The sequence below is a fragment of the Phalacrocorax carbo genome, chromosome 2 (genome assembly GCF_963921805.1).
Source record: "Phalacrocorax carbo chromosome 2, bPhaCar2.1, whole genome shotgun sequence".
NCBI lineage: Eukaryota > Metazoa > Chordata > Aves > Suliformes > Phalacrocoracidae > Phalacrocorax > Phalacrocorax carbo.
The window spans coordinates 135,780,872-135,885,294 of NC_087514.1; the positions used below are offsets into that span (position 1 = coordinate 135,780,872).

Genomic DNA, 104,423 nt, shown 5'->3' on the forward strand with positions numbered 1-104,423 from the left:
GATATTTCTAAATTTTGTTTCATTCATGCAAAACTAAATTTAGACATTCTCTTTGAAATAGTGCACTAGCCTTCATACATCTTTACTTGAAGTCCATTCTCAGAGGGAGCCCTTTGGAAAATGGCATTGGCCTCATGGTGTTCTTCAAACACTCCAAAGAGCTTTGAGCAGAGCAGTCAAAAAAGCTCCACTGCATTGGAGTTTCCAAATAATATAGTGCTTTGTCAAAATGGAAGCTTTTAGAAATCTGTCAGGTTTGTTTGGTTGCTTTTGTGGAGCAACAGAGAAGAGAAAAACAGTTTGTGGTCCAGGGTGGAAAAAAGAGGACACACTCATCTTTTTTGTTGTTGTGGTATGGATGAAGAACTATTCTTTATATCAGGGCAAGAATTTGAACCTCTGATGTCCCAGGCTTTTGTAACAACCACCATGTGAGAGAGTTGAATTCCTCCAGCATGAATCTGCCACACACATACAAATTTGAGAAGCTTTGTTTTCATTCCAGTATGGAAAAGACTTTCATGTTTGGTTAACAAAAAAAAAAAAAAAAAAAAAAAAGTTGTTCTGGAGTCAGTAGTAGTCTGTAAGCCTTAGGAAACTCCATCTCCTAGGGAAGTCTACCTGTCTTGGACCCTATGGGACAGGGAACATGAGAGTGAGGATCCTTCATCTACTCCTTCAGGTTCCTGATTCACCTGGGGGTCCTTCTGCTGGGCTGAATGCAACACAGTTGAACAGGAGACCAGGGCCTGTTCCAGAATCTAGCTGGTATCTGGCACAATATTGATGGATGGGAATTACATCTCTATAACTATACCAATATAGATGTATGTCTTTCTCTCCCCGCCCCATATATACTTAAATGTATTTATGCATTTAAACTTTAACAATTTAAATCTCACAAATCCCAGGTGAAGAAAAACATTGCTTCTGAATTTTTGTAACTTACTGTCTTGCTGACCAGTCTCCTGCCTAACTTAGCTCTGAGCCTTTGAGAGCCTGCAGTGGTGAATTATTGTGGGAACACCACAAAATGTGTGTGTCTAATCACCCTACCCTCTTCTAGCTGAAGCCTTCACTTCTGCCATCTGCATGTAGGCAGTCACATAGTTCAAACAAAACCTGTTTCTTCCCTCCTTTTTTAGAAATAACAAAATGTTGACATTTGACACATAAGTTATACAAATAACAAGGAAGCTGGATGTCTGTGTTTTTGAAAAGCACCAGTTTTGCTTTTCCCTCTCTTTGGGAACCTCCCTGAAAATTTGACTTAGTTCCAACTTCTTCAACAATTGGACAAGACATAATTCCCAAATTTCCCTTTCCAACTCTCCCCACTGAACAATATCCTACTTCCCCTGACATGTCTGCTAACTTTTCTGGGAATCCTTTTACAGACCACAATAAGCTCAATATTTTCAAGATGAAAATCCACAGCAGCTTGTCTTCTGCCAGCCTCTGACCATCAGCTCTTTTCTTTTTTCTGAGATTAACGCCGATGTTAATGTCAACCTTTCTCTTCCTCTGTCTGCAGCTGAGTTGTTATTTACATGCATCCCACACATCCAGGCCCTTGAGTATTGTTTCCCTCTGCTCCGTCTTCAGTCTGCATCCCTTTCCCTTTGTCCTCCATTGCCAAGATTCTGGTTTGTACTGTGCTTATCTCATGTCCTAACTGCATTTCTTTTCCAGTTTACCCCTCCTCAGTATGCCATGAAATCATTACACATAGGTCCGGAGAAATTCTTCCTGTACTGTTTCCTGACCACTCAGGAGGAGTAGAAATCAGATGAAGATGAGAAATGCAAGCTCTTCTTTTCCATAGTCCACATTTCTCTCACTCATGTGTCTTCTTTGCCATATCCCAAAGCCCCTTCTGAGCAATTTTACAGAGGTTACCCTTTTAGTTATTTCATTCAAATTTTAAAGTATTATACTTCACAAAACCCCCAATTATACTGCTGTAAAGTATTAGTGAATTTTCTGCTTATCTTATAGACTTTGCCCTATTTAAATACTGCTGCTAACTTCTTACAGAGATAAGATTTTTTATTATATTTTGGCATAGTCCATGATGTGCATAGAGAGGTCTATTTATATAGAAGTCAAGTGTTCAGCTCTTAATTACCAGACTGCATCCAGAGACTCTCTGTAGCAAAGTCTTTTACCAATAGGAAACAGTCATTCTCCCTTCTTTATGAATGCTCCAAAAGGAATAAGTGAATTAGCTATACCAAATACACTTTTTAAAACTGGAATTACATTGTTCTTTAGCTATTACACCATCCGGTGAAATGACATATGAGGCTATGTCATTTCATGTCCCCAAAGCAATAATGGTTTATGCCTGCTCCACTGTTATGCTTCATGGCCTTAATTCCTAGGCAGAACTTCTGGAATCTGCTTGCTGAGATTAGCAGTGCCCTCTTGCCTGATTTTAAACAAAAATAATTGGAAAGGCACATGTACCAGCTTCCAGTTTATGAGAGTTCATTATTTGAAATCCCCTGAGCTCCTCCAATTAGAAAACAACTTTTTGACTTAATATCCTTCAATTGTTAAAAACTTGCGTCACTGAGAGATCACAGTGAAACGTAAAGGTCCCAGCACATTGGCACTTGATTGTGAGGGGATGTGATTGTTCCACATTTAGACTGGAAAGGGTTAGGAACTCCGCTTCCCAATGTGCTTAATGAATGAAAGGAAAATTGGACCCTTGAGCCAGAGGCAATGACCTAACTGAGTGAAAAATGTTTGCAGGTTAACAAGGGCAACTGTTCCTTGCTATAATTCCCACTGGAGGTGAATGACAAAAAAGGCCAATAAACCTCAGACTTTGGATTATTTATTAACCTGTTTTCTTCCTAGAAGAAAAGTCCTTACTGTAGATCTTGGAAGACAGAACTGAAAAAAAAGGTGTCCTTTTAAAATGGGCAAATTAATGACCAATGTGCACTGCTTAAAAAGACTAAGGTGTAATATTTAGTACCATTGTACTCTCTGTGATCAGTCAGATTTTCAGAAAGGCAACTTCACTGGGACTGAAACACAAATATAGTGGAAATAAAATTGTAATTAAATCACACTAAGCCATATTAGAACAGAATGTAACTGGAAATGGAATATAAGATTGTTGACAGTGAATCAGAGAAACATTTTATGTCTTGTCTTTACAAGCATTGATGCCTAACGTGCTGACACAGCAAATCTGTAGCTTTCCTACAAGTACTCAGAAACTAGGGTGTGGTGGGACAGCCAAGTGTCCTGATGCAAATTGGAGCCTCTCTAGCTGGAAGTCATGCAAAACACTTCTCACCCTGGAGGGCAGACTTCATTTCCAGTCTAAATCATTTGTCATGAAGTAATGGAAAGATTCCTGTTGTCTTCACTGAGATCAGGTCTGGAGCCTAACAGAGAGGCGATGGAAAAAATTGCAGGGTAAATGCAGAACAATACAGGAAAAGCCTTAAGACTAGTAACAACCAGTAGAGCAGCTGTCAAACTACCTTTACAAAAAAATCCAAATGATGCCTTTTCAGGAAACAATGTAGACTAGTCAGGAGAGAATTGAAGGGTATGATCCAAAGTTGAGCTGTTTCAGTGGGCTTTGTATTGTATTAGTCCCTAACAGAATATACAAATAATGTATTGCTTCCTGTATTTGAAGTGCCAAAAATGAGACAGTTGCAAGCATTCTGCAAACCATATGTCTGAATCAGTCTGGGACTGAAGCAAAAGGAAGGAATGTGCATTTGCATAATGCAACTCTCTCTGCAACATAGATATGATACCCATAATGCATAGATGTATTTTCAGTGATGTGAGCTGCATTTGACTTTCATGTTAAAACAACCCTGTGTTTTTCAAAATGCTCTTTCCTTACCCTGTTTTGTACCTGCAAATGAAAAAGTAAGTACTGTATTTATCTATTGCTTACCTTTCTGAATGACAGAACAGCCTTTGTGCTCAGACCTGTTCCTGAAAATATATGATTACATTTGTATGGTCTTTAGCCGTGTGTTTGCAAATCTCATTGACTTCAAAATTGCTAGATATTTTACATTTGATTATTATTTCTTAGCTAAATAAAATATCTGAGAGAAGCAGAGGTTTGTTTTCTATCCCAATGACTTAAACAATGCAGGTCACAGTACCTTGTAGGAAGACATAACTTGAATTCTTACCTGCTTTCTTGTATGAATACAGAGAGAAATCATATTTTAAAGATTAATTTTTTTCTGTAAATTAAAATCAGTTTAAAATACAGTGTGTTCTAGCACTAACTGTGCTTTGTTTATTCCTTTTACATATTATTTAGCCTATACTATTATCCTTAACTTGATTCTTAAGTTGAACTTGCACTTTGTGCAGCACCTGTCAGCCAGAAACAAAATGTCCAGTGATATCTGCTAGCACTGAGCACATTGACTTTTGCTTGTTTGGAACTCTGTACATACTTTTCTGCCCCCTTACCTAAAACAGTAAGTACCTGAATTCTTAATATTCTTTTAGGAATTAAAAAAGGCTGCTCAGTATTTGTGAGAGATTCCAAGATTTGAAACAAGACAACCCAAATAATTGAAAACAGTTTTGTAAGTAACTGAGCATGTCATAAAAGAGGCAAATATCTGTCATAGTAACAGGAAAAAATGGATGAGTTAGAACTAGACAAAAATTTGTGTGAGAGAGCTCAAATTTAAATGTGTCTGTAAGGCTAAGATTCAGACACACAAAGCAGACCTTGCAAAATGTCAGATATGTTGAGTGGGTATGTGTGACTGAGCTGGGCCCAGAATATCCAATGAGTCCATGACTCATGTTGTCATCTTATAGAATCTTGTCCTGTACTGCAGGGTCTCACCTATAGGAAATTAGTTGCTTGCAGGAAGGCGTCATCTGTTTTGCTGTGTTTTTCTTGCCTTGGAGAATGGAAGGCAATAGTCATCAACAGTCTTGGAAGGCTATTGTAGGTCCCAAGTACTGTACAGCTGTAGTATAAAAATCATTGTTGTTTCTATTGCAGTCAGTAGAACTGTCCCTGTATACTGCAACTGGGTAAGAATTGTGCTTTCACAACTGAGTGCAATACCTGAGCTAAACTAAGAGCCTTCAATAATGTATTAAGAACTGCTGACTTCAGGATGCAGGGGCCATCTTGAGATAAAACAAATCATAGCATCATAGAATAATATAGGTTGGAAAAGACCCTTAAGATCATCAAGTCCAACCATAAACCTAACACTGCCCAGTATACCACTAAACCATGTCCCTAAGCACCACATCTACATGTCTTTTAAATACTGCCGGGGATGCTGACTCCACCACCTCTCTGGGAAACCTGTTCCAACTCTTGACAAACCTTTCTGTGAATAATTTTTTCCTAATATCCAATCCAAACCTGGTGCAACTTGAGGCCATTTCCTCTCATCCTATCACTGGTAACTTGGGAACTCCTTTCAGGTAGTTGTAGAGAGCGATAAAGTCTCCCCTCAGCCTCATCTTCTCCAGACTAAACAACCCCAGTTCCATCAGCCGCTCCTCATAAGGCGTGTTTTCCAGACCCTTCACTAGCTTTGTTGCCCTTCTCTGGACACGCTCCAGCACCTCAATGTTGTTCTTGTAGTGAGGGGCCCAAAACTGAACACAGTATTCAAGGAGAGGCCTCACCAGTGCTGAGCACAGGGGCATGATCACTTCCCTACTCCTGTTGGCCACACTATTGCTGCTGATACAAGCCAGGATGCTATTGGCTGTCTTGGCCACCTGGGCACACTGCTGGCTCATACTGAGCTGGCTGTCGACCAGTACCCCCAGGTGCTTCTCTGCCGGGCAGATCTCCAGCCACTCCTCCCCAAGCCTGTAGTGTTGCATGGGGTTATTGTGACCCAAGTGCAGGACCCAACACTTAGCCTTGTTGAACCTCATACAATTGGCCTTGGCCCATCAATCCAGCCTGTCCAGATCCCTCTCTAGAGCCTTCCTACCCCCAAGCAGATCAACACTTCTGCCCAACTTGGTGTCATCTGTAAATGTACTGAGGGTGCACTCAATCCCCTCATCCACATCATTGATAAAGATATTAAACAGAACTGGGCCCAGTACTGAGCCCTGGGTCGTGACTGGCTGCCAACTGGATTTAGCTCTCTGTTCACCACAACTCTTTGGGCTCAGCCATCTAGGTAGTTTTTTACCCAGTGAAATTTATGCCTGTCTAAGCCATGAGCAGCCAGTTTCTCCAGGAGAATGCTGTGGGAAAAGGTGTCAAAGACTTTACTAAAGTCTAGGTAGACGACATCCACAGCCTTTCCCTCATCCACTAAGTGGGTCACCTTGTCATAGAAGGAGATCAGGTTGGTCAAGAAGGACCTGCCTTTTATAAACCCATGCTGACTGGGCAGCTGGTCTCAAGAGGACATGCTTGAGAGTAGCTGCCCAGGAGCAGCTGGCAGTGCTGCTTATAGAGATTCCCAGTTCTTAGGTCCAGCCTTCAACATCACCCCTGAATTAGTAGGTGTCACAGCTGTTTCTTACAGCCTGAGGCCTGGTTCAACTCTCGGGAAGTTTTACCGTCAAGCTGTAGACAATACAGAACCTTTCTCCTATCCTCTCTTTATGCAGAGCTAGTGCTTCTAAGTTGGGTGCCTAAATCTTTATCCTGACTTTGTCTACACAAGACAGATGTATTTCTGATTTTATGAGGAAATTAAGTGAAAACTTGCCCATTGTTGCTGGACATTGGCTGCAAATTTTCATCTCTTGTCTCTTTATTGTATTTCTTTTATATTCTAGGGAACTGTGAATGTCTGTATAGTGGATTTAAAAAAAAAAAAAAGAGGGAAAAAGAAACCAAATAATTAAAATGAGAAAATAACAAAGAAGAAAAAAAATAGAAACTGGTGGGTAATATTTAGATTAGTAGAAAAATGCTTCTTTGGGGAAGTAGCCAAATTGCTAACTATAAAAGTGTAGGAAGAAAAACTTTTTGTACCATGAAAAATTCATGAGTGAGTAGGAGGTCAGAACTACAGTGACTTGTAACTCAGCTCAATTTGTATTAAACCTGGATATGAACTTCTGAACTTGATTTTCCACTACCTTCCTAGTTTGGGATATTGGTAAGAAATTATTAATCATTAAATATATCAGTTTCCTTCTGAGTTGAATGGGATACTGGTGACTCAGCTGTACTGTTCAGAGATCTGAAAAGCTTGCTGCTCTCAGTTATTATTTATAGTTCTTTATACTCGTATACTTCTGTTTGTAATTTAGGTTCTTCTGTATGTATTGTTTCAGGGTTTAAAAAATAAAATTTTCTTCTTTAGAGTCTTTTAAACATGGGCAGACAATCTTCTCTGTTAAATTCTAAACAGGATGAAATTACATTGCAGTGAAAAGTTAAAATTACTTAATAAAATAAAGATTTTGGACACAAAAAATTTCTTTAATTTCTGCATAAACTCTGTTTTATTCTTTAACTCAATTTTTGTAGGCAACTATGCTACCACTTGACTACCACTTTTGGATGTTCTGCAGGACAAAAAAATTGAGCACATAGTGGAGTTTCAAAGCATAATGCATGTACAGTAAATATTTTTTTTAATTATTTTTTCCAACACAGATTAAATCTTATTTTCTTTATTGGGTACTTTTCCCAGGCAAATAGGGTGTAAACTGAATAGGCCATGAAAGTTCACTGACAGAATTCCATAAAGGTGTTATAATGACCCCAAAAGCCTACTTATACACCAGTTGTTTCATGCAATATTTGTAAAGCTCAGAAATGTTACTATACACACTTGTATTCATATCATCATTGGCTATGATCTTGTCTTATAAATTAAGAAAGGTTGGGTCTTGTCAGTTTTTGGATAGGAGACCTCCAAGGAAAACCCAGATGGTGCAGGCATTGATAGTGATTCAGTGGGAAGACCACCTACTGTGTTAGTACTCATTTTTCTTCTGGATTGAGAGCATTGTGTTTGGCAGGGTGTTGCTGTTTTTTTCAGAGGTTAAAAATTAAGGACCTGACCAAAAATAAGTATTTCAAAGCATCATCATCATCATCATAATAATCCTATCACACCTTGCATAAAAGTACAGAAGTAGTTCAAATATTGCCAGCTGAAATCAGAAAACTATTAGAGTTAATTGAAAATGTTTTTCCCATTTTTTAATTCACTTTTCATTCTATGTCTACCCACACCCTCTGTGAAATATTCACTGATAACTAACAACTAAAAGCAATTTTTATCTTCATCACCATTTCCTGTAAGCTTTTGTCAAACACTCAAAACTCAAAAAGTATGACTGCAACAGACACTGGGAAGTCCCTCAGCTGCAAATTTGTAATTTGGTCTTTATATTATTTCCTTTGGTAGAATAGAACAGATAAAATGTTAGAATATAATCTGTTTTGCATTATTTCATTGACAGATGTTGTCTTGTGTCTCCATTCCCCTCTATGGGCTAGAATACCTGGTTACACCTTACTTTAGTGGAGCTGGGCAGGGTGCAGGCATTAAATGGTGCTGCATGAAAACCTTGGGCTAGGTGCTCTGCGGCAAGTGAAGCACTATTTACTGTGCGTTGCCTCAGTAGCCTGTATATTCTCCTTATATCCCCCCAAGTGTTAAATTACTATCACAATGCATCATGGCAAGTCTTGGTTTGGTTTTTTTTCCTCCCGTTTCCTCTAAAGTTCCATGTAAAAAATGAAATTATTCACTGAACGCAGACGTTTGTAATGAAGAAGAGTTTTAAACCAAAAAATGGATGGAAAGCAGTTAAAGTAGAAATGAAGTGTAATCAGTCCTGATACTATTCTGCCCACATGAAACTCCTCCTTAGACAAGTTCAGGGAAGAAAATGAAGATAATTTTGCACAGTGTGTTTGTTGACTATTGTCTTTCACCCTAGAGAAGGCTGTGGTTTAAGGAACAGCAGATATCCTTGTGGGCAAATATAGGCTTCCTCACAGCTAAAATCTGAATGGTATAATTGTGAATTTTGTATGCAGATTGACAATATTATAACTGTTTTCTAATGCTTAGCACTTAGAATTTTAGCATGGAAAAAGATTTTCAAAACCTAGAAGCTTTCACAGCTTTAGAAAATATGGCTTTAATGTTGCCAACTGGCCAATATATTCATATCTATAAATAATGGATTTTCTTCACAGGGGATGTGAAGGACAGAGTTTGCCTTTTACTCTTGGAGCCCAGTTGCTGTCAGCATGATGTGTCAGAGTGTACAGTGGAGTAAAAATTCACATATAGTTGCAAATATTCAGCCTATACTGCGTTCACTGAACTTGATCTTAATTCTTCATAAACACAAAATAATTCTCAAGTCAAATAGTATTTTAAGGGGAAGTCACAAGGAAATTACATGTTCTGAAGCCACCAGCAAGAAATCACAACCAAGTATGGAATAACTGTAGACTTGTAATGTGAAAGCCTTTACTCATCCTAAGATATCTCACTGAGTAGGGGAGATGAAAGAGGAGTAAAAGGAGAATAATTAATGAATTGTTCTCATAGTTTCTAAAAGTTAGAGATAAAGGAAAATATATTTTGATCTTTATGCAGGTGGTATGAAAACTTTGCTGTTTGGAATTAACCTGTAGGATGGTACCATCTTTTGGTTCCAAGAATTCATGTTGTTCAAAAGTATCCTGGGTTCCTGGAAAGTAAAACAGGAGATCTCATTTATTTTGCTATGAAATGTTTCAGTTTTAGTAAGTATCATGACAGGGATGTTAAGAATATTCTTAGTGTAAACATTATTAACAACTCTAAACCTGAATAAATTAAACTTTGTATTTTCATTATGTGCCCTCTGAAAATGTATCGGTGTAAATACTGAGCTAGACTTGCCATAAGGTCTGGTTTTGGTGGAGACAACAGAGTAGGGTGTGTCTAGGAATAATACTGGATTTCTGCTCCCATCAAGAAGAGTGGTCACAGCCATTCTGCTCAGACATGACTACTGTCTGTCTTCCACTACAACTTTGTAGGATGCCAGAGGTACCTCAGAGCCAGGGAGAGGGCTCAGATGAAGGAGCAGAGCAGCATGACAAAGGAGCAAGATGAAGGAATTAAGTCTTAAAGGAAAGGAAGTTTATTTTTTTTGTGAGAGAACGCTTTCTTCCAGGGTCTTGAATGAGTTTTGAGTTCCTGGGTATCACCATTACTTCTCTGACAGCAAACAAAACCCTAACACAAATCCTCCTGTGGCTGTTAGCTCCTCCATTACCTCCCAGTGGCTGAAGTCTGCAAAGGATCTCAGTGTTCCAACCCTGTTGTTAATCACAAGGTTGATAATATCATACCAACAGATTTTTTCCCATTTTTTCTGGTTTGCATTTTTAAGATAAAATTACATATACACAAACAACATAAAATAATATTTTTGTGGTTCTTAACTTTTCAAAATTTTGGTTTTACCACAACTGAGGCTGCAGATATTTTATAGTAATATCTGCTGATTTCAAAGATTTCCTTTTGTGGCAGGGAAGGAAAAGGTGCTTTGATGCTGCTGCATGGTTTTGCTTCCCCATTTTCAGAATGAAATGCTTTGATATTTCTTGTTATCTCATTTCTTATTTTGAATTAAATACAATATTAAAAACTACAAACAGTTTTAAAAGTTGAAATCAAAACAAACAGATGAGCTTCAGAGAGCTTTCTTTTTTATAAATTTGTGGGGGATGTTCAGCATTTCTTAACCACAGAATTTCCTAGGGAACACAAAGAGATAACCTGAATTCTTTTGGCATCTTTACTTATAAAAGGCTTTGCTTACACATTTATCTACTATTTTAGCAGGAGAAAATTTTAATGTAGAGGGTGAACTCGTTAAGGGTTGAATCTGGATTTTGTAGCAACGGGAGTCATTCTTGCTTGTTGCAGATCCTGGGTGATGTGCTGAATGAGTCAGGAGCTGCAGAAGGTAGAAAGACCATCTTGCATGTACAGCAGCATAATGGTGCCCTGATGATCTGGGTTCTCTTCCTACCTCTGCTTCCTGGGTGATGGTGCAAAGTGACTCTTTGGCTTCTCAAAGGCAGTCAGAAACTGTGTGCTATTTGCATTCTGGGTGTCCGATGGCAGAGGTTATGGAGGACCAGGCTGCAGAACTACTCAACACTCAACAGTTGTAGCTAAACTCAATGGGGAACCATGATTTTAAAAGATATAGAATACTTAGTGTGACAGACTTTTTTAAAAAATCATTCCTACATGTGTGAAATTGGTCTGCCAGCTCTAGCTATGTCTGTATCTCTGTTACTTCTGAATACGAATGTGGATGGTGATTTCACCTGAACTTACAAGGCTATTATCATAATTTGTAGCTATATAAACAAACACTATACAGATTGTAATTGTGAAATCTGACAGAATCAACACAGATTCTTTTTTCAGAGTAATACTGAGTTGTGTACCAAAATGTGACATGAAGAGACACCTTGAATTACATAGATAAAATGGAATAGTCACTAGATGTTTACTAAGAATATCCCAACAAAACAAAGACTCTAAGAAAATACACTATGGGATCACCTAATGCAAGACAGTAATTGTCAAGTGTATATTTAAGGGGACTGAATTAACATTGCTCAGGCACCAATATTAGAAATTTTGTATTTTGACTGCTTTGCTATGAACCTTCAGTGTGCTTTCACTGTAAAGATGTATTTAAGTGTGTGTATGTAACATGTTGAATAAGGTATTTCAGTAAAAAAAAATATTGTGGTTGGTATAAAGTTGTATTTATATTTCTTAGAAGTTGGATCTAACTGGAGTAAACATTTTTTCTTCAATGTTGCATGTTTTCTCTTTTTCACTGCTAGTAAGTTTCCTTTTATACTTCAGCCTTATCATTAAACTATGAGGGCATTTAAGGACTGTTGAAGACAGTGTCCAAATGAACAGTTTTTATTCCACAATCCTAGTAAATTGTGAGTAATCCTTTTATAATTATCTTGCAGTCTGCTAAAATGGAATATACAGCTCAAATCCAAGCTCTTCTAGAACTTTGGAGTTTGATTCCAGATTTATTAAGGTTTACTACCTCTGGGAGATTTTAAAAAATGAGACTGTCATTGCAGAGTCAGCAGAGGGGCTGGCTTATTCAAAAAACACATTGATGTAATAGGAATTACCTTTGATTAAAAGCTTTGATGGGAGGGTATAAGTAGACATGCTGTATACAGTGCTTCCCAGATTACCTCTCCTCTGTTTGGGTTTCTTGGTCAGATGCCTTCTCTACTTTTACCAGAAACAGGTCCATATTATGGCCAGAATTTTCAAAATTTATTAAAGACTCTGAGTATTGTCAGGTTCTGAGTGTTCAACAAGAATGTTGTTAATGTTGCCTAATATTCAGAAATTGCTCAACACCTCTTTTGTGAAAATGTGTTTCCTTTGAGCCAGGCCCATAAAATTATTGGTCACCTCAGGACATATAGATCACTTTCCTTCCTCACTAGCAAAAAAACCCCAGCTGGACAAAACTACTATTACTTCTATAGCTTACCACGAACATCAGAGCTTGGCAGGATTTCACTATCTTCAGTTTCTTCTACCAGTAATGCATAAGAGTGATTAAATAAGTTCTGTTCTCCTTTGGACTATGGCCACAGTTTAAACTGCTGAGAGGTGACTGAGTCAGATGAGGCTGCGTGCTACCTCCAAGCTCAGCCCCTTTTCTCAACCCAGTGTTCCCTCCTGGCTTCTGTGGTTTCCTCTTTGCAAAAAGCAGCTCTCCATATTGCATTGGGTAGCTGCTTCTGAATTTGTGTGCAGTATGATGTGAGGTAGCAGATTCCCCAGCCCACAGGCTATGTAATTTTACAACCTTAAAAGGTAAATTATTGATAGATTTCTGGTTCTCCAAAAATAAGTAAGTGGAATATTTACAGAGTAAGATCTGGACATGATCTTTGCTTGAGTTTATTCTGCCTATTGCTCCGCCATGATTCCCATGCCTGTAGACAGACTCAGTTTAATATTCATCCCAGATATACTGCCATCTCCAAGCTTCTGGCAACCACTGTTGTCTGTCACACCAATAGCACACACAGGAAAATTGTTTTGCATTTTCTGGTGGAGATATAAAAAGTTATTGGCATAGGTAATTTGGAAGACAGAACAGCTTTCTTACCCAGTGAGATATTGTGTTCCAGAAGCATCTGAAGGGAGTCAAATGTAGTCCACACATATGTTCTATTTCACATGGTGTGTTGAGTCCAAAATTCAGGGCCAGCTGCTCCTAAGTCTTTGGCGTGTGCTTTTCTTTAACCACATTGAGCATTGCCTGTGTGTATGTGCTTGCATGGTTGTGGCCTCAGCTTCAGAGCCATATATATGTTTCTTAGCCTCTCAGTGTCTTTCAGGAAAAAAAAAAGAAAATACGTCATTTGGAGTTAAGTCTAGAAAAGCAGTTTGCAGTCTTTTGGCTTATTAAAATGCAGTAGTACCAGAAAATATAATGTGACAACAACCGCCTGACTTTTGCATCTATATGGGATAGAATTTAATATTGTTTTAAAACTTAGACGATATAGGAAATGAAGCCTCAAAACTCATGTATTCTCGTTGCATGTAAACTGGTACTTTTTTGTCACACATGAGGACAGACATTAAAAACAACTTTATAAAGTATTTATGAGGTTTTGATTTACCACAATTATTTTCTCTGGCTTTTAGAGTCTCTGAATAGTATCTTAATGCTAGATCATATTTTCTGACAACAGAACACCAGATACACTGTAATGATTTGGCATTCAGCCTTTTGGAATGAAGGCCAAAAGGGCTAAATAAATCTTTTCCAATAGCAAGGAGCAATGATTGCATTGTAAACTCTGGATAAATCTGTGATATTACAGAAAGCAACTGTTTTGCAATAAATTGAATTGAAAAAAAATGTATGGAAAAAATTTCCCGTACTGGAAAGATGCCAACATGGCATTGTGCTACCAGAGTCTTCTATATTGTTGCAACTGAACATTTAATAATGTGACAGAGAGGGTTTTTTTTCTTTATTATCAAGGTTGGGTGAGAGTCCCAGAGTGAGTAGTATTTAATAGAAATGTTAACTTTATTAATAACATGTAACACACATTGGGATTCCTAGTAGTCAATTCTACACGTGGTTAAGAAAAGGCAGGTGATCAGTGAAATAGCTTGGGCTCATGCTATTCAAGACTTCTATCATGAGAGGCAAAGCTCTGAGTTGCTTTGCATTCAACTGGAGACAGTGGAGTAAATATTCGCCCGTGTGCATTTATAGCTACTGGTGTATGACTGAAAATGCAGATGCCTCAGACCAGGTGGAAAGGGAAGCAGACGTTTAAGAGAAGCAACCTATGGCAGCCACAAAACTGCCTGTGGCAGCAGTGGAAGGAGTAGTACTGGAGGCTGAGCCTCGTGGTGTGAGCTGTGACTTTCAGTCCACAGGAGGGTGGGTTTGTTCATTTTCCCTTTGGGTTTTTACGCGTGGAAAGACTGTATGGAAATGCACAGCCGCACATCAACACAACTGTGCAGATGTACAGGTCCCTCCAGCAGTTTTGTGCGTGTTGGACAGGAGAAACAAGAGGGCCCCGTGGTGCTCCTCAGGTCAGGGCCTGGGAGCGGAGGGGCAGGTGCCCTCTGTGACCCCCTGCTGTATCTCTTCTTAAGAAACTTCCCTGGTTTTTCTTTAAAAAGGGCCAGAACCAGCTGAACAAATGTATGGCTAGTTGGTGTAGCATTTCCACGTAGTTCAGGTTAATAGTTCAGTTACGGTGCAAAGACTAAATCCATGTTCTCCAGATAGTATAGCCTCTACCTTAAGAGAAATAATAATAATGATAATGATAATAATTATAATTATAATTATAATAACAATAATAATACAATAACAATACAATAATACTTCAATAATGATTCAATAATAATAAATCTATATTAATGAATCTATATTAATAAACCAGTAACAACACATTAATAATCATAATCATAATAATATCACATTATCATTAAAAAAACATCCAGGGAAAGATTGGCGGGCAAAATGGGGAGAGAAGGACAAACCAGGATGCAGAAGGCCATACTGAAGTGCAATGAAAGCTTTCAATGGCTCATAAAGCCCTGTGAGGGCAGATTTTAACTCCTCAGGCAGGCTTTATTCTGACCCTCTGTGTTACCATTTGGAGCTATTGCAGCAGCTACTATTAAAATCAGAATGAAGTGACACCTTGCCTGGCTCCCAGCGCCCCTCCACTACCACTGCCCTGGGGCTGTGTCTGGCCCCCAGTCGGAGGAGGTGGCGGCAGGGGGATATTGCAGATGGTGGCTAGGGAGGGCTGCAGTCTGCACGGGCATGCAGGGAGAGGAGCCTTGGAGTATATCCAGAGCGAAAATCTTAGAGTCTCAGCAGCTGAAAGACATCAAACGCTCACCTTAGGCTGCAAAGTGTCTGGCATGCTACCAGGGAGTGTGTCAGGACAAGGCTGGCACCGTGGCACTGCAGGGACCATGCAGAAAACCTTACAATTGCAGCTGTAACTTGGCCACTTCCTGAGTTATTGCCTTCGGTTTCAAACCTCACAACCCATCTGAAATGTAGCGATGTCCCAGCATGATGTACTTAGCGCATCTGATTGTTTAATTATTATCCTCCCTTCCACACATGTAGAATCACAGTTTCACCTGCTCATGTGGCACCCACATGTGCTGTCCTGAACATCAGCGTGTGAGCGGCTTTGGATCGCTGCCAGTCTGGTATCTTCTTCTCCTGCCTTCATTCATGCTCTTCGTTAAAACTGCAGCTTCTGCGTGCTCCTCTAGATACCTAAATATAAATGCATTAAGAAAATAATTGTGCAACTCATGTAATAGTGGAATTTTGCTAACTGCTTGGAAAGTGTAAATTGCCTTCTAAATAAAAAGAGTTAGAAAGAATCCTTGTGCAATTGCTAAACACTTGCCATGGAAAGTAAATGCAGTTTTTGAATTTTATTTTTTTAAAGGCTTCCCATCATTTAAAGCCATATGGCTTTTAATTAAGTGCTACCAAGATGGCTGTTCAATGAATGTATGTCAAGTATTGCTCAATAAACACAACAGCATGGGTGTTCTTTCAGAACTATGTCAGAAAAGAAAATACATTTTTATTCTAAAAAAATACCCACTCCACGTGTTTTCACGGTCATTATGTAAATACATCCCACTCCCTCATACTATAGCATTTTTTAAAGTTAGTAGGTGTTTAACTGCATTTCCAGTGTAAAAAAGTTGATCTAAAAGAGGCTTCAAGAAAGAGGTGGAGGCAGGAAGATGTAGGCAGAAAAAAGGTTTGAGAAAAGCTGCCAATAAATGTATGTCCAGCAAATGAATGCAGGGAAGAAGAAAAGGAAAATCCCTAGTGGGAAACGTAGACAGACTTCCAGGAATTAGGTACCTGCTGTGTGTATTAATGAGATTAATTTGCTCCTGGCAAACGTACCGAAGTACGAAAGTACACTGAACAATACAGAGAGAGGAATCAGTGATATGGTTTTGGTTACTGTTAGGGTCCATTTGCATGGTTTGGGAACTTTATGAAGTGTTTTTGTCACAGAGGCTGGTTTTCTCCACCAGTTTTGTCCTCTGGCAGGCTGGCAGCATGGTGAAGCATGGATAACATTATTACTTATGTTGTAGCAAAGGTAGGATTCAGCCTCTGTGTTTGATGCTGTGGCTCCGGGTTCATGTTATAATTCAGACATTCAAGGTAAGGGGGCCAGAGGGCAGATAAACTTTTTTTCCCAGCAGCTGCTAACAGAGTTTGCAATGTGTGCTAAAGATGCCACCTGACCAGAGGCAGAGTGATTTAATAAACTGAGAGCTGTCTTGGGACTTTGCATCCTTTCCTGTCTCTGCCTTTGCTCTCCTGCTGAATGACCTTTTCAGCCTAGTGCATCAGTTTCTTCAGCTGTAAAATAGATGCAGTAAGCATTGCAGATCAATCAGTGAAGTGTTTTTCTTTCTAGAGAGAAAATGTGATGTATAAAAACCTGTTTATTTTTATCTGGGATGTTTCAGAAGTGAGGGCAGGTTTCGTGTGGTCCCATTGTCTCCTCCCTCATCCTTGCAATACTGTAAAGATGGTGTTAGTGTGTTTTTTATATTTGCTGCTTGGTTGTTTCGGTCAGTTCAGAATAAATGAGTATCCAAGTGCTTTGGGGCCAATTTTGAATGCTTCTTCCTTAACATCCTCTCAAAGAAGTTGAACGTATATATGAAGTGAAGTCCCTGTCAAGGCAGAGGACTGCAATTGGTCATAGAGCACCAAAATTAGAGGTAGGCAGTAGGTGAGAAATCTTAAGAGTCACTGTTTGGGAGATTTTTAGATATGAATAAGAATGAGGTGTTTAAAAAGCATTCCAAAATTGGTGTGTGCAACATTACACAGATACTTATTTTAGAAGAATAGATCTTATACTTAGCAGATTGTTCTCTATTTTCATATCAATAGCGTGTTCAACATTTTCAAGGGATAGCATGTCAAGAACATCACAAGCATCCAGTCACTGCCTACTAGTTATTTCTGCACTGATAATAAGCAGTGAATTGGTTAACAGTGTTGGTACTTAAGTGCGCATGTTTATGCTTCAAGGCTGACACTCCAGTAAGATGAATGGGGGAAGTTAACTTTGCTTGATGCTATTGTTTTAGCTGGTAAGGATGAGGACTCAACAAGATGAAAGTATGTTGGTTTACATTGTCAAGGCTATCTTCACAACCAGAAGCTAGAAACTTCCTTTATTATGAGAAAACAAACACATAAATTCTGGGAAATAGTATAAACCCCTCCATTAATCTGCATGAAAGCCTTAAATCATTCAGATTCATAGATCTGGTACTTATGGTAATTTTTTCTCTTCTGCATTTGGAATAAGGGTTTGTCGTGATCAGATAGCGTCATTGCTTGCATCCATTGATGAGCTAAGAAATAACCGTAATAAAACCAGATACAGCAGGCCTCTGTATTCTTCAAAATGTAGCTTTTTGGAAATGGTGAAGAAGCAGAAAGAAATGCTAATAGAATGCTACCCTGTTCTACTGAAATTTCTTCAGACAAATGAATGGAGTTCTGTTCTTGGCCTCCTTTGTCTGGTTGAACAATATAGGATAACTTATTTGATCTAACTTTACACTGGCTTCCCAACCGCAAAACAAGAATGAATGAGTTATGCATGCTTTCTAAAAATGTTGAGAAATGCAGATGAAAAATTATCATGTAATCCCTAAGCACCAAATTGGGTGACCTTTATTCATGTTGAAATAATGAGGACTATTTACAGAGTAACCTACCGTTCACCATGAGTAAGGATGACAGAATCCAGGCTGGTTTTGTCTTGGCCCAAAGAATATTTCTGAACTGCTGTTTTCTTTAGGTTTTACAGTTCCATTTTCATAAGATTAAAGGGGCCTGAAAATGAATAAAATTGCAGGTTAGTGAATGATTCTGTATGTTTGAAGATATCCACGCTCCAACTTAATCATTGAATATTTCTCTGAATACCAGTATCTCAACTGTAATATTACTGCTGGGATTTTCAGAAAAATAGCATGCAATGTCAACTCTGTACTTAAACTGTAACCATAAAACCCTGGGGAGCTATCAAGTTATCAGTCTTTAGTACTGAAAACATAACACTGGTTTAAGTATAGCTACTCAAAATGGGTCAAATTACAGCTGGGTTATGTTTTAGTGAGCTAAAATTAATAAGGTATTTTCAGCCAAACAGGCAAATTCATAAATGTAGATATTTGTAACCACGTTACTGATTATATAAGCTCATTTTTATTTAACCCTGTGAAAATTGGTTAAGTGTACACACACACGCATGCACGCAAAACCACCTGTGAGCACTGAAGGTCTCAGTTCTGTGTGGCACAGGACCTCAAGATGGAACAGAAATGCCAGCACATCAGCATTCCAAATCTGGATTGGATGCTAAGGTTTAAGATGTTTGGGTTTGGAGTTTGAACTTTGTGTACTTTGAGGTAGTTGTTACATACTCTGAGTTGAGATCTGTAGTAATTGGCAGTAAATAAGAAAAAAATCTTTCCTTTCAAAACTGAAATGCTTGTGTGTCAGATATCTCCATAAATGTTCTGTCTTTCTAAAGGCCAACAAAAACCCAAACCCAACTAGAGATCATGATGTAAGAGCTAATCTGAGCAAGTCACTTCTGAAGCAGCAGTAGAGGAAGCATCTTTGGTGGCCTGGGTGAAACGGTTAATGCTTGTCCTATGTGCATTTTAATTAAACATGTGAAGGCAGAATTGGTTGTCAAATTGGCCACTAGAATTTGAGTATTTGAAAATTCATGGCAGTCAGCATTTTACATTTGCATTCACCATTTTTCTGTGATTCTGTAGAGGTTAAATCCCTCTATTTTTTCTCCAATTCCACTGATGAATCTCCAAGAGACAGTATGGGTTTGGCCCCAAGTTATTAAGTCTTTTTCTTTCAAAGCACATAGATTATTTCTGGGCTATTAATTTTGGAAGAATCTAATCCCAGTTCCCTGTTGATTTTGGAAGGAATAAATTATGCCCTTCAGCCTATTTAGCAAGTTTGTCACATGTCTAGCTATATGGACTCTTTAACACATGCTTCAGTTAAATTACAGATCCAGATAACAAACTCTAAGCTTGCCTTTTGTGACACTCACTGAAAAGTCGAAGACTCCACAGATGCCTAAATGAATTACAGTGCTACTAATACAACCTTTAAAAAGCCTGTAGAAAATATTAATCGAGTTTTTCATAATGTTTTAAGTTCTTCATATGTAAGGAAATGAAATTTAAAAAATCCTTGATACTATTGGCTTTACGCATGTGTGTGCAATATTTAATTCTGAAATTAAGAAGTTCAGAACTTCTGAAGTGGAACAGAAACACCTGTCCTTTCCAAACTGTACTTTCCAGAATGCAAAAAACAGAAGAACACTAGAGCCAGTTTTATGATTTTTCTGCATTTAATCTTGTGATGGATACAGATCCATTTGGTGGTTTTGTTTTTTAATCAGAGATAGTTATATACTTTTTGCAGCATACTTTTCTGGTCATTGCATAATTTTGTGCATAGGTGCATACCATCTATCTATATTAGAAAACTATTATTTCAATTTTCCTGATGGGAAATTGAGGAAAAGAGAGACTAAGGAACCTTTTCCAGATCACAGAGGACATGAGTCATAGCAGGTTAACTTTTAAATTACTATATATCTTTCCTTGGGACAAATCTGTGCAAGCAATGAATTATCTGCTAAATGTTTGTTTGAAAATCAAACAAAGCATTATTAATTTAATTTGGTGAGTAAAAAACCCCAACAACTTGGAATAATTCTACAGTTAGCCTTATTTTGATGTGTATTTTTGAGAAGGGAAGAGTGAGATTGTTATTTTTTAACCATCAGAAATATTTATGTAGTTTGCCAACATCTGCCTTGGCAATACTTTACTAGTAATGTATATAGTTTGCCTTTTAGAAAACTAGTTTCCTAAGGTTGAGAAAAACTGTGAGCAAAATTATGTGGCAGGAAGCATTTAAACATGAAAATATGAAATACAACTCAGATTTGATAAATTCAGTGTCAAAAGACACACTACTTCACCATACTTAAAAGACATCTTCAGCCTAAAAATGTACTAATGATTGAAAAGACAATGAAGGCAGCAATAAAAATTCACAAAACTAAAAACAGGAGTAATAGCAGTGAGTTTAAATCAGACTCCAGGGAAATATGGACAATTGATACAGGAAGCAGAAAGTATCTTCGAAAAACTCTGTAGAGGACAGAGGAAAATAAGAAACAATACTTTAAGTATATAAAGAAAAAGTGAGATCTTAGTAATGGTTTAAATTCAGTATTCAACAAGGATAGTAAAAACATGGATCATGATGTGCAAAAGACAGATGTGCTTGTGCACATCTGTTTTTCTAGAAAGACAGAAAGATCTATATCTACCTTGAAGCTAATGAAAAGTATTTTGTGTCCCATTAATAGCTAGAAACAATGCTGAGCAAATATTATTGCTTTTTGTTTTTCCAAATTGGCAGGATCAGATAATAGCCTAAGGTGGTTTAATTCAGTGTACTATTTTTTTACAATTACAGAATGCTGGGGAAATTTCAGAAGACTTAATGCTGAGATTTTAAGTTAAAAATATGTTTAAAATCTTACAAAAGACTGACTAAAATGGAGCTAGTAAAGAAATAAGTATAGATGTAGAATAGTCACACATAGAAAAATATTTCTAGTGTGGTCCTGTAAGGATCTGTTCTTTCTCCAGTGCCATTCAATATCTTTAGCAAAGTCTGGAAAATATGAAATTATCAATAGCAAAACTTACAGGTAGGAAAATATTTTGATAATTAATGATGATGAAAGCAAAGGAGCTAATCTGTAGTGTTTATTAAGATAGATTTCATTAAAACAAGGTATTTTTGCATAGCCAAACCTAAGGACAAAGGACAAAGAATTTACATAAACATAGAATGTCCTGAGTTGGAAGGGACCCGCAAGGATCACTGAGTCCCACTCCTGTCCCTGCATAGGACAGCCCCAAAATTCACACCATGTGTCTGAGGATGTTGTCCAAATGCTTCTTGAATATTGCCAGGCTTGGTGCTGTGGCTGCCTCCCTGGGGAGCCTGTTCCAGTGCTGCACCACCCTCTGGGTGAAGAACCTTTTCCTAATACTCAACCTAAACCTCCCCTGGCACATCTTCCTGCCATTCCCTCAGGTCCTGTCATTGGTCACCAGAGAGAAGAGATCAGCGCCTGCCCCTCCTCCTCCCCTTGTGAGGAAGCTGTAGACTGTGATGAGGTCTCCCCTCAGTATCCTCTTCTCCAGGCTGAATAAACCAAGTGACTCCTTGTACGGTTTCCCCTCTAAACCCTTCACCAACTTCGTGGCCCTCCTCTGACACTCTCTAGTCACTTTGTATCCATAATATACTGTGGCACCCAAAACTGTGCACAGTACTGGAGGTGAGGCTGCACCAACGCAGAGCAGAGTGGGACAATTGCCTCCCTCGACTGGCTGCAATACAGTGCTTGATGCGCCCCAGGACACAGCTGGCCTTCTCGGCTGCCAGGGCGTACTGTTGGCTCATGTTCAACTCACTGTCAACCAGAACTCCCAGATCCCTCTCCATGGAGTGGCTCTTCAGCCTCTCATTCACCAGTCTGTACATACATCCAGGGTTGCTGTGTCCCAGGTGCAAAATCCAGCACTTTCCCTTGTTAAACTTCATACGGTTGGTGATTGCTCAGCTTTTCTAGACTCTCAACTTTTCTAGAGCTCTCTGCAGGGCCTCTCTGCCCCTGAGAGTGTCAACAGCTCCTCCCAGTTTTGTGTCATCAGCAAACTCAATTAGTATTCCTTCAAGGCCTGCATCCAAGTCATTTATGAAGCCATTAAAGAGTACTGGCCCTAAGACGGATCCTTGCGGAACCCCGCTAGTGACTGGCCACCTGCCTGATGTAGCCCCTCTTACTATAATCCTTTAAGCCCAACCTCTCAGCCAATTGCTCGCCCACTGCATTACATTTTTATTCAGCTGTACGCTGGACGTTTTGTCCAGGAGGATACTGTGAGAGAGAGTATCGAAAGCTTTACTGAAATCCAAAATGATTACATCGACTGGCTTCCCTTGGTCAGCTAGGACCATAGAAAGAAATTAAGTTTGTTAAGCAGGACTTTCCCCTCATGAACCCATGCTGGCTGGGACCAATGACTGCATTGTCTTTCAGGTGTTTTTCAATAACTCCCAGAATAATCTTCTCCATAATTTTGTCAGGCACAGAAGTGAGACTGACAGGCCTGTAGTTACTGGGGTCATCCCTGTTGCCCTTCTTGAAGACTGGGGCAATGTTTGCCATCTTCCAGTCAACTGGGACCTTTCCAGATTCCCAAGAGCATTGAAAATTCATGGAGACAGGTCTTGCTATGACATCAGCCAGCTCTTTAAGTACCCTTAGATTAATCTCATTAGGGATCCAGCTAGAGCAGCAAGTCCTGCACAAATTCGGGTCTTATAATACTTATTATACACATAACACTTATTAGGGGGGAACTGAATCTTCCAGAGCGGGTACTCTAGAAAAGGCTTATATAATAATTTGAAAGTAAGCTACCAGAATGATGCTATGATTAAAATGTCAGATGCAATCCTTTCATGTCTAAGCAAGGGAATATGGACGGAGAGCATGATACTCCCTCTGTGTATGTCATTAGTGACAGCATTCCTGGAATACTCTGCCCGGTTGTAATATTTACACTTTGAGAAGGATATTGACAAACTGGAATGGGCTCAGAAGAAAACTGCAAGAAAGGTATGAGGTGTGGGAAATGTGCCTTATACTGAGATACTAAAAGAGCTTGATTCAGTCAAGGTTAGAAGGAGACTTTGTCACAGTCTGTAAGCCCTTTCATGGAAAGATGGTCTTGACTAGTTCTGTTTAGTTAACTAATAAAGTCTTCAAAATTGTTAATTTTTAATTATTGTTGTCACTGGATCATTATCCAATTAATAATAAAGATGGAAATACTGGAAATTTAATTTTGACAATTCTGAGCTGGAAACAGCACAAATATCAAGTGAGAGTAATTAATGTTTGGAACAAATTCCAACATAGCAATGTGCTGGATTTTCCATCTGTTGTAGTTCTTAAACTGAGCTGTAACATATCTCTCAGAAAGACACCCAGTCTAGAACAGATATTACAGCTGATGCAGAAATTGCTGGGTCTTGTTCTCTAATTTATATAGCAGGTCAAGTTAGAAGACCAAAAGGTATCTCCTGGCTATAAAAACAGTCAGGAAAAAGTAACTAAGGTACACTGTGATAAAAAAGACAGCATATATGTACTCCAAATACCACTATCACAATAAAAAGTACTGTGGAAAGGGAAAATTATGTTAAAAAAGAGAAGAAAAGATGACTGGTTTTAATGCATAGCTGACAATTAAAAGACCATATTTCTGGTACTGAGCCTGCCTCTAACTTCCTTGCTTTGTCCAATTCCAGTAATTTTTGCTAGGTACAGTTTTGTCTAGTTTGCTTTGTAGTTTCTACTGATGAGTCTGAATTAAGTTTAGAGCATGCAAATCAAACACAGTGACCACCGCAAAACATACTGGATTTGATACACAGTTGTATTTTCCAACGAGGCACAGAGAGTTTTTCTTTAGCTCTTCTAAAAAGAGCTGGAGTGCAGATGGGTCTGACTGAAAAAAGTATACAAATATATCACATGTGTGTTTATGGTCTGTCTTTCTTAAATCAGGTTCTCCACTGGCACTTCATTCTACTCCATTGTTAAATGGGTGTATTAATGGGTAAAATATTTTGCGAGCAAAGACTAAACACGTTAAGACTTTGGGGTTCTTTTATTTGTTTATTTCCCTTTGAGAAAGCCTTATGGTCTGTGATGAGAAAGTGCTTTATAGTGGCAATGGCACATGTATTCGTTTAAGAAACATAAGTCCTTTAGTGTCATCAAGTAATCTTTAGGAAGGCCCATAGATTCAACTGTCCATTATATTTTGTGTTCTATACATATGGGCCAAAATGCAACTCTGTTGGCTCAACTCCATATATAATGTTATCTAATGTGCTGTTCTTTCATTTCTACTCTAACAGGTGGACTTCTATTTAGTGACAAAAAACATATATGTTTTTATGCTCTGCTTAATTTTGAGAATATGTCCCTGTTTATATTCCAAGCTCTTTTATTAAAACACATATGTCCTTCTTGGGCTGGTTACTAAAATGACTTTGTAACAGTCTTAGTTACAGGCACTTTATGACTTCAACAAAAAGATAATGTTAAAATTGAAAGCTTCTTCAAATATCAACAACTTCACAATTCTTTACCTGAGAGCTTTTGTCATTTACATCACTTGGTCTTTTCTCTGCTTCCTCTTATACTTCTTCTGTCAGTGTTTGGCATTTGTTAAACTTTCTCCTCTATTTAGAATATTTCTTGAGCTTGGAAACTTTCCAGGGGGAAAAAAAACAGAGGCTTTCTGTGAACTTTGATAAATTATTTTATTAACAGTGAAAATTTAGTAATTTCAGTTCTAAATGCAGGGACTATATGTTTTTGTTTGTTTGTTTGTTTTCTTGTTCTCTTTTTTTTACATCCCAGTAAATTATTCTGCACAAGTTTTGGTCATTTCTGAACCGATTTGTTTCATACAGAAAGTCTTTAAGGATTTCATCTGTACCATTAGAAAATACTCTGAGGGTGGGAACATCTGGAAATAAACTGTACGACCCACTTTAGCATACTTTGCACCGTGAAAGCTTGTATATTATTTCAGTGGCCCCTGGAGCTGCTGTTCTGGAGAGTTTTGCTCCGCCTAGACCTCAAAATGACTCATGTCTTCTATTCCTTTCTCCCCCAAAATAAGTTTATAATATTCAAGATGTAAGGGAGGATTGTGAGCATGTTAATGTATCGATCACTTCTGGTTAAAGAATACTTTGCCCAGTATAGTGTGTGTTCTTCCACTTCAAGGATTCTGCCTCCCAGCACAGCCATGAAGAAATTGCTTCCTTGTCTCACCAGGAGAGTCATGATGGCAAGTACCTTGCTTGTTACTTATTGCTACATGGTGTATTAAAGGCATCTGTATTGAATCATTCATTTGTGCAGCAGTTTGTGCACGGCTTAGTGAATGAAACAGTGAGCTAATGAATGAACATTCCTACTTAAAACAGACATATATATCTTTCAAGTTGTATTCCTTCATCTTGATGGCATACCTCAGCCCATTGGCTCAGTCCAAAGTAAATCCATAACATGTCATAGCTGGACAGACCTCTGATGAGATTCTTTTCAACAAGTTAGCATACTGTTAAGTCATTATTTTTAAGGTCTCTAACACAGAAGTCCCTTGTTGAACAACTTTGCTTTATTTGGCCCACTATGTGAAGGCACGTTTGAGTGAGATTTTTAATTCCCAATTCATGAATATTATTCCAACACATATGTAAATCTTTGTAAGCATTGGACTACTACTGTGCATTCTAATAACATGGAAGATAATACTGTGCCCATTCTCAATCACTTAATTAAAATAATTGCTGGAGCAATTTTTATAGCAATATATAGGCATTTTTTCTGATAAATTTGTGTGGTTAGAATAAGTCATAAGGAGGGATTTTTACTGTCTTGTCAATGGTGGTGTGTCTTAAAGCAATAACTTTAGGAACAAGACGCTATATTCATTCCCAGTTGGACAGTCTTGAAGACGACAGAGTGGAGTAGTGGTACAAGCCACTGGCAGGGCTTGTCTAGGGATCTCCTGGCTCTACGCTGGAGAGGAAACCAAGGAAAGAGTGTTGGTTGGCTCCCTGAGCCTCCTGGTTGAATCTAACCTGTCATATTTTTTAAACACCCAAGCGACTGCGGGTCTTTTGGAGGAAGCAATTGCTTTTAGCATTCTTTTCCTATTGCTTTCTGACCATCTCAGTACTTTCTTAAGGTGTTGCCCTTGTAACGGGAATGTGAACTGTACATAGACCTAAAGAAAATTAACGGTGACTCAGAAAATGAAAATTATCTGGAAAAACTACATTCCTCAGGAATACAGTATCATAGACACTTGATTATTTCTTCTTGTGGAAGGGGCCAAGGTGTTTTATGATACCATACAGTTGTAGCTGAGATTGGCCTGTAGCCCAATCAACTAGTCATTCCTTTCTGGTGTATTTCTGTGTTGGACTTATGCTGAAATGCCCACAGGAGATTTGGGTAACTCTCTACAAATGCTTTTGCAGGTAGTGAGTGTTAATATAATTTAAAATATCTGTTGTTTTCCCACCCCTTTCCTACTCTTCACCTCCCTTTGTTAAAAAGGTAAATCATTCAGAGGTTGCTTTCAGCAAATACCAGTTTGCTGAATTTACAGGAAGGGCTGCAGTTCCTTTATACACATGATGCTTTCTAACACATCACAGGAATCTTAAATAAAAAGTAAAAACACACACATGAAAACAAACAAATTCATTTCCTTCCAAAATATCCACACAGGAAAACGCTATGTAGCTAAATATGCTAAATACAACTCTACCAGTAGCTTGTGTACCAAATTATGCTCACTGAATTGTGGCTATCCTTTCTGAAAATGATGGCATAAGACTCCTCCTTCCTTCTACCCACAAAAGTTGAAAAAACCAGACATATTTAGCCCTCAGCTGCCTAAGGAAATGTCACTTACCAATGTTTAGGATGATAGATTGCGTCCTTTAGATGTACCATTCTCTCTCCTTCCTCTCCAAGGAGATCCATTCTCAATTTTTTTACCCTTAAAACCTAAAAGAATCATAACAAAGGCTTCTCACTTAATTCATCACTTCCACTTCCTCCATTTTGTGAGCATTTACATAGCATAAAAAGTGGTGCTTGTGGCACTCTGCTCTTTGCCCACATGTGAGCTTAGGAGCAGCTATGCTGGTCAACCAAGTGGAACAGCTTTTTTAAAAACTTTAAAAAATAAAACCCTGTCTCAACTGATCTTAGAAATACCTATATGAAAAGGAGTTTGTCCTTCTCTCCCACATATAAAATTACTTCTGAAGTGTTGTAACAAGTTTTGGATTATCGACATTCAAAGACAAATGAGACCAGGAAAAATGAGAAGTCTAAATCAACAACTTCCGATAATCTGTGATTAAAAGGGCAGGAAGAATCAAAATTATTCACAAACCTACATAAATGGGTATTGGGAATCATATTATGGACAAGATCAAGTGGATAGCTGTGAAGACAGCCCAAGCCCAGCTTGACCAGCTCCGAGACATGGTAATAAGATCAGTGACTGAGGTGCCTCCTGCAGAGCTGGTGCCCTCCAGTGCGCTGCACCACTGCAGGGCTCATTATGCTGGGGTGCAGCACCAGCACCGGGGTATTATTTTCTGTGTGCAGTGGCAGAGTATTTGGAAGGTGAGCTTTTCGAGACTTTCAGTCTTACAGCACTGTTATCTCTGCTTCAGCCTCTGCTATACTCAGTGCGGACTATACTCAGTGCATATACACTTTTTTTGCTGCAGTATGAGTGCTCTCCATAACAGGAATATGTCTCTGAGATATCCGAGTTGGGTCCGAGTAGTCCTGGGGGTGCATCATTATGGAAATGAGCTAACACTTCTGGATTTGAAGTGGCCGTACAAATAATATATCAGTGTTTGCCTGCAATATGCCTGAGCTAATTACTCTTCTGGATCCAAACATACCAGCTCCGATCTTTCTGTGTCTATACAGCCAAAAATTGCCTGCAGATAGTGGTGTATTGTTACGGATGCTTCGGGCATGTATAAAGTCAGGAAACTTCCACTCATCATCTTGTACAGAGAAGAAGAAGAAAAAAAACAAAACCCACCTTAACACTTTATTTATTTATTTTCTTTTATAACCTTGGCACTACATTGTCAGTGAAGGTTCCTGCACATTCTGTGTTCTGTACTGAGTGCAGCAGTGTCAGCCAGAAAGAGTAGGAAAGCTCCTGAGATTAGCCCTGAGAGAAACAGTACTGGATCCTACCAGAGATTCTGCAGGTCAGTAACACACAACTGAAAATGGACAACGACAGATTAAAGGAAAAGTGAATGAAAAAAACCAAACCAGCAAGCAAATATTTGATATTTCCCCAAACTACTCCATCTCCAAGAGTTTGTAGCTCAGGAACTTTTTCATCCAAAGTGTTGTCTCATGCTTAATAGTCACTGGTTATTGCCATGAGTTTAGCTGGTGACCTTGGCAAACTTATAGCTCCACAACTTCTGTTGTTCCATTTATATGAAGAACTACCTCTCTCTGACCATTTTGGAGATGGTACCTGCTACCTTCATTTGTTTCTGACTAGTTCCTCAACTGGAGGAGAAGAAGTAATTACTTATTTACCCTTTCACACCACTCGTGATTCCATAGGCATCTGTTCTACTGCATCCTTGCAGTAGGATCCTTGCAGGACCTCCTTCTAACTTGAAAATTAACCATTTAATTCTGTCTTGTCCCTTTAACCAATTAAGATACGAAGATGTCTCTTATCACAAGGCTGTTTAGGTTTTTTTAAGAGGTTTTAGTGAATGATCTTGTAAAGAACCAAGTAAGCTTTATCTTTTTCCTTATAATTGTTTAAGGAATTCCCTGTGATGTTTGAGTTTAGTTTACTAATAGCTTTAACTCATTTTCCTGCTACAAAATCAGTTTATTGACCTGCTTTTCCACAGATCTGTTATTTCCAGGTATTTGGTATCACATTAGCTGCCTTCTTGTCTGCCAGTACAAAGGCATTTTTAAGAGGAGGCACTGAAGAGGGCTAATACAGGTTTAACTCCTGTTAACATGATGAAAAGGGAATCGAACATGCTTCTCACCTGGCATGAATGGAAGCCCTGATTCTGTGTAAAAGTAAGAATGTGGGTCCTCCTTTTGTAAATCATAACCTGTGTTTCTGCAGCACTTCTTTTTAACATATCCATGAAAATAAATTATTTTCACCAATGGAATGCTGTTTCAAATTGGGCAAGAGAAAACAAAAAAAATGTATTTTGGTTTGATCAGAATCAATTGCATTTTTCAGGGTTTTTTTCTGGTTTGTCCAGAAAAAATAAAATCTCTATTCGCATAGCATAACTACTTTCCAGGAAACAGATTATAACATTCGATTCGGCTCTGAATACATACTAAGTTTTGACGTTTTTTCTTTAAACTAAATATGATGTTTTGGTTCATACATCTGTGAGATCAAAAATGCATAGTTCCAAAGCACTGGTTAGGAAATCTATCAAAAAAGCCCAGGTGTCTGAGGAACAGTTTGACAAGCAGAGAGACAAAAGGAACACAGGGAAAGGAACAATGTCAGAGAAGTGTGAAGACAAAGGGTCTGGAGGCAAGGTTCGTGCTCAGGGTCATAGGGGGAATAGAAACTCCACCGGTGTCAGCTTTCTCTCTGTAATGCATCTCTGTCTCAATTCATGCTAAATAGATTGGCACGTACTGCTGACAACCTATTATTTTACAACCCATGTGCTTTTTAATATATTTAGATAACAGTACAGTTCAATCCTTTAGCTAGATTATCAATAGGATGTAATGACAATCCACATATCTATGGATTTGTTTCATAGTAGTTTAACAGTGAGAGAAGTGTCTTTTCTGGGGACTCTGGTGGCAGCAGTACTCCTTGAACGGAGTGGAGAGAACTGGCCTCTTCACTGGCCTTTCCTTCTGCTACCAAGAGCTGTTTGGAGATTGAGTCAGCAGAGCCTAGGGAGTGGCTTGATCTTATATAAAGTAGATATCTGCAATAAGTCAGATGAGCTGTGCTTGAAAGTACCTGCTTCTTCCAACTGTAAGTTTGTGTATTGTCAGTTAGGCTACAAATGGCTTAAGTTACGTGAGGTGAATCTCAGTTCAGGATGCCTAATCTTTTCACCACTAATGCTGCTCTATTATTTAGCCAGCACAACAATATCTAGTTCTACTTCTGAGAACAGAAATATCTCAGGAAAAATGTAGTGAATTCCCAAATGAGCTTTATTAACAGTTTTTCCACCTTCTGTAATATTGCTTTGACTAGTTTTAAGACAGAAGAAGTTGGCAAGCTTTGTATCTATCCCTCATAAGAGCAGTTATCACGAGAGGGCAGCAGCAAATGCCAGTCCATCCAAGTCGACAGTTGCAATGTCTCACTTTCAAACACCTCTTCACATCACACCCTCAACATATCGAGAACAGCACATCAGGAATATCCGTATATGAGGGCATGTGTAGATGGCAGGTATCATCTGAGGCTTGTTTGAGCTGGGGGTCGTATATTTTGTTGTATGAAGGTGATAGTAATAGTGTAAATTTTCCAACAAAAAGAGTGGTTTGCGGTCTCTAGGCCTTGCTTAATACAATATCCTTGTGTCCTACACCACTTTTTCTTCAATGCAAATTCCTTGTACTTCTCCAGAACTACCTGCCAATCTTCAACAAGTCAAGTGGGCAGTAACACAGGTGGCAGCTGCAGACTTTGCCTGTTGAACTCACAAGTTTCCACCCTTTCCACAAGAGCGGTGCAAGACCAGAGTCCCCACAGGACCGAGCATTGGGATAACCAGGGTGATAGGACTTAGCTATACCAGTATAACTTTCCTTGATTTTTGAACAGATTTTTTTCAAAAAAATAAAAATCCTGGTATATGAGGCCTGTCTACAGCTTCAGTGGCTTCTTTTGCTTTAGCTAATCAATGAGGGGTGTACTAAAATAAATTTGGTTTTAGCAAAACTCAAAGTCTATCCAAGAAACTGTTTTCTGTTTGTTTTTAAATGAGCTTAATTAAGTAAATTGACATTTAAACCTGGTACAGACAAGCTATACCTTCCACATTTTATGAAAAGATAGTAAGTTTTAGTTCTTAAGATTATGACAATAATATTAAAAATATGATTTATGATCAAAGTTTTACTAATGCATCTATATCCAGCTGTTGAAGAATGCTGAAAAGTTTTCCAGCCAAGGCCTTATGGATACCTTCATTCCATGGCTGCTTTTTTTGTTCATACTTTTTTCCAAGATGCAGTATAATTCCACATTTTAGCCAAAGACTCTGGTCTCATGCTATATAGACTGTCAGTTGATTCTTTGTCTTCCTGCTTTTCTGCAGCATGCCAACACTACTTATTGCGCTCCAGCTTTCTTTTGGAGAGCAATTTAATTGCATTTGAATGCCTGGTCCCTGGACTGTTCTGTGGAGCCAGGTAGCTGATGATCAGGAAGCCAGTCTTTGGAGTCCAAGATTGCAGCTGGAAGCTGCTGGAACAGGCTAACCAAATAGGAGCTGTTGAAAAATAGAGCAGCAGCAGAGGCTGATAAAGATGAGCTGTAAAAGTCTGTCTTCAAATTCTCCCTCCTGTGGAGGGAGGGAAGGGCCAACTCTGGCTATCTGGAATATCTCATGAGACCCCAGATCTACAGGGATTATTTAATTTTTTTTAAATTAAAAATAAAATGTAGTTGCTTGTGGGGTTCTGAGTGTTCCCCATACAAGAGAGTACGTGGGGCTTCTTTGCAGTTTTCCTTCTGCTCCCACTGAAATCCGCGGGAAATCACAGTTGATATGGGTGGAAACAGAATCTACACAAAGTTCAACTGGCTTTTCAGCTGAAAGCTCACAAGCATTTTATCACTGATCAAAGATTCCTTCCTGTCTTATGCAGAACGTTCTATTAACCATATAAGCTGTATTTTTCCACACTAGCATATGTTCAGGGAAATATTAGAACTGCCATACCTAATCAGACCAGTGGTCCATCTAGGCTAGTATCCTTGGCTCCAGATGCCTCAGAGGAAGGTGCAAGAGAATTAATAATATCGTATCCCAGGGGAAGCAGCTTCCTAATATTTGGCAGTTTTTGGCTAGCTATTCCCTGAGCATGAGTGTTTATATTCCTTACACAGTTCTATCCTATCCAAGTGCCATCTTTTGTGTATGTTCTATTGTTTGAACTATTCTCCATAGGTTTAGGGACAAAGGTCACAATAGGACAGAGGTCATAAGTCACAGTAGATCAAAAGCCATAGCGTGTCAAATGTTGTAATATAATTCATGCTCATGTATACAGCACATATATAAAGTGATAGCTCACGCTAAGGCATTGCCTTGCATTGCTCTTACAGCTACAGCTCCCCTAAGAGCGTTATAATATCCTATTGACTTTCTTGTGGATTCATCGTGCTGTGAATTATTTCTGGCCAGTGGAATGCATGGAGTTACCTTTTGGGTATTACTTAAGCAGGCGTCTTGTGATTTTGCCAGAGATCTTTTTTGCAGGAGTCAAGGTGTGTATTGTTTCCCTAGATTTTTTTTTCTTAAGAAAAAAAAGAAAGGGAAAGAAACTGAAGATTTACACTTTGGCTTAAAGATATATTGGGTATATGAAAACAGCTCTTTTTTTTCCTCTCCCATAAAAGAACTGATCCCATGTTCTCAACAGGGATATGTACGTGAAGCCATATTCAATAAACCTTAGGTGCCACAATTTTTCTGTTTCCTCTTAAACCAAAGAATAGACAACTGCCACATATCCTTTTGTCCCCAGCATTCAGTCTTTTTAATTTCCTACATGCCGTTACTCACTTTTTTTCCCCTTCCCTCATTGTTCTGTTCGTCTTGGAACAGAAAGGAGATAAGGAATAAAACAAAAAACTCTGTAAATGATCCTTTTCCTAAGGACCCTTTACTCCTCCTAACTATTTGACTTTTCACCCTTTGGGTGCTTAGTGGAAAAGCCATTACTTGCTTGGTGAGGAAAAAGCATTTAATGAATCACAAAATCATTCAATTATTCTTAAAAACACTTCACATCACACATCTTTTTCCAAGTAAAGTGTGCATTTTTCACATTTAAATGGTGCATAACTGCCTCATGCAATGTGTCCCCAGAGTTAGAGACATTTTAACAGAAGGGTTCCAGGACTATACAGAGCTTTTTGATATATATTAGCATTAAAGACCTTGCATTAAAGATGCAGAATTTCCTCTTCTCTCTTCACTGTCTTTCAACAATATTTACGTAAAGTTGCCTTTCTGCTGTTGTGAAACGTTTAGCTTTGTACTGAGCTGAGATCTGCACGCTTAGCTTACTTCAGTGTGCTGCAGTACCGCACAGTGAAAATGAAGTATGTAGTAAAGCTATTAGTTAATATGAGGCAGCAAAGTGTTTAGAATGTTTTTTAAATAAAATGACAATTTATTTGGGAAGGGAAGTAAGGGACTTCCTCAGAAAAAGACATTGTTTTCAATCGTTATTGAGCCTGATGCTGATCTCTCACCACTTTTTCTCTGCGTTTATAAGTGCTTTCTGCAGACTGCAGTAGCTGCCATTTCCTACACAACTTTTTCTTTTTAGCATTTTTTCCCCCCTCTGAGGTTTTTTCTTAATGGACTTACATTGTAAAATGTTCTTTTCTGTATTTTATGAAAACGTATGTGCTTTACCCAGCAGAATCAGGTGGCCGGCTCCGTTTGTAAAACCAACTTGAAGGTTGCACTTTTGCCAGGGCAAATGGGAATAAGTCTGTTTATTTGAATGCCAGTATATGAACTGTACCAGCTAAAGATCTGGCCTTGAATTTGTAAACTTTTCTGCACTTTTATATCCCTGTAATTTAAACAACTAATTTTTTCCATAGCAATATTTCTTTTAAAAAAATTTAATAAGAAAGAGTGGTATTTATACAACAGCTTTAGGCTAACTTAGATATCTAACTTAGGCACAGTTTTAAGAACTAAACCTAGGTGTTTGTACTTCCCTGCATAGCTGGCAGAGAGACAGAGGTGCCGGGGGGCTGTAGGAGGCGGGGGCAGCTGCAATTCAAAGCACCTAAATCAGATGCCTGAAGTAGACAGTGTGAATAACCCTCTAGATGACTGGAATTATTGGACCACATTAGAGAGAGGGAGAAAAAAAGTGAGGCTGGCATATGGTGAGTGTCCTACATATGGTATGTTGTTTATATGTGTTTTTTCCGTTAGCATTTCTCTTTCCTTTGTTGCTCCACCTCCTCCTGCAGTCTTTCCTAACAAGAATGTTAATTCAGAAACTTCTGTGGTTGAAGGAAAGTTTTTGGACTGACCTACGCTATTCTCAAGAGCACAAAAATCAGGAGAAATGAGTTAGCTCTCTCTCCTGTACTCTGGCTCACTTACACAGTGCTCTGTGTGTTTGTGTGTAATTTTCTATTTCCTTTTATTTCTCTGGAGCCGATAAGGTGTGGGGGGGGTTAAAACCACTTTGCCATAAAATTTACCATATTTCACCCCTCAAGACAGTGTTTTGTACAGACTCAAATATCAGTACATTTTTCAATAATTAGAAATGATAGGCGTCAATGTGATAGACACGCGCTCTTCGTACTGTATTAATTCCTTTGGTCCAGTCAAATCCTGGTCTTATCCAATGTAGCTTCAGGGGGAAGCTCCCTTGTGCTGCAAAAAACAGGCTCCACCTGGTTCTGATTAACTTCTCACTGGTTGGATCTGCCCAGTGATGGCGTAAGAAAATACGGAGCAGAGAAGCCTGCAATTGAAGCCGTAGATTCATGGCCTATAAAACTAAAAGGCTATTATGGTCATCTATTCAGTCTTCCCTCCTGTGTAAGGGGCACCAGAACTTTTCTGAATTACTCTTTTTTTTTTTTTTTTTTTTTTTTTGGTGAACTGTAGCATAGATTTTAATGGAGGAAAGCATTTGATCTTGATTTAAACCTTCCAGTGTGTTTCTCCAACTATATCTTCTAACCACTGGCTTCTGTTATACCTTTGTCACCAGACTGAAAACTCTAGAGTTATCAAATTTCTGTTTCTCACATAGTTATTTATAAGCTGTGATCAAGTAACCTTTTAAACGCCTCTCTGATAACCTAAATAGATTGAGCTCCTTGAGTCTTTCATTACAAGGAATGTTTTCTAATCCTTTCATCATTCTCATTGTTTTCCTCTGAACCTTTTCCAATTTTTCAACAATCTCTCTTGAATTGCGGACACAGTATTTCCAGAACTGGTTGCATCCGTGCCAAGGACAGAGGTAACACCACCATATTGTATATTTCTCTGGTGATGTGTCCATGGGTTGTATCAGATCCATGTCTACCCTCTTGTACTCACAGCTTTTCCCAGCTGATTATGTGCTCTACTGGCTTTTTCAGACCGACTTCAGTCTGTGGGCAGAGTCCCTACCTTGTAACAGTGACATACAATCTTTGTTATTAGAGCAGTGTCTTATGCTTGGACCAAAATTTACAGTTTGTTTAACCATGGCCAGTTTCCTGAGCAATCTGGGTTCCACAGTGACTTGGCCTGCTCTTTATTTACTAATCTTCCAATCATTTAAAATGCAAACTTTCAAAATATGTTTTCTTATCGTTGATAAAAGAGCCACAGGTAGAAAAAAACACCACAGGGCCATGCATTTGTGGGTCACCATTAAAATAAACACCACTGATTATTTTTTCCCACTTACTACATGCTTGAGACTGAGATTTGACTCTATTTAATAGGTAAAATATTGATTTTAATAAATTTTTTCTTCATCAAAATATTATGATTAACAACTAAAAGACTTTCCAATATTCCTCTGCATATTTAATACTACTAAAATTACCTTTATTCTACCAAATACATACTCTTATTAAATGATATCTAGTTAGCTTTGGCAAGATAATTTTCCATAAACTTCTGTTCTCACTGCTTTGATTAAAATGAACTAATATTCCTAGAAGCTGTTCCTTATTTTGCTTGAGATCAATGTGAGGTTGAAATGCCTATAGACATTTAGGTTGTCACATTTATTCTTTTTAACTATTGACAAAAATTTTTGTGTAGTTCTTTTGAACCTCCCTCGTTCTCCAAGACCTACTAAAAATCCTCACTAACCATGCAGACAGGTTCTCTGCCAAATGTATTAAAATACCTCCATGCAAATTATTCAGGTCTACTGATTTTAAAAATGTCTAGTTTTATTAGCTGCTATTTAACGTTCTCCTGCACTACTACTGAAATAGAGCTTCATCATAATCATCTGACACGAATGCATCACTTGACTTTTCCCCAAAATATGGAAGAAAAGTATTTGAGAATGCCTTTTTTAAAAAAAAATATTATTACAAAAAATCCTAGTAATTTCCATTTAATAATGGAGCAAGGCAATTGTTAGGATTTTTTGGTCATAATATAATTTCAAAATGTCTTCATGTTGTCCTTATCTCTGTTTTCTCTTTGTGACCTTTGGCTTTCTTTATCAATGTTCTGTAATTGCTAGCTTCTAATTTACATTAATTGCTACATTTCCCCCTGCTCCTCCCTTTTGTTTTGTTTTTTAGTAGCTGCGTTCACAAATGAAGTAATTTTATTATTTTCAACAGAAGTATAGGAGGTGCTTCCTTGATTGTGAATTTTTTGAGGTGTCCTTTATAGTGCATTTAGCAGATTAAAGTTGTAAATTTTTTCCTTTAATACTTTTTCCAAATAACTGGTTCACGCTTACTGTCAACTTTGTAAAAGTGGTCTTATAGCACCAAATATAAATATTGGATTTTAATTCATTTGTTCTAACAAATATAATCAAGTTGTAGCTATGTGCACATAAGCAATTAATTTTTAATTCTCTGATTCCTCTGTCACACCGACATCTAGTAGAGAATTCCTCCGTGTTGGATGCAATTAGGGAAGTTGTCATTTTTGATCTGTTTAATGTAGCTGATGTTTTATTATGGACACTCTGAGATTTCCAGCTCATGTTAATATTATTCCATACCCTGTAACCATTTTTTCCATGTTAAGATATTTCATGACCTGTATGGAAGAAATGCAGACTTTTAAAATTATTATTTAAATGTGACAGCAATCAGAATCTTTCAAACGAGGCATAAAAAGTGAGATATAAAATGTCAGTCTGATACAACTACAATTTGTATTAGTGCTTTATAATAGAGTGTGCTTTTAAAAATATTGACACTGTTACTGGGAGGTGTGAAAGATTTAAAGTACAGAAGCCATTTGGGGTTTTTTGGTAGGAGAAAAGTGTGAACCTGGATTCACAGTGTTCTCTTGTAGCTTCTGTTTATTTACAGTATCATATGCAGATTGCTCAATTAAATGCTTTAAGCAGAAATACATAACAGACCAAAAATGCAGCTACAATTATAACAAATTATAAAATTCTGGAAATCGGGTCTGAAATTGCAGCCCCTTTGAAGTCAGTAGCACTCAAACTGTTAGACTTCCAGCAATTTTCTTCACAAAACACAGTTCCATATTATAATGATTTAACTTGCCACTAGCTTCATGGCAAAGTTCACTAAGTGGACCAGAACTCCCAATTACCTCACCCTGATTTAATCTTATTCTTTAAGAGGGTGAAACATATTAAAATATGGTATTAAATAGGAGTGTTTTCAGGGAATATATCTCCTAATTCTTGCTGAATGATACCCTGGAAACATTTTTTAAAAAGAATACTGCATTTCTATTTGTGTCGCAAGAAAACTACTCTTAACGACAGACCTGAACTGAATATCTGCGGTGTACGTTTCTAATTTTAGGTACAGTTGCCTTATAATGATCAGGTTTAATTTCTTTTACCCTTTATCTTTCCTATTTAGATGAAAAGCCCTCCTGTTCAGTCCACAGCACCTGATGCAAAGATCTCCACAGAGATCCTATTAAAATATTAGTGACTATTCAACTGGTCACCATCTAAAATTAATTACTGAGGTTGTAAGTATTTTATCAGCAAGAACACAATGTGTGACCTGGTTTTAGCGATTTTATGCCAGTACATTATGGATGTATAATACTGTCTTACATATATGACGGTTCAGAAAGGAAGCACCAAACATATTTGGAGAATACAATCAGTATTAAATGGATTAACAATAGATTTGGCTTCAATACAATAAATCCAGAGAGACACTGCAAGCACAGGAACTAGCTACATTTTCTACCAGATGTATTTCCTACTATTTAATGTACATAAAACACATGAATTGAATTTGTTATTGGTATTCTGTACCATGAGGAGAGTCAGGAAAAAAATCCATATAACCATGCGTGAGCGTAATGCTAAATATGAGAAAATAGCATATTGTGCCAGTCAGAGAAGTATTCACGGCAAAATAGTTATTAGGGGACGTTCACACATGCAGGAGCACTTGTCTGATTTGGGAGAGGCCAAGGTTGACAGGGCCACTGACTAATACACCCTATCACCAGTACAAAATAGTCCTCGAGGCTATATACCAGGGAAACTGGACTTTCTCTGCTCATGCTCTTTCTGATCAGACTTGTCTTTTTCTGGCAGCTTTTGCCAGCAATCAGATTCACTGGAAACATAAAAGAGAAAATGATTGCTGGAGTTGTGCTGAACAAGCGGACCGTTATCTTTCTTCTTGCTCTGTTTGCCCATGTGCACAATGAAAGGAAGCTGGCAGAGGTCCTGGTCCAGGAAAGGAATTAGGGGCTTTATCATCAGACAATAAGTTGAGCAAATCGCAGACCACAAAGTACTTCTCTTCAGAGTACTGCTGAAGGACTCGTGGCTGATCTCGGTGCCTTAGAGGTACTAGGAGGAAGTACAGGGAGGTTGTAAAGATGAGTAGCCAGAAAATGAGGGATGCTTGTGCAAGGTCTGGTGACGCTCAGTGGGCAAAGGAGAACACAGAAAAAAAAATATAAAATTCTAAAGCCCTGATTTCCTGGTCATTTTTGTTTGTTTCAAAAGGTGCAATAACCCATCATACTTACTACTCCAAAGCCTTTGTTGTTCACATAATAAACTTCCACAGGAGAACACATTTGATGAAAGATTATGGTAAAATACATGGATTATCAAATATATATAATGAAACCAGTAACCCAGAAGAGGACTATTTGTTTAACATATACCCCTTTGAGATAAATATATCCAGTAGGTATAAATAAATGAAAGAAGATTTTAAAAGCAAGGAATTAAAAACCAAAAAGTCTTCCACAACCAGTGAAATAAGATCTTTCTGCCCTTAGTCATCTTTGTGATCACACAACTCTTCCTCAAATTCTGATTCAAGGGGCACAGGGGAGAGTTTTTAATATTATATCCTGTAAAATTAAAGATCATAAAGCAGAACATTGACATGGTGACCGAACCCCTTTGAGCTTTTGAGCTGGTCTCTCGAACCTTGGAAGGAGTCTAGATTTTTGCTAACTCTTTGTTTTCAATCCAAAATAATCTGGAAATAATAGCTGTAACAGGAATTATATTAATGTATACCTGTAATAAGGACAGAAATCGGTGGAAATGTCAGCTTAGTCTCTTCTACTAGCAATATGAACTTTAGTTTAACATGATCATCTCAGACAAATTCTTTCAAATGCCAAATGGTTTGAGGGTCATTTATAGGATTTATGTTTTTTCCATTATAAATTGACACACACAAAAAGAGAATTGAAAAAGATTGAGCAAAGATCTAATCCACCTAAAACATTTACGGGTAAATTGTTTCCCTAATAATCGCTCAATCTATAAATAGCTAAATAAGATAGCTAGAGAAAATTGTTTGAAATTCTTATAGACTCGTACCTCTGAAGATGCTGCAAAGCTGGTCTACTAGCACTGGTTAACTGGTTACATAAGGAAACGGGGACTCATAAGCACTGCTTCATTTTCTGGAGTGAGAGGTTTGCGTCTATTCCCTACCCCTAGCTTGAGGATCAAATTTTCCATACAAATTGGCACGGTGTGGTAGATTTTCCCTCTGCTATTCCATATCCCTGATATTCTCTGTGTGGGGAACTGCCACTAACGCCAAAGGGATGCTTGGCTCGTTGTGCTCTCCTGATAGCTACTTCAGAAATGTTGTTAGATTAAATAGCGAGGGACAGCAGCGTTTTAGTCGTGATCCATCAGGCGGATCTGAGAGGAGCCGTTTGCCCTGAGAGAGGATAGACTTTCGAGACATATGGTGCTATAATGGGGGGGTGGGGATTTTTCAATTCCAATCCACCCATTCCGGATGAGAGAGACTGAGCTAATACCCTCGTGTATGGTACATTGCATCTAGCTACGGAAGTAGCGTTAGGATGGAATTTATGGACTCTCTAAATTGTTTGCCAGGAAATGTTTACTAGCTATGCACAATAAACGACTGTGAAAGCGTATTCCTGTGTTTAATATGATACGGTTATTTCCTTATATTTGGGTCATACTATTAAGATACCAATAAAGGAAACAAAAAAAAAAAAAAAAAAAGAAGAAAACAAACAAGCAACGTATGTTCATATTTATGGGACTTCATTTGGGAAAGCCTGATTGACTACAAATTGTACAGGGTAAACTTACTGCATGCACCCCTGGATATGCGCCATGCCTGCCGTATTAGAAATTAAATATATGACTTATTTTTAGAGCAAAATATTCTCATCATCAAGTCAAGGTATGTTTTAAAAAAAGACTCATTACCACAGCTGCAGGGGATCATACGTAATGAAATTACTGTGCGTGCATAAGGGAAGACTACCTACCTACTTTCCCAAATGGGTACACAGCTTCACAATTTAGAAATTAAACTGGCAGCTTTGGATCACAGGCTAAAATCTTGGAGTTTTGCTCTGGGATGTGACCTTTTCTTCTGTACAGCTCACTGTTGAACCAGGGACTACTGTACAGTTTTATAGGGTGTGTTAGATTAGATACATTCCCAAACATTTTCCTCAGCTAGGAAGCAAAGTCAGAACTTTGTTTGGTAATCTGTGCAAAGAGCTTTTTCTGCTCCTTCATTTGCTTTAATGTGAGACTTTCTATTTTTCTATGATGTATCTAAGAACTCTCCCTATTATTAAAGCAGTCACTAACCTAATTTGTTTTAATCGTACATTAAGGGTTTGAGCCTGGAGGTATGCTCGTATTTTTTGCATGGTTGAACACCCTCTTTTAGTGTATGCATGTGTGCATTCATACATCCCGAATGCTGTTCACGGTAGGTTTTTCGAAGTTTAGTAAATAAAGCTTTGTAACAATGCAGTTTCTCAGTTTCTACTTGCATTTTCTGCAAATAACTACAATAGACAGACATACTTTCTCCCTTGCTTACTATGAATATAACAGAAGATATTAATTGATAAAAATGAAAGAAAATTTAAAATTAGACATTTCAACTTCTACAGCAGATCATTTAACAATTTTAGTGCAATAGAAATTTGAAAATGCATTAGTAAAATATTTTATCTGCCAGGTCTCTTGCATACACGTTTGTTTCAAAATGCAATTTTCAGTGGTGTTTTTTCTTTTTATTTTAACCACAAGGATCAGTATTTAGGTTTAGCTGCTCTTCTTTCTAATTGTTATTACAGTCTAACAATGAAGATGATCCTGCGAGGTCAATGGGGAAAAGAAAAGACTCAGCTCTTCTCAAGGTCAGGTCTGAAGACAGTTTATGTTGTAAAACATTTAAAGGATGAATTGTTTCTCTAAAATGTTTTCAGGGTCTCTACAGTAGTAAAAGTATATGAAGAATACATTATGCCATAATACTGCTAGAAGTAAAAAATTGTAAGAAAGAAACACTACCTTGGTGACAGCGAAACTTGTTTCTACAAATGGGATTTTGTATGTTTGGATGCACTATGAATGCATGATTCATACCCATAGGATATTAGCTTTCATTAAAACCTGATCGTTTCAAATGAAAGAGCTTTAGATAAGATTTTTCTTTTTAATATTGTAAATATCAAGCTCAGTTTAATCCTACTGCCTACAGCTAATGAGATGAAAAATACAAAATGCTTCCAAGGCAGTTTACCTGGAGAGTGTCTGCTTTATTTGTTTTAATCAATCAGAGTTACATTGGGTGTCACAAAGGAAAAGGCACACTTTCAGTGTAACATAGCCAAGAAGCTGACATGTCTCGTGCCTTTCTCTTCCATTAGAGACATGCTATGCCTCCAGATGCTGTAGTCTGGATTTAGGGGCATACACTGCTCTTGCACAAATAAGAGTTGCATATGTTATGAGTTAATTCCATTTTGTTGTGTTCTCTTGCACATGGCGTTTTGAAAGTTAAATGGAAAATATTTTTAGTTTACCATCTTGTATTGAAATATACTTGGATTATTAAACACAATCTAAATCCCTAAGTGATATGTTCTACAGCTCAAATGCACAAATGTGTGAAGTTCATGGACAAAATGCCTATGAGGGAATTGTACAAATCCAGACAGTGTCCCCACATGCTGTATTTTGCATTTGTGTTTCGGTCAGCTGAAGGGTATGCCAAATAACATACCTCTTCTTTGCTGTACAGCTGAGCTTACCGAGCCCATGGTGCTAGGCACTTTCCGTTTGGAAAAGAAGGGGTAGCAATAAATGGGCTTCACACTTTTATTGTGGGCATCTAATTTAAATGAAATGTATGAGATAGGCATTGATGAAGAGAGGAAGGTGGCTCCTGAGTGTGATTCAGCGCACCAAATGCTGATATGTGTACTTAGATGATGTGAAAACCCACCCTGAGACCTGTCTGCATTGTATCAAAGGACATGCAAGTGTGATGCCTAATAAAGCATAACAAATACAGATATCTTGCGAAGACACATTTCAAGAAGTGGTATAATGTATTCACAGCTCATCAATAAAGCCACATTCTGTTTTGGGGAAATAAAACAAACAAAAAGGAGTTTATGCAAATGGTTTTTTGGAAGGTGTCAGTCTCCTTAAGGCATGCCACTGGGACTGTTCTTCAAGATAGGTAAGAACTTGCCTATCTTTTCTTTTAACGTCAGTAGTGTCATTGATGCCAGCAAACTTCAAATAGTTTCCTAAGTCAAAATTTTTGAGGCAAATACGATTTTGTCTTTTGGTGATGTCTCTGCAAATTAAGCTCTTCTTGACATACATTTTTTGGGGAAATCTAGCTTGTTTTTTTCTTTTTTCCCTTTTCTCATTCATTCACAAGCCATAATATCTGCATCTAAAAAAAACGAGTTTAATCTAAAATTATCATTTCAAACAACTGTTACTTTGTATTTAATTTCTCCTATCCAGTATCTGTTGTTAGCATTATCTGATATTAGGCTTTGAAGAGCATGATGCAGCTACGCATAAAAAAAGTACATGCAATTTTTAGCTCTTTGTTTCCTACAGCTATTATTAATTAAGGTTCCGGTCCTGCAAATGCTTCTAGTCATGCAAATCACCATGAACACAAACAGGACTCTGTAAAAAGACAGGAGTACTCCCACGTGAAACTGGTGAAATGAACAGAGCCTGAGCTCTTCAGGGCAGTGAATATCTTTCTGTTCCAAATACTAGCTAGTTAGGAGTTTCTGCTCCAAGTCTAGAGCTCATCACACTATAAATCATAAGCAAACACACCTGCAAAGTAAGTGACATAATCCCAGCAGCTATTAAAACCTGGATATTTTGTAGTTATTTATTCTTGGTGCATAGAAATACACATATGTGTCTTTCTCTCACTGCAGAGCAGAGAAAATTAGAAGTGACTAAGAATACACACTGTAAGTAGTATTTTGCTCATTCATGTGTAAAAGAGGTGCTGAAGATTAGTGACTTATCACTCTCCTAACATCCCCTGATGGCGGCAGAATTATGAAATATGCCCCCTGCTGCTGATCCTGAAAGGGCCTGGAAATGTCAGCCAGGGGACAATAAATATTTCAGGTAATGGTGGGGTTTTTTTTCTAGTTCAGTCGTTGTAACGTAAGCATACTGCAGATTTACCCAGTAAACGGGTGCAAGTCATAGCGTAAAACATTTGATGCACAAAGATTTGAATCACCTGTATTTTTTATTCTGGGTGATTAAAACTTGAAGTATAATCAGCAAAATATTGGCTCTGCAGCACAGGAAGAAATAAGCATTGATAAAAACACAGAGTGCTGAAAATACACTTTGCCTTTCTTCCGTGCACAACTGTCTCTGTATTTTCAATGGGGCCTCTGGTAAAATGCCTTTCGAATACGTATACAGATCAAAATCCACAACACAAATTGCATCAAGTAATGAAATGAATAGAATGTAAATACATAAGCTTTTTCTGCCTCTGTGATTAGTAATTATAACAGGAGAATGGACAGAGTGTGGTGTGTAACTGTCAAGATCTGGAGAAAACAAAATGGAAAACATATTTTTCAGGCATCGTTGACTTGCCTGCACATGCATTTTGAATATACTTCTAAATCCAAATGAAAGGTACGTATTATTAAAGCACCCTACAAGGCTTGTCATAACTGTTTTTTAGTTCAGCGTTCTTAAGTGGAGATAATACTAGAAAAAAAGAGAAACAATTGTTAAATTGCAATATAACATGCAGATTGGGAAACAAATAGTATTGTGCAAGATGGTTCAGTTTGGAAGTAAATTATCTCTTTAAAACAAACACACACCAAAGTTTTGGAGAGAACTTTTTCTGGGGCTTTTGAGTATCTCGTGTGGAATGCAATTTTCCCGTAGCTGAAGCTCTAAAAGCATTCCTGAAACATCATAGTTCAGGTGTGAAGCCTCAAGTACATTAACCATTTTAATATTTCATCGGTTTCTTTAAATTGAATAGGAAGCATAAGATATTTTACTGGTTAGAGTGGCAAGTCAAATAACTTTTAATGATGTAATGCAAACTTGTAAATCATTTTCAGTGAGGGCCTCATAGTTCAGCACAACTTTTATGTAATATACTAAATTGCTGGCATAGCTTTAAAATTTGTAATACTTGGAGATCATGAAAATTAGAACAGAATCCATATGTATATGGGAGAAGTAGCTGAAAATATGGATTCGGGCTTAGCGTTTTTATAGATATGTTGTAGTCTTTAAAGCAAAAATTGTGTCTGATATGTGTTAAACCATGGCACATGTAAACGTTAAAAAGAGTGAAATGGAAGTACACCACAGATATGCAATGCTAAAGTTATGTGGTATGCATTGCGGTAGTGTAATTTCTCACAAAAAATGTTTTTATGGGAAGTATACTGAAGATACTGGTATGCCGTAGGTTTATGAATGGTGAATGTGATTATCGTCATTCTTAACTAGGCAGGGATTTCGTATTTTTGACAAGACAGTCAACGAATTATTCATTTTCTGTGCAAGGATTTTCAGTTAAGGCAGTCAAGCATCTCTGAAATGATGCATAATCCCCGGGCTTTATTATTGCTTATATCTGTAGGTTTCCATTGCAGCACAGGTATCAAGAGAAACGAATTATATTGCTTCTATGGGAGTTAAACAGGCAAAATGTAGGGAAAAAAGAAAAGACTGAAAATAAACATACATCTGTTGTGAATCTGGAATGACTCTAAGGTTAAATAATGATGCCTGCCTTCACCAAATTGCCATGGAAAAATACGAACTGATCATAATTACAGTACAATAAAACCTCGTCCTTTTGCTTTGGTAGGCTCTTGAGTACAATAAAATCTTTGGCTAAAATAAACTGAATTCATATTTGTAAGCTTTCTCTTTGACAGTAAGGAGAATATTCTTAAATGGCATAAATTGCCATCTTTTTGCTGACTTCAACGAAGTTATGACAGCTTATACCACTCAAACGGTGGTCCCCAAGTATGACTATCCGTCTGATTCTCCCTCAACATGCACGTTGCGAATATGCAAACCGCACACTAGAAAGAACTGCTCAAGAATCCTACTTACATTCTGATAAATATTCAGGAAGATGATGCCTCAGCCTCCAACGTAAAAAACTGAGCAAGACTACAAAAGCCCTGAAGAGGAGGAATTGTACACTGGTGTATTCAGGTCAATTTTATGTGATCTCTTTCCCCATAAATCGCAAGCTTAAAAAAAAAAAAAACAAAAAACCACCACCAAAAGCAAAAAAACACAAAGCGAATGCAAATATTAGCTCATACATGAAAATATAAATGATGTTCCAAACTGTGTTGGCTCCAGATGTTTTTATGAGTTAAACGGTTTACTGTTTTCATATATTTAAAACATTCTATTTTTTCACTTGATGTTATAAGCTTTGGGCAAACTTGCTGGCATTGATTTAAGTTACGCTTTTGTACCACATGTAGGTCAAACGCACATTCTGAAAAGATACAACGCGAACAAGAATTCTGTCATTACTATTGAGAGGTAATAACTGCTCGCACTTTGTCCAGCAATTATTTTTGCTGAGAAGCTTTGCACTGAAGCCTTCTTTGCCTGAAAAGTCATGATTTTTTACAAAGAATGGTACCACATAGCCATAGTTATTTGATAACGCCACACAGACACTTTTTGTATCATCTCAGCAAGCATTTAAAGTTGCTTATTTGTCTCCACATTAGTTGCCTGTGTTTGCATTCTTATTACATAGTTTAAAATGAAAGCATAAAGCTCTATAGAGATTCGTATTTCCAGTTCTTGCGGGCTCAAAACCTCTCAGTCAAGAGGTAGTAAGACCACTTGATGTAGGACTTGCGCACTTATTAGGGGACTCAAGAGCCCAAGGAAGCGCCCTCCCGAATATTCAGATTTGATTACGGAGCTAATGGCGAACACCTCGCCGTGCCACTATAACTTGGCTGTTGCGTTCCTCTTTTGTTTCTTCTTCACCTTTTGGAGCCTCTCCTACCTCTCCCTAAAAAGTGCTATTTGGCTCCGTCTCTTATTTCTCTTGGAAACCTAATCTTTCTCCCTCCCCCTCGCACCCTCTCACTTTCTTCATTGTGCTTCACTTATTTCACTTTTTTTTTTTTTTTTAATCCTGTGCGAGAAATCCTGTGCGGCCATCCCCTAGAATTAAAAAAAGTCATTTTTACACCGGTTTGGGTTCGGGACTTCCCCGGCCCCTTCGCAGCTGTGGCCGTGTCAGGGCTTCAGCGGCGGCGGCGGCGGCCCTTGCAAGAGGGGTCCTGGTCATTCCAGCCCCCCCCACCCCGGGGTGGCCGGGGTCCCGGCCGCCCACCCCCCACCCTCCCCCGCACCCCGCGGCGGCGTCTCGCCCCCGTGGCCGGGGCGGGCGGACTGACAGCGGCAGGTTGGAGAGCCGCGGCGGGGAGCGGCGCGGTGCGGTGAGGTGCGGAGCAAGGGGCCGCCCCGCCGCTCCCCGCGCTCCCACCTGGGGCCGCCCCGCCGCCCGCCCCCGCAAGCCCCGGGCCGCCGCGGCGGGGAGCCGGGCCCGGGCCGGCGGGGCCGCTGCGGGCGCGACGCACCGCGCCGGTAACTGCCTCGCAGCTCTGGCTTCGTGACACCGGCTGTCCCGGGTTGGGGGGGGACACACACCCCGCCACCCCTGCGCTCGCAGCCCGGCGAGTCTGCAAACCCAAGGGGGGGGTTCGGCCATTGAGTTTTCTTTGTACTCCTCTCTTTTAATATTAGAGCACATATTGAAACGATAAACGCAATGAAAAGCACAAAATATTTCATCAGTGTTGTAACTGTATATTTCCTTTATTCTGAAGAAATATCAAGTTTTGAAGAGTGCACGGAGGCAGCGACTTCTGCTTTGGACGCCGCTCGCTTTTTAAAGACCGCATTGTTACAGTTAAATCTAAAGACAATTTTAAAAAGCATTAGATGTCAGAAAAGGGGGGAAAATCTTACCGTCGAAAGACTGCTGCAGGTTCCAGCTCAGTCTGAAACTGCAGGGAAAAGTGGAGCAGCTGCTGAACAAAAGTTTTAGATTTTTTTTTTTTTAGAAAGTCTGCAAAACTAATTTCCCACAAAATAGGACTCAATTTCCGTTTAAGAAAGCAGCTCTTGCAAATCTCATACAATTCCTGATTTTTTCCAACAGCAATTGCAATTCATTTTATCTTTCGCACATGGACCCAAGAATTTAGACTTAAACTGCAGGAGCGCAAGGGGTTTCCTTTTTTTTTTTTTTTTTTTTTTTTTTTTAAACTAATTTTGATTTGGGGGAGGAGGAGGAAGGTAGAGCGAAGAGGAAGGGCTAAGAAGCAAACCGTTTCCGCAATGGGCACCTCTTTGGTCAGTGATCAATAAATGCGTTATCCTAATTTAAACCAGTTAACAGCCGCCTGCGTGGCTACTGTTAATTCCACTACACGCATGTTAAAAAAAAAACAACAACAAACCCAGAACAACAGAAAGCCAAGCCCAGGCTCTCCAGGTTGCCCCTCCTGAGCCACTGAAGACCGCAACGAAGGACGTGAAGATACGGGGAATAGAACTGATGCGCGTTCTCGTTTTGAAGGGGCAGGGGGCAAGGAGGGAAACCGGCGGGAAGACCCTTCTCCCACCAGCCCTGGCCGCCCGGGGCTCCGCCGCACGACCGGGGGCAGCGCGAGGTGCGTGCGGGGCGCGTGGCGGCGGCGGGGCTCCTCCCGGGCCGCGGGTGCGGGGAGCGGCTCGGCGCCCCGCGCCCGCCACGCGCCCCGCCGCGCCCGCCCACCTGGAGCGCCCAGGTGAGGCGCTGCGAGCGCCCTCCGGCCCCCGGGAGAAGGGGGCGGCCGCGACCCCCGCCCGCCACCCCCGGCGGGGTACACCCCGCGGACTTCGCCTCACGTCTTTATTGCGCTCTCCTGCCCGCTCCCTGGCGGGGGGGCGGGGGGGCGCCCCGGGGTGCCCCGACGGGGCGGTGATGGCCCTGCGGGCCCATCCGCTCGCGGCGGGGGGGTGTGGGGGGGGACTGTGTGTGTGTGGGGAGGGGGGGGTGCGGGCGGCCTCGCCGGCCCCGGGGCAGCCCCGCCGGGCGGCGCGGCGGGGAGGCGTGCTCCCCGCAGCCCTCCCGGGGGCAGGGGGAGGCGGGCTGCGCCCCCGCGGAGCCGGCCCGGCCCCCCCATGCCACCCCCCTACCCCCCCCCCCCCCCCGCCGGTGCGGCGGCGCCCGGGGCGCGCGGCGCTGCCGCCCGCTGACGGAGCCGCTCGGCGCGGGGACGGCGCTGGCGTTTTGGAGGGAGTTTGCATGTGGTCAGTGCTGTGTTGCTAAGCCAGCCCCCAGCTCACATTACACACTACTGTATTTATAACCTCTCGGAGCTGTTTCCCCCTTCAAGCAGTTCTCTGGGACCACCTTCTATTGGCTTCAACCTCTCCCACTTCTTGACATCTGAGCAGCTCTGAGAAAGGCTCATCTAGGTCCGAGTGTTTATGCAGCGGAGACTGGCCACTAGGGCTAAAGACCTGGATTATCTGAGCTCAGCTGCCTGCTGCAAAGTCTGTCGTTGCCGTTTTGGAAAAAAAAAAAAAACCAACCCCGATCTGTTTACAGTGAAAGTTGACAAAGGGTGGTGAAGTTGGATCTTTCCTAAACTCTCCGGCCTGGAACCTGAGACTTGCATGCCATGGATCACACACTCTTTGGCTGCCTGCGCAGCCCCCATGCCACTGCGCAGAGCTTGCACCCTTTCTCCCAGTCTTCTCTTGCCCTGCATGGAAGATCTGACCACATGTCCTACCCTGATCTGTCTTCTTCTTCTTCCTCTTGCATAATAGCGGGATACCCCAATGAGGAGGGCATGTTTGCCAGCCAGCATCATAGGGGGCACCACCACCATCACCATCATCACCACCACCACCACCAGCAACAGCAGCACCAGGCTTTGCAGACGAACTGGCACATTCCTCAGATGTCGTCTCCTCCCGCCGCGGCCAGGCACAGCCTCTGCCTTCAGCCCGACTCAGGAGGACCCCCGGAGCTGGGCAGCAGCCCCCCCGTCCTGTGTTCAAACTCTTCCAGCCTGGGCACTAACACCCCCACGGGGGCAGCGTGTGCGCCAGGGGACTATGGCAGGCAGGCTCTGTCCCCGGTGGAAACAGAGAAGAGGTCCGGCAAAAGGAAAAGCGACAGCTCAGGTAACGGCTCACGCTTTCCCCTGCGGGGCGGGACGCCCGGGCGGAGGGTGCCGGGGGGAGCTGCGCTGCCGGGCCCCGGGTCCCCCGCCGCGGCGCGGCTCGGCTCGGCCCGGCCCCGGCCGCCGAGGTCCTCTCGCCGCCCGCCGACGCCGGGCTGCCGGGTCGCTCCTTCCCTCGAGCGCGCTCTCGGGATCTCCATCACTAAAACAAGCTTTATCAGGGCTGCGGGGGGAGGACAGAAAAAGGAAAAATCCAGCACGTGATAGAGCATGAAATCAAGGTGGTGGTGGGGGGTGGGGGGGAGAGCGTCCTACGGTCAAGGAGGGAGTCGTTTGTAGTTTTGGTGAGGATTTTAGCATCTGGTCCCGCGCCCCCCTCCCCCGCGCCCGATACGCCACCTCTGCTTCAAAATTCGGAATATAGCGCGCTCCTTCCCCTCCGCCCCTTCGCCGCGGAGCTGACTGCGGTTCCGAGGCGATTGCACAACGCTTGGAAACTCTGCCCTGGAAGCGGGGATTCGGGAGAGGAGCTGATGCCTTGCTGCCCCGCAGGATCTGGGTGCGCCTGCATCAAATCCTCGGCGCGGAAGGGGCAAAATTTGGAGTCTGTACAGCAAACGGGTGACTGGCAGTTTTAGAAAGCTGCTTCACTTCAGTTTGCTGGTGGCGGGGGCGGAGGGAAGGAAGGAGCTGTCTGACTTTTAAAATCACTGCAATTCTTACTTAAAGACGAGCATAAAAGCATGTAGACCGGCAGTCATTCCAGAGCGATGATTTGGCATTGCTGAGCGTGCAAAAAACCTGACATAATCTCCGCTTTTTAAAACGGCAAAGCCTGTCAAGGTCCCGCTCTGACAAAAGCCACTCGACGAAGGCAACGCGACTGATGGCACTTCCGTTAGGGCGCATATAAAACGGGGGGTCATCGAAAATATACCGAGACAGGCAGGAGGCACTTGAAAAAGAGAGGGCTCAACAGTTCGAAAACTCAAGAGCAGGCGTAGCGAATTGTTTGTTATCGAGGAAGAGAAAGTGAAAGGCTTTTCCAGATATTTATGAAGTTCACAACTGAAACTGTGACCTCCTTCACTCGAAATGTTGTGAGCTTGGTAAAGTGGTAAGCAATGGAAACTACTTGAAAAAATAACCCTCAAGGATACCATCGTTTTCTTCATTGTCCGTTACATTAAGAAATGTTTAGAGTAATTCAGAATGGGTTTAACTGAATTTCATCTTACGTAGCTGGTATACAGGCTGAAACCTCTTCCAAGATTAAAAGCCATATTTAGTTAAAACACTGGTGGCAAAATCTATTGTTGCATCTTCATTACATTTTATGAGATAAAAGGAATTCTCTGATTTCGTGAGGTGTATGAGAAATACTAAAATTTGAGTCTCCATTGCTACTGGGAAAATAACTGGATGTCTGTCGGTGTAAGGATTTATTGTATTTGTCAGTCTATTTAAAGCTGAAGGAAAAAAGGAAACGGGTCCCTTTCGCTCTCAGGGAAGTATCTGTATCGCTTTCTGTTTATTTCATTTTGCGATGCAAACCAAAAAACACCAGTGGGGATGTCTTACCCTGAAGTGACCAGAGTCTTCCACTGGATTTAGTGGACAAGGGTTCGAGCCTTCAGCCACGGTTACGCTTATCTTGCGCTGTACTCCGAACCTCACTTTCTAAGACTGTCTGAAGATCAAGGCAGGTAACCATTTCCTCCTCCGTTCCCCTAAGAAAAAAAATATTATGGCCGTTCACACAGTTCTGCATCTCTCAAATTGAAAATAGGCATCTTTTGACAACAACTGGGTAGCTGCTGTATCTTTGGTTTTTCTTCAGGAAAAGCCTGAGTTTTGGACTGAATGTTTAACCCCACCCCTTTATTAATCCTGAACTCTGGTGCTAGATATTTAATGCCCTTCTAACGTATGGCAGCAAGAACTATTTTCAAGTCCTTGCATTTCTATATTTGTCATCCATAATTGCCCCTCATTTGATTTAAAATCATCCCCTTTATTTTTCATTGATCTGTTGTTTTTTTTTTTAAAACAAATTACCGTACTTGAAAGAATTTCATCCACGCCTTCCCCGCTTTTTGGAGACGTATTCATCACACTTGGAACTACTTCAATAGGCACTTGTATAAAATCCTAATAGTAAATAACTAAGAAGTGAAGAGAGACTGTTTAAGTTTCAGGGCCAGCATTCTGAGACAATTATTAATGCTCTTGCTTATTTACAGATATATTTCCTCTTCTTAAGCATATTACTTAAAGCCACAGAGTGTTCAGTGTTTTCTGAATCTGTTCCACATTTCAGAGCTGAATTAACCTTAGGCTACCCTTTTCTTGCACTACTTTGCTTTTATTTCCGAATGTTCAAGATCAGGAACGTTGATTCACAAAGCTGAGTTTATAGATAGTTTAAAGAAAGTAAAACACGAACATTCCTTGTATGATTTATCTCCCAAACTAGTAATATTTGCTCAGCCATATGGATACTCTGAAAATTTACCAGCAGAGATACCCCATTTTACTTATTTGTTATGATGGCGGGAGCGTAATTTTTTTAGAATTACAAACAAAAATCCAGAGGGCAAACAGAATTGTGGATGATGGACTCTGTGTTTGTCCCTGCTCTTTTCCCCTGGAATTCGGATATTGCAGGGGAATGGGAGGATAGCAATATTTTGCGCTATGCTCTGTTATACTTTTGTTTGGGATTGAGAAAGCAAGGTGAAATGTGCGTTCGTCGTAGTTTTATAAACTGTCTGACTTACAGTTTTCTTTTGCCCTAACCCAGGTTTTAAGCAGTTTGGGAGCTTCCCTTTGAAGATATTGGATAGGCTGCTACAGAACAGGGTGAAATTGTCAACTGTTCTTGTTGTAAAGGACTGGGAAATACTGCTTGCTTAGTCATTGACCCCTGCATGCTGCAGCTGTCAGTGACTCCAGGTTTTGTAGTCTCTCCCTCATTATCTTCAGAACATTCCTCTCAACCTGCGTAGGCCCAGAAGTGGGTCAGTAAACTAGCCTGCGAGTTAAGGAGTGATGCACTCAAATCTTTAGATGTTAACGTTTTGCAGTGAGTAATGGCATCTGCATCCTTGCCTTTGTAACTCGGCTCTGCGTATGTCAAGGATGTAGGAGTAAAAAGACGATACTAAATTTGAGCAGAGGTTGCAAATAAATTCGCTTATTTTAAAGTGCACTAATGGTCAGAATTATCTGTGTGCTAATGAGGTGCGGATGAAAACCATGCTGAGTGTATCAAAAACATATTCTTGGAGTGCTTTGTTGCTTTGTGGTATGAGTTGTTCTATATGAAATATTTTGGATTTTTCTAATGCCTCCCCTTCTCATGACTTGCCTGTGACTTTTGAGGCCATTTTACTTCTGGTTTTTATAGAGTAGGTTTTGATTCTCAGACGATGCAGAACACATCAAATGCAAAATTACTGCTGTGATTGTCTAAGTTGGCTTACTAAGGTCCAAGGTTTCTTAAAACTTCAGTCAGGAGAAAAGCATAATAGCGCCTATATGGAAAGGGTAATCTAGGCTTACTGAGAAATACAAAAAGAAAGCGAATCTGCTAGCCATAAGGAAGCCGAAAATGCTATGGCAAAAAAATATCTGTACTATTGTGAGAAGATCAGGGGGAGGCTGAGTGCTGTTGAAGGAGCTCTTCTGAGCACTACAACTCTTCAAATGTTTAATTGTGTTAGATAAATATATATTACAAGTAAATTTTATTCCAGTTAAAGTCTAATATAATTAAACACATGCTCACAGGCATGAGAAGATTTTTGGGTTTTTTTTTTGTTTTGTTTTTTTTTTTTAAAGTTTGACAAGGGAAAGTGTTTTTATATGGTGCAGATTTCCAAGGAAAGGCTAGCAGGTAATAGCATCTATTCATATTTTGACTGTATTTACAATAATACGTAGAAACACTGCTGTTAAACCTACGAAAACATTTCAGGAATCCAATGTTTCAATAGCTGTTCTGCTGCTTTTTGTTCATTGACAAATCCCATGAAAAGAAAACAATACTTTTTTTTCCCAGTGTTTTAACATCTTTTATAACCTACCTATTCTCGACGTGCAAGCAGGAAAAAGTTACATCTCCAGGGAATTTTTTTTATTTTAAATACATCTAAATATCATAAATCATATGTGCTTGTTTGAAAAGGTCTCTGAAAAGCAGGTCATTTTGATAAATGATTATAAATACTGTGAAATCATGGGTTTTGAGGACTTCTGATTGGTTTCTGAAACACATCAGTAAGAAAAACGAGCTGCACACTTGTAGTCAAAAAGAACTGTGTAACTGATTCATCAATATGTCTGTGCTTTTCAGCATGGCTGTAAACAGAAGCAAGAAAAAATACATAATAAAGCATATTTTTTCTGGAAAGAGTTAATTTATTTGATATCTGGTATCAAAGCATCACTTGCCATTAAAAAAAAAAAACAAAACAAAACCCAAGAACAAAAAAACACCTCTGTAGATTTCATAAAAGAGACCTGTTCAAAATCCGATGAATAATAATCATAGTTGTAGGAGAAATCTTTTAAGGCTGATTGCTTCACAAATATTGGGCTACCTAGTGGGCTACTTGCTGGATTGTTTAATAGATGAAAATCTGCAGTATGTTCACTTTTCTTCGCAGGAAATATGATCAGAAACTTTTCTGGGACTGTGAAATTTTTAAACACTATTTTCCTGATACATTTTCAGAATTCTTTGCCTGTAGCCAAAGAGTAATTTTGTGTGGACAGAAATAAGTATGCCCTCTAATTATGTATTTCTGTCTTTTTAGATATATCTCATTGAGTAGGATTTACACTGTCACCCCCAACCCGCGCTTTTAGAAACATCAGGGTCCCAATCCAGAGGGCCACTGGAGCACAAACGTTTTTGTGAGAAGGTCTGTTGACTCTAGTGGAACTACTGACGTGCTCAAGGCTTTTTATTAAGCTGTTGGAGCTTAATTCCGTTACTCTGTTTTAAATCTTTGGCACAGAAATGTAATTGCATGTTATTCTTCTATGAATTGGTATTAAGCACTATCAAGGATCCCAGCCTTCAAAGCAAAGTCACCGAGGGGCCTGGATGAGTAAGAAGTGCGGTACTAGAACCAAATGCAGAAGGAGATATGGACACATGGGGATTAAAGGTCCAAATTTTCAGGCAATATTTGGAGAAAATTTCACTAAAACTTTTCAAAAAACCATGGTTGTAGTTAACTTTCAGGATTTTTAAGCTGCTGTTGCGTGGAAGGAATGGAAAATACTTTATAATTCTTGCAGATATTTACTGATAAAATATTATGATTACTTGATTGTTTGAGCATTGCCAATTCAGCATTATATATATAGATTGAATTTTAATTTCATTGATTTTAACACCCTAGGATAAAATTTGTCCTAACATATCTAGCATAACTTCTGTGGTGTTTTGCACAGTAAGTAATCAGATTCTGGATTTTTTTTGACAGGCTTGTTGCCCTTTTTAGACATGTGAATTATTTAATAAGTGCTTTTTAATTGAGCCTGTTAATCTGCATATAGTTTGCCATTTGGAAATACTCATTCTTTAGTGATGTGATGACTCAATATGCTGTATCATTGAAGTCCTCAAGAGTAGGATTGAGCTCTGTGTCTTGAAGTTCTAGGCAAGGTGACAACATTATCTTTGCTGCTGTCTGCTAATAATCTGATATTGCTCACTGGATTATTGCTTTCAGCAAACACAATGTAACACGGCAGTATGAATGTTTCTTTCAGTAGCAAAATGTATTCTGCCAAGCAGGTTTTTGCTAGTCTCAGGAAAGGGAGCAAAATAAATCTGGTTTCATCTGCTGGAATGAGAAAAGTTTAAATCCATCAGTAAAATGTACTTCTGGTGGGGTTGGGTTCAATCCTTATTTCTGCTATATTATCCCTTGTCCTTGTTCTAATACACTTAAGAATGCAACTTGAAAGGACGTGAAAGGAAAGTCATATTTTAAAAATATAAATACTTGCATATGTCGCTAATAAGGTTTCTAACTGAAATGGTGTGGTGTTAGAGGAGTTTGATAAACAGTGCTTGAGGCTACTTCATTACATCAGTGCACAGCTGGGCACTGAACCCAGCCTTATGATCTGTCTCGAGCCTGTGCCCTGTCCTTTTATGTCTGTTTCCCCAACCTATACTATGGCAATACCAGTGCTTTACTTCCATTTGTAAGGTACTGTAAGCTTTTAGTTAATGAAACGCTTTGTGTGCGCGCGCGTGCGCCTTTTTTAGCAGGCTTTAAAGACTTACAGATCTGCATCACCATTTCTCAAGTACTGCTGGTGGCAGGGTAGGAGCAAGACAGTGCGCAGCCACCCCGCAGAAAAAGCTGCCTTCCCATTACTTAGCAGGGCAATCACACCACCTTTACCAGCATGAGCTTGTGTGGCTGCATAGGTGTGCACAGCAAGAAGTCATTTGACTTCTGGGGTGAGTGTCTGGGGTCTTTGATGAATGGATAGCTGCTTTTCTATTATACTTAATGAAAGTTTGGATTAAAAAATAGCCTGATGTAATTGTGTTTGATGCACGCAGTCTAGTCTTGTATGTATTTGACGTATTTAAATCACTAAAAAAAGGTTATTAAAATAAATTGTTTATAAACATACATGCTAAGGGAAGTTTCATGTGGAAGATACTGATGACAAAACTCGCACTGATTTTTGGTAGGGCCAGATTTTAAGATGTGCATTCTTACCGTGAATGTAGCTTAGCTTAGGAGAAAAAGATAGACCAGTACGCCGTGCTTGTGCTTAAGCTTTTTGTGATACGCTGTCTTGCATGCTTCCAGCGGCAAACACAGCAAAGGAATGCTTGTTTGAAAAACTCTGCTGCCATTAGTCTTAAGATTTCTAGTGTGGTGGAAACACATTTGTTGTTGTCCTTGCTATGCATTAACATATATCACAAAATCTGTTTCCTTTGAGAAGTTTACCTAAACCATACCCATTTAAAATAATATTTTAGTACACAAATATTTAAATCACGAAAACGTTATTCAATCTCTGCTATTTTTTATATATGTATATATCTGTAATATCACTAGTGTGGAGTTGCATCCCTGTATCCTGGCATTCACTGAGTGGTGCAAAGCGGAAAAAAGTCATTAATATAATAGGATATAGTAGTAGACAGCTTACTGCCATACATGAAAAGTTGCTTCTGAAGTCTTCCACTAAACATTATAAATAGAAAACTTAGCCTGTCAAAATTCTACTCATTAGCATCAGTGATATTAAAGATGTAATATTCATTGTAGATTAGGGATGATGTCCTTCACTTTGAGATCTTGGATCTACAGAAGACAGTCACATATATCCTGTTCGGAGCATGAGTTTATTTTCCATATGGAATTGTCTATTTTACAAATAGTTTTGGGGGTAGGTTACTTGACTGGAAGTCATGCACATTACTAAATAGGCATGCAATTATACATCAAAAGAAAAACGAGAAATCACATTTGGAAATTGGCCACTGAATATTTTGTTGTTTAACAATGAATGTAACCATTCAATACTACACGGACTAAAATCACCGGAGCTTCTTGCTCAATACAAAGAAAAAAAAGCAGTCTGAACTCTGTATTGAAAATTACCTGTGCTGAATAAACCTTGCAGTATTGGGAAAAGGGGCCCTTAAAATACCTAAACAGAAGAAAACATACATGAAAACTTAATGGTCATTTGAAAGAAAAGTTTTGTACTCGAACCTATGTTTCCTTTTATCTTCTTTTCAAGAAATGAAATAAAATAATTGACCAAAACAGCAGAAGAAACAAGTCTCAAAGGAATGAGTCAAATCTTTCATTTATGATGGAAGAGCATAGTTTTACTAAACCCATAAAATCCAGTGGATTATGAAACCCTAACTGGAAGCCAAGTAATTCTTTCTTTTCTTTCTTTTCTTTCTTTCTTTCTTTCTTTCTTTCTTTCTTTCTTTCTTTCTTTCTTTCTTTCTTTCTTTCTTTCTTTTCTTTCTTTCTTTCTTTCTTTCTTTCTTTCTTTCTTTCTTTCTTTCTTTCTTTCTTTCTTTCTTTCTTTCTTTCTTTCTTTCTTTCTTTCTTTCTTTCTTTCTTTCTTTCTTTCTTTCTTTCTTTCTTTCTTCTTTCTTTCTTTCTTTCTTTCTTTCTTTCTTTCTTTCTTTCTTTCTTTCTTTCTTTCTTTCTTTCTTTCCTTCTTTCTTTCTTCTTTCTTTCCTTCTTTCTTTCCTTCTTTCTTTCCTTCGATTCTTTCCTTCTTTCTTTCCTTCTTTCCTTCTTTCTTCCTTCTCCTTCTTTCTTTCCTTCTTCTTCCTTCTTTCTCTTGAGAAAAATTGGTTGATGGAACATTATTTTATAGCAAATAGGATATGAAAAAATAAAACTGAAACAGATTACTGCAGGCGTTTAAAAGTCCTTCTTCCTTCTGCATTGTCTCACATCTCTAATAGCTATTTTTTATTTTTAGCAAGTGAGCCTGAACAAATGCTGCCTTACATAAAGTGCGTTAGATGCACTTCAGTGTCCTCTGCCACCATTGTGAGTTTTAATTCTTAGACTGTGATCCTACGATGATGTCAGTATGCATTTAATTTTGTATGTTGGGAGATAGAGGAAATATTGGGTGTGCTGAAGTCAAAACTAGCTATTGAGTGGAGCCAGGACTTCACAGGAAAAGTAGTCGTGTTACTTTGATACAAACACACCTGAAGTTAAGTGTATGTTTACACATTTTGGTGAATTGGGGGCATTCGTCATTTAAATTTACCAAGCGGAAAAAACTGTTTCCCACTTTGGTCCTTCTAAAAATAGATACTAAAAAATCTGTTGGACATATGTGGACTGACAATATAGCTCTGAAGGGAGTTGAATGAACCGTGGAGTTTTCTACCTGCCAAGCAAAAAATGGCATGTTCCAGAAGAATGCGATGTACCCTGAGTGTGCACGGGGGCTTCCTGGGAAGGGGGGGGTTTTACAGGGTAAGTGAGCCTCCTCAGGCACATGGGTCTCAGTAGCTTTTTCAAGCCTTTCATTTTCTTCCAGCTGGTGCAGAATACCATAACGCTGTAGGCTCCATCCTTGTAGGATATGTGGACAAGCAAAACCTACTTGTTAAAATGTGCTTATTACTGTAAAAAGAATGGTAGGAACAGTGACTTTAAATGTCTCCTAAATTCATTAAAATATCAGCTGGGTTAGTGAAGGAAAAAGAACTGAAGTCAGATGTGTTGATAAACCATACAATGGCATATTTTATGAAGCTTTGCTACACTGAGCTGGTAAAAACGGTGTGAATGGAAGCCCGTGTGGTTATAGTAACATCAACCTCTCGAAGATGCCTTGTAAAGCTTTGTGCTTAGAATGCCAGACAGTATTTTCTGCCAGATGAAACCAGCAGTCTAGTGGGGGCTAAGGCGTGTTCACTCTTTTCAAACTGATATTTTTTGAACTAGACTTTAAAACCTAGCAGAGTCCATGAGGCATACTCGCCTTATCTAGGGCTTGGGGAGAACTCAGAACATTGCCTGATCTTTGCACTTTGGAATTAATAACTTGATTGACTCAAAAGTGGCACAGTAGTATTAAGCTCTTTTTTATTTTCTTTTTTTTTTCTTTGTATATTCTTGTTTTGGGAGTACTACAATGTACTCAAGCCACAGCTGTGTGTTAAGTCTTTGCGTTCCTGAGGACATTAGAACAATACACATTAATGGTCTCACTCCCAGCTCCCTCTCCCTCCCTCCCTCCCTCCCTTCCTCCCTCCCTCTCTCTCTTTCTTTTTTTGCACAAATCCATTTCTGAAGGAGTGTATGCCTGTATATCCTTTCAATTTCCATTTATCCTTGCAGAATGAGCACTTTCTTTATTGCAAAACAAAAAAAATGCCACTCTTTACCTTAATCAGATTTCCATTAGTTGTTAACCTACAAAAACTTAAGAACTGCAGTGATCCACTAAATAGAACAGTACATTTAGGCAATACTAGGCTGTTAGACAACGCAAGATGAAACAGTCATGGATCAGTGAAGCAGGAGTCAGAAAAAAAATAGGAGGCTTCATTAACAGCTGTTCATAAGGCGACTTGATTCTGCAGCATTACCTTTTCTTGTATTATTACCACTTTAGTTTACATTATTTTCTAACAGATTATATTATTGGGCCAGTAAAAAGAATAACTATTCTGCCTGTATTCTTTGTTTTTTATGAAAGAATGTATTATTATTAAAAGTAGCAAATAGAACAATATAAATTATAAACTTTTTAAAAATTGTGTGAATAAGCGCAGGAGAAAAAGCTGGAGACAAGGGTGAAAATATTTTGGATTGGTTTCTGTTATGAAGAAATATGCTGCCAAACTTTCCTGTAGCTTTGGTTTAGCTTTGCTTTTTAATTTTTTTTTTCCACTCATTCTGACCCCTTTGCTTTTTACACTTCAGTACATTGCTACAACTTTATGAGGCAAACATCTTTATTGCTTTAATATGAGGGCATGTACAGAAATCTAACAGTATTTGAACCCTATAAAGCTATCTTTATTTCAGTGGTTCCAAATAGAAATTTAGACATGCAGAGAAGGCGCCAATCGGGTTTGCAGTCTGCTGGCATGAGTAGTATCAGTGATTTAATGTTTTTGTATTTGCAAACATATCAGGAGAGCTTTGCCAGACATGACACCCAAACAAACACTTTTTTTTGGATAGAGATGGTGTGTTTCAAGTACAGTGGCTAAATGTGTCCAGCCGTTTTGAAGTATGTGTCGTGAAATATAATTTACAGAATGACCCAATCCTTCAAAGTTCTCAGGAAAGCTGTTTCCTTCCCTCCTGCAAAAGCCACTCAGTGCTTGCCAGTCTGTGTACTGATGCTCTAATCCTGTTGAAGCTTAGGTTACTGTGTATAGTTCTCTTGGAATTAACAGTATAACATTGAAAAAGTTAAGGACAGGCATGTCGGCTGCTACTCTGTCATTGAGATGGTGTGCAGCTAAGAAATGTTTGTAGTTCCACAACATATGGGTAGATACCATAAAAATATTATTTATGGAGGCTCTGGCTTGCTTTGTGTTTTTCAAGCATGTTTCCACAACTAATTGATAGTCTTAATTCACACACACACAAACTAGAAGCTGCATCCATGTTAACCTTGAAACATATGGTTGACTTGATTATGTAGATAAGTGGAAAGATTGATGCTACACATATAGTGGAGTCTGGCTACATGTTATTGCTGGCCTATTAATTAAAAGGACCTTGTTAACGTATCAGCAGACTCTTAGTACTAAAGGCGGAGGTGAATCCACACTGAGCTAGAAATGCAAGAAATACTGCTCTTATCTGAGCTGTTCGTATGAACTGAACCTACATGGAACCTCACTCGTTGAGAAGTTATTTGAGGTGGGTACATGTTCCCTAAATACCCCTGGAAGAGTATTTCTGCAAGTTTGGGAACAGCCATACTGTGTAGCATATTGCACAACAGGCACAAAAAGAAGGTCGCACTAATCAGCCTTTGTACCTTCCCTGCCACGTCATTTAATGTCTCATATACCTCTGCTCTCCATAAAGCCTAAGAGCTAGCTTTATGCAGTTAAGGTTGCTTTCTTTATAAAAGCAGACAGCGCTTCCTTTCATTCTGGGGCAAGAATGCACAGATGTAGGAAAAAAATGCTCACAAAAGAGACCTGGGGGTAAGCACAAAGCATTTTTTTACAGGAGCAAAACAACTTTGTCCTTGGTTTCTCCATACAAGGGCATGGGCTGCTGCTTGTTCTGAACAGGGTGAGAGCTATGGTTTAGAAGATCTTATTTTGCCATGGGAGTTTGTGAGATGCGTTTATCATTCTTTTCTCTCTCCAGCATGTTTTCAGGCTGTTTTGCAAATTACTTTTACACCACTTAGCGGAAATCAAATCCTGTTTTCCTGCCCTGGCCCTCTCTTGGCTCCTATTTTAACCCTGCCAAACCCAACACTGATGAAATGATCCTACCTTTCAATCACACCCTTTTGAAATTCCCTTCCTAGAATCCTTCTTTTGGCTCCAGCTTGTCCTTTCAGAGTTAAACTAATTTCCCTGCAAGGCGTTGCCCAACTGCTGCTCAGCCGATGTTTTGGATCCTGTTTCTTATCTACCTCAATGTTTTCTCTGTGCTGTCTTAAGTGTGCTCTTCCTTTTTCCATTCACACTCTTCTCTGTCTTCAGTACAGGCTCATGTACATGCAAGAAACATCCAGAAACAATGCTCTGCCCCAAACCATCAAGTGTTTGACTGTGAGCTTACTTTTGGTAACTGTAGGTCCGTCATGGCGCGGCTTTGCATTTATGGTGTGTAAGAAAAATGAGCAAGGCTGAGAGTAAACAGGAAAAAAGAATAAGAAAAAAAAGGCTGTTTCATGTGCTCTCTTTTTTGTCTTGAGGTTTTTAACTTCACAAGGGTGTGCACCACAGAGCAGATTCTGTAAACAGCTATAGCAGAATCCAAGCATGACCCAGACGTGGCAATGCTGATGGTTAATGTTTAATACCAGTGATGTACCCAGTGTTGAGTAGAGCCTTGTGTAAAAAGGCAATATTTGAAACTAAACTAAGTGGGTGAAAGCAATGAGCCTAACTTTCTTAAAAAATGCTCTCAAAATGAAAAGATTTTAGGTAATAATTACTTATGCCAGAAGGAATGTGCTTCAAAGAAAGTAAAGTCTCATTTTGAAGGGGCCTGTAAACTCTTTAGTGTTGACAATTTGTCCTTTCACTCTAGTTTTCTGTAAGAAGAATTTTGAAAACAGTAAAATATTTTTCTTGTGATTCCATTTCATTGATATAATAGACATGAACACACATTTGTTGTGTGTATGACTGTGTGTGTGCATGTGTATATCAAATCTAAAATATCAGCAGATAGGGACCTGGATCGTCTACCTGATTCGACAGGACCAGCACTTGGTTATACTGTGCTATTTTATTCCTAAGTCTGTTTTAAAAACAGTTTGGGAAGGATGAGGGAGCTGCAGGCAGGGAAAAAAAGGAAAAGGTACAGGAGTCTCGCTGGTACCTTTTGAATGCTTGGTCTTGGCAATTTGGCAGTTACTTTCAATATCTAGAGTTTTTCAGTCAGTGTAATATCAGCAAATGCAGTGCACGGTAAAGTTACAGAAGATATTAAATCTGAACTCTGGAGACATAAATTCACATGAGGATCAGATCACAAGATTGGCTGCTTTCCGGCTAGTCTCCAGTGGGCTTCTTTCCATATCACAAAAATCACCATACAGTTTGGCACAACATTCAGGCTCAGTGAAGAGGGTTCTGTTCCAGGACTGAAATAGCCAAAAGCATTAGATGCCAGAACTTGCAGTGTAGGACGGAGACAGTTTTACAGCTTTTGTCTCAACTCTTCTTTCCCCTTGCTAGGAATAAATCTCTTTGGGTTTTGGTAAGAGTTCTATCAAATTTATAGAGGAAGGAGGGAGGAGTGAGAAGCTAACCTTAGTACTTGTGACTTCATAACTAACGAAAACCTAGACTTGTGTTGTGTCAGTAACTCACATTTCTACAGCATACGTTAGAATCTAATAGACAGTATTTGAGAAGATTTAAAAAAAATGGTAAACAGATAATATTCTGCTCAAAATCAGAAAAAATTTAAACAAGAAACTGAAAGTGATGGAGTCCTGCTCCCTTCCCCCACCTCCCATCAGCAAGACAATGTTTCCAGCAACTTCAAAAACAGAAGACTTCTCTGTAATCCTAAATGTACATAAGGAACAGATTACAGTCCCGATTTGCGAAAAAATTTGAGCATATGCTTAAGAACCATTGACTTCAATGGAAGTTAAACATGTCCTCACACACGCTTCTTGAACTGGAGACTAATAAGGATATTAAAAAGGATCAAGAGGCTGCCCCCCTTCAGGAAATGCTGCAAAACTATCATAGCTGAAAGCTTTTTTTGTCACAATCATACTAACTTTCATCACTACCCTCCTCACCTCACTTCCAACCTTCAGAAAGAGGAGAAAACAACACTTCTCTCCCTCTCTTTCCCTCTCTTCTCCATGCTACTCTATGCCAGGCTAAGCTTCCTCTGGCTCCAAAAAGAAAAGGAACTACAGACTGCAGTGTCCATTAGGGATGCCACTATTTGCAGTGTAATAAATGTGGATGATGGTCAGATGGTACAGTGGATGGTGGTTGAACAACCCCCGAGAGAATGAATTGCAAGATAATTAATTACATTGCTGTCTAGCTATGCAGACCTGGGAATGACTGGAAGGACATAAAACACAGTACAGATTTAAAAAAAAAAAAAAAAAAAAGAAGGAAAGGAAACCTTGCTAAAAAGTCACACGTAATTTACCTAGAGGAATCCTATTCACAGGGAAAAAGGTACCCCCCGCCAAACAGCAATCCATATTAATATTCTTTTATTAGACGAGTGACAGATGGAGTGAAGTAGTGATGACTAAAAGGCTTGAGTGTGGGTTGATTTCTTTCAATTCGGTATGACAAAATGGGTTATGTATATGGTTTGTGAGTGTGGTACTCATTTATTAAATGCTCATTTGGACTTTAAAAAATAGCTTGCCTTCATTAGCAGTCTCAGGAAACAGACTCCATGGTGTAATAAATCTCACTTGCAGGAATTTTGGCCTGATACTCATCTTAAAATAGTCCAAACTTTCTTTTTCTGAACTTTGTCTCATGTTCTGCTACAGTCCTAAGTAATTTATCCCTTCTCTTCATCCTCCAGCTTTAGAAGGCAATTCTCATGTGTCCTTATACACAGGATTAGTTAGTTTGGGAATGAGTCTTTGTTCCTATCTTCAAGTCATTCATTACAAATTTTTAGTTTTATTTTCTTAATGAAAACTTTTTACAACTGAAGGTCAGAGTTAACTTTAGCATACTGACTGTTTAGCATAGTATCACTTATAGAAAATAATTTGTGTAAGAATCATAAAGCAGTAGAAACATTAAACCTGAATATAATTTGGAAAAGAAAAACTGATGAGAAGAATGCTCATTAGATATAGGAAGAGCTGAAAACGGAATATATATTTCCTTTTGTCTCCCACATTTTATTAAATTAGGTCATGTAAATTACTAAAGATGTTTCCTGCCAACTCTGTTTACGTGCTTCTTGAAGCAGCTTTCTTTCATTCAAGTTAGAAAAAACCACAGATTTCCATCCGTGGTTTTGTGTTTTCACTAGTCGTTGTTTCCTTTGCTGCCGCGTGTGTTGTAAAACTAAAATGAGATAACCAGTTGTTCTTCATTTTTGTCCAGTGGAGTCTACTTATTTCTGAACCTGCTTGAAAGTGTTGAACGTTTCAGTATTCAATGTGATAAGCCTGCAACATTTCTGTGTTCTTAAGCAGAGACTTTCTTAAAACGTTTGAATTCACACATTTCTGAAGAACAGGTTTTTCCATAGTGGGAAGAGGACTGGGCACGGACCTTTGCTCTTCCAGGGTTGCTATCAGGTAATGCTGTGCATTTCCTATGTAATTTCTTTCAGTTGCAGAGGTATGGCACTACCGCATAGTTACACTTACCTGTCTGTCTCTATAGTTGCCCTCTAACATTTAAATACAAAGTCTTATGACTACTTAGCACAGCTTTCAACCATCTTAGGATGCGTCAGGGTCCAGGCACAATGATGTATCCTGGGCTCTTGCAGAGCATTGCAGCTCCTGCATCAGACTCTGCACAACTGTAGGATGGACCTAATTGTCCTGAGCAGCAGGAATTATATAGCTTTAAAACTTCCCTTAGCATGGTGTGGCACAGCACACACTGACTTATGTTCTACTTCCACATCATGATGCAATCTCCTTTTTGTTTTGTTATATAATTTACTTGATATTTTTCTGCCTGTTTCTACTACTGTGTTTTGTATTATGCTGATTTTCTGTCTGCTCTATCTTCAAATCTGTGAGTTAATCTGTGAGCACTTTTTGATAGCCAAATAAGATGGATTCTTATTTTTTTAAAATGTATTAAACAAAAAAATCTTGTTCTAAAAGATGTTGTTCTGAAAGATATATTTTTACAATGACTTTATACAAACTTTATGTCTGCTATTAATAAAAAAGAAAATATTGCAAATAGTCCCTAACTGGACATTTCACTAAGTTAGTGCTTTATTCATCTTATTATACTAAGGAATTTAAGAGCTAGAAAAGCTGGCATTAAATGGAAAGGGCAATGGAAAGTTGGTAGCCTAAACATTTGTTTTGATTCATATGGAAGGAAAGAATTTGGACCAGATGCTTGAAGGAGCTCAGAACCCAGCAGCCCCCATTGTTCTTCATTTAGGTGCCTAAATGGTAACAGTCGGGTGAGCAGTTTTCTTGAAAGCTGATCCTTTTGTGTTGAGGCAGCTTTTAGGCTTTAGCCTATCTCTTCCTGGATGTAGAACTTTAACTGTAAACATTTTATTTCAGAATTGTCCCTCATCTATATCCTTCAAGCATTTGCTTATAGTTAAGAGATCTATCGTTAATATTGCAGGGCTGCAACCCCTTCAGCATGTCCTAAGTTTAAAGAATATGTGTTCCTCACGTTGCTTTCATACTGGGGACCTACTTCTCTACAACTAATGCTTTGGTAATACATTTTCAAGGACATCAACCAGCATGTGGACTCTCTGAAAAATGCAGTATAGCCATATGCTTTTGTTTGCTTTAGGCTGGCAATCCTGTAAAATATAACGTATTTTAAAGAAACCAGAGCTGTGCACTTTCTTCTATAAAGTAAGCTCCCAGTCCTAGAAGATTTCTCAAATCAGGCTAGTGTATGGGATGCTTGCAAGTCATTGTGCTTATACTTTAAGGTTCATAATATACAGATTATCATAATATACATAATTGCAAGGCTGAGTTAGATAAAGATCAAATAAGGCATCTAGTGCATCTTCTTACAGTTAAAAAAAAGATAGTTAAAATTGTCTCTTAATTTTACACAAGTTCTGTATACATGCACACACTCTCTCATACACAAATACAAACACAGTAAAAATACCATTTCAACTTTCATTGTGTGTATAAGATGTGTTTGATTCAAAAGCTCCTTTGCACTTTATTCTTGGGTTATGAGTTTTTAAAATTTAGACATAATTACTAAAAGGAGGGGACTATTACTAAGCTTAGAAGACTAATTTTTAATGAATAAGCCACCATACTACCCTGCACCCCAAAAGCAGAGATGAGTGGCTTTGAAATAAGACACTGGAAAGAATCCAAGGAGAAAAAGGTTGAGTTTCCAACTCTGCCACAGACTTCTTGTATGAATTTGTCTGCTAGAACAGAAGCACCTAAGCAGTCTCTAGGGCTGGAAGTTAGCACATACAGGTCAGCATCATGATCTTGCCAGGCAAGCTGCTGCTGCTGAGAATCAAGCACATTATTTTGGGCAAATCATCCTGACTATACTCCCTACAGGGATTCCCGTGTAGACCTGCTAGTTTCATTTCCTTTCGAGTAATTTCAGTTATCTATACACAATACTGAACTTACTCCTTACTTCAGACCTTCAATCTGTAAAATGGGCAAAACTGGCTTACAGATCCTTATGTAGAAACAGAGCTAAACCATTCTGGATGTCAAGCTAGACCAGGGAGTAGGAGGAGTCAAAATGCAATGATAATTCCAGTTACTAAATGCTGGGTGAATTACTGATCAAGGTATTTTTGAGCAGGTATGTGGCTCCGAAGAATAGATAGCGCTTTTTATTTTATCATCTTAAAAAGAGGCATTTTTATCATTTTGTTGATTTTTTGAGCCAATTATTGGCAGATGTGCTTTAGCCAACCATATGTATAGAGGTGATGTACAGATATATTTCTCTGCCTCAACAAATATTCCAGCTTCTTTCCAAATGGTGTGTTTGTTTGGCTGATGCACGACCTCAGCCAGACATTTTTCTGAAATTGAATCCAGATCAAATGGAATGCCCTGCTGACTGGCTGGATCTCAGTGCTTGCCTTGATCAATGTTCCTCACCCTTATAGAAAATGGGCAGTTGTCAGGTTACCTGGGATTTTCAACATAGATTCCTACATGTTATCCATCAGTCTATTTTACCTTCTTTGACAGAGGCAAATATCCCATCCATTTAGCATTTGAAGACTATAGCAACATTAAATTTGGTAGTATCTTGTTCTAGAATGTTTGTTGGTTTTTTTTCCACACCAAGACTACGCAGTTCTCCGAGTAAGCCTTCATGCGTTGCAAACCTAACAACTGCTGAAAACCCTGTGCCTTTTCCTTTTCTTGGACCAAGTTTGATCAGTCATATTGTACAATGTATATTGGGTCCCACTAAAGTTTCATGTCGATTTTCATGTTTTATTGCTCTGATGTAAAATTCTGCGCCACTAGGAGCTGTTGTGAATTGCCATATTGTGAACTAACAACTTCTCTTCTAGCCTGAGATTTAATTGGAAGAGATCAAACACCCATTTTTTCCTTGCTTGTCACTGACTGACTCATTGCCAGGAGATATTCAACAGTCTGGCTCCTTTTGCTGTATTTTCAAGTCTAAATGTAGGCCGTCAATATACCTGGATATTTTTCAGTACACTGGTTATTACATTTCTGTACAGACCTCTCGGAAATTGTGTGAAGGGTGCTATATAAATGTACAGATTAGAGTGGAGTGGATTAAATAGGACTGGATTTCTGGAATGCACATCACCCCTTACTATGAGTTCTCATAGTGTGGTTAGAGCCAGCCAGTACGGCATGAAAATTTTTTTGTGATGTCCATTTAACCAATAAATCTGTCATCACTGACTGGTCTCCATTTCCTCTGAAATAAACAAATCACTGTTAGGTTCTTTGAAGCAGCAGACTGCCAGGAAACACAAAAGTCACTTTTGCTTCATCCACAGAGATAAAGTAGTTAGTAAGTGGAAATGAGCTGCAACTGAAGGAGCCTCAGTGTTCTCACACCTGCTAGAAAGTACAGTAGATTTCCACACAGCAGGAATTCAAACAAACCTCAGATCACTGTGTTCAGTGAAAGTGAGCTTGCCTAGCCAAGAAATGAATTGCAGGCCCTTAGAAACTACTTAAAGAAAGCCAGTTTCACAGGAGCAGAGGAAATTTGAAGGAGTCCAGGAAGCTCTTCAAGGTCCGTGACATCCATTGAGTCAGCTGGTTTTTTGCCTGGCGCCATATTTCTGATCTCCATACTTCTCTGGCTCCCTTTTTGACCTAGATGGTCCTTCGCTTGCTGCATTTGGTGTTTCATTCCATAGTGTACCCCTCGGTGCCTTGACTGCCTTTAGCACCAGGTGTTTTCACATGTAAGCTTGCATCTGCTTTTTCTTTACTTTTGAGCTGGGATTTATTTCATCACAGTCTCTGTTTCCCAACAATCTGTGGCTTAAGTCTTATCTTTTACCTCCTATCAATGTGAAAAATTAGTCTTGAAAACCTAGTAAAGTCCTTAATGCTTCTGGTTGCTCTCTGCTGAACCACTTCCACTGCTGAAAAAGGTTGTGGAAGTTAAGCTTCTAACAGGCGAGAGTAGTTGTTGTGAAGGGAAAAAAATCTTGGGTTTTAGGTTCTGTAACTCATTTTTAGGTTAACTAGTATAGTATACTTCTTCATAAAAGTGAAGGAAAATGTTCCTGTTAAAAGTTTGCAGTTATTTTCAGCAAAGTAGCTTTAAGCTTTTTTCTTAATAAAAACTGACTTTTGACTTGTACAAATGTCTGTGAATATGAAAAGTACAAGGAACTGCTAATGGAAGCTGAACTCGCGACAGGAACAATCAATAATAGAAGAAAGATTACTTTTTTAAGGAAAATCTAATGAATCTTTATTAGGGGTGGACCCCTGGCCCAGAAAAAGCTAATGAGATTTTTTTAAATTGGACAGCTTTACAACATAGTTTATAAATAGTGTTGAAAAACCTTTCATATTTCTTTATCCATTCCATTTTTTATGGTTGTTTCTAAATCATTTGATGCTTGTTAAGAGTTTTAACATCAGTATTTCCAATGACATTTTTTCTTTGTTGGAAAACAGTGTTATTACAGTTTCAGTAAAAGTTCTGTCTTGGATTTGGATCGACAACCAGTAATTTTTTTTTGCCTTTAGTCCTATGAATAAAATATTTAATTTGTTCTTATCCAAATCCCTTTAAGTGACTTATTTTCAGACTCGTGCTGACATTCCATTCTATTTTTTATTGCTAGAAAATTTAATACTTCACATTTTGAACTCATGATAAGGTAGAAACTGTCCTTGTAATTAGTGCAAGCATAAACACAGGCTTCAGTTATATCCTGTCCAAATGCTTGTTCTAACCTCTGTATTCAGATTGCCCTCTGATGCTTTGTGTATATACTGTGTTTTATAAGTTAATATGGACTTTAAAAAAAATTTACATTTTTACCAGTAGTGACTTGAGGGGACATTCCTGTATCTGTCCATTTCCTGCCAGGGACTGGCTGTTTTCATGCTCCCAGAGGAGTGCTGAAGTGTCTCTACATTTCTTGCTGGGAAGATACTGGAGGGTTGAAGAAAGCAGGATCGGAGAGAAAGACAGTGCTCTGTGGATCCAGGGGGATGTGCTTCACGACACCCTGTCCTGAGCCAGGAGCTTACCCATCGCACGACCTCATGTGAGGGTGGGATGTGGCTGCCCTTCTTCCTTTGTTTCTTATTCTTTGATTTATTGATGATTGCACGAGTGACAGGGAGATGAGAAAACAGACCCATGGTAAAATGGTATAAAACTAAACTAAAAGGAGTATGGCACTTGCTGTGGTGCCAGATGCCAGATCTAATTTGGAAAACTTCTGGAAATAACTTGGGGCTCCAGTTGACAATATATATTTCCTGGCTCACGTTTAATCCCAAGTAAGTGGTGTTTCTGTCAATAACAGAACAAAAGTGAGGAAAAGAAAGGCATGTATCTGTTTGCCATATGTATGACAGTTCAATTCCTACAAAATACACCACTTGTTTATAAAACTGGCATTAGGTTCCAAATTACATTTGCCAAAATATTCTGAAATGAATCCATATTGGAGATGATTTTTCAAATGTGATTTTGGTAGCTTCAAGTGTTGTAAAGGCAGATTTGTTGAAATTACACAACTGTTTAGGCCCTGATGTATCACAGAGATAATCTGTTGTCATGAGGAATAAATAATGAAATGGTGGGAAGAATTGGAGAGAACAGGAGAGATTATAAAAGTTGAATTTCCTGAAGATGCTATATTCCAAATCTAGCTGGTGGGAATGTAGGAAATATGACGTAGAAGATACAAAGTCTGGTCATGCCTTATCTTTTTTTTTTTTTTCCTCCAGTTGTAATCTTTTGGGTTTTTTTTTGTTTCCCAGAGACTTATGGCCCATCATTAACAGTAAAGGCTGATGGTTGTTCACATGAAGAAACATCTGCACACCTGTATCTTTGTATCAGTCAGGTAGCATGTAGACTTCTACATAGTTGGGAATCCTGGTTTTGCTGCTCTCAAGCTACCTATAAAAGAAATAGAGGGGGAAACCCCATAAAATTAAATAAGCACAGGTATACTTTAAAGGATGTGTGAATAGAAGTTGCATAAGGGTTCTTGGATTATGTCCTTAGATGATTTATTTATGTACCTTCTAAATCACCTTGTTACAGGAAGAAGGAAAATTTGAGGGCTACTGAACACTTAGCTCTGCATTACATGAACTCCGAGAAATTTTAGTTATAAGACAACTGTAAAGAATGTTTTTACATTTTACTGAGCAAATAATGGATCGCTTTTCCTATTGATTAATTTAATATCTCTGAGACTGTAAAGAAGGCAGAGAAGAAACAGATTTTTTCCAGATCAAATAATAGGATGAGGTAGTGCTAAAATGGGATCTTTAAGCCATTTTAAATAATCCTGGAACTCAAAACTTTGAATCTTCTGCCTTTGGTTTGGTAGATAGTTTTGTAATAGTTAAATGGTTGGGAGTTTCCTGTTTACTTTGTCTTCCAAGAAAAAATTGACCCGAAAAATGTGTCATGCAGACTTTATAAATCCAATCAGAAAGATATTTCTTTTCTAAGAATTAATCCAGTCACATAAACTTAGGTTTAGAATGATTGAGCAAGCTCCAGGTAAGCAACAAAAAATTTCAGGGTTTGTTCAGATCAAAAGCTACAGCCAGTTTTTCAAGGCTGGTTCACTATTTTTATTTATGCCGGCTGAGTACTTTTAGTGTGTGATGAATTGAAATAATAAACAGTTTTTAAGCTACTTTATGAGACCCCAAAGATGTCATCTTCATGAATTCTGTATATTAATATGGCAGAAAAGAATTAACTTCTTCCTGTGTGTACTACACAACTTTTGTTTGTTTTGTGTGTATGTGCATAACTTATTAAACCAGAGTTAAAAGAGCTTTGTATCTGCTGTTGTAAGTCATGAATTCTGGAGCCACACTTCTCTTTTGGGGATGGAGATTCAGTCTTGGTAGGAAAAAAGAGCTGGCTCTGCATTTGTGAACTTCTCACACGCCTAAGTTTTATAATTGCTTCAGTGAACACAGTTGTCTTAGAAAAGTCATATCTTGGAGAGAAAATTCTGCCAGGTTACTCAAGCTATTTTGGGGGGGTGCTTTAAACAGCTAGAGAGAGACCTTGAGGTGGGGTCTTTTACTTCAAGAGGATCCAGCACACAGAACAGGGAAGGAAAGTGGTGTGTCGTGTGAATCTTCATGCTATGCAGAGTATTTGTGTGTTTACGAATCAACTCAAAACTTTTTTCAGGATGCATGACTTAATACCTGCATATGCATTACATGTTACCAAATTCTGCTCATTGGTGCCTGCTTTGTTTTGGGTAGGACAGGGCATAATCATCATCATCTGGAGTGAGAGTTAAGCACAGTGAGAATCAATCCAAGCAAATACAGAGAGGCTAGGCATCTGCCTATCTTAACATCAGGAGGAGGGGGGGTGAGGCAGAAGGCATTCAGAGAGAAGGAAGCATTTCAGACAAGTACTTTGGTCCTGTCTATAGTCAGCTATGTTTTGTCCAAGAGATGATTTGTACCAGATATAACGTTTTCATCTCCTACATTTTTCTTAATATTGATTCAGAGTAAATGAGGAGCTGAACACAATTTTTGGCATCTCAGCATTATTGCCTTATTAGTTTGAAGTACTTTTGTAGAAATGTTGAATCCTTTGAGAAAGGAATCGTGTAGATATTCCAGGACATTGTATTCATAATGATTCACAAGGTTCTGGATCTGAGAGGAAAGCGTGTGTAATAACACATTAAAAATGGGATAGATAAATTTGATGATAAATAGCAGGAGATGTAGTGAAATGATTAATCCGGAACAGTGCTGTGGGTCACTGAAGGTCATTTTCCTTAGAACAATGGGTACAAACGGCAGTATACTTCTCTGAGCACTTCCTACCTCTTCTTTCTTTTCAACACACACATTTCTGAGAGTTGTGAAGCAACTTATTGTTCATATCCTGTATGAGTGCTCCATGGGATTGTGATTTGTAAACAGATTTTCAGAACTGGATTTGAGCTAATGACTCTCATACACTATGTGTGTTCTTTTACCAAGTTTTAAAAATTATTCTGGTTCCCCATGACATCTCCTGTGTGCAAAGGGAGTTTCAAAAGGGCTGTTTTCTAAATATGCTTAGGATGATGAAAGTCTAAATACTGAGAAGTGATTTTACCCCTGGGCAACTTGACATATGAGTTGCCTAAAAATAAATGTCTGATTTTCATTGCTCTCTTCCTGATAAATGGTTATCTTGCATTTGCAATGACGCTTCTATAATTTCAGAAATTGCTTCCACCCTGAAACCATTTTTGGGTGATTGTGGTTTGTATTCCTGCTTCTTAAATGTATTTCTGGAGTTTTAGGTCAGATTTCTTTGTATAAGTATCTCTTAATCTGTTTGAATTATTCGTTTATAAAAGGAATAGATCATACCCACATTGCATATTACCAATTTGTCATGTAGAAGATAAGCAGATTTATACCCATGAAGAGTGGTGCTTTCAGATGTTAAAGCATCTGAATTACGATGTAGCTCAGCAGACCTGAGAATCTGTTGACATAGCTCTCACAAAAGGTTTGCTCACCTTCTCACAGACGTCTACAAAGGTTTGCTGAGAATGATATATATACATTTTCATGTTGGTTTTGTCCTTTCATTCTTGGTTTAGACACCAACATGTTTCTTCTCCTTAGCTTTTTGCTGAACACAAATCTGAGGACACTGCATATTTTGACCTTTCCCTACGATTCTTTAATTTCCCACAACCTTTGAGGTAAATGATACTTTTTTTTGTCATAAGCATACTGTAAGAAATTTCAGAGTTGCACCGTTTAAGAAGACCATTTTGACTCAGAAAAACAGATGGTGTTGCCATTGCTTCTGCAGTTGTACCTCAGTGAGACATGATCTGAACATTATCCTATGCCCTGTCTGCACACCTTTGACTAGATCATACTCAATCTGACTCCTCCTTGCCCTTCTTTTCCCCCAGGTCTGTTACTTAAAATGTGACTTTTGTGTGGCACTATTTATAGGCAAAATGACATGTAACTCTACAGATTTGGCCAGGTATTGCCACACCTTACTCGAATAAAGATCAAAATCTTGTTCAAGATAGGAACTGTTTTCAGTTAGGTGAGCTGGGAGACTAAGTCGAAGGATGCCACAACTGTGATGTTTTCCCTCAGTCTTTGCTTAAAACCTGTCGGGTATAATACCCAGAATGATGATAGCTGGGATGGATCAATGTTTTCACCTGTTTGTTACTACCACAAAGAAGTGAGGTGCAGCATACGGTAAATGCGTTGTCAGCTCTTGGGAGCAGAGACTTTCATTTGTTAGTATGCAGTGCCCAGTATAACGAGAAGGCCCTTTACGCAACACTGCTACACTAATACTAAAGGATAATATATTTGGAAGTTTCTTTGTCTCATTCTATTTGTGCATACATGTGCATACATGTCTTCATTCAAAGAAAGAGCTTCTGGGCTCTTCCTACGGTTTTTGAAACAAACAAATGTCCTCCTAGCCAGGGAACTAGCCTTCCTAGCTGAGGCAGGTATTCTTCAGTCTTTGAACTGTAGGCTTTTCCAGGTAGTATTATAAAAATGTATGTTTTCATTTATTTCTCTTTAAGGCTTATTGGGATCATGCATTAGTGTTCTGATAGTGTCCCTTCTCTGTGAATTAATGATTAATAATTTCAAGTAGTAGCATTTTGTCTGGAATAGGCTCCTATTATCTCTCAGTGCAAGTTAAATCAAATAAAAACAAACCAGAATTAGTTCTTAACTGATTAAAAGGTATTTTTGATGCATTAAGATACACAAAAGCAAGTGTGGGCCTATTCAGTAGCATTTGGGGGCAGGTCCTATTTACAAACAAGGCACCAGCCACACAAATAATCCTGTCTGTCTTGTGTGTTAATATATGGGTGAATTAATGCTCCTTATATATGTTGAAGGATGATGGTTAACATGAACTTCTTATCTGGTCGCCGTTGATGCAATCCAAGAAGGAATGACTGGTGATTTTTGATGTTCTCAGGCTTGTCTTATCAACACCTCCTCATTTTGACCACAAAACTGAGGATTAACTTGCATAGCAATTACTGCAAGACAACTTTTATTATGTCAAGGGCCTGAAGGGCTGACATCATGAAAGTGAATGAAGATGGAAAGAGGTTGATACTGAGATTTTTAATAGGGATTAGATCAGCTTGAAAGAGGTCATATTTGTGGAACCAAGAATGGAAGCCATCACTGAAAACCATTTATGTATATGTTTTAATTGATGTGACTTAGAAGCTAAGGGAATTACACTGAGAATGTTCAGTTGTAATTGCACAACTATGAGACATTTTTTCTTCAGCTTTAGGTCTGGATAAGCAGCTGAATGACAGAACACCAAAAAAGCAAGTGGTCTATATCCCAAAATAGAATAAGTAGATGATGTAACCAATGAGGTCTTTTATGGTGATGGTTGGCCAAAGTCTTCCTTGGAAAAAAGGTTAAAAAAAACCAAAAGAAAAGACTTTAAAGGGAAATGAAAACTTTAGGAGCAATGTACTGGGATTCTCTGGTGGGTTAGGTAAAACATGTGGCGCAAAAATAATTTTTTTTGTTTTACATTTTGAGTCATGAGACAGCTTTCCTGCTTTCAAAAAGAAAGTGAAAATGTATGGGAGTAGGAAGGTACCAAATTGTGTTTAGAAAAAGCTTAGTGTTCAGCTAAATGCACAGATGCATAAACTAAACACTTTTTATGCCTAAACCACTGTTTATATAGTAATGAGGATTTTCCATCAGTTTCTTCAGTTAAACAGTAGCTGTCTTTTCGCTGTTTAATGGAAATAAGGCAGTCTTGCATAAAAACATCAGATATATCAGCATGTTATGCTCTTTTATCTTTTGTATGAGTTCAGCATAGTCATATCCCTAACAGACCAACATTTTAACCTCCTTTCCTTTTTCTTTTTGCCTCAGATTTGTGAAATGTACTGGGTCCAATTTTGCTTAAGAAGGAAGCTGGGGTTTTGGATGGTAGAGAATGTCAATATCCAGTTTTTGTTTTTGTTTTGAAAGATGGAGAAGGCTTGTTTATGACTAGGAACATCCGCCAAATGCTCTAACACCAGCATAAATTAACTATTTACTCAAACCCATGTTTACATCTGTGAAAGAAGCTATTGCTCCATGTTTTCAGTGCCCCAGAGGCCTATAAATCCCCCAGAAAACATTGCAACAATGTAAAACAACCCAGTGCAGTTATTCAACAAGTACCATTTTTATAGGGCTATGCTGTACTGGAGCATGCTCAGGATCTACAATAAATCCAAGCCCTAGTGACATTTGCTCTACTTACTGGAGTCACTAGGGACTGCAGAAAGGAAGGGAGATGCAAGTCATGCTAGCTGGACATTTTAACCAGTCATCGAGCAGATGAATCCTAAAAGTGCTCTGTGTTGCTAAGGAGCTCTCAGCGGAGTGGGTAAGAGAGGAATGAGGTTGTTCAATACTTATACTTCTGTCTCATGATACCTTGTCTCACAACAGGCAACTGAGATCAGATCCTTCAGTTTTTGTTTTATATCAATAGAAACTGTCAGCTAGTATGTCACAGGGACGGCTATGCTAAGCAAACAGTCCCTCATTCGTAGGTGTCCCTCTTGCCTCAAGACCCTGAGCAGGGACATGAGAGGCCCATATTCAGGGTGGTTATCAATGGGTAAACAAGATTGGAAAAGCTCCTTTCTTGGCAGTAGGTTTTTCAGAGCGTTTTAAAAATAAGATACCCTGGATAAAAATAGTATAATGTCCAATCATCTTATTTAATTGGGCAGAAACTCAGTGACTGAGTAGTTTAAAATTAGACAGGATAAAGTTTTACACTGAAAAGAGTAATGCCCCTGAGCTCGAGTCTAACTGCTATAACTCATTTTGTTGGAAAGCTGCAGAACTTTATTCCACTTCTTAATATTCCTCTTGAATTTGTGCTGTTTCGGAGCTGCTACATACTCTTTTTCACCGCTGCCAGACCAGAGTTCAGGGGGTATTTTTTGAGTTTCAGAGGGGTATTTTTCCACCTCCTCTTCCTCACCCCATTAGTACTGGCAAATACAGTGTTCACTGTTGCACGAAGTCCAGCTGTGGAATTCCTGGTTACTGGTATATGTGCTGGATTTCATTGTTGCTTCAAGTCTCTGCTTTTTAGAGTACACTCCTACATCCTCCAGTAGCTATGCTAGTAATTTTATTGTTCTTTTTTCCCCTATTTCTGTAATCTGATAATCTCAAGTATTGCGTCTGCTCTTACTGCAGAGCATTGACCCTAGATATATGGATAGGAAGAAGAGCAAAGAAATAAAACAGCAATTTTCATTCCTTAGAAAGATGGAGTTCAACACTTTCAAAGTCAAAAGGGGGGGGGATGATGTTTTACCTCCAGCCTGCCAACCATTACTGGAGGTGACAACCAATCACAACTGAGAATGTGGGGACTGATGTGGGTTGTAAAACAGAAAAATTAAATAAGCTTTGTACTTGTTTTTGCTTCTACAACTTTTAGGATGGAGAAAAAAGTTACACCTACCCACCTTGTATCTTCAATTGTAATAAATGTTTCTTAATTTTCTTATCCCAGTACAGGTAGGTATTTAAGATAAGCTTTGTTTAAAAGAGTAAAACAAATACTTGAAAAAAAAAATATAGGCTTTACTATGCTTTGACACGCACTGGCAGAGTATTTCACTAGCACTTTACCAGGAAGGCCTTTCTTCTCCAGCTTATACGTAGCAAGTTGTGTGAGGTGAATGATGGAAGAGTCAGCCCATATTATTTAACGTTTGAGTGCCAAATGGCCTCTCCTGTTTGGGATAATGAAAGTTTCTACTTTTGTGTTAGTATAGTGGTCACAGAAAGACTTTCCATTACTGAAAAGGAGTTGGAAATGAAGCTGGGGACAAAACAACCTTTTGATTTGACTGTGGACTTGTGGTTTAATTATTGGATGCTCATGGGTTTTGGGGGATTCTTTTTTTCCCTTTTTTTTTTTCTAAATATATCTGTTCTCAGAGTGCTCACTTGAGACCTGAACTTATGTACACACTGACATGTTTGCAAAATCAGGCCCTTATTACTGTGTTTTCTTTTTCCAGATTAAAAATTGAGACTATGTAAGGAATATCAACTACTTTGGAAGTAGCAGTCCATTTTAGATTATTAAAGGAGGCTCAGACCTCTTATTTACTTTAATATAGTCTCTCTATCACAGACATATAAAAGTACAAGTGTGGCATAAAAGTTTGCCATCTCAAAAGCTATATTTGAATCTGAAGCTCAAGTGACCTCTCCTTTTGGATATATAGTAAATATTTTCTTGCACTCTAATCTTAAAATAATAGGAAGTACTCCAAACAATTATGTTGCGGCTTTTTGCTCACATCAAAGTTTAAGTTGTTTTTTTTTTTTATTACACCCTGCCAAAACTTTCCATTATGAGTCACTTTGACTGTACAACAAGTTTGATTGTTAGCAATCAAGAAAAATTATTCATCAAAAAGCTCTCCTGGACTGTAAAATTAATAGTAAAATAGATTTAGCAGAAAACTTATACCTGCACTGTTAGTTAGATTTTATTTCCTTTACAGATTTATTTTCTTTACCCAATATGCTGCTTAGAGAACTATTTTGGGTTTTCTGTTTAATTGTGTGAGCATTTTTCCATCCCTTAACAATTGTACTGTAGTTTGAAAAAGGAAATTGTGTAGCTTCAATCATGACAAATCCTTTGGGTGTCTCTAAAGGATTCTGTCATTTACAGTAATCATTTGAGAAAACACAAAGAAACAAAAATGTGGCATGCCGCTAAGTAGGAGAACTCATAAGTCAAAACCAGCTGATAGTCAGGACTTCTAAAGTAGTCATTAGGAGGTTTTCTATCTAGTATTAACAGATAGTAATAGTTATAAGTGAAAAATGAAACTTTCATGGTTGATCTGAAAACCAATGGTATAAATAGTTTAAACATCTGAAAAATTTTATTTTATAACCCTTTTTATTTTGGTTTCCCCTGGAAGACAGGTAATTCCATTTAATTGCATGTGGGAAAGTACTTTCCACTGTTTTTCTATTTTTATACTTAGTGTTATACTTCAGCACAATGTTGTAAAGTAAACTGTGAATGAAACAGTAGAATACACCAAGAACAGCAACCCTGTTTGGTAGGAGAGTGTGCGTGTGTGTGTTTTTCTGTTCTTAAAAAAGTCTGGATATCTACTAAGGTATGTTATGGATACAGCTGGGTCTGTTGGCTTCATTTTAATGCTTTCTAAGGGATAATAAGATTTACAAAACATGTCACTAAAACATATGCAGCCATATGTATTTGCACAGAATTCTATATTTCTTAAAGACGCAGACAGGGATTACATTTGTGCCTCATGCTGAAAGCTGTAATGCCACACTAGCTGAGCCATGTCTAACAGGGGCAGCCACCAAACCAGGAATGACCATGTGAAATTGCTTGTGAGGACCGTGACACTCATCAAGACTGTGAAATGGAAGGTGATTTGTGATCCTGCAATTCTGCAAAGTGCTACATACACTGCAGAGGCCAGTTATGAATGTTTCAAAAGGACAGGTTTTAGAAAGAGTAAAAACATTTGAGGCAGATTGATTGGGAAAAAAAAAAAAAGGAGAAAAGGCACACTAACATAGGATTAAGCAGAAATAGTGGATGTTAGATTTGCTCCAGACACTGTTTTTTTCTGTCACATGTTCAACATATATAAAATTTTCACTACATCATTAAGGAGTTCCAAAGAAATCTGTTCCATGATGAATGGAAAAAAAAATTAGCCAGTGTAACACACATGGAAGAACTACACTGAAAAATACCACTGTGAAATGGCTTCCTGTATCCTGTAGCAGCAAAATAATTCTTAGAAAGAGTTAAAGTAGAATTGTTGGTACCCATATATATTTTCCTTTGTGTAACTGTATCCTGAAGACCTGCTTTGGAAAGATGGGTGAGTAAGGCAATATGGAGCCCTAAAGAAACTCCAAATGTATTAAACTCCTGTAAGTGTTTCAACTTTTATTGCTAAGTATGGAAAACTAAAAGCCTGGATTCTTTGGCTTATGTGCAAACTATTTATTTTTTGTTCAGACAGGAGCTCATGCAATTGCAATAAATTTTTTTTGAAAAAGCAAACTTAGAAGTCAGCAAGTTTTTGACTGCAAGTTCTGCATGTATATTTTGAGAAAAATATATATGTAGGAGCCTAAGAAAATACTTTAATCAACTCAAGACTTCTCATGATCATACACAAAGTGAACTGGGCCTTATAATGGGATTAAAATTGGCTCTGACAACCTTGTGACTGAGAAGAGATTCCACTGAAATTCTTGAGCTTGCCCTAGCTTGCCCACTGTAATCTGGAGAAGAACTTGGCCTATCCTTAGAAACTGGCCCAAATGGCACACTCTTCTCTAGGCCACTTGCTGTAGTGAAGTACATATTGTGGCAGAGTTATGTGGTCTGTTACAAGATCTACAAGAATTACTATAGATTCTGGCTTTTACTTTTTTTTAATGTAATGTCTTGTGTGTGAGGAGTGGGGCAATGGCACTGTCTATATATATCACATCAGCAAAGGAAGAAAGAGCATAACGCTATACACTTGGTGAAGTATGGAAATTACACCTTGATTTCAGCAACCTTTGGATAAGGTGACTGTGCAAAAAATTTGAAGTCTTTGCATATGGATAAAACAAAATAATTGGTTATTAGAAAGATATTTGGAAATTCACAATGAAGATTTATTGTATCTTAACCGTATTGTATTCTATTGTATCTTAACATATCTTTACGTGGAGTAACCAAGCTTGTAACACTCCAATAAAAGTGCTTTACTCACAGATTTGACAAATAATATCCACAAGGTCTGAACTTTCTAAGCAACAGAATTATTAGCAAGAGTTGACTGCCATTTGGGAAGCAGATATCACTAGTCTTGCGGTGGGATGTACTGCTGCTTTAAATGCAAGGCACTTTGTAAATTTGAAAACATGTAAAACTAATGGTCATTTATGTTAAGAAGCTAATATACAAACAAGGTTTGTAAAATGCATTGCTTGACATATGTTCCCAGCCCCACTGTACTTTGGATTCTTAATATTAACAGTGGCAGTCTGACTTAACAGAGGAAAAAAAAATATAGCTATTTTCATGGTATTTAAATTCTAGATAGCACATGCAGTATACATACCAGTATAACTTCTCTCTATATTTCTTAGCAGCAAGTCACTGTAACATATTTTTCCATTCCTTAGCCTCATCTCTGTTTTTGCTGGCAATATCTTAGCTAAATATTTAGTATTTTGTCATATAAAGTGGAGGAACCTCAACTATATTTTAACTAAGAAAAAGAGGCAGATCTACATATACTTGTGAGAAAGCATCTCCTCAGAAAGCTCACTGACCAAAAAGATTAAATCATTCAGAGTGCATTCTTTATCATTAAAGTATTTTAGTTATTTTTCTTTTTCAGTCAAGAATTGAATATGGCCTTTTGTAAAACCTGAGTCCCAGAACACTGCCTATGTTTGCTGCTGTAGTATTTTTGGCAGGACAACGGTCTCCCTGCTTCACAGAGCTAAAGTGAAAACTACAACCCATCATTTTAGGGAGATAAGACTTGTTGAGAGGTGATTATCTAACTAAGCTCCGTGTGTCATATGCTCTTTTCTCTTCTTAAACAGCCACTTCCCTACAGCTTGTAGTGCTTTAGATCTTTCACGTACCATCTTTGCAGAAAAAATCTGTTTTCCTAAGTATTTTTATACAATAAGGAAGGGCCAAAAGGAGTATTTTAATGCCTCCTTGGAATTCTGTTACATCTGCTGTCCAGGGAAGGGTTTTCATCAGATCGATGATGATGACTGAGGCATGCACAATGTTTGGGGTGGGTTTGGTTACTCTTCACTTTTATTCTGCTTCCTTTGGGTAGGAAGGTGCCTCTGTGGGAGATATCTAGGAGGTGAGACCCAAAGGAAGGAAGATTATATAAACTCCTATCTCAACTACTGTTTTCTCCACTTGGATGTCTTTGTTCTAAGAGGCTTCTTCATGGGACATTTCTTGCTTTAATTTTGTAGGTTAATTCTTACTCAGGAGGACTCACTGCTAATCTGTGGTGATATGCTGTTGGCAGCTCTCACCTTCATTTAATGAAGCTCTTCTGCATGAAAGCAAATTATAAAAATGGTTTGGCAAATAGGCAAACAATCACCACATGTATGTTATTTGACGCTGCATGTAAGACATGTATCTCCAGAACTCCAAATGGGAACTGGAAGTCCCACTGGATAAAGTCCTATTAAAATGCTGCATGTAAAGTTTCTTTAAGGGAAATCCTGTCTCCTTTCCTAACATAAGCTGTAATTATACAAATATTTGGGACTGAAACTAGCATCTTCCACATGAAGATCTACTAACTAGTGTAATTATTTATATGAGAGAATTTATATGTTGTCTTCCATATTTGCATGGTTTGAAGAAGTGACGTGTGCATGCTATATAAATAGATTGATCAGACGACCTGGCAGAAGCACATCTTTTCCAGCATAAATATTTTCAAGAACCTGCGGTATTCCTATCACAGTGTTATGAATCAGTGTTTCCGATACTGCAGTATAATTCCTAGACCTGTACTTTCAGGAGGCAGTAATAAAAAAAGTTGGCAGCAACAACTAGTAGGTAATGGTTTAGGAGGGTATATAGTGTGTTTCAGAATACCCACAGGTTTTGCTGTGCCAGTTCATGGTTTTTGGGGGAGTGGATCTGAGGCTGGTTTAAACTGTATATTGTCACAGACTGGATTAGAAAGCATTAACTCAATAAGCAAAGCTTGCTTTCATTAGAACAAAAAGAAGGATTAATGTAATTTTTACATCGTACTGGAGCTACTCTGCAGCTTTGCCCATTTGCGCATGCAGAGTTGTGAATTATGGAAATGATGATGCTGTTTGTTCCAATTTTCAGAAAGGATTCTCTAAATACATTTAGTGTGTGGCAGCTCCAGAAATACCTTTAATGACGTTCTCAAAAGAGGCACTCAGATTGAATATGTTCAGTGATTTGGAACTGTACTTTTAACTGATCAAAATTTTCAAAGAATATTATTTAAAAGACTTTAAAGAGAAGAAAAATTATGAAACAAAAATAGATTAATTAAGTCTTCAGTATTTGGTTGCATAGTCGCAACTGGTCCAACCAAGAGTAGGTGCACCAAAGTCAGCATAACTATGTAGTTTTGTACAGCCCAGGAATTAACTAATTTTTTTTGGTATAAAGATTATACTCAGAAATAGGTAGTGAGGATTTAAATTAGGATCCTGCAAAGCAATGGGCAATGTTTTGGACAGAGGGGAAGTTTATATATGAATTCTGAGCAACTTTGAAATGAAAATAGAAACAAATATAATGGAAAAACTGCATAGTATTCTTTATTAAATGTCAAAAATGTTTGAAAGTGACTACTTTGGGTAAATCTTGTTCTCACATGTAGTTGCTGGCAAAACAATAGGAACCATATGGAGATGTTTATGCTAGCTCCTTGCTTGTGTCTCAGTGAACTATTTCATTTTGTCAGAAAATATAATTATCAGAAACAAATAGATTAGGCAATTCAGCTGTATACTAGTATGTACTTATGACCATTAAAATTATAGTTGCCCTCTCCATAATATCTCTTTGCAACTGTAGTAGTACAAAGTTGCTTATTTTCTTCATGTGTGCATTTCAGATTAATGATATTTTGTTAGATATTTTGTCTGATACTGAAGTACTTTTTCCTAAGTTCATATCACCAATATCTTGAAGGAAAAAAAACCAAGAAACCTATTTTGCATTGAATCACATATCATTGTGTGTCTTATTGATGTCTAGGAGCTCTAAAGCTTTTGTTTACATGTTAGTGATATAAACAAATGTAGAGGATTTAAGTTTGAAATAATGCTCTTTCATGCAACGGTAAACTACTCAGAAGTAACAAGGTTTTTGCATTGATTATTTTGTATAGATTGCTTCATTTTAAGGTAAATAACCATATAGTAGTTGTTCTCTGCAAACACTTGAACAACATTTAGAGGAAGGTATGCAATTAAGAACATTTAATTTAGCCAACATCACTATAAATTTATAGTAGGATAAATTTAGAAATAGGTTGTTTGTGGTAGAGGCTTTCTGAGAATAAGTGTTGGAAGATGTGAGTGAAAGTTGAAAACCTGGATATTGAATAACAACTGTAGGGGTGAAATTCCAATGGCCTTTTTGTCACAAATCGTTAGTGGTTGTTGTCACTACTCACTGTCTGTATGGGTAGCAGGATCTGAAGACCATCTGCAGCTGCTAATAGAGCTCTACCAATCGGAATTATTTTTGAAGATTCTTGTCTGGGATCCTCCATTGCAGGTATTAACTGAAAATTCATTTCTGTCAGAGAAATAAAGGTATATCAGCTGTTGAACTAATCCAACAAAAAATAGCGGGTCCTTCTTGCACATTTTGCCTGTGATTCTGACCCCATCCTAGTTAGCAGCAGATCTTTGTATCATGGATATTCTGACCAGTCTCTTTTCCCTATTCTGTGACCAGGCATGCATCAAAACCAAAAATACCAAAATGACCACTTTTCATGTTCTACACATAGGAATTGGATCCTGTGTTTGCTTGGTATACTTCATCTCTCAATGATGTTAGAGAGAAGGAAACAGGAACTCTGTCGGGACACTACAAGTGTTGGGATTAACAGCCATCCTTTCCTTAGAGTAAAGTAGAAATAAATTCTGAGGGTGGGGAATAGTGCAATTAGTAATGATTTTTTTGTTAAAAAAATTTGAGCTATTATTAAACTCAGGAAATACCTAAGCCTCCAAAGATCAGTTGAACAGTCATTTATAGCTTTGAATATCTTTCCAAATGGTACCTTCTAAATCAGTTACCAAAAAACATTTTTGTCTAACAGGAGATATTAAAGATGCTGCCTGGAGTTTTTGAAAACTCCTAAAACAATTCTGAGAAAGAGGTATGACCTGCATCCCTCAAAGCAGTGTTTAACTGCCTACATTACTTAACATCCAAAGAACAAAGGTTTGCACAAGAGAGACTGATAATGTACTAATACCTACATGTAGGCTACATCTTCTGAGGGTGTGCCAGAATTTGCCTGCAAGAAGGCGGAAGACAGACAATGTAGATTGCTGTATTTTTCATCAAGTGGTTTGCACCATCTGTATATATTTTATGTGCGCCTTTTGAGAGGCAAGGAGTGTAACTTAGATCCCCCTAGGCTTTGTTCTCTGCCTCTACACCTACCATTTGGCATAAGATGTAGCCAGTAGAAGAAAACTAAGGTTGTTGGGACTTTTTTTCTTGTCTTAGTTGCAACAGCTGCAAAACAGATGTAGGCTGACATTAGTTCTGCCAAAAATCTCTTCCAAGTCTCCCACCCATTTTCCACCAAAGAGAAGCTAGTCAGGTGATAGGAACAGAGACCTGAAGGTCAGAAAGAGATGGAAGCTCCCAATCCTGGCTCTCTCTATAGAGACTGTTAAAAAAGAAACAATCAGAAAACCTAGATTTACCACTTTGGAAATTAAAACAACCACATTTTCTAACATTACTATTCCAAATATTATGATGTCTATAGGAGATAAAAGGCAATCTGTACATGAACCACAGCAACACTGCAGCAGAGAAAGTCAGATGACAGCAAGAGTTCATAACTGGTGTACACCTAACTGGCATACATCTAAGTTTCTTCTTAGATATATATTCAATATCTCAAACGCATTAAGCTAAATACCAGTCTTGCTGGAAGAGATTTCCTAGGATTACAGTTGTTCTGTTGTGTGAACCTCAGTACTGAGAGAGTACTCAGCTTTCTGTGTACCTGTCTCAGGTTTCTGCGTACCTCTCCAACTTCTGCTTTCAGTAATATATCACGTGTTTTTTTCCCAGAGTATCTTGCCTATTACAAATACACTCAATGACATTCACAACAAATAAATAAAAACCGAAAACTTTTCCACTGTGTCAGTCTGCTGATGAAATCATACTGCTGACAAAACTGTGGCTGCCAGGCACTTACACTCCAGCATTGACTTAAAGGTAGTATCTGGCAGTGACAGAAATGTCTAAATAACCAGTTGTCCAAGCATGCTTATATTCGCACAAGATCTGTGTGGGCTAGCATTACTAGCAGTGCTGAATCCTCTGCTGGCAAAGATGAAGGACAAATGCTATTTACACAGTTATATCTCTCTTTCCTTACATCAGTATTCCAGGAACCTGGACTTTAGATGCTAATTGCATTTGTAAATTGGGAAGTCAGAACCATGAGTACTAACCCAAATGATGACTCGGCTCATTATGGTCTTACTGGCTGTACAGTAATTTTGTTTTCCTCATGGAACTGTCTGTTTGTAGAAAAATTGCTTGTGTTATAAGTCTCAGTCATTTAGAGAGGTCAGTATCATCCTGAGAGATGTTTGGATGGGTACTCCTGAAGTTTTTCCTTTTGACCATTCACAATATAGCAGCAGCTACCAAGGTTTTACGCCTTTGACCCCACTTTCTGTTGCATTTCCCAGCCTATGTCTTATTTTCTAGTATTTAATTTTCAGTATGCTCTCAGTGTCATCTGTAGGTGCATTACTTTTATGTAAGGTCACAACCTTTAGTTTGGAAACCAGTGAGCCATGGATCTTTCTTACAGAAGGTACTGACATGGGAAAGCTTCTTGGCTCATGGCCTCACATGGGCACATGTTTACCAAGACGGTTAAGAGGACTTTAGCAATGACCTGCATGAAACACATTTCTGTATTGTACTACAGATAAACAGTATGCACACCCACCTGCTTTAAAACATGTATGAACCACGCCTCTGGTGGTATAAGAATGGTAAGTCCAAATGCTAAAAAAATTAGTTAGGTATCTCTCTTCAGTTATTCATTGGCGTGCTGATATAGGGGTTTAAGTATTTAAGTTCAGGTCATCTACATAATATTTGGGCATTATGAAGAGGCAGCAGATGAGGAAATTTCAAGGAAGCAGAGAAACGTGCATGTTCCTGCAATGGAAGAATGTGGAGAGAAGTTTTAGTGACTCTAGCTTGCCACTTAGTATGAAGGAAGAAATGTGAACTTGTAGGTTTAAGGTGGTTTTGATCTGTCATGCTTCTATGTTGAGTTTGGATAATGGACCTTGGCCCCACACTGTAGTCAATAGGTGTGCTATCTAATGGGGTCCTATCCTAGAAAATCCCTACTCCAGTTGTGGCCAAACAGCTCCTAAACCCACTCAGCAACCTTGGTGGATACCCTCAGTCATACACACCAGCGGTACAACCACATCTGAAGCAAAGTTCTGTGTGTCATATCAGCAAATTTAAGAGGTTTGATGATTTGAATCCATTAGCTTTAAAACATTTAAAATTAATGAGTATAGCACTGAGTCAAACATCAACAGTTCCCTTCCAAGCAACAGAGTAACTGACAAAAAGTGAAAATATAGATAGCTGACTGTAGTTTTGAAAGCACTGTCCACTGGCCAGTTGGACAGCCTCAGGCATGTCGATGATTCATCTGACACAGAGTCCCAGGGAGTGATTTCTTGCGGGCCTGTTCATTTGGATGTTGATGCAGGTTTCTATTTAAATCAGCAGCTGAAGTGTGAATTCATCTGTGACATTTTTAAGATGGTTCATGAGGCCAGAATTTGACTAATGATACTCCTACTGATCTCCTGCTAATTTTGGATTTATAGGTGTTGTATCATACCCAAACTATAAATGTCTGGTCCTTTTTTTTTTTTCTTTCCACTCTCTCTGTTTTCTATTTTCTTTTTTTTTTTTACAGTTTGGTCTCTTTTCATGTATTTTAACAGACTACACTGACAGCAACAGAATGACTGTCACTGTGTTCAGCAGTTTGGCTCAGGACCAAATGTACCTTCTTCTAAGAGTAAAAGGAATGAAGAGGGTGATAATCAAACTTTCAGCAAAGCTCCTCTGATTGTGTCCAAAGTATTCCTTAGGTAATGAGCTGTAGTGGCAGCAAATTTCCTATACTGATACCAGCTGTGGCGTAACCTCCCCACCTGCACCTTGGCATGAGTAGGAGGAGATCCCATTTTCACATGGGACATGCTCACTGATTTCTTTTTGATGTGTGTTGAATTTCCTATGCTTTGTCTGTTACCTTTCCCTGAAAGTGTAACTGGACTCAACCTTAAAGTGTGTTCTTTAAAACAGAGCTTTGGCTTAAAGTATTAGTGAAACGATAGGAGAGATTCTTGAAGTATTACTCATTAAGACACTAGTCAAATGATACACATCCTGTGCTGGTTGGATGCACTGAGAATTGCCAGAAGTGGGAAAGAATTGACGCTTTGCAGAAATTCTACAGAGAACTGTTAGGAAATGAAACACTGCAAGGTTTTAAGCTGAAGTTTGACATGGCTGAATGGAAGCAGCAGCTCACATCTGTCAGAATTACTGCTGCTTTCCTGATTTACAGTGAAGAATCCATAGGTATGAAAGCAAGGGTGTGTTTCTGAGAGAAGAAAGTTTGAAGAATGTAACTTAAGCATGTTGTTATCTTTGGGCTTGTTTCCTATTTAGCAGTACACTTGTAATTACTTCAATTTTTTTCATATTTTTTTTTCAGATTCCCAAGAAGGAAACTACAAGTCAGAGGTCAACAGTAAACCCAGGAAGGAAAGGACAGCTTTCACCAAGGAGCAAATCAGAGAGCTAGAAGCAGAATTTGCTCATCATAACTATTTGACCAGGCTGAGGCGATATGAGATAGCAGTAAACCTTGACCTCACTGAAAGACAGGTACTGATGCAAAATAATGGACTTTAAATGCTTGCCCAATATTTACCAGTTGTTAGTAGCTCCTCACAGTAGAGCTCTTGTTTATGTTACTAGTAGATATGTTGATATATAAGATTGAATGTTTATAGCAAAATGATATATATTTATTATATCTCTGCTATGCAAGTAATTTATACTTTCATATGTACCAGCTAGAGATTAGTTTTGTCTAGTAGGCTGAGATGGAAGATAAAAGCACGAGTAATCTATCTGTTAAACTGGTGCACATCTTTTCTAATCTGTCCACACTGATGTGGCCAAAGAAGTGGTAGGTCCCAAATACTGCATGCACAAGCAGTTGATTTGCCTGCATGCAACAAATATGAGCATCTTGTTTCAGTCTATTAAATTTACGCAGTTGCCATTTGCCCAGAGTTTCTGAACATCCTGTTTCCAGATGGCAGCAAGAATGGGAACACCAGCAAAACTGGAATACAGGCATTTTTAACCACTTTATCTTACCCTGCACTATGAAAGCAGAGGAGACAATGGAATTTCTTATCACTGTTACTGGTTTCCTGCTCACCAAACCCTGGTCCGGGAAACACTTCTGCATGTGGTCAAGTTTCATCATGCGTGTTGTCACCTTGATTTCTAATGGAAGTATTCATGTTAAGCATGTACTGAAGTCTTTCAGGATCCCATCCCAACACACTAAATAGGTAGTTCAATCACATTTCAAATAATAATTACATCAACATACACACTTAAAAATGTGTTTTAGTAAAGACATTTAGAATACCGGACTTAAGTACACTGTATCTGAGGAAATATTACCTACAGTTTTGTCATTAAAATTGAAAGCTTTTTGGCCACTGATGGACAGTCAACCTTTCTTCAGGAATCAATGTTAGACTGAGGGATTGCTTTAGATACAACCAGTAAGATGATGGTATATTCAAGGGGAAGTATGAAAATAACACCACGATTTGTGAACTCTAGATATAAGAAGTTTTGCAATTGTCTTGAGTTTCATTAACACCTTCTATAAGTAGGCATCTCAGTGAAAATCCAGCCTTTCCTGTGCATGTGAACACACATTTACTCACACAAGCAAATGAAACAGCTTTTTTCTTTGAAGGCTTCTAGAGAATGGCTGTCCCTTCCAGCTCGTCAAGAAGCAGCCGGTAATTTCTCTTGTTTGGCTGGAACACATTACCAGGTTCCACTGGGGTAATTTTAAGTTACTTAAATATGTTTGTTATATCTGTAAAGCACACTATTTTGTATCGAACAATTGATGACATTTTGTCTTTTTCACTTCCACTGACTAAGGTAAGCCGAGACAATTAGATTAACTTCCATACTTGATTTTGACAGCTAAGAGGAGGAGGAATGACTGCTTCTCTCAGTGACAAAGGTAGTGTCAGTGTGGAACTGAGCAATGATAAATAAGTTTAAAAAAATATCTGCTGTCCAATTTGATGGGAATCAGTCAGCTGAATTCAGAAAACATATCCCCATATTTAATAACGGTCAGTTTGGCCTGGAATTTAACTATTGTCCCTGATAAATTCTTTATTCTTTTCTTCAAAGGACAGGTTGAACAGTACAACTAAATGAAGACACAGTTCACTATCCTAAAGGAAACAGTTAAAACTAAAAGTATTTAACATACTGAAAAGGGACAGATAAATATTGAATATTGTCTCCAGCAGTGGAAAGGCAGCCTGTGCTACACAAGTGCAGAGAATTCATTTAAGTCATGGCAGCACTTGCAGTTTTCTAGCTGTCACATAATGTCAGTTCTAGCATTCTGCTGATAATTGTGATAATTCCTATAGAATTATAATTAGTCTATCTAATTATGTAATGTAATTCTTCTCTGCTTCCCCAGATTAAGAGAATTACAACTGAGCTGCTAGAGATAACTCCTTCCTTCCTGCCTGCCTTCCTGCCTTCCTGCTTAAAGCCACCCTTGCTTAGAAAAGGAAAACATTAAGATTTTTAGCCTGATAGAGTCCAGTTCTGTATCTTGCCATAATAAAATGGTCTGAGACAAAAAACCTTGATAGCATAAAAACTGTATTGTTAATTGAAGACAGAAAGAAAATTGAGATGAAATTCTGGACATATTTTTTAGCCTCTGAATCATACTAAGCCAAGTAATGATGTCAGTTCTAATGTTGTCAGTTAGAAATGTCTCCTTTTTAAATCAAATATATTGCTGTGGTAGAAAAGTGGTATAAATAAGCATGGAACTTGGTGTGGGCTTCCATAGTATATGGCAGTCTTCAGAAGTTGAATGCAGTAAATCAAAAGGCTTGGCTCTTCTTGAATACTTGTTTTACATCAGTATTCCTCCAGTGACTTAAACAAAAATACTCCAGGGTGAACCTGGCGTGACATTAATATTTCTTTTTTTTTTTTTTCCAGTTAAGAGACTGAACTCATATACAGGACCTGCCTTTCCATCATTAGCAGAATGAATGATTATTCTTGAGTGGGATAACAGCACTTATTTGTTTACTGTTATTACATTTTTTTTACTAACTGTCCCAACAGAGATCATATTTGATAACTATCTTAAACAAATGCAACGAAAACAGTCCTTTCTCTAAAATTATTATGACTGAATTAGAATATATTGATGGAATTCCCCCCCCAAAAAAAACACTCTCCAGTGAGGAAACATTTTTAGAAAATTAGTATTTCTGGAACAATTTTCCTGTTCTATTTTCCCCTCAAAGCCTGCATTGCAGAAAATGGTACCTGATAGGCAGTAGTTCCTTTGGCTGCAATAAGTGAACATACAAATGATAAATGTGATCTCATCACAGGCTGTAGACCTATTTGTGTTGGAAGCTCTCTTGATCTCTCATGACACAGTGAATTTGCACACAGAGAACTGAAACTTGCTTCAGATAATACAGTGACAAAACCCAGCACTGGTATCAGGTGAACTAACATATCTGCTCCGAAAATAGGCTTGAGAGCAGACCTAACCCCTGATGGAATGAATTGTTGAGTATAATTGTTTTTACTAGATTTTTAAAAAATTACAAGCATCATACTATGCAGAGGGCAGAAGGACACAAAATAAACTGTGCAAAGTATTGTTTGGTCATCCTAAAGTTACAACTTCCAGTTATTTCCCAAGATGTGAGATAAATCATGGAGCCTATTATCTTAAGAAAACTCTATCTTCCACTTGAGTGTAGTGATAATTTCAACCATACGCTGCAGCTTAAAGGAGGCACTGACCAATTAATGCTTCATAATTACCTTTCTGGCATTTGAACAAGCTGTAGAAAAAAACATATGTCTGACCATATTTAAAAAGCTATATAAATTATATAAGCTATATTAAAGTTTTCTACAGTCATCAAAGTAAGGCTCTATTTGACTTTTGAAACAACTTACAAGATCATTTCAAACATAAATGACTCATGGAAGGCCATTTCACAAAAATAACAATGAAAAAAACCCCAACCCTCACAACATATGGATCAGGAGAAGGAAGTAATCCTGTCATTCCCTAGAAAAGAAACCCGGGTTTCAAGACAGGAGGGTAAAATGAAATAAGTGCCTCAGTTGCCTAGATATTAAGAGTGTACTTTGAGAGCATTATGAGCACATCTGGTGGTAGGATGGCTCTATTATGGTATTGTAAGGATTCCAGCAGTATAGGTACATATAATTCCTGCTCCATCTCTTGTAGAGTGCACTCACAATCCCTGCTCAGCCAGCAGTTAATAATTTTCAGCTGGCAGGCCTCTATTATATCTTGAAAAGCCAGTTAGACTAAAAACTATCTTAGCTCCCTAGATATTTGTAACCTTGACAAGCGCATTCTTGGCTTTTTTGTGCATCCAGATAAACTTGGAGAAGGTTCCATGCAAACTTTTTAATATCTCGCTGTGGGATGAGGAGAGGAAGCAGCTGCAGTGGGGTATCAGAGGCGTGGCAAAATGGACATTTTTATGGAGTTGGTCCTGCCAAATATAGAAAGAGTAGGAGATCTTTCCACCTCGCAAGATCTTTTTGCATGGAGCTAATCAAAAGAGTAATGTTGCAGTTCTGCAGGCTAGCTAAGGTTACCGGAATAAACAGTCCAAATATGTAATGCTTCTGTTTGCCAACATAAACGGAAAATCCCACCTAGTCAGATTAAATTCTGCTGATGGCAATGAGAAGGTTTATTGCTTCTTAACTTTAATTTCCAGTACCCACCCAGGAGCCACCAATCACTTATAAAAGGCCTGAAGCCATTGTTTTTGCATAGACAAAGGACAAAATCTTGTCAAAATGAAGAGTTCTTTTGCATCTGTGTTTGGCTTCCATGGTATCAACACAGGATGAGCAACAATGGAAGAAGCTTTGTCATGCCTTTTTCTACCAGAAAGAGGACCAGGCAGCATTGTTATTTAAATACATTTGGGCAATGTTGGTTTAATACGTAGGGCAATGGAGCCATAACACACACCTGTAGCACTGCGTTGTTAACAACTATACAAATAAGAAATGAACTTTTCTATTTGAAAAGTTTCCTGCAGACCAGGTTACCTCAGTCCTTCATCACAAGTGACTTCATTAAAATCCTTTTCATCATTGCAGAGCTCAGGGGATGCGAATCACTGCATTTTTTAGATTTGACTGGTGAGGTAAAGTGACTCACATTAGTCACCTGGGTGACAAACCAGGGAGTTCAATGTTCCTCAATTCACCTAATGTATCTAAAATTCTGAAACACCTCTGGAGCAGTCAATGTATCTCCATGCATCACACAGCGTGACTAGTTTCCTACTTTAGGAAGCTAGATTTCTAAGGTTAGGTGGTGAAATTATCCCCCAGTATACTTTCAAACAAAATAAAACAATGGATTGATAGGACAAGCTTGACCATATCTGTCTGATTTATTGTACTGTCACGTATTCTCTGAAAAGCAGCTGCTCATTCCAAGCTTCCATGTGTTAAGCACTCTCTATACACACTATAATAATGAGCCTGTGTGGCTTGAAATCCTTTGGATTGTTTGTTTTATTTAAAGTAACACTCTTAATAAAATAAAACTCACTGATACTTTTACATTTGTCTTGAGCAATATAAATACCAGCAGTAAGAGTTACTGTGCTAACTCAGTTTGTTCTTTCTTAGGAAAGAATTCTCCTGGCAAACTTAATTATAACTCATGCATAATTTTGATCTGTACGATAAATCTTTAAAAAAGAAGTAAATGGCAAAACTTCAAACAGCGTATTTACTTCTGCACTATTGATTGAATTCAAATAAGCAATTCCATGTGCGAAGATCCAAGCGCCTCAAGCTGTTAGTTGTGGATGGACCCTACACCTGCAGAGAAACCCCACGGGTTTCAGGGTGGGGAGAAACCTCTGTCTGTGCCAAGCTGCATATGCAATATAGACAGAAATATTAGCAGCTCATATGGCTGCTTTTACAAAGTGAGTAAGGCTCTGCTGTCCCCTACCCCTACCCTTTCTTAGACACAAGTCAGGAAACATGCGGCTTTTTCTGTTGCCTGTTTAAGGATATAGGAGCTTTTTGGTTTGTCATTTATGGTCACTTTAGAAAACAGAGAGAAGTCAGTAAGGAACTAAGGGTATTGGAGAGAGGCAAATGAACATGTAGAATAAAGGAGATTTTTAATTTTTTTTTTTATGCAGGCCATTGAAAAATGTAGAATCTCTTTCTGGTTTCACTAGCTCCTTCTCCTCAAGGCAGGCCCTGCTGAAAGCAGCTGCAGCTTCTTGAGGCTTACTAACTTTAAAAGCAGATGTTGATTTTGAGGCTAGTTTACTGTCCAAAGACTTAGGACCGGCCTGTTTTGGAAGGCAAAAAGGTCCCTCCAGATTTAAAGTCATGAACTGTGGAACTAGTTTAAGTGAATACAAATCAGGGCGCTTCTTACTTGGGCAGGGAGGTGGCTTCCATAGCCATAGAGCCCTAGAGGATTGTCATGGGCCAGTAGTCAGAGGTCGCTTTCTGCTGAGTCTTGCTTCTTGACATTTGCCTTTCTTCATACTATAGTAGCAGAAAAAAGCATCAATATACTCAGCCAAAAGCCAGTCTTGCTTACCCACCCTCTTTTAACTTTCACACTCAGTTGACCTGTGCAAAATGGGTGCAGAATGATACATGTTAGAATTTTTCTCTCCTGAAATAAAATGATCTACATGTGAGTAATTCATGCCAATGAATGCCTATACAAAGAGGCAAGGTTTAGCTGAAGGTGATCTTCCCCACACATTAGTATTTCAGCATGTGTTTCTTTTGTAGATTTCTATATATACACAAAGAAATTGGATGAAGGGAGACTCTAAAAAGATATGTTGTAGGAGAATAAGGTAGAGGGAGTTCAAGCAGCAGCCCCACAGATTGCCCTTCTTTGCCTCTGGACAAGGAAGAGAGACTAATTTTACAAAAAGTACTCCTTTTGTTTATGTACAACAAGCCAGTAGAAGGAAAGAACCTGAAATAGTGTGTCCCATTCTGCTTAAAGTATGTTAACGCTGAAGCCTAGTTAAGAGATGTTTTCAATAGGGAGAGTTAGCTGTTTGATCATGAAATTAATCTTGAAGATCACTGGTGGAGAAGGTGGCAGTTCTTTGGATGGAGTAGAGTGAGGTAAACTGAGTGCTCTCAAAGACTTCTGAAACTGGAATGGAATACCCGTATCGGTGTCATCCTCTGAAATATAATGTCTATTCCATCCCTGTCTAAACGTGGGAGGTAGAAAGGAGAATGTATCACCTAAGCAGTACCCAAACCTCAACTGACTTCTATGTAATGAAAAACTAGAACTCACTCCTACACCTTCCTGGGTGCCAAAAGCTCCAGCTGTCCTTTGTGCACCTGCCAAAACCTCCACATTTTCTTCAACAGCTGCTGCAAAGTACTTGTGCATATTCAGTGCAAAGTCCTGTAACATAACACGGAGCAGATTGCTTTGAATCAGTGAGCAGGTGACTTAAGAAATTTTAATCAGAAGGTTCTGGTACCACTCATTAATTTCCAAAGAAAAGTTAATTTTCTCTAATTCAGGTATTTTGGTACTATTTCATAATAACTAAGAAGATATTTAATCTGAGATTTATTAAAACTGGTTTTAAGCTCAAAATATAAGATTTTAAAGAGAGGAATTTTAGACTAGAAATTGGAATTCCTTTAAATCATATAAGGAAGAAAATTAAGTTTAATTGACTAAAACTACCTTAACTTACTCTCCCATGTATTCAGCATCACTGAAATCCAGCTGAACTATTTAAAATCTCATGTTATTTTTAGTTACTGAAGTGAACCCAAAACTCCGACTACCATTTCTGTAAATATTTTAAACTAGTAGATTTGATTCTTCCAACCCTCATATTTATTCATAGTCTAGAACAGGAAGAAAAACTTTCTTGATTTTATATTCCTATTTGCTTTTATAAGGTTGTTGAATAAATTATCACGAAAATACTGTGTCTACATATGTGAAAAAGGTAAGTTTCAGCTGTATAACACCAGTGATTTCTGTAAAGTTCAGGAGTTTGACTTTCTTTAAAACTTGGCAGCATAAGTGCAGTACATAAAAATAACAGGAACATTTTCAGAGCCAAAGAAAGTTGAGAAATAAACTTTTCAATTTTTTAATTTTGGAAAGTCAGAGTTATTTTTTGTTATACATATGTTTACCTGCATTAGAGAAAAGTAAATAGGCAGATTAAAAAAAAAATAGAAAACGGACAATGGCTGACTAGGGGCAGAATGCTTAAAAGGCTTGGTGATGTGGTCTTCCTGACACATCATTTAGGTATAATAAAACACGGAATTCGGGATATGGACTTCAAAGACTCCTACTTAGAAATATGCATCCCTTATAGCAAAATAATAGTTTAAACTGGCACAGTGCTGTTGTTTCTAATTTTTAAGGTTTGTGAGATATTAGGCCTCAAATTTTAATCTTGTTTGGGACTCATGCCACTAAAACCTGGAATAGAAAACCTAATTTTAGGAAAGAGTCTTTCATTTCAGAAAAGAGATTTTCTTAAAGGGAAATGTTTTTCTTAAAAGAAGGAAGACGGCAGGCAGTGCAACTAAGGTAGTTTGAATTCAGCCATGCTTTAATTTTTCAAATAAGAATGTCTTTATTAAGAAATATTCATTAATTTTAGAAGGTATCTGTTTAGTTTTTCTCTGTAAGTACAGAATGCTCAAAAAAAGGAAGTATATGCATTCTACAGAGCATGGTAGAAGTCAATTATTCTTAAAGTTAAAGTGTCTGAAGGTCTCCTTTGAAGAAGGAGTATTAAATCAGACGTTTAGGTGATACGGTCATTTGGAGCCATAATGATGTGTTGATGTCCACATCATTAAGTTGTATTAAAGATATACATGCAAGACAGCACATGATGTGGCCCTTAAGCCTACTGAGGACCTATATATCATAAGTATATAATGATTATTTTAGTAATGTAGACACTAACAATGTCACCCCCCTTGTTTTGTATCTCCTCCTGTGATTCCTACAGAGCAGACCTTAAAACAAATTGGTCGCAGCCAAACCATTTATCTTGTACATCAGGAGATGCACAATGTGAAATCATTTACTCGTATCTTAAGTAACAGGCTAATCATCAGATGTGGAGATGCAGATGCTAAACAACTTGTTGGCTAAGGGAAAAGAAACTGTGCTTTCGTGCCAGTAAGCAGATGTGCTCAATAGACTGGCTCATAAGTGCTGATTTAGAAACAGCTGTTAATGCTACCATCATCTTTAATATAGTTCATTTCCCTCCACTTCCTTTGTTGTCCGTACATACATATGCTTGCTCTATACAGTTAAATTGTGCTAGTCAGAGGGTGGAGAAGAGGGAGTGCATTTTAATAAATAATAGGCAATCAGGACCTGATTCTGGGAGGCGGTGAGCGCTCTCAGCTCCTGCTGGAGCTAACTTAGGCTTGAAAAACAGCATAAAAAGGTTCATAAAACCTACGGAATCAAGTGTGTCATAGAAGATCTTTAAATTACTTTAAAAGGATATCGTCTTTGCAGCAGTTGCAAATGGCAAAAGCTAGTTCTTTCACTGGAAAAAAGTTCAAGAGTTTTTCAAGTTCACTTCAGTAAGGGCTTTTCCTCTCTCCTTTGTGTTTAATTTTTCCTTTATTTTTCTTTCAGTCATTCTCTCCTTTCTCTCACTCTTTTTCTTTTGTTCTCTCGCCTCTTTCTTTCTCCTCTCTCCTTTTTGTTTCCCAGGGTGTTTTGTTCTGATGCATATTTTGTGCAACACCTGTAAGTTTCAAATTAATTGCGTTTGAAAAGCACAGTTTTCCAGATAAACTGACACTCTGAAGTACTTCACACAGAGTTTGCTCCACTTCCTTCCCATTACTAAAATATAGATGGATCACATATCAGTAACAACTATATCCTCCATAATTGTCTCTTCAGCTCCAAAGGAAGTTAAAAATTCCAGTATCTGAATTTGATCTCTAGAGGAAATAACAAGTGAAGGACCTGTCTCATATTATTAGCACATGAGCATTAAAGACTTTATCTAGAGTCCATTGAACTTGATGGAAAAACTCACACTGACATTAGTGTACTTTGGATCAGGTCAAAAGTGGATTTCAGTACTTTATAATTGAGGACATATATATTTAAAATATGTAATGTATTCCCTCATGTAAGAATCCCTCTGTACATTAATGCACCAAATGACATAAAAATAAATGTGTAATATTTTCAATAATAAACTTCATTATAATAGATTTCTAGCTTTTGAAAATAATCTTTTGATGTAACAGATAAAGAAATTTCTGATTTGCTATTCTCTTAGTAAATCAGATGCAGATTATTTGAAGTCATTAATAAAAAAGCCTAAAGCTTTTTTTTAACCTTTTCTTTCTTTTTTAAATTGTTACTGTTTTCTCTTTATGGGAAGCCTGACAGGCTATATGCCAGTCAGTAGTATATATTCTCCTATGGGAACACCAGGGTTACTCTCTTTCCCCTACACTCAAGAGAGTGCGTGCAAAGGTAACTGGAGTCCTTTTAACCCTACTTTCCTTAAATGCCATGTTTTCCAGACAGTGGGTCATGTGCAGACATAGAGTTGTATGCTGGATCCTCTGAGGAATTTATAAATGTTTCTTGGACTTATTCTTGAAAAAGGAAATCATCATCCTTTAATGGATTTATATCAATTAATATACAGACACTGGCCTAGATTCATCCCTGGTGGAGGCATTTCAGGGCATGGTCAGCTGAGCTACTCTGAGGGTAGATGATCTGAATGAAGAGGTACTCCCCAGCCTGTCCTCTCTTACTCATTACGTGGAAGCTGGTGCCACTCAGCTCTGGGTTTAATGCTCAAGGAGAGAGACTGCTCTCAACTGTGGTTTTGTGAAGTGACCTGAATTATAAAAAGCAGCAGCAACAAAATATTGTAAGAAAAAATGGAAAATAAAAAAGAATAATTTATTAAATTGGAGTCAAAAAAGTCAAGTGTGCAGATGTGAGAGCTTAGCTCTGAGAGGAGAACAGAAAGGAGCAGCTGCATCAGGAGCCAGGCAGTGAACATCCTGCTCACCTCTGTCCCAGCCAGAACAGTTTCTGACAATGATTGTAGGAGCATTAGCTTCAGTTTCTCAGGTATCCAAAAATGAAATGGATGCACCTGGAAGGTGGTTTGCCTGGATCTCTCCTGTTCCAGAAAGTTAGAGTGGGTTGAATCCAGGCTGTGCATTGAAATTTTTGCTTCAAATGCATCGCTGTTTATTTTTCTTGAAACCACTTTTTGTATACATTATTATTTGTTTGGGGCTTTCATACTGTCACTTATTCTGTGAAATTTCAAGGACGTAAAGATATCCAGAGAATGGCTTAAATCTTTTAAACATCACTCCAAGCCTGTAATTTCTTCTTATTGAATAAAATTCTCTGGCCCCTTATTTCAGAAGAAGAGTGATAATATTCTGCAGTACTGGCTTGAATCCAAAGTCTATTATTTTTGGTGTTTAGATTATGACTGCAGTTGCACCTACTGCACTGTCTGGCACCAGTATAGTAGTGTCTTTTACAAAAGAAATGTCATTGTCTTAAAAAAACCAAAAATAAACAAAATGACATCTCAACTTCCCCCAGAAATCAGCCGGTGCTGTATTAATGCTGTACTCTTTTGAAGACACTGTTTCCATGGACACCTCTGTTACATGACCCGAGTATGATAATTCCCAACATCACAGCAGCCAGTAATAAATACCTTCCCCTTTACACTCATTTCACTTTACAAGCCATATTCTTTGGCTCTGATGAGTTGACTGAAGAAAAGGTTGTGCTGTGCTTTGAGGCTTTTAACTAACCTGGAATCATTTTGCTCTGTTCCCAAGTGATCAGCTTTAACAGCTCACATTGGCTTTAACAGGAATACAGAGTATAAAAAAAATATACCCCTCTTCCTTCCCACATACGTACATACAGTGACGTTAACTATTGGTTCCATTGTAGTAAAATTTTAATGTAAAATTCAAAGTGATAGTAAAGGTTAAACACTGCAATGTTTCCTGGATGTATAAGACAGATTCAGCAAAACAGCATTTTTGTGGCTCTATTACTCATGTTGTACAATATGTCCTGCTGTGCTTGTTCTTTGCTGTTTCTTTTAAAACTCTGAAACACATTCTGCTAAACTAGCAGCAGAGGATACACCGACATTGCAAGCTTTCTTGCTTTCTTTCCAAGTGAAAAGTTGCAGACATTGTTTATTTTTCTGTGGAACCTTCATGTGAAGAGCTGCACAGACACACACGAGATTTTTTAGCAACGTTAACTCTAAGTGGATCAAACGCAAGAGTCTTCTATTCATACTGCTTTCTGTGACAATGTTTTAAGTTGATTTCAAATCAGCCTTTAATCTCGTCTAATATATTTGACAGATGCTATGAACATCTTTTTTTTTTATTTTCTTTTGGCTATTGAAAAAAAAGTCCTTGTGGTTTCCAGTGCTGGCACTTTAGAACTGTGCAAATAATTTAGGTTTACACCCCCCCCCCCCCCCCCCATATTTCTATACAGAGAAGGGGAGGAGGGGAAATGAGTTTCAGCTGGAGTGAAATCTTGGAGTTTAATGTGACTTAAATACAGATACATTTTTGATCTTTCATACTATGAATTTCTTTTCCATTGTCATCTGAAATTATTTGCTGATTTTGACTCAAATTTATAAATGCTTTGCCCTCTAGCTTTGAGGGTATTTATTTGTCTGAAAAATCTGACCGGGGTCTATGGCTTAATGTAGGAGAATTGGTCAACTAGAATCCTTTAAATACATTTGTGAAATAGATGGAGAAGTTGTAAGTTTTGACTGTAAGAAATGCTCTTTCGGATACTTCAGCAAGTAAAAAAACCAAAAGCTTTTAAAATGCTCCATCTGAAACTTGCCACCAGTTTACAGAAACAAACAGGCAGAAAGGAATGCCAACTTTTCAGTGCAAGATCCTTTCCAAAGTAACGACCCTCCTTTGAAGGGTAATTACTAGTACTATAAGCATGAGGGGTAGCGGTATGGGTACCTGCCAGCAGATTGAGCCCTCCGTTACATGAGAGGTAGGTTCTTCTACACGGTCCTTTGATGGGTACCATTCTGCCTCTGTTTCTCTGTCTGTGAAAAGGCATTAATACATTTTTCAGGAGTATGTTAACTTTTTAATGTTTTCTAAAGGGCTCTGAGATCTTCCTGTGGAGCTCTCTGCTGCAGATAGCCTGGCTGCCTTATTGCAGTAACCCTTTTCCCTCCTTTGCAGTCATTATCCTTGCATCCCAGGGTTAACGTCCTATCCAAAACTGGATCGCCTGCTCCCCAGGGAAGGCTTGCTAAGCTATTCACCATACAGACAGAAAGGCAGCGTGTTGCACATTAAAAAAATGAAAAAACTCCAGTGCTGTGCTACAGCTAGAAAGGTCATTATTACCTTCAATGACCCCATCTTTATTTTCTTGTCTTTTTTCCTTGAAGGTAAAAGTTTGGTTCCAGAACAGACGAATGAAGTGGAAGCGGGTAAAAGGGGGCCAGCAAGGGGCAGCAGCCCGGGAGAAGGAACTGGTGAATGTGAAAAAGGGCACGCTGCTCCCCTCTGAGCTCTCTGGCATCGGCGCAGCTGGTCTCCAGCACACGGGGGACTCACTAGCGAACGACGACAGCCACGACAGTGATCACAGCTCTGAGCACGCACACTTATGATACACAGAGAGTGTCCCAGCTCCGTTCTCAGGAAAGATGCTTTGCTGGCAAGCCTTACACAGGCATCGTTTACGTATGCAAGTGACTCTGGCAGTGATTTTTAAAGTTGTTACGGAAAATTCAGGCTTATTGTGTCTGCTTTTCTTGATTTTTAGATGGTTTACAGTAAGTGCCATGTCTTAAAGGTGCCTCAAGAGTGGAGAAGTGGAAGATGAACTTACTTTGAACATTCCAGATTTGTTTGTCATGTTTATGACAGCGGGCAGGTATTTTTGCTTTAGCTTGCACTGAAAATTACATTGCTCTCAACAGACGTTATATTCTGAAAACCACAGTGCCACAAAATCACTATCTAGTGGATAAGAAATGTATTTTAACTCTGTATATATTTACCTTACAGCATTTTCCTGTCTTCACTAATTTTAGCAATGCATTCATATTAGCTGATGGCAATAGTCACTCATGACAATAAATGGCTTTTTGTTTCTTTATTTTTGTTTTGTTTTTCCAAAGACATACAACACATGCAGATACTTTTGTTCAAGTAGAGAACAATACAATAGTGTCTGCTAGGACACGTCCTTGTATGACAGACAAAACAAACCTTATGTTGCATTTACTATCAACTGCTGCTAATAGGGTATTATTAAACTTACCTAGCTCCTCAACTCTTCTTATCTTATAACTGCAAAAAAAAAGATTTTTAGGATCATAAGGATAGACCGGTAACCTGCCAAAAAATGTCATGTTCCACTCATGCTCAGTGGAAACTTCCCAAAGGATTATTCATTTCTACTTTGTCATAATTGAGTACATGGATAAATACTGACACTCTGCAGAAATGTTGTCGTTTCATCTTCAGTTTTAAAAAAAAGAGCAGATAAGCTGGAAGTTATTATCAACTGCTTATGTTGGTAGAAATCAAAATATGAAGGTAACTCAGTATTGTGTCCCATGTGTAAAATCAAGACACATTTTCTGTTATAAGCTTTGTGTACATACAGGCAAATACCAAACCCCAAAATCTAATGCAAACCATTGATTGTACTTTGTAAAGAAATATGTTTAATAAATAATCCTTTTTAAATAATCCTGGTCTCTCTATAGTGATTTCATAGAATAATTAAAGTGGTTTTTGTAATAGTCCTAAGCAGCTCTGCCTTTTTTGGGTCTTTCGGAACTTTGTCTGTGAACAAGATAAAGCTATGTTTTCAAATTTAGGCTTTTAATCTTGGATAAACCTACGTTGATCCATTTGGGAAACTCTTTCCTTTAGCAGGAAAAAGGCATCTAGCCGCTAGTGATGTCTTCAGCCAAGACCAACAAGAATCTGATCAACTATTTTTCCAGATTTAAGCAAATATAAAGGG

At 38.5% G+C, this 104,423-nt stretch overlaps 1 protein-coding gene across 1 annotated transcript; it reads left to right on the forward strand.

Moving 5' to 3' along the window:
• The first annotated feature begins 49,419 nt into the window (after positions 1–49,419).
• Positions 49,420–104,143, forward strand: MEOX2 (mesenchyme homeobox 2). Its single transcript, XM_064444505.1, has 3 exons — positions 49,420–50,362; positions 89,661–89,833; positions 102,829–104,143. The coding sequence occupies exons 1-3, from the start codon at positions 49,852–49,854 to the stop codon at positions 103,051–103,053; spliced, it is 909 nt and encodes a 302-aa protein (XP_064300575.1). The 5' UTR covers positions 49,420–49,851; the 3' UTR covers positions 103,054–104,143.
• The last annotated feature ends 280 nt before the right edge of the window (positions 104,144–104,423 follow it).

Bases quoted from the DNA above. Each gene is read 5' to 3' on its own strand.
- MEOX2 (XM_064444505.1), top strand. From the start codon at position 49,852: ATGGATCACACACTCTTTGGCTGCCTGCGCAGCCCCCATGCCACTGCG. The intron at 50,363-89,660 runs GTAACGGCTCAC...TTTTTTTTTCAG, and splicing joins AAGGAAAAGCGACAGCTCAG to ATTCCCAAGAAGGAAACTAC. The intron at 89,834-102,828 runs GTACTGATGCAA...TTTTCCTTGAAG, and splicing joins TTGACCTCACTGAAAGACAG to GTAAAAGTTTGGTTCCAGAA.